This window comes from Limanda limanda, chromosome 3 (genome assembly GCF_963576545.1).
Source record: "Limanda limanda chromosome 3, fLimLim1.1, whole genome shotgun sequence".
Taxonomy (NCBI): Eukaryota; Metazoa; Chordata; class Actinopteri; order Pleuronectiformes; family Pleuronectidae; genus Limanda; species Limanda limanda.
This window is the reverse complement of record NC_083638.1, coordinates 24,852,492-24,969,619: the sequence shown is the minus strand read 5'-3', so window position 1 is coordinate 24,969,619 and position 117,128 is coordinate 24,852,492. Positions and strand designations below refer to the sequence as shown.

Here is a 117,128-nt window from a genome sequence, read left to right as displayed (position 1 = left end):
TACCTAACCCTACAGGCTCCAGTGCTGTCAGGAAGCCTCCGCTAATGGGATGGAAATGGTCACGTTTACATACAGTTGCACTCCAAATGAATATATTTATCATCAATATGCATAATATTACATTTACAGACTGCCAATTTGATATGTGTGACACCTCTATTAATCAAATATCCTTATATTTTCTATGTGCTTTAGTAATCTTGACATTAAGTTCGTCATTTTTTAGATTTCTTTATTTAGAATTTGTGCAAACCATAGCCTACAATGATGGATTGTAGTTTCTTGATATTTTTATGACTAAGCTGACGCACACTCAGGAAAATAAGTACTTTAGTGTGGATGAATGTGTGTTTGGTCTAAGAGTAGCCCTCATCCTTCCTGTATCCGTAGCCCCCTGCTTGTGCTTCCTCTTGGACGTACTCCTCCGTCTTCTCCCAGCCGGCGGCCCAGCCTCCGTTCACCTGAGTGGTCGCGCCGTACGTCTTAGCCTGACCTCCGAAAGCACCGTAGCTCTGAGTGATGTCGCCCGTTTCCTCTGCCAGCTCGTCCTCATCGATGAAGCCACACTTCTCCTCGCTGGTCAGCTCAGGGTCGGCCCACGGTTGTTTTTCTCCCGAAGCAAAGAGCCCGTAGAAGATAACGCCCCCATAATGAACCATGGAGGCGATCAGGAACACGGACTGCCATTCTTCTCGAGTCTAAAGAGGAAAGAACCACAAAACCCAAGAAAAATGACTAAAATTATAGATAAAGCTCTACTAATAATGCAGCTAAAAACAGTTCACATCTTATTCCAATTTTTTTTATTTGTTTAGTGTTCATTTGTTAGAGTGGTGCAACCTCTAAGATTGCCATCTAGTTTTCATCCCCGTCATCATTTTCATCACTAAACCTAATAAGTCTCTTTGTTGATTTGTCAGCAAGATTAAGCAGAAACTACTGAGGACATTTTCAGTTTGTTATATTTCACTTTTACCAATTATCCAGAGAATAATTCATGGATGAAAACAATCTGGCACATTAAGGGGATTCGTATCTATGAGTAGATGTAGTTCGAGTGAATGTTAGAGGACCTTGGTGACCGACTGAGCAGTTTCCATAAGGGACAATTATAACTTAAATATTATTATTATTATTAATAATAATAGTAGTAGTAGTAGTAGTAGTAGTAGTATAATAAGTAGAATCTGGTTACAGTTCCATACATTCTAGGGGCTTATAAATCCTGAATTCAATGTTTACTTTATAGTGCTAAAAAAGTCCTTAAAATAAAGTGATGGCTCTTTATTTAGATCTCCTATAAGACGAAGAGAGGATCTTTATTTTTACAGTGTTTTGTGCATCGAGCCCTTACCTTGTTCTTCGTCATAGTACCAACGATCAGTGGACACACCATCCCGGACAGGGTACCCACACCGTTAGAAATGCCCATTAGGATGCTGGCATAACGTGGAGCGATATCCAGGTGATTGACGTTAAACCCTGACGGAGTAAAAACACATTTATAATGAAAATATTGTCGATAGATTGTACCTTGGGCATGATGGAAACTCGACTAGACTTATTTTACAGTGTGACCATTTGTAGCAAGTAATGAAAGCAGCAGATTCAGGACACAGTTGTAAATAAAAGCAGCACAAACGACGACTAGGTGTAGCAGCCATAGGCGGCAGCTCGCCACACGTCCTCCTCCTCCCCCACCCTGGCTGGCTGAATGAATATGTGTCCTCGCCGAACTGCTGGCTGACTGGCAAATCCCGCGGGACAGCTAGCACTGAATTATTTAACACTCCAGGAGAAAGCTCAAGAACAACAGGGAGGAAACTGATTTGACTCTCTGTCACAGACCTCTGCATCCGCTGCATAAACACAGCAGATCGGTTGAATGAGCGGCTGAAGAAAATCGCAAGATTAATTTGGCACTGAGGTGAAAATGTTTACAAATATGTTAATATCTTCAATCTGATTGATAAAGACGTCACACTCGTTTAGATCAAGCCCAGTGCCGGTGTTATTTGAACGTTTTAAGTACGACATGCATCTATAACATCAGACGTATTTGATAAGTCATATCAAATAACTGCAAGCACACCCACTGCTTGCTCGGAGGGTTAACGAACAGTGTTAACATTTCATCTTTGTTTTATAATGCCCATATGTCCTATCGCTGCCTGTCAAAGAGTCAGACAATATTAATATTATAAAAACAGGACATTTAGGCTAAAAACCTGGTGTAAACGATGCCGTTTCGAGTCAAATTTGAATGTCGGGACTTGTGGACACTTAGCTGACACCACAGGAGCAGTATGGAGGCATGTTCTGTTGTTTTTTATGTTTGAAGAATAAAAGAGACTCCAAAAGTGTTTTGTGGACTCAAGCATTTCGCCCAACTATCAATCAGCATAGTGGTGAGTAGTTGTGAGTGGATGATTGAATATTAATTTTCGGGTTATTCTGGATGAGAAAGTGTGTTTTAATTATACTAACCTGATATAGCAAATCCACTGAATCCCACTGCAAGCACCAGGAAGGAGATGGCCACCCCTTTGCTGTGGGAATATCCCACTACTAGCAGCAATGTGGCCTCCATGCCAAATCCTAACAGAGGGAGACAGCAGGTCACACACACACAGACACACACAAAGCCCACGGGCTGTTGGTCATTGCTGTGCCAATTGAATTAACCATCATACACGGTCTGCACTCAATTACATAAGCGATAGATATAAAATCAATGCAGAGTCCCTATCAATTGTTCTACTTGTGTGCAACAACTGAACAGATAGATTTAAACAAAAAACACACAAAAATCTGGCAGCACAGAAAAAAGGCCAGTATGGATCTGACACCATGAAGATCACACCCTGTAGCAGCAGAGAGAAGGTGTTGAAAAAAACAACTCGTCCTCGGCTCAGACTTCTCACCTCCACAGTTCATGATTTTCCTGACGGTGGTGGTTGTCAGGATGTTCTTTGCACGCAGGTAGTCGGCCAGCTGGCCTCCGATGGGAACAATGATGGTCATCACCAAATGGGGAAGAGCAGACAACATGCCCACCTGCAAACACACACACAAAATCTATTTTCAGGAAGCGCACAAACTTTGTTTCAGACTACAGATGCTGCCTGTTTCATATTATTATTATCGTGATTGTTAAAGGTCGTAACAAACCCCAACCCTTTCATATCAGCTCCTTGGTCTTCAATATAGACCAATAAGCTAACCCCCTAACCCTATAATGACATCAGTGATAAAGGCTGTAGAAACCTTCCCTCATTCATCCATTAATTTATTCTGTATCGAGCAGTAAATGCTGTTTTTGTGTCATCATTGACCTCCACATGTCGTCCTTCCTGTGTGAGACTGTTGGCTGAACTAAGCGTGCATGCCTCAGTCACGTCCTTTGTTCTATTGTGAGAATATTTGAAGGCATCGTGAACAACATTAAACAGACATGTTACCGTTCGAGGTGTTTGTTCTATCGATAGCACAGAGTTCACTTGCACCTCATATTATTTTATTCACATGCTATGTCATTATTAAGGCTTATTTAAAACTCAACATTATACGTGAATACGGAATAAGGGGGCATTCATTTTGTCCATAATTCTTCTGAAATCTTACAGATTCGTAGTCTTTAATCTTTCTAGTATGTTACAGGAAACACGATCTGTTAAAAACAACCTTCCATGTCCTCGATGAACCGACTCCAATTCGTTATGTAACATATCAGCTGATGAGAAAGAACCTCAGGCCACCAGTTGCACTGACATCGATTTTGGTTAGTGTCACATGCTCGGCCCTAAAACATTACTCTATTGCTTTTGTCGGCACCATATGAATCTATGTTTAATGGATCACACAGTTTATGCTCCATGATCACGTCACTTGTCCACTGACTTGTGACACATTCTCACCTTGCTTATCTCAAAGCCAAACACTTCCTCAAAGTAGGCAGGTTGGCTGATCAGCAGCAGGTAAAAGGTCCAGCTCCTGCAGAAGTTGGCCACAATGATTGCATAGACAGGCATTGAGGTGAAGAACTTCTTCCAGGGGGTTTTGAATTTCTGGAACAAACAATCAAAGAATTTTATTCGACAAATACCTTCACAATACCTGTGTCTAAAAAAGACAGAAGGTAAATGACTGATGGGAGTGAGACTTGGTGCAGTGTTGTTGCTTCTAGTTTCCTTTACAACAGACAGGATCTGTCCAAAGTCCAGAGCTGTATCCCTATTGAGGAGTTCGGATATGTTGGGACAAGAAGGATCCCGCAGGTGGATCCTTCTTGGCCCAACCTATCCTAGGATTCATTGCGCTTTGGTGACAAACACATTTTCAAAGAGACATTGGCGGTGGCAAGCGATGCTTATACTTTTAAATGTATGAGGCTTCAACTCATCCAAGCAGCTGACAGTATAACACGTCAAAAAAAAACAAGGGGCATTAAAACTAGTCGTCTCCAACTGCAGCTCTGTTTCTAGGTAGAACAAGCTGATGCTGTGATCATGGAAATCCTCACATTTCATTTTGGCCTTCGCAGCCAATGAAAGCCGCCTCCTTCATGGGCCATATAGAACACCTCCCCCGAAGGAAGCGGCCCCTGAATTGGGATACAGCTCAGATGTGCTCTGGTGTGGAAGGTGTGCCCTCACCTCAGAAGGACCCGCGAGCCTGGCACTTTCTCCAATGCTCTCCTCAATGTAGATGCGTTCCTCATCAGTGATGGTGGGATGTTCAGCAGGGCTCTCGTAAGACACAAGGATCCAGAACATGTACCAGAAGATGCCAAAGCATCCTGCATATCACAGACAGAATACAGGTCCGAATGAAGACAATTATACAGAAGAGGTATTGCAGCTAGTTTTGACCTCATCAATAAGAACACATAGTTTGATCTTTGCAAAAGGCCTGAGAGAATAAAAGCCAGACAGGGAAGCTAAATTTCAGTCCACAGAGAAGGATTGCTGGTTATTTATTGACACACCAAAACATTGGGGGTAAGGGGGGTGTGGGGGTTGTGGGGGGCGGTAGATCAATATACAGTCTGCCTGAATAAATCCATTTGACTTTCACTGGACTCTCACTGTCAAATCAGAGCTTGAAAACGCTTTACTCAATATTCGTCGACATACATGTGGATCCAAGAGACCACTTTTGCAAAGGGGGATCACACTTTTGGACCCCACTGTCACATGCAAACCCTTATTTATTAATCTTACCATAGACATAGAAGACTGAGGACCAGCCAGAATACTGAACCAGGATCCCGGCCAGAGGCATCGCTATCACAGCTCCAGCATAAGAGCCTGAGACAGGAGAGGAGGGAATCAAACGTTTTAGCCGATGTAGTAACTTTCAAAACACCAATTCTGAAATGTAAAAATACAAATAGTAGAAACTGGGTATTTACCACAGAATGATAGGGTGGCCAGACGACTCCTCTCCAGGGGAGGAGCCCACTTACTCCAGATGCCATGACAGGCCGGGTAGGTCACTCCCTAACCACATGAACAACAGTCAAGGTCAATGCATGGTGGAGAAATACATGAAAAAGATTAGCATGAGAACACCATATCCTTTGGCCTGCTACTTTGAACACATCATAACACAAACAGTATGTTGGTTTGAGTGGATTATGCTCTGTGTTCAAATTAACCAGAGCAATGTGTTAAAAAACATTTCTAGGTTTATACAAGGAATAAACGAGGCCACATGTGTTCCCTTTGTTGATTGGATTGTCCGAGTAAATAACGGCCTCAAAATACCCGTAAGAACTAACAATATTAACATTTTCACCCCCGTGATTAACATGAACAAATTGCACGGCTCCGTGAGCAAAGACGAGCTGACGAGCTGTTCGTGGAGCCGAGCAGCTCTGCAGCCATTAAATGTTCATCAGTCACTAATTTGAACAAACGGCGCTGATTTAAAATCTGCATTGACTTTCATTAGAGAGCTCCAGTCTGTGAGAGATAACATGTTGGATTGTACCATTAGATTATTCCACACAGTATTCATCAAAAACTATAATTTATTCTTCTTTAAAATGGGTTGCAACATGTTATATTTTTATATATGTAGGTAATATGTTATATTTTTAAAGCTGTGATACAATTTGTTTAAAAATCATGGAAATAAGAAGGGATGTCCTCACTCAGACATTTTCTTGAAGACATATCCTCCAAATAATGCCCACCAACAAGCTTTATTTCTGATCTTTGTATTTCTAAATGTTGTAATATCAGTGTCGGTGCAGATTCCATCAATGTGTCAGGACTTGTTAAACAGCAGAGAGACATCTGGGTGTCGTGTTCCACTACGAAGCCAGAGGATTGATGTGCTTTAGCCCATCAGGATTTTCCTTTTCATCCATCTGAGCTCTTGGATACGCACTCGTGTGTCCAGGATACAAATTGAGACCGTAAAGAATGAGCTGGACACTCCCACAAACACATAGTGAACTGGATCAATACAGCAGCTCTCATATTTCCTCTGGCTGAACATCCTGTGTCTCGGTCTTCCCTTTGTGTTCTTGTTGAGTGAAATCTGCAGGAAGTCCCTTTCAGTGTATCTTCTCTAGCTATTCATAGCCATTTTAATAGAATCTCACATCAAAAACATGGAGCCCTTTGGTTCTGTTGATGGTTGATGGTTTTTTATAAAACAGATTCACAAATGTCTCACAAACGGTCTCTTACCTCCACCAGCCCTTGTAATATCCTGACAAAAATGACACAGCCATAGTGGCATCGTGCGGCCGAGGGAATGAACATGTTGAGGATGGAGGTCAGAACGATGGCCGCACCAAATACCCTGAAAAGGATAAGATACATTTTGAACACAGCATTTTAAATTTAGCACCTCCATTGTTTATACATTTTTAGCTCTGTCTTTTCGTTGCAAATAAAATTGCACTGTATCACATTAGATGTAACATACGCTCTTGTTTTTATAATTAAGGAAAATATTCAAAGGCTATTGGCCTTATGGTTTTTCTAATTGCACGTACACAGCTTAAATACCCATTGGGGGAAAATAACCAATTACATTTATTCAAGTACTCTATGATACTTAATTACATTTACTATACTTTACTATACTAACTATAGGTAAATAGTTTTATGCCTTCCAATCCATACCACCCAATTTATTCATGGGGAAATACTATTTTCTCCAACAATATTATTTGACAGCATTACTAGTTAAGGTTAAACAAAAAATATAAAGAAGTGATATTATAGGATGGATTATTAAAGATTAAGATCCCCAGCAGATATCATTAGCTTTTGATGCTTTAAGTAAATTTCGAAGCGTAGATATTTGTAGGGCATTTTGTACACTGTGATTTCATTGCATCTCATTTCTTCCTCCGTCACTGAAAACCTTAGTGAAGCTTATCCAGTCCCATTTTTTACATTTAGAGCCATTATAACGTGTCATCTTTGTATTTAAACTCCTTTTCGAAAATAAGGCAAATGAATCACATTTCAAACATCTCACGGAGCATTATTATAAAGTGCGCGTATTGACGCAGCTCTGCTCTGATTGGCTCTGCATCATTCACACTCTTCTGACGTTGCAAAAAGAATAAACGCTTAAGCAGAAACACCCCGACAAAGCTTATCTCATCGCCTAGCAACCGTTTTTTTTTGCTGGTTACAAATTCATAAAAAGCGTGGTGTTGAAAAGAGGTTTTCTACAGTGACTTCATTTATTTATTTTGTTAACTAAGCTAAATAAGGATCCATGGAGGTTGTTGTTAAAAATCTCACATAACGATCTCATTCTGTCGGCAGAATTGTCTTTTTATTTATTAAAGGTTGATAATAAAGTCCATTTTTTATTTTCTTATATATATAATGAGGGAGCAGCAGGGGAGGGGGGGGGGGAGGGGGGGGTGACACCAGGGGGACCAGTCACGCAGCTGCTTCTCATTTCTGTCACGTCTCTCCCGCCCCTGCACGCGGGGGGGGGGGGGGGGGGGGCGAGCCCTAATCCGGTTGAGGAGACTGTTGGGCACGAGACCAATTGATTCATTACAGCCTCATGTCAATCCGAGGCACGAGGAGCAGACCAGGACTATAATACTAATAATAACAGGTTATATAGGCCTCTATAGATGTTTCACTGTCTACTTTGGCTGCGCGTTTTAATGAATAATATGATTGGTTAATATTTTTTCGTTTTAATTTCATAAACCTTATTTTTTGTAGCGTGATTGAGATTTGGGCCTCTGTTCTTGTGATATAAGCAGAATCACATTTGCCTTTAGAGATGATTTTGTTAAGGATTAAATGAGCAATAATATTCTCTGTGTCATCATTCAATCTGTAAAGTCGAGTTAATATTATAGTTACTGTCTGTGTAATATAGGCCTAACGTAATTATAATGACTTTATGTGTTGGCAATGCTCGTGTGAATAAAAGCCTTTGGCGACAGATCAGGGTCTGGTGCTCTCCAGGCCCCGGGAGAGCGACAGATTAGGCCCGGATCCCCCCAGGGAGCTCATTAACAGGTGGCAGCAAGCCCTGACACCGAGAGCAGCAGAGCAGCCCGGCGTCTGCAGCCCGGCGTCTGCAGCCCGGCGTCTGTATCTCCCGGTGTCTGCAGCCCGGCGTCTGCAGCCCGGTGTCTGCAGCCCGGCGTCTGCATCTCCCGGTGTCTGCAGCCCGGTGTCTGCTCCCTGCAGCTCTGCATCTCCTCGGAGCAGCTGACTGCCTGGAGCCTAATGCACTACTCGTCCCATTCAGAATCCAGACAATGAATCATACCAGTTATTTTAGGTCTTGTCTTGTCTATATTTGATATTTTTGCTTCAACGAAATAATTCCCGTCCACATGTGTTCATTTTCGTTCCCTTTCTATTTTATCTACTGGAAAATAAAGAAATAGGTCGTGGTATAATGAGAGTGACGGAGGAAGGAATAAAGCCAACTCTTCAGGGATTTGGTTAAACAGGCCTAGAAACCCCAGCTCCTCCTCTGGCTGTAACCACCGGGCTGAGCGCTGTGTTTGGATCCGTGCTGACTCACCTGTTTGCCGCCAGCCTGGAGGAGATGTATCCTCCCGGGATTTGGGTCACGATGTAGCCCCAGAAAAAAGATCCGTGAATCAACCCCACGGTCTCCGGGTCCCAGTTGAACTTGGCTTTCTGGTGGATGGTATGGGAAGAAAACGCTTTACATTACACTGGCGAGGAGTGCATGTATTTATTTTTCTGTCATGTGAGAAATAAACGAAGAGAGGGATTTATCTGAGGGAAGGCCTGAGTTTAATGTTCAAGGCCTGTCACGATTTATTTCGATCAGATGTCATTGATCTGATCAGTGGGAGGATTCATGTGTTCGGATATTTCAAATATAAACCACTGAGAATCTGTGTGAGCAAGATAGGTGATCATTGTGGATTTATTCATAAAAATTAAAACATAAGCTAAATATATTCATTCATTTTACTGAAATATATGTATACACATATTTTATAATTGATTCACATATTTAGACGTTCTTTTTAAACATATGTGTATGTGTGCGCAGGTGTGTCCTCATGAAACTTCCACTAAAAAAATCTGTTTTGTAATAATGTCGCTGTTCTTTGTGTTTCTACATGATTTTGGCCACACACACGATACAATGATGCATTTGGTTTGAATAATAACACGATTCATCACTGAAATAATAAGCTGACATTATACAACAGGATCACATGGTGCATTAACCACCTGGCCGTGTTTTAAAGACGTAGAGGCCTATTTAGAGTGAAGCAACCTCACTTATATCCTCCTAAATATTATAGATCTCATAGATAGGTGTACTTTATTGATACCAGATCGGGATAATGACTGATCATTTACATCGTGATTATTGTGGGTGATTTAAAATGAAAGATACATAATTTATGGTTTAAATTGGCAGCAGGCCTTTTTTAAATCCCATTTCTTTTCCATTTCTTGTTAAATACGATTAAAATGTCTGTTTGTAGATGTGCAGTTTATTGTTTTGATGATTTCTTGTGTTTTGTGGACGTGTAGAGGTCCCTGGAGCCGGTCGCCATGCACACCTCTGTGATGATGATCTTGCCGTTCTCGTGGATGGTGCTGTTGTTGACCATGCCCACGATGGCCACGCCCAGGTTGCAGCGGATGCCGAAGGAGATGCAGAAGCCGAGGCCGCTCATGATGGCGATGATGTAGCGCTGGGGCAGACCGAAGCACTTGCAGTCGCACAGCGGGGGCTTCTTCACCGCGGCCTCCCGGGGCCGCCCGTCCTCCGTCAGCTCGATCACCTCCCCGGTCTTCTGCCTCCTCTCGATCACCCTGCGAGGACAAGACACAAGTCCACTGAGTCCCCACGTCCAGTGAGAGGGGGGTGCTCACAGAGTGATGGTATAATCTCTCCTGTAGTGGATTTATTTCTACAGAAGGAGGCCCATTTCTTTATTTCCTCAATGCATGAATATTTTATTATAGGGCTGGAGGTTAGAAGGTTTGTTGTGTGTGTTTTTTCATTCCAAGATGTTGCAGAATCACCACAATCATGCACAGCACGTGTGTGCATGTGTGTGTGTATGTGTGTATGTGTGTGTGGGTGTGTGTGTGTGTGTGAGAGGCCTTTCTTACACTGAGGAATCTCAAGATCCATCCCATCTATTATTTACAGAGACACGAGCATGATATTTCAAACCGAACGAGTCCATATCTATTGCAGTTTAATAAAACAACAGGACGAGGATCCAAACAAACAAACAAACAAACGAACACGCATCGCATGTGTTTAAAGCTGGAAACAGCCGCGTGTGTGTGTGTCTGTACCGCATTGCAGCAGCAGCTCCTCTCACTTCTCACACTGATTAGCATTCACGGGGCCGAGCCTTCAGACAGCGAGGCTGCACGACCGTGGGCATTCCTCAAAATCACCCCCCCCCCCCACACACACACACACACACGCCACAGACACACCACCACACACACACACCTGCCCACCCTCACCCCACCTCCTCCCACCACCTTCAGGAGAAAGTCACATTTAGTCTCCACGCGTCCAGATGTACAAAACGACCAGAAAAATCGAAATATTTAAATGCACATGTCTGTAACGGGATGACAATTTTTAGTTCTTCCAGTCGAGTAACACGCAGATAGATGCAGGAGCTGCTGTCAAATCAAAAGTCCCGATTTTTTTTTGTTTTTAAATATCGTTGTAGAATAACGGCAATTTACTGGAAATCTCATGCAAATGTGGCCTGATCCTCTTTCAAACCAGATGTTCTGTATTTCTAGCGCAGATGCAGGAATGTCCTCGTTCTGTCTGAACGAGGGAAGACACATCCTCATGGGACCAAGACTAAATATAGCAGGGAGAATTTGTTTTATTCATTCGGCCTCAGATGGAAAAAACTACCGAGAATCTCCAGATGAAAGAGAATCCAGATGTTGGATGTCGTGTCATTGAACGGGGGGCGGTGCGTTTACTATCAGTGTTAGTGTTGCGTCAGAGGGCTTTGGAAAATAATATGATTGTGTTATGAATTCTGAATGAAGAGAAACAATCTGCAGTATATTTATTAAATCGTGCGCGGCCTTCACGTCCCGTAACCTGTCTGTTAATGAGATTCACACGCAGGCCATCATCATCATCATCATCATCATCATCATCATCATCATCATCATCATCATCATCATCATCATCATCATCATCATCATCATCATCCGGTGGCATGTCGGTTCATCCCAACCCACAGCCATCACCACACACACGCACGCACAGGTACACACAGGTACACACGCACACGCACGCACGCCCACACACGCACACCCCTGATTACATAATTTCTCCTCTCACTTCCAGAGGCGTGACCACAGATGTGAGTTGTAGAAAGTGTGAGGCCCGCGGACCCACACCTCAGGTGCAGCTCGAATCCAAGTCATCAAATCAGGCAACTCACATGATTAATAACAGTATTAATACATAAAATGTCCGGTCCTTACTTGTACATTTGGCCCAGGGTCTTTCCCGCGAATTCCTTCACCCCCGTCACAGCTCTCATCTTCACGGACTCCATATCCAGATCACTGTGTATGTGAGGCCTGAATCTTCTCTGTGCGGATTCTACTGCTCGCTCGTCATGTTACGACTCCAGGACGCAGCGGCGACAAAACAACAGCAGGCCAAGTTGCGCTGGACGCGAGGAAGGCGACGATCCGGAGGGCGAGTTGAGTTCTCACAGAGAAAAGTGGCGAAGCGAGAGGACAAATAAAAACATGCGTGCACGCGAATCAAACGAGCCGTGCGCGTCCTCCAGCCATCAGCTCGTCCCCTGCAGCCGGGGGAGGAACAGCAGGAACAGCAGCAGCCGCGCACGGTGCCATCACCGGGAACACGCACGGGGAGTGGAGGTGGTGGGATCACGCCTTCGAAGGATGGGGAGGAAATTAAAATAAAAAGGAGGGAGAGAGAGAGGGATGGAGCAGGTGGATGGACAGATTCAAAAAGAAAGGAGAGAAGTTGAGGAGGCAGCCGCGCGTGCTGGAGGCGACTCAGGGAGGAAGTGAGGCTGGCTCGTGCGTCCCGGGGTGCGCGCGGCTCCGTCTGACGTCGCGTTCAGCACCGAGGTCAGCGGCGGAAGCTCCGCGTGCAGACACATCTGGACAGATGCTCGGCCGGTGCGAGCGGAGGCCACATGTGTGAGCCTGAAACACCCGGGCTGTAACAAGAGGAGGGTTGTTCTGAGGGAATTCATAGAAAGGGAAAGGCTGATGTGTGCATGTGTGTGTGTGTGTGTGTGTGTATGTGTTAATTCCATCCGATCATTATCGCAATGATGCAACTTCAAATAATAACACAACCCGATTTCGTTCATTTTTCATTCTGCGTATTTATGTTTAAAATGTATACAAAAATAAAATAAAACTAAGACAGTAACCTGATATATGAAAGCTGCAGCTCTCTGGAGGGCGGTGCCATGGAAACCAAATGAGCGGGAGAGGAACCCCCTCCACACCCACCCAACAGGCTCCTCTCCTCACATCCATCAATAATTTAAGCATCTCCACATACTTCCTTCCCCCTGACAACCACATCTTCTCACAGAGGCATGAATACGAAATCTGGATTCAACAAAAAAATATATACATTCTTCTAAAAGGGTTTCATTATCTGGAGGCCTCATTGTTCTCTTGCAATTTGGCCAAATAATAGAAATACAAATGCTGCCTACTGGTAATGCATGTGAAAATAGCAACAACAATAATGCTTAAAATAATAACAACAAATATTAATGTTAGTTATAAGTATAATTAAAAACTGTGACTAAGGGATTAAACAAATGACAGATAAAAGCGACCTGGGCCTTTCCCTCCATTTGTGGGTATTGCCTGCCACCTGGTGGCCATACAAGACACTATCTTACACAAATGTAAATTCAAGCCTTAAACATATATTCTTTCTTATTTATTTCTTCTTTTTTATTTGATGATTGTTGGATCTTCTGTATAAATATGTTTTCTTTATCTTCATATGCATTTTGCTGGATCTTGATCAATGCAGCTGTTATTTCTTAAAAGTTTAAAGCCCCCCTCCCCCCAAAAGTCAACTGTGTTTTGTTTGTTGATATCTTACTGTGACCTTTGACCTTCACTGTGCACCAAAGTTTTGGCAGACTTGGACTATATTTGTTTAACATTAATCTGTTGAAGCAGTGAAGTCTCTCTGTTCAGTTGAGTTTGAGATGACGAATCAGAAACGATTTTATAAGTTTTGTAACCAATCTTGGCCAGTAAAACTTATGGAACAAAAATGTTTAGAAATGTATTGATTCAGCTTCTTTTTTTTAAATCTTTTTGGGGGAAGGAGAAGAAATACATTCTTTTAAGAGTTAACAGTATTGAACTTTGTAATAACAATTAGAACAATTTGTATTTTTCTTGATCTTTCATATGCTCAACTTGTAATATTATATTTATATTATATTTATGTTGTTGTGTGGACCAGGGGTTGTGATGGGTGTGAGGCGGGTCTCCCCAGGACCGCGCCGAACTGTTTCAGGGGATGCTCAGTGAATGTAAGTGACAAAAAATATTACAAGTTGTCACATAAAGTCGCCTAAATATGTCCGACTTGGTTAAGATTACTTGGTTAGAGATACAGTAGTTTGGAGGAATCTGAGGAATCTGAGTTTTTTCAGAAACTAATAAATGTATTTTTTCTTTATTTGATTAAGTATGAAGTTATATCAAACAGCAAAATGCAGCTTTCTGGGCTCAGTCTGTGAGATCAAATAGCATAATAGTTGTTATAGGCATCCAGGAATTTAGCAAAACTAATGAAGCCAACTAAAAGAGATGAGGGAGGAGCCTTTTTCTTTTAAGTCTTGTTTGAGGGAGGTCACAGTCTCAGACTTTGAAATCCTCTGGTGTGGTCAAGTGCAGAAACCCAAAACTCACAATAATACTTTGTATGTCTTTATTTATTGTGGACATAACCACCTTTACTGCGTTTCTGTACAATAGGCTACAGTAAGGTTAGAATATAACAGACACAATATTTACAGAAATTCAAACCAGACAAAACAACTACTTTGCAAATACAAGCAGCAGCAACAAATTGCACATGGAACAGGTTTTGAAGTCAGACAGGAAACGCTGCCGTTACAAAATCATACAAAAACAAGTAAACACAGACATTTAAGGCATTTGTTTGCTGGGAAATACGGTACAGCGAGCATCTTACAGGATCATGCACCGACCTAACCCCTCGCACATGTCTGACATCTGCATATCGTGTCAAAAAGTGATGCTCGACCGACACTGGAAGAGGTTTAATCCTGAGATTATAGAGGAAATCAGATTAGAGTAAATCAGGTCAATATGTCAGATATAATTTGCTGTGAGCTGGAATCACAACTGCATCAATTACAGTGTAAATCACATATAAGTCTCGATACAAACACAGAAAGATCAAGAGCAGAAGCAGATAAAAAGCTTCACTGTGTCAGATAAATTATCTGCTGTCGAGAATTATAATCACATTTCTGAACCTGTGTTTCCCACGGGTTTTTAACTTCTCTGGTCCCTCGACAACGTTGAAATCAATAGCATAAAAATGCACTTGAGCAACTTTATGCGCTAACACTGTTTGGTGGCGACAAATTAAAAAAAAATTAAGTGTCACAAGAAGACGTATAATAAAACATCTTAAAATGAGAATGTTGAGATGGTTGTAAATAAAAAGAATTCAGGTCACAGAGCAGAACAGATCAATAAATTAATCGCTCTACAACCAATAAAAATAGATAACATATTTTTATATCCAAAGCAACACTTAATATCCAGAGAGGATGAGGTTACTAAAGGCATTAAGTTTATATTTCTTATGTGTTCCTTCTCTTGTGTGATTATCTCAGAAATCAAGGTTACAACTGTTTATGCCTCCAGACGACGAGTGAGGGCGACACACGACCGAGCTGAACCCGTCCACACACATTGATTGTATTAAAACTGAAGATCTGTCCGGAGATCTTCCAACATGTTATTTGTTTCTTTGGGTTAGGAGTCTTGTCATTGGTCCCGGAGCAGATTGGGGACACGTTTGGAAGATGAACCTGCAGCATCTGTCTCGCTGAAGTGTAAACGGAGGTACTCTGTTTTCAAATGCACAGTTTTTAAGAGCTTTCCCCTAAATATAACACACTGAAAACTAAAATCTGACAGTCTCATAGCCCAGCTACAGATAAGTGGGAGCTAATATTATGCAGCTCCCGATTCAAAAAATTATTTAAAAGGAAATTGAGTGAAACTGTCTGAGGATTAAGCACTGACTATTTAATTCTCTTATATTATAAATGTGTTTCAGATCTGATATATTGAAACCTTTTATAAGTGTTTTCTACATTCTTCATGTAATGATATGAGCTTCCAGCCACAATTACCATTCAAACTACTCCACAACTATAAACAAGTACGACCTCATCTCAGTTTTCTCAGTAGATGAACCAGATGCAAAAAAAAGAAAGGAAATTGTTAGCATATCCAGCAAATTTAAAGGGAAATTACAACTAATTTCACACGGTAAACACCACTAGCTTAAACTCTACAAGCACATACAGAGTCTCTCAGTCATGAGTTTGAATGCATCACGTGGAGAACGATACAAACTGCAGCTACACTCGTATCCGTCCCGACACCTTCCGACATTTCTTTATGGCACAGAAAAGTTTCAGTCACTCAAGAAGCTGATTTAAAGTACGAAGCACAGTGAAACATGGCACTGGATTTGTTTTTCGGATTCATCTCTACTTCCTCTCACAGGAGCATATTTGACCGGATGATAATGTACATTTAAAAGATAGCAGCGCTTTTATCCCCAAGACGAAAGCCCTTACTCATGGATCATATGGATGTTCTGATCAGCCCCGAGTCCCACACGTGTCCATTTCTTGGCTTGTTTAGTCGGAGGGGTGAAGCCGCGGCTACAGGCACTCAGACAACACCTCATGCGTGTCCGATATCAATGACGTATCTGACAGCGGTGCCGTGTTGAAACTGGCGCTCAGCTGGATTTTGAGCCTCTCCACCTCGTAGTTGTGCAGGTACTCTTGGATCAGGTAGCGCTCTCGTTTGAACCGCGCCTTCACGTCCGACGGCACGTCCGGGATCATCCACGCCACGAAGAACTTCACCACAAAGACCACATGCTGCAGAGAGAGGAAGTATTACATGATGAAGAGTTCAATCAGTTTTCTAGATGAATTCTGAGAGTAATGTAGACAGAGGGTGTGTGGTCTTACCTCCATGGTGATAATGAAGGCCATTTTGGCAGCTAGGATGTGCCAGAACTGCATGGTGTGAGTGTACTCCTTGTCGTGGCCTGGAGGGTAACGGTAATCACGGTATCTAAACAAAAACAACAAGACGACAGAGCATCAAATGAGGATTAATGTATATATTCGTATAGATAATATGTTGATAAAGTAAATCAGTAAACACTACAGTGTAGAACTTCCAAACGTATCTGCAATTGTTTGTATGTTAGTTTGCAAGATTAGACAAAAACTATTTTTAGTATCACCATCAAACTAGGTGGACAGTTGTGGTGTGGGTAAAATGAATATTGGTGTGAATCAGGATCAGGAGGCAGATCCAGTACTTGCTTTTTCACTTTCTTATCTCAGAGAATAATTAAGGGATCTTGATAAAAATAAACAAAAAAAAGCATATGCAGGGAACTGATATCTACGTGTGTGTGAAAATTGGTGGAGCTTGATTGAATCTAAGGAAACTGGGGACTGTTGGGCCTTGGCACAGGTACGTGCTCTTCTGCTATGCACACTGACCTTTTGTTCCACATTCATCATCAATGACATGTTACGTCCCATAGAAGATGATTTAATAGTTCAAGTCAAGATAAATTTCTGATCCCTGGACATTTAAAACTCTTAGAAACAAATACTTTCTCTGCATCCTATGACCATGTAAGGAAAGAAACACGTCTACAGTATCATGTGTTGTTTATCTAATGGAGAACTTTATCAAAGTTGCACATTTATTTGTCTTGAATACATGCTTAGAATGATTCATATTTAAGTGTCTCAACTGAGAATCATCTTTTTAATTACATCCGTCAAGAACTCTGATGAGATTCAATTGATAGAGAATTAACTATGAACAATTTTCAATTATCTATATAAATTCTAAATGATCTGGTTTCAGCTTTTCCGATGTGACGTTTTTCAGCTTTTCTGTTTTACATCACTGTAAAATGTCATGTTGCTCTTTCTCTGATACCTGCAGGTTGAGGTCAAGTTCTCAAACGAGTAATCCAGTTCCTCCGGCATGTTGCGGTCAGGGATTTGAGAGATGTTGTATATTGACAGGCTGTTGTTGACGTAGCCCATCATGCTTACGTTTTTACCATAGGCGTACAGATAGACCATCCGGGGGATCATGTCTGAGGTGAACGCCATGATAAACGCCTGTAATAAAACGATGCTTAGTTTCCAGCTGAATTGGACATTTTATTTAGGTTGCATTATTTAGTTAGCATTCTAGTTCGAAAGCTACACATTTATCATCCATGAGAATGTAGATATTTGTAAAAATTCCGCAAACAAAACTATATTTACTGACTCACATTGGTAACAACGGATAAAATGGCCACCGCGTTGAGGATCTCCTGCCACGCGCCGATGTTTCGAGCCTTGGACGCCACCGGCCGTCTGAACTGGGTGGTGAACTTCCAGGCGTCCACCCTGATCTCCAGGATGTTGTTGAACAGAGCCAAGAGCGGAGCCAAGGGGAAGGAGGCCACGAACAGCGTGATGAAGCCAAACTGGACGACTGGAACGACAAAGAGGGAGAACAGATAGAGTGATGAGATAGAACGTGATATGAGAGGTGTGGCTGTGATCATTACATATTATGAGTCTGTACAAATGTGACCTGTAACCCATAATTTCATAAGTAATCCAGCAGAAGTATCTCACCCATCTCCAGGTACTCGTAGAACAAGCCCAGTTGGGTGAAGTTCAGCAGGACGTGGTCTTGCTCCCAGCGGCTGTAATGGTTTTCAGGATGGTGCCGCCCCTTCCTGCCGCTCCACCAGTTACGCATCAGACTGTCGAGGAGCCCGTGAAGAAGAACTACACGTCAGTCAGGGTATGATTAAATATAATTTTTGGAATTGGCACAAACACAGAGATACATTTCCGCAGTGATGATGATGAAATGATCTGTGCAGGTTTAACATTGTATGTTCTGCACACGATAGAAACAAGTTGTTTAAAGCATGCAGCTCTTTTAATTCTCTATTGAATAGTTTCCACTGGTCACTTGCTGTCTTACAGGCATTAGGCCAAATCATCTTCCTGACTTGATGTAAGAGATTTTGACAAAAGCTCTCTAGTCTTTTAAACTCTGAAGCATTTTACTTGTTTTTTCATCTAAACCTATGAATCTTCTCAAAGAACTGAACAGATCACTGATGCAGTCGATAACCTGGTTGAAATCTGTCTACACTCTCTCTTAAATGTTAAACTGTATTTATCTGGCACTTTCCAGCTCTCATCAATCACATTCAGGCACAATGTGAGGTTCAGTATCTTGCCTAAGGACATTTTGAAATGCAGACAGGAGAAGCTGGGGATCAAACCACAGACCATATGTTACTGAACGACCCTCTGAACCTCCTGAGCCAAGACGTTTAAAATGTGTAGCTAATGTTTTTTGCTGAGGACGTTCCCAGGTGAGGTGAAACAGAAAGTTCTTGATATTTTGCAAGGTGGAAAACTATACAGTATTTATTAATGGAAAATCTATTGATGATGACTCCGTACAATTTGTAGCAGAGAATGGAATATGATAGAAATGTTGTCTTGTTGTGGCCTAATGTTACTTTCACTCTGAGTAACTGAATGAGGGGAACGATGAAGGGGGGACACACACACAGATGTGATGGACTCACGGCAGCAGAGCTTCCTGAATGTTCCCCCATAACTGTTTCCCGGCCATGACGATCACCAGCTGTGTGGTCAGCTCAATGAGGCAGCCGCCAGGGTCACACTGCAACAACAACAACAAGCGTTGTTTTTAATGCACTTTTCTCTGGAAATATTAACTTTAGGAATTACAACTCAGTTTATTTACTCAATCATGTCCTTGAAGAATGTTTTAATTTGGGTCTAACTCACCTCCTCGTTCCTCAGATTGCTCCATTTGCCAAACATGTAGGAATAGTCACCAGGATAACCCACAAATTTCCCTTTGAAGAAGGCCACATAGAAACAGGAGGAGTAGTAGTTGACGAACTGGAACATAAACATCTTCATGGTCAGCCTGTTCTCATACTCCAGGTGGGTCTTTGGGATTTCTGTGGAAAGACGAGTTTGCACCATCAACACCAGACATTCCTCTAAATCTGTTGAAATGTGTTTTCTTTAGGTCGGTGGACGTCAGACGAAACCTCCTCACCCATATCAGTGATCCAAATGGCCACCCTCTCGTAAAAGAAGTTGAGGATCATGATGATGACAAAGTTGATGCAGGAGGCGGTGACAGAAGTCGCCAGCTGCGGCGTGATGAACCTGCCCACCACCTGGATCTTCCTCATGGGGTCTTTAATGATACTGGCGAAGGCGGCGTACACGGCAAGTCTGTACGCTATCACCCCGATGATACAGGCCACTATAAGAGAGATCTGTAGAGAACACACAAACACACGCACACAAATGCAGCTGTTGGTACTAAGCGACGCCGACTTATCATGAAATTGATAATAGATATAATATAAATAGCTGTCACACGCACACACACACATATTTACCCAGAATATGACGGTGGCTGTGGAGAGGCAGAAGCGAGCACACTTGCTGGTGATGGGGAGATAAGGCTCCATTTCCTGGAAGATTAAATACCATTGTCATAATTTTATCTTTTTGAAAATACATACACTTGTTTATAGTCAGAAAGGCTCCTAAGCACCTGGGTGATCTTGTTCAGTCTCCTGTTGGTGCATCTGATCTCGAACTCTGGGCGCATTTGAAGCTGCTGCTGCTCCTCCTCAAAATCCACCAGGTCCCACTCGTACTCCAGCCGCGCCTGACGCCGCTTCCAGAACTCCAGAAACAGGGTCACTGTCAACAGTCGTAAACTCTTAGTCTGGGAGTATCTGAACAAAGACTTTGTTCTATGATGAGAAGTTAGTGTTTCTGCAAGTGTTTTTTTCGTGTCCCTGCTTTTCCTTGGACAGATTTTTAAGACTTGGCGGCCTGCTGTGCATGACGCCAGTGACTTTGCCGACACGTCGCTGGGCAAACTGCTCGTTTCATGACAACATAATTGTGCTGGAAAGTTGCTCTTGGCTGAAGCGCAACTTTGATGCTTGAAAGTATTAAAAGGTTTTAATAGTGAAAATCTGTCTTACAGGAGAAGGGGGCAGAGGGAGAACTGCACAGACGGACACTTACCCCAAATCCCCATAAATATGGCAAAGAACACCGTCCCCTCATTATCAAACAGATGGGATTGCTGAGAGAGAGAAAATAAAAAAGGTTAAGTGGAGTAATAAAGGACGTGACATGTACTCACACAGCAGGATACTATTTATGACCTTGTATTCTTTATGTATGAATAGATTGCAAGTGTAATTAACCAATATGTTTTAATCCTCATAAGAGATTCTTTAAATTCTTAGTCTAGTGTTTACACCAACATGGTATCTCAGTATGTCAGTATGTAGTATAAACACTAATATGATCCCTGGCTTCGAAATGGAGTCCAAATAAGGAAGAGAAATGTTTTTTACCCAGGATGAGAGACAAGTGGAGTTGAGCTTCCAGAAAGGACATTTTTTATCACAAAGTGGACACATCAGAATGCTGCCCCCAATACTAGCGTCACATATTTCTTTGCTGAAAAGAGAAAGAGAATAAATGAAGGTAGATTACTTTCCATTACATTTCATTTCATTTAGCTGACGCTTTTATCCAAAGCGACTTACAATAAGTGCATTCAACCATGAGGGTACGAACCAAGAATCCACATGACGCCCCTGTGCACACAGAAATACTTTGACTGGCCGTATCAAACACCAACACCCAACACCAGCTCATGACTTCACTGGTGATCTTGTGGCTGACTTGGAGATAATGTCTGCAGATTCCATAGAAAACCTTCCAATAAGATTTGTGGCTTTTATAGCAGTTCATGAATGTGTGTTGGTTTAGGAATAAAGTGGTCAACAACAACAACTTAAGTGTGATCAATGGGTGTCTACATACCTTTGGCCATAATGTTAAAGAGGCTGTTGCAGCAGCATATGCGTTCCAATGGCTTTGGAATAAAGTATTCAACAATTGTTTATGATTGTAATGTATTGGTGTCTCCATACGTTTGGTTATAATAGTAAAGAGGCTGATATATAGCAGCATATGAATGTCAATGGTTTTATTACAAAGTGGTGAACAATCACATTAAGTGTCTACATACTTTTGGCCATGGAGCTATCAGCTCCCTGATGCCCTGTGGTGGTACTAACCTTGATTGGTTGTCATCATAACTGAGCACTCCATAGGTGAAGCATATGACGCCCATGACGGCTGCGACAAACAGCATCTCTGTGTAGAAGCCCAACCAGGCAAAGTAGATCCCGATCTTTTCCCCATAGTACTTCCTGCAGCCAGAGAATCACTTTAATATCATGTTAACTTTCAGTTCTCTAAAACATAATAAGGGATGATTGTAAACGCTGAGTGCATTCGGGTCTCGTCTGTTTTACCTGATGAGGTTCAGCGGCTGCTCTTTGTAAAAACAAAGGAACCTGGCCCAGTGGCTGTACAGGTTGAAGCGCTCGCTCTCACATTTAGCGTCTCTAGCCCTTTTCCAGTATCGACACTGGAAGGAAAACAAGCAGTGGAATTACGGCTGCGGAAATGTAGTTTTAAAATGTAATCAATGTTCCTGGCAAGAAAGTGAATCAGCGTGTTTCCTAAAATGTCAAACTTTTCCACGGTTTCATCACATTTTCCGTCAAGTCAAAAGGAAAAGAAATGGAGTTATATACTATGGCTAGTTAGGAGCAAAATAAGCAGCTGATATGATGTAAACTAAGTCACTGTAGTTGTAATAGTAAAAGTAGGACTTACACTAAAATGTACTCATTCTGCAGAACTGCTGCTCTCAATGTGTTTCATCATCATGGGGTAAAATATTAACAGTATTTCAATGTCATGCGAGATGCAGGAAGCATCGTGTCAGACTATTGAATATGGAATTGGGTTACTTAAACTCATAAATGATGCATGTCCAATCTTTGTCTGTGAGGAATTACAGATAAAAAATACCTAGTCAACGTGATCCCCTCTCTGTAATGACCTACAAGTAAAAAGTCTCAGAAAATGAAGGTGGTATTTTCTGAAAGTATCTGTTACCTATATTTAATGTACTTTGATTGTTTGACCATCATATTCATGTTCTTTCTTTCGTGTGTTCTTACATCATGAAGTGGGAAGGCAGCTGTGTAGGTCCCGTTGCTGATTAATCGCTTGATTCCCGTCTTGTCTTTCTCTTTGCAACCCTCTTTAAAGTACGGACAACGAGCCAGGAGGTAGAACACCTAACAACAAGGAAGGGAATTAAAATGGGATTAAAGGATTTGGTTTCATTTAGCTAAATGCATTTTGCTTCGTTGTTGTATACGTCAGAGTGGATAGGTCTTTCCCCGGTCTGTTTGATTTCAACAAAACCCATCACCACACCCAAAGACCACATTCAATTTGAGGTTGGAACTGGACAAAGGGGGGAATATTTTACGTGGAATAAGTCCCATAATTTGCAGCTTGGAATTTGCACAACCGAGTGCTATTCCCATTACACAAGCATATTCTAACACTGTAGAGTAAAACCCTGAGTCCAGATGAACTGCAAAGAGTTACATTGTGGTAGCATTTTCATTCATAAATACTAAAACCTTAGATGAGTCAATGTAACAAGTGAATTCAGATTAAAGGGAAGAAATCACTCACAATCCTGTTTCTCGTGGACGGTGGAAAGAACGAGTCTTTGTCATTGATGAGGAAGAAGTCCGTCTTGTTCTTGTCGAAGGGATAGGTGAAGTAGTCCGGTTGTGGGTGCATTATATAGTCCGGCAGACGGAAAGGATGCGATAGCCACTCCAGTGGGACCTCCTGGGCGTGGGGGATATCACTCTCCTTGAAGGGAACTTTGACTTTTAAGACATCAGCGTAGGTGGTGAGTACTTCCCATGGAGCGTGGATCTTCAGGAAATACGTCTTCTGGTCTTTAGAGTACTGATACGAGCACAAATAGAGAGGAAGAAGAATATTGCTCACCTCACTGCAGTTATTTTCAAGACTTGAAAAAAGGCAGCTTCATGTGTCTACAACTGAGAGATCCCTTTAAGATAGTTTTCTGTAGAATGTGGTGTGCCTCGACAAACTAGCCACTAGGTGGTGCAGCTACTCTGCGGCTGATTTTCTTACTGATTTGTCCTCTGTCTCCAGCTCCAGTCCGGTTTTCTCAAGGTTGGCCTCAAACTCCCTCCTCCTTTCCTGTGGACAAGAACACAAACCACACACATGGCCTCAGCGGGTTTTCTGCTGCGTCCACTTTACACAGATGCAACAACGCTGCAGACCTTTGATTCACATTTCGAGAATCTCAAAAGGCGACTGGGGCTGAGGTCGGTGCAAGAAAACAGACGTGGCTTCTCAAAAAAACCACACTTCTCAGATTACTGTTAGTAATTACTGGGGGAGGGGGGGGGCAGTTCCTAAGTGGACAGAGTTGTAGGATTATCATTATCAGATGTAGATTTTTCATTCATAACTCTCATTTGATAACATTTGTCAAAAGAAAATATGGCAAACAAACATTAATCCTAAACAGGAAAGAAAGACAAGCAAGACGACATTCTTTTACTACTTAAAAGTGAGGTTCAAATTTGAGTTTTCTTTTTCTGTGACATGTCTTCATCATTGTGTGAGAGCGGCTGTGTGTTTGCTTTTCGGTCAGCTGGCATTAACAGAATACTAATTTGTTGCTCCGGTTGTTGTTCTCATGTCATGTTACGCCCTCAGGTCAGTAGGTGGCAGTAATTAGCTGGAGTCAGTCGCTGCAGTGTCATTCTGAATCACAAAGCAAAATACTGCTGTAAAAGAAGCAACACATTCACTCATTCACTGCCCTTAACAACATTTTACTTGGTAAGTTACAATTTAACCAAGAAAAAAACAAAGGACATTTTGAAATATAGAAATGGTTTCATGGTTACAGTTTGTCAAATGCTGTTAAAAAGGAACTCTAATGGTAAATCAGTTGTTTAATGGGGCGTCTATGTACTGGGGTTTTCCCTTTAGTGTCTAGTTAGCCAGTAGGTCACTGCTGCAAACTACTGCAAATATATGTGTATATAATTCTAATAAGATATATAATTCTTGTTTCTTTGTGAATGAAATGAGGGATTTTCTATTTAAAGTGCTTTAGTTTTAGTTTATCGTGTTCATTTAAGTGTTTTAATTGACTTATTACTTTGCTTACAAGTAATGTTTCTGGTCTGTTCATTGTGTTTAGAACATCGACTCTGCATCGACTCTGCTCATGTCTGAGTACAGAGCTGAGAGATGTTTTTAGAATGAGCTATAAGGACCAAGTGGGGGTCAATGTGTGTAAACTTGTGATGAGCAATAATCAACCGTGTACACGCAGGAGTGAACTGTTGTTTTACAAAATATTGATTATAGCCACTTTAATAGTATGAATGAAAATATGTTGACAACTGCATAACTTTTCTGGAGGGGCTGAATGTGAGAATGCAAAGGTCTGATACTGTTGCTCCACACATTTCCCTGAACTTTTCATGCCAGCCCCCTGGTAAAATATAAGGAAAATGTCATAGTGAGCACATTTGAGATTACAGCAGGAACATTCCCAGAAAATTTGCAGCGATTGAGTGGACATGTTGATGATATTTCTAACACGGGGCAGATGCAAAACAAAATATCTAAGGTGGAAAAAGAGGTGCGGTATGTGTGGAAGACGTCAACTCTGTAACTCTGTTCTTTGATTCTCACTTCCTCTCGCGGTACCGCATAACTTCCTGTTCTAGTGGTTTTGATGTCACAAAATAACAAAATGCTGAGTAGTCAGGAAACACGAATCTGTTCTGTTACACTTACCTGTTTCTTTTCTCCATCTTTGTCATCCACGTAAGACAAGACAAAGTCTATCCTTCGAAGTCCGTCCCTGAAGAAAACTGTGTCTTTGTTTGGTTGAAGCTTTTCAGTCTGAGGGACAAACAATAAACATGAAATACCACTCACAGAGCAGGAAGTGAAAGCAAACTGAAACACGCAACTTGGAAAACAGGTGCGCAGACATTAGACTTGAAGACACAAACCACAGGCTCAGACTTTGACAGTTAGGTTATTATGAACTACTGATTCCTGGGATTTTTAAATTTTTGAAGAATAGCTTAGATGGGCGCCATGACAACTATAGAAACCCTAAAATGAACTCTCGACCCTACAGTAAACCATATCCTGACATCATACAAAAATGTTTGATGGAGGGAAATCAAGTTCTGATGCTTTATATTTTAGGTAATTGTTTTTTTACATGAAAATGTTTTGATGCTATATGAGAAACCTAAAACCTTCATCTGTTCACAACATTAATCTTCTGATTCGACCAATTATCTAATATCTATTCGAAACAATTTTCTTGCTGGAAAAGATCAACCTGTGAAAATGTATTCAACATCAAATGGTCAACATGTGCGCGATTTTACTCTCATCAGCGTCTATAATTCTCTGTATGTGCCTTAATTTATTGTGCTGTCATAACATTGTGGATTAAGATGTCAACACTAGATATATCTTATCATTTTTAACCAGTCTGGAATTTTAAACACAACAGCAAACTCTCAATCTGCATTTGTCATTTCAGATTTTATAAAACCAACAGGATCTTGTTACTTTTCCACACAGTTAAATAACCTGATGTTTTAGAGGTTTACTACACTACCATTCATGCTTCACTTTAACATGACTGTTGAAAAAGGTTCACTTTCACATCACATTACATTCATAATGTCAGTGTTTCGAGGAAAAACACATAATGTCTGGTGATTTCTGAGAAGCAATATTTATCTGCCATTATATGAAGAATAACGATGACATGAAGTGTGCAGTATTTTCTTTGGCTTTCTGAACCCTGCCCCAAGTGATGCTCTTGCTCTTGCTCCCCGCTCCTCATAGTGTTATTGAATCATGTTAGGATTTTAATAGATAAGACTAGCACTGAGGAGAACAGAGACATCATTTATTCAGTGCTATGATTTCTGAAGGATAAACCATCTGCTTGATGGGCTCACTTTATCACAGACTAAAGGGCTCCTGCCTTATTCTGGTGGTCAGAGGAATGAAACAAGCTCTTTGACACACCGAGGTCTTGTGACTCAGTAATGAGGCCAGTGATTCAACAAAGGATCAGTGAATAAGTCGGCAAAAACCACACAATCATAAACACTGACAGAACACACAACAATCTTTTGGCCACAAATAAAAGCTCACAGGCTTTGGAGATATTAAATAACACTTGAACTATTTGTTTGTAATACTGTTTATTTTGGACTTTAGACCAAATCAAAAAAGGATATTACTTAATAAAGCACCATTAAAAGTTCAATTTGGGTTTTCTTATAGCCTGATACAGTGTCAAAAAAGCTGTTTTAAGTATCCATGCTAAGGCTTCATATAGATTATCTACGTTGACAAGCCAACAGATACATTCAAACTTACTTCTGTATTTCCAGGCAACGTCCGTTCAGATAATGAACTGACGCCATTTCCATTGTTTTCATCTGCAAAAGAAATAAAACAATCACATTAGAAGGTACAGTAAATATGTGCCATACAACTGAGTGTAGGGTCAATACTTTCATTACCTCCACCAAGATGGTTATATTTCTCCTGTGTTTGTTTGTTAGTTAGTTAGCAGGATTGGACAAAATCTACAAGATGGATTTACATCAAACTCCTGATATGGGTCAGGAAAGGCATCATTACGTTTTGGTGTGGATCATATCAGTGGGAAGATTTTTCTCTTTGTTAAACATTATGAGAAATTTTTTACAATTTAGATGATTTCTCAGCGAATAATTCATAGATCTTGATGAAAAAACTAATATTTAGAGGACCGTGTCAAATTTGGTGCAGATCCTACACAAATATCTAGATGAAGTGAATGTCATTGTGGTTTCATAAGGGGACTGTTGGGTCTTGGCAGAGGTACGAGCTCTACTGAGTAACATTCTAGTAAATATCTGGTTTACATTTGTTTTGTCAACCAAACAGAGTGATAATATTAATATTTAAAGAGGAGTGGTCTTGAAGTGAAATATGTATTTATAGAAGGGAAAGAGATGAGGAACACAAAAGCAATGGTGCACACACACCCACACCCACACACAAACACACTCTCTCGCTCTCACAGTCCTCTTCATCTCTAATACAATGACACACACTACATTCCAGCAGTGCTCCCTTCTCCCTGCCTGGCAAACTGTGGCTGAGGGAATGTGCTCATGTAGCACTGCTCGGCTCGCTGCCTTCTCCAACCCCCCTTCTCTTGATTAATTCCCTGAATGGTGGGAAAGCAGCACTTCCTGTAGGGGGGGGGGGGGGGGGGCTGGAACGTGCATGAGCACACCCGAGAGGGGGGAGGGACCAGGGACTGAGATGGCTGCTGTATCAGGAGTCCATCTAGCCTCCCCCTGGATGAAACACGCTCAGAAAACAAAGGAGACAAAGATCTCCAGCCTCCTTCAGCTTCAGCCCAGACGAGCACAAACGGCCACCTCTGATTAGACAGTGGTCTGACAGACAGCAGTGTGAGCCAATGAGAGAGGGGCGGTGGTGTTTCTATGCAGACTTACTTAAAAAGCTGTGTAACTAAGGCATTTCAGTGGGACCACAGGAATCTCTGAGGTACACAAAGGGCAAATGACAGTGTAATTTTTCTACTGGGCTCGTGGGAAGCATCGTTCACTCCGCAGCTGAGTATTTTCTTTCTTCTTAGCGTTTTTTTCCCCTCTTTCCTTTTTTTTATCTTTCTCTACTTGTTTGTCCTGACTCCAACTGTGCACAGGCGGCACTCAGATCCTGGTTGGAGAGCCTGAGCAAACAGAAGCAAAGGGCCAGCAGTGTGTTATATCTACTTCCACTGAGGAACAAATGAATGACAGGGGTCATACACAGAGTGTAGAACTGAGCAGCAAACAGGACAGTGAAGACAGAATGACTAAATAACTCACTTGAAACGTCCACTGTTTATTGAAACAGCAAAGTTATTCATCCAGGCTATTTACTAATTAGCTTTAAAACTCTTACTTACAGTAAGTTTATTCAAACACTTTTCACCCAAGTGACCCAATTACACATCAGCTGCTATTTACAGCAGGTGACACATTCTCATGTGATCATCCACCAGCAGAATGGCAACTTGTTAAAAAAAACTTATTCCAGCAATATGGGGGATGGGCTCAGCTTTAAAATGAAACTTTAAACCACCAACAAGATGAGAACTAAGGTCCCATTAGTCAGCTGTTGTCAAAGCCCAGACTAACATGAGTGAGATATAGTTATTTCTCCTTGCTTGTGATCTGATGTCTCACAACAGCCGTTTCCACACATGAACTCCGGAAAATGTCCGGAGTTTGTCCTTCACAAATGAGGTAGCAACAGGAGATTGTCCGGGTCAGATGCTTTCACAACAACAAGACAATGTACGTAACGTTAAGATGAGGGGGGGCCTCTTGTTAGAGCATACAGGAGGCAGGACATAAAGGTTTTTTGTTTACAACCCATTGACACCACTATCGGCCGTCATCACCCAAAGCTCACTGTTGACATCTTCATCTGCCTCTTCTGTATGGCTCCTCTTCTTCATCCTGAAATATTTGTATTGGTTCGGATACTTTTGCATCCTTCCCATGTTCCCATGTATTATTACATGGGCTCACTAAGGCATTTCCTGGACATTTTACTAGCTGGACTGGCTGTAAAAGTTACGGAAAATGTCAGGAGTAACTGATACAGTCACATTTGCATTCTCCCTCTCAGCCAGGAAAATGTCCGGACTCCAGAGCATGGTTGAAAGCAGCTTATGAGATACAGAGAGGGATTATTACACATGTCCTCCCACTTAGCCCTCAAATCCTCTCTTAAAGTAAACAACATGTTGGACCAAGTGTATTCCCATGGAAAAGAACAGGCTCATAGAGATCTGTCCGTGTTTCTAAGACAATAGGTTCAAAACTGCTGTGTCAGATCTACAGAGCCCTGCAAGCAAGCAAGGAGTGATCACAGCCCGACGATTCTCCCTCACCCTGAGTAATTTAAGATATTAGCAGGCGAACTCTACAGTAGGCCACAATCAGGCCCACAATATATGAGAATAGGGAGCCATTGACAGTTTTGTGCTGATCATGCAGTGTAAAAAAAACACAGCAGAGGCTGTTCCTTTTCTCTCCACACGAAAAAATTCCACGACTGACGAGCTGCATCAATTCAAAACCTTAATCACTGCAACCAGAAGACTTCGATATTCCCTTTAGATCCCCCTCCTCTAGCTGGCCCTCTGGATCATAGCCCCAACATGAGCTGCATATTTACTGCTCCACAGTCTCTTTTTGTATGAGTAAGGAGAGCGTCACCTCTTCACTGTATCTGAGAGTGATTCATCACAACATGTGGGAACCAGTGTTTCCAAATCTGAACTGACATCCAGTGTCTAGTGTTTGTCTGGCAAGAGGACGTGAACGAATATGTCAGCCGCCCCCACACACACCCATTAACCCACACACAAGCACACTACATAATGCATATTCTTCCATCCATTAAGGAGTCATCATAAACTTGTATTTTTGACACATGACACTTTATAAACGCACATGTTCACCAGCAGTGATGGAAAGAGATTTACTCAAGTTTTGTACTAGGTTCAGTTTGTATTTTACGTTTTTATCCTAAACGCAGAATTTGACAAAGAGTTATTAATAACTTTAAAGAAAGAAATCTGAGCAGCTTCAAAATGCTTGCTACTATTTTAAATTAAATGAAAGATCACAATACCTCTTCCACCACTGTACACCAGTTGTATGTGTCAAGGATAAAAGTCCCTATAACAGTGTCTGTAACTTTACCATCCTTCAAAATCAACTGTGTCAAATTATAACGTTGTTAAATATAAAAAATGTCATGGTTGAGTTGAGTTATATCTCTGCACAAGTTACACCAGCCCTAATTGTAACCTGACCATGTGCATGTGTCACATTAAAGTATATGAGAGCATGCATCCATGCCGATTTGACTTCCCAGCCATGAACACAGAACACAGCACACTGAGCTTCCAGCAGCCCGGCTCTGCAGCTGCAGCCAGAAGCTGAGAGATCAGATAGAGAAACAGACATCTGGGTGTGATTAACAGACAAACCGGAACACAGCAACGAAATTAAAAGCAAAAACACAACGAGAAATATAGGGCAGCTACTGAGGAGCGTTCAGCCTGAGCAAATGGATGAAAAGAGAGACGGCTGGGGATAAGGAGGATGATGATGGGGCGAGGACGGACAGACAGGCATCACATAAAGCCTCCGATCTGCCCGTACCTGAGAGCAGGTTTATCGTGAATGCAGTCAACACTGCAGGACCATCTTTAAAAAAGGACACACAGACACAGGTTAGGAAGAAGTATTAAATTGCAGGTCAGGAGAAGTAAACGTGCAGTGAGAGCCGAGAAATTCTTGATTGTAAAATGCATCAAAGAATTGTTCTCGTAAAACAGAGCCATGGGCCTGATTGGACATAAAAGTCTCATAGAAAATAAAGAACTTCAAAGCCCATAGGAAGATTTTAACGGCTGCAGGAATCAACCAGGATTTCCATCTGCAGCACAGTAACAAGCAGTGCTCGTGGTGTGCTGCAAAATGTAAATTTAACTCAGTGAAAAAAACAGCTTTAAAATGAGCCGAACCGCTCGGTACTGACTCTTGTGTAGCTCGTCCGTGAGGTTGGCACCACCCAGTTTAACAACCCTGCAATCAGCCCTGTGCAATTCGACAAACACAGACACTGCACACGACACAAACCTACACGCACACAACTGTGCAATATTTTAAAGTGTATGTAAGTTCCCTAGTATTAGATATTACATTTGTATTATGTCTTATGTAATCAATATCCTTATCTCATAATATAATATTTATATATTTTATTCTATTTCTGTAGTTGTACTTCATTGTTATTGCCTACTACCAAAAATGGCATATGGGGAATTGGTGGGTACATTAGTTTATGTACTGATCTGACAACACGTCTTCAATGTATATCAGTTTCACCCTGATAAACTTCTGATACCTTTTCTTTTCCTGGAAATCCCTTCTTCTTAACTGCTTCAAAACAGAAGGTGAACTGTATTGCCACTTGGAAATATTGCTTTTAGAGCGGCAAAGACTACGTGATTACCCGAAGTGTAGCATTAGCCACAGCTAGCTAAAATGTCAATGCAATTTTATCACTGTATCGACCTGACATGTGCTGTATTTAACACTTCAGTTTCGAGGGGTGGCACTTACGTCAGACCAATACTCGCAATATCATAAAACATTTAGATTTCAATTTAAAGGAAGTAAGTGTTCAATTTGTGTTCCTCTTCAGTTATGATTTCAGAATAATAAAATAAGTTTTATGACATTCATTCTCTGTGTGGATTTGTTTTTCAAAAGGTTTGACCTGAGGCAGGTGCATACAACAAAAAATTCACTTTTCTAAATGCACTAATATTAGATCGGTACAAAGGTATCTGAATCGGTATCAGGAAGTGAAAATTTATACCAGACCACCTCTATCACTTACTTAACTCAACACAGTTTTACTTGTATAACTGGTGTGCTACTAAAATATTTGGAATCTTACTCCTGTCAAACACATAAATCTCCTTTTATTAGATTGAAAACTCTTACAATCTGTTTTTCCTGGTAACTCCTCAAACACACATCACAGCTCGAGATTATGACGTCTCTGAAGGGAAGTGACACAGACATGTCACAGACTCTCCCTGGAGGCAGGAGTTCTATTCATGACAGATGTGTGAGAAACAGATGTGGCAGATATTAACGGAGAAAAGAGAAATAATGACAGGTCATTAACAAAACATTAAAATAATTCTTGGTTGTGTTGTAGATGGTGTTTTCATCATGCAGCTATGAAACCACAATATACTGAGCGTGGTCTTGACCTAAGTCCTCTATGACATGACATCCTCTCTATCCTATCTCCTTCAGCATGTTTCCTGTTGAGTCAGCTGACTATAAGAAGAGAAAAGTTCACAAACTGCTCCATTTAATTATGTAATATAATATATGAAATCCCCTCCTAGTGTTCCTGATGTATCGCATTCAAAAGAATGAGAGGAACCTGAGTTCAGCATGACCCTGAACTTTCAGCACCAAAATCTAAGCACTTTATTTTTTAATGTTAATGGTATTTTGGTGACCAATTTGAGGAAAATTCCCTCAATGCCTGGGATATTGAGTTGACGAGAATGAGACGGAAAACTGTACAGATGGACAAGTACTAGTATTAAAAGGATAATAGTATTTGGTCATAATTCGAGTGATAATTCTTGAAAACATGTTTTATGAGTTCACCGTGACATCAGATTTTGACCCCATATACTATTCAGTTTAACCTCTAGTCCAAGTTGACATTTGTGCAAAATGTTAAAAGATTTCCTCACGGGTGTTCATAAAAAGGGGACAAATGGACAACCCCATCCCAATCGTCCTTTTTTTTTACGAAGTCAAGCGTATGAATTAGTTTCTTATCATCAGGATGCTGCCGTCTCAAGGGCATATTTCCTGACAATCCCCGGAAGGCTTGATTAGTTTATAAATACCACAAACGCGTACACAAGAGGCTGTGTTCAGGGCCCAGAGAGCAATGTATTATCTTCCAAACACACAACACAGCGTACTAAAAATACCATGTTAAGAAATGCATGTTTTAGAAAAGAGGAGAGCGACTCTCTACAAGGAAAACTGGTCAACACAGACAGAACCCAGTGGTTTTCTGGCTTTGTTTTTCTTGGATATGATTCATGTAAGACGGCAGGTTCATAAATTCATGCTCGTTTCTGTCGCTCTATAATCAGATTAGTCAACATTTATCAAACGATACTGTACAATGATAAATATAGCTCCGTCAGGCACAGTCTCTCATTAAAGAGCTGCCACATAAAACTCAGTGTTTCCTGTACATGTGCAAAAAGGCCAATCAGGCCAAAGCAAAGAGAGGCACAGAGCATTTTACTTTAATCTAAGAAAAACAAATTCTATAAAGAAACACAATGAAATGGCACAAATAAATCGACTGTAGCTGTCCTCTAGTTCACCGAGGGGAAAACTTGGTTGCTCTCTAAGTCTGATTAAGTATCATGCCTCCATCAGAGAGGGTAATGACATCACAAGGTCTGTTTCCATAGCAACTCTTTGGCTCTGTTTCACCTCTGACTGGAAGATAAATTCACTGACCCGGGGGCAGATAGCGAAGTGAAATCTCCCTAAATGGAAGGAAATTCCTCATAATGTGAGTCATTTGTTTCAAAAAATTACCGGACCTTCTTCAGCAGATGCAGAAAAGAAAAACACTGAAAAGCTTTTAGTCCAATTTAAAACACTCACTGAATTTATATGACACCAACAAGTACCTTCTGTATTGGAGGTGTTGTGGTGTTTTAGGTTTAGACACCATCCACACTGTAAATAATGTCACAGTACATCTGGTGTTCATCCAGCTGAAGGACATCACTCACGACCTTCTATTAATCTGTGTTTGGCCACCTGCGAACAAGAGGCAACACTCCAAACACATAAAGCAATGTGAAGACAGACGCCCTCCTCTGTCACAGGAAGCTGCAGGTCTGTTCTGATAAGAGCCTGAACAAAGCTTTTGCAGTACGAGGGACAGTTCATTAACCCGCGGCTCACCCAGAAAAAGCAGGCACGTGTCTTTATTAACAAACAACTGATTAACACAACAACGTGGGGGGGAATTAGAAACTGAAAAGCTCTGAGATTTAATTATGTTCACTCGACAGAGTGGTTCAAAGTGAATGCTCGGAAACAAATCATCAGGATGTTTCATGTCCCTTTAAGGTTCAACCTATGATAATGCAGGTCTGGTCGGTCACCAGGCCAACGCCAAACCAAGAGAAATTATGTTTTGATGACGACATGAAAAATAAAGCCAAGGAAACAAAGAAAAATGCCAAATAAGCATTAATTTGCAGCACTATTGCTGTTCTCAAAAAATCTGCATAAATCAGACATCATATGAGACGACACAGATATATCTGTGATAGGGCAATATTGACCAATATAATGAATTGACCAATATACCGCCTCTAATCATAAAGGCTCCATTAAGAGCAGAGATTAAAAAACTATTTTTTACTTTTATTTTAAGACTAAGTGCAAACTTTGGTGTCTTAACTGTCTTCTGTAAAATGCAGCACTGCTCTTATCACAAGAGCAGCAGACTTTTGCAATACACTCAAGTCATCTTGTGTTTTGACAAGCAGGGCTCAAAAGATAAGGACAGTCAATACACGCCACACACTAACTGTATTTAGAGAAGGCCGACTCTTCATGTGCGCTTTACTTTTCATGTTATGGATCCCAAACTCCAGATTTCTGCTGGAAATTGCCTCCTGACCGATTTCGACACGATAACTAGACGTCTCCAGACTTCTGTGCTTTGGCTACTACAGTTTTAAAAAGAGTTTAAAGCATCAGTGAGAGGATAATACTGGTTAAAATGAGGAATTTTAATCCCTCGAGATAAGTGAGACGTGTATTATGTAAGTGGGAATACAACTGTTGGGAAATAATATCAGCAGACACTGGACACTTCAGAGTACATCAGACTAACCTGAGGGGAAAATAATTTTCTGAATTCATGCACTGTTAAGAACTTTTAGTTGAGCCTCTCGTTATGGTAGATCAGCTAATCTTTACCACAGACAGTTTCTTTTCTGTGTTTTTAAGGAAGGTTACACAAGAGCTACAGGCTGATTCCATGAAACTTAGTGGAAGGATGTGGCATGGGTCAGGGAAAACACACACACAGTTTTCTTAAATTTCTTAAACATTGCGAGGTGTTGATGTGTTTTTAAACATTTCACTGTTTTCCTATGGGGAATGATTCATGGAAAATCCAGGCTTATTTGTGCAAACTGCTCTTTCCTCAGTTTGACAGGTCCGGTATGTCATCTTCACAAACTGTTCAACCATGGGTAAGATAATTCTGGCCTTAATAGACCACAGCCCTCCACTATTGAGATGAAGTCCTCTGTGAAAGCACAAACCATTACTTTTAACTCCACTGGTGATTAGTGTGCACGACAACAACAAATAATGACAAGCCATTTCAGCTCCATCACACTAATGTCATGAGTATGAGTGAGCACGCTGTCTGAAACCACAGGCTGAGAGTGGTTTGATGTTTAGTCAGTGAAGGCCGAATATCTCAGACAACGTAATCCAATATGTACACAAATACTCACGAGCAGGAGGAGAACATGGATTTCTTTACTCGGGTGATCACTTGGGACCATTTTGCCCTTTTGCCAGTTTAACCTAATCTCCATTGAAAATAAAAAATGGAGAGGAAGATGTCTGAAAGGTACAAATCTGCCTCAGTGATCCACAGTCACAGGTTTTAAGGCACATTCCTGCCGTGCAAATCACAAGACTGTACAGTACGCACACACAAACACCTATTGTGTATGTTTGTGCTACAGGATCACTGCTATCACTCGCTTTATAACGATGCACACATAAGCCAGTTTAAATTTAAAGTGTGGGTTAATCCTGCTTGTTGACCTCTGACCTCTGACTGTGATTACCCTATATCATATCCTTCACAAACTCCACCACTTCATGCAGACACATGACGTCAACAGCTGCCAAACTACCACAAGGTTCACAACTTTTTTTTTAAAGAGTCGATCTTGTAGGCCTGTATTCAATTTCTTTGAAGCCTGATTTTTCCTCCACTAGATAAACAACAAAACATTTGATAACCCTGAGGTAGATCAATATGTGATATATTTTCACTCTAATGTATAAGCAATATGTTGCCATACATATTGGACTTCTGTTATATGGATATTGATTAAAAATGCATTGTGATAATTAGAATATTGATCTTGTTTTATTGCCCAGCCCTAATATCTTAATTATGCTGTGGAAGAAACATGCGCAAATGAAAAATAACCATGTTATATGTAAAAGAGTGACACTCAAATTTCAAATTGACATTCTGGCACTAAAATGACTTAAAAAATACATCTTAAAATAAGGACATTTTCACTGGATTGTGAGGTTACACTGTTTCTTTAAAGTTGCATGCTTTGCTATAATAGTGTTCTATAGAGGCTCCATGATGGAAACGTGTTCTTCAAAGCAGAGGCAGTAAATAACAGCACTTTTGCCGATATAAGAATAGGACACATGATGCCATAGATTCCCTTATGATCTCCTCAGACCTCGTTAAATGTTAAATGAGCGCATTGCTTTGTTTAATTACCTGTGGTCTCTAAATCCGTGGCGCTCTGCAGCTCGATCAAAGTTTCATCCTTCGCCTTCCCCGTTACTCGCCTCATAGCGGCGGACGCTGTTATTATAGAGGCCGCTTCACCTTCTCAGGAAAGTGGGGGAAGGCGGAGAAGATGCCGCCGTGATCCCGAGAGGTAGACGGATGTCTCCACCATCCACACACCAGCGGCCGATCTCACTCAATGAGTCCGATCCCTCAATCGATAGATTACAGACGGATCATATTCTTCATTATGACTGGAACTGCGCCCGGCTGGACTCCCTGGCGCTGCCCGAGGAGACCATGCAGGCACATAAAAGGGGAGTGGCAGGGGGTTTATTTTCTGTCGGCGAATTGGTGAGGAAGAGGAGGAGGGCAGAGAGAGAGAGATGTGGGAGAGAGGGTGAGAGAGGAATCGTTTCTTAACCTATGACCTGTTTTGAAATAATGTTTTTCTAAGTTATGTGATCAAAAAGCAGCACGACTCTGTTAGTCAACCTGCACGACCTTTCAAGATAAAAGTCAAACACAAACACTAAGTCTATAGTCCTCAATACGACGACGACACCGTGTGGTCATTTACAATATTGCAATATCACATGTACTCAAAGTTATAAATAAAAAACAATCTATGAACTATCAAAATATTTGCCAATATAGTTGTTATTGATCAACAAATTAAATGTAGCAGAGTCTGTCTCTCTCTCTCACTTTCTTAATTTCCTGTTCACTAAACTTAATAGTTATATATAAATACAGTCTGTTTGAATTGCAGTATCTCTACTTACTGTATATCAGCCCTTTGCAGCAGTGTACACACCTCTTGAGAGTACTTTCCTTCACCAAGGCTCAAAAGACCTTAGAACACCGAACAATAGGATGGGCCTGTCTCTTTGACAACTATGGTGCACATTAGTAGCTATAGAATGAAAATTATCTTGTTGCGCATGTATTAGTTCCTAGAGCCTTGGATAGATCATGTGGACTATAACCCTCTAGTTACTGCAGGCTTGACAGATTATTGTAAAAACTCGATTGTAAAAAGTCAATTTAATATTTATACTGTAATACCATGCAGATGACATTAGTGGTTTGTTGAAAAAAAGGAATGATTCTTTATTAATGACTTTATCAGCATGTATAACAGTGGCATTAATAGTTTAGCAGCCATGATTAATGCCACATCTGCATGACATGATTGACTATAATGATCCATCAGCAGGAAACATGGTGACTGGGTTTTTCACAACCTGGTAACCCCAAAGTCGCTCTTATTGTTGGCTTGAAACTGATCAATAAAGCCTTGGAGTCATTGATTTATTAAATATGAATGCAGCGGTTCAGGCCTGTGTAAATGGTGTTGGATGCATGGTCCTCAGAGTGTATACATGTATACTAATAAACAGAAGCCTCAGCTGTGGATCAATGAACACTATAAAGCTTCACAGGGCATGGCAAGGGCATGCTAAGATTCCACACTCACATTGTTGTCCATCTTGTTTCAATTCCATTACACTGCAACTGTTAAAATATTTATAATCCCATACCACTCTCAACACTACACAATCACCACAATCCTTGTCAGCACAGTCTCCCTCCGAGCAGCTGTGGGAATGCACAGACCAGCTCAACTACTTACAAACCACACTGCACCAATAGCAGAGGTTAATGGGGAGGCTGGCCTCTCTGGATTGAAATGCTCCACTCAGCAGATTAAACAAATACCAACGACGGCCTTAATTGGTGTAAACTGTCCCCAACCAAAAGATCACCTGCAGTTTCCAGCTGATACTGATGCTCTCTTAATGACTCTTAATGGCCCCGGCCCAAACCCCAAACTCCCTGAATAATAATCCAGTAGTGAAGATTATTTCCAAAAACATGTAAAACCACCCTATTAAATTCTAGAGTCATTGTCTGGGGTGTACTCAGATTCTTCACTTAACCAGAATTACCAGGATAACAGTACAAATCGCAACGTTTAGTCCAAGTGAAGTACAGAGGCACATGTACAAAGAATAAAATGACTTTCCACAAAGACACATCAAATGACGAATTCATTATAGTATCATGAAGCCTAAGACTTCATTATAATGTTTAACTAGGACATCAGTCTGTAAAGTGAACACAGTTAAACTATTGAATACACATTTAGGTGCTTCAGTACGCTCCCAATCAAAGTCCACTCCCAAATAAATGTCTAATTCAAATTTCTGTGAATATTTTGGGACTTATTTCATCTGCACCTATTTTTATCATCAAAGAGTTTTGGTCTCTTTTTGAATTAAAAAATATTCCCAGCAGCTTTTGTAAATAACAAAGTAAACATAATTATTTGGGGATTAGACTCCTGATCAAACAGAATATGAAATTTAAAGATTTCACGTTGGCCCTTTTGAAAATTCATCCAGAAAATAATAATCACAATGATCAATAATAAAATTAATGTGAACCTGGAGACCCAGTTGTAACTAAAGCAAGGTTTACTTTAAACACAGGAATGAAAGCAGAGTTTTTCCAAGGAAAAAAATAGTAATGGACTTAAAAGAAATGTGAAATCTTTTCTTGTGACCTCCGTTTGGTCCATAGTTGTATTCCGTTACTTTAAGGCAGAGTGAGACATCTCCCTGTTGTTTACCTGTGACAACAGTACAGACCATAGGCACAGACATGACACCTGAGAACAGCTGACGGTGACCGACTGTCCACTGACCTCTCACCGGGCAGCAGGTCAGACACGTTTATATCGCAGCACTTTGTGTGTGACGAACAGACATGAGTCACCGGCTAGTTCTCGCTAGCGCTAGCATGCTAACACGTCAGAATGCTAACAGTGTTACAATGCTAGCTGTCTTTATGCTTGTGTGAGTACTGTAAAGCTCTGGGTGCTAATATTAGAGCATTTTTACCTTACCAACAAAATGCTGTATCTATAATTAAATGCTTTACGTGTTGAACACAACTAGTTGCTATGTTAGCTAGCAGGGAGCTTTGGGTAACTTTGTATATTTTTCAGTTATGTTGTCAGGATTCGGCATCAGTGGATTGATGGGAAAGCTAATCTTTGTTAAGTTTTAAATTACTGCAGTTTAAGAAAACACACACACGTAGACAAATCTGTAGCTAATTATATAAGAACATTTTGAATTTAACAATAAACTGCAAGTACTTACTATTTAGTGGCAACCTCATCGTGACGTCATCCATTGGTTGGTGAAGTGTCATGTGAAGCCTCTACTTTAGCATTTTGGAGAGTCGCCGTATTTACGGAAGAGAATTAGGGTAACTGTGGAAAAAACAAGTGAGTTCTGAGTTCAAACTCAGAATTCTGACTTTAATATCAGAATTCTGACTTTAAACTCAGAAGTCTGACTTTAAACTCAGAAGTCTGACTTTTTTCTCAGAATTCTGACTTTAATCTCAGAATTCTGTCCATCAAATGTCACCATCAGTCAAATCTATCCCCTTAATCTGACCATGATTCACACACAACAGAACAGAACCTTGCTTCGATTCAAGTGACCTCAACTGCAGGCCTATCTCCAGGTCGCCATCTATTTTCAAGATTTTAGAAAAGGTTTTCTCCCAGGTCTCCTCCTACTTCCGACTTATTTCAACATCTTTAATAACTCCGGTGCATTTCCAGAGCTCAGAACAGTAGTGAGTCCGCTCTGTTGAAGATACACATTGACTTCTCCTTGTCAGTGAACTTTGACACAATTGACCATGACCTTTTTCTTAAATGTGTGTGGTGGAATTTTGTTTTAAAGGGTCCAGTACTCTGAGAAACAGAACCCTTCTATCAAATGTGATCTCCCTCAAGGTGCTTTATCAAGCCTACTTTTAATTTCACTTCACGTGCTCCCTCTTGGTTCAGAAGCACAATATTCTTTATCACTATTAAGCAGGTTATCCTGGTAATTTGATTTGACTGGATACTGTACAATAAGAGGTACGGTTGGTGGGGGAGCTGAAACGCCTGTTTGATCCAGTAGGGGGACCCAGAGTATAGTGTTGTAGAGCTTTGTTATAGGGGTATTTTTTATTTATCATATAACGTGTGAAATATTGCATCTCTTTGCAGATGTAAATATAAATGCTACACAGCCATATTTCAACGTTGTCCACCATCCACTTACATTGACAACAGTAGCTTTAAATTACAGCAACGTTACAATTTGTATCATGCCATGCTGCTGTTGTTGTTATTGTTATTGTCCTCAGCTGTACAGTGAATATATTTGGAGTTTTAACTGTTTGGTCACACAAATAAAATATGGAAGATGTCACCATGGACGTTTGGATACTGATGATGGTATTTTTACAGTATGTTTATAATATTTCACATAAAATAATGTGAAATCAACAAAAAAATGAGCTGACTAGATGATCATTAAATCCCTTTTCTTGACGTAGCCTGAATACAGAGCGAAAAGCATTTTATAGAGTGAAATTGTCAAATATTATTTAGAGTCCATCCACTACTACACACCACCTGATTCATGGAACCCAGGCAGGGACTGCGTTTGCTCCGCTAGGGGGCGCTCGGGTACAGCTCGACAGCGGCTCCTTTGTTGTAATTGAGTGTTAGAGGTCCTCGTTGTTTATTCATCACATCAGGTTCACTTGTGCTGAACCTTCAGCTTTAAATAAAACACATCCACCGTACACGGACCCTCAGGAAGCCAAACACGCCTGTTTATTTTTATTATTAACCTATTCATTTATTTGTGATCACACTAACACCTGTCACGTGTTGGTCTGGAGTGTTTTTTTTAGGTTTGCTGGTTTGTCGTCATTTTTTTTTTAATCACGGGCTTTATTTTGTATACACATGTGCAGCAAGTGACAGAAGGAAGATTTGTTTCACACAAGAGTTTCCCACAAATACAGAGGATATGGTTAGAATGAAGAATATCGTCGGAAACATTCTAAATTGGCTTTAGCATTAATATTACTATTGTTATTATTACATCATAGTTCTGTTATTATGGCTGACCACTGACATCACTTTTATGTATTGCTGTTATTATTATTAATATTAACCCTATAGTCTACAGTCTATAAATCTGTATGTGTTGAAGTGTTGTTGTTATTGTATTGACATGTAAAAATCCTGCAGCTCTTGCAGGTTTCTCATGCTGTTGGGAGGGAAGCAGTCAGCCGTCGGCTCTTTTGTTCCGAGAGCAGATTCTGTTTGTGTGTGTGTGTGTGTGTGTGTGTGTGTGTGTGTGTGTGTGTGTGTGTGTGTGTGTGTGTGTGTGTGTGTGTGTGTGTGTGTATGTGTGTGTGTGTGTGTGTGTGTGTGAGAGAGAGAGGGAGAGGGAGAGAGGTGGAAAGAGGGGGGTCTTTAGGATACAGCAGGGTGAGTGAGGGAGGAGGAGGAGAGGGAAAGAGAGAGGAGAGCTGGATGCTGACAGATTCCTGATAGATGGTTAAAATGGCGAGAGCTCGTTGGACCCCGGTGAGCCACCGAAGTGTCGCCCTGTAGGTCGGACCATGCAGAAGCTGGAGCTGGATACCTCTGTTGTGTGAAAACCCTCGTGTGCGTTCGCCTCACTTTGTTTCCTGGAGTGCTGGGATCTATTTTGAAGTGTTTTAAATGGCATCCACCAGGCGCCGCCGCCTGGTCCTGTGCTTTTTGGGAATACTCCTGAATTCTTTAATCGGTAAGTGGCTCTACCTTATTAGATGGTGGAGGCGGGTCCCGGTGGGAGGGTGTGATGGTTCTGTGTGTAACGGAACAGCCGCTGTCAGCCCGCGGAGGCTCCGGGAGTCCGGTGCACGCTGCATGCGGCACTGACCGGTGCCTCTGAACTCTGTTTCCTCCGGAGTGTGTTAGTATTTGTTGGTAGTAAATGACAGTGTGGTGCTGGAGCTTGGTGCACTGCGGGGTTTGTACGTGCATCTCACTGGGGAAGCTCGTTCTGAGTGTGTTTTTAAAGTTTGTTGATGCATTTCAGTGGAGCTCTGCAGCCCAGTAGCTCCACATGCACCATACCTGCACATCTAGATGGTGCTTGATGTCCAGGCAGCAGCGTGGGAATACAGCGTTGCCTCGTGCAGTCAGCAGAGGCTCTGGATGGTTTGCATTGGTATTATTGTTTTGAAAGGATCATCTATTGAAACGTGTCCCATTGATGCGCCTAACTCACATGTTTAGTGCTGCAGGAGTTAGAAGTTTCTCTCCAGCGGTGGTGTCTCTTATCAGAAGTGTTTTTCTAGCTCTCCTCATGGCTGCTTTTTTTAATCAGGTGTCCCAGCAGCAGCATGGATGCAGAACTGGAGAAACATGTCATGCATTTTTTTTCCACATGGTCTTCATGTCACCAACAAAACGGGAATTAGGTCCAATAGAGAGATTTTTATGCTCACAAAACTTTATTTAGATGCAGGTTTAAATGCTGTTGAATTCAAATCCACAGTTCATATCCAGTTGTGTGACCACAGCTCCTCGGGCCAACTCTTGAGTAGTTCCATTTCATATCAGGGGGCTTTTAAAGGTGATGGAGTTCTTGGCTGGTCAGTCCATACAGCACACCACCCTGTGGCAGGGTGAAATGACAGTGGTTATTGCTCCAAGGATAGATTGTATAGTGATTGCCTGCTGGGGAGAATATTTGTACAGATTAAATGTCAAGACTGTCCCTCTCCTTCTTTTCAAATTTCCCTTTCTACCCATTGTTCCCTATGATAGACAGTTTCTCTGTTTCTATGAGAGGCCCCTTAATTCAAAGGCAGGAGAGAGTATTGAGTATTTGCAAAGCATACCACACAGGGACCCACAAAGGCCCTTACTGGAATCATAAAGGCCAGTACACAGTGGTTCATAACATTTTCAGCCAGAGGAGCGGGAACAAAAACTTCAGAAACTCGGCTGTGATGGTTGTAACTCCAATCTACCCATGACATTAAAGAAACGAAGCTCTTTCAAGTGCGGGTCTGCCTCAGAGATTAGATTCAGTTTAGATAAAAGGGTATTTTTTGATGAGGTTTTAAGCAGAGTTTACACGAGCCACAGAAGCATTAATACAAATATCAGCATTGGAACTCCTATGGACTGAAGGGTTCAAACTCTGTTAGATGTCTCAGATCTCGTCAGAAGAAAGTCTTGGTTTATCAGAGTCTTTGCATAGAGTCACTGAGTTCACTTTTGTCTTCAAAGTTTCAGAAAAAATGACTATCAGGGTTTAATCAAAGAATGCAAGAGAAAAATGCAGAAACTTCATCATATTATGTTCCTGCGTATTATTATTTTTAATGTCAACTATCAGGATATGTTTGCTTTATCCTGAGTAGGATTAGGACGGTAACAGAAAGATTATACAGATGAATAGCAATGTACAGTATAGGCAGTGAGAAGATTCAAGGGAGGTGAACTGTGCAACAGCTGCCCTCTACATCTCCTATCATGCCAGCATGTGGACTGTTTCTCAGCATTCTTGTGGTGCATTTCACTGTTGCCTGTGTTACAGTAATTTCTGTGTAATCATTACCGAGCTGCTGCCATTACAACAGGTGATTAGCAGAGTGCTCGGAACTACATGCCCATGAGTATCAAAGGTAACTAGAAGAAGAAGAAGAAGAGGTATTGATTATAAAGCAGGATCCAATATAGGAGGAAATACAAGTATCAATGCTGCATGCATCCCCCCTGGAAGTGTAATGAGTGTGTCCTTTAGCCACAAGGCTTTACAGGAAAGAAATTGAGCTGTTCTCTGGACTTTTAAAAAGGGCATTTATATACCGAAGCAGTTTCAATCATCACTTTATATCAATATAAGTATATAACCAAGCTATACATGCTGAAAAAACACCTTTAAGTCTATACAATGTGGAACACAGGTTGCGAGCACTTACTTTTTCAGAGTGGAATTGCCGCTTCAGCTTTCTCTCTGCAGCTCAGTGCAGTTAACAGGATCAATCCGAAATCCTTGTCCGGCACACAAAACATTATTCTACATTTCAAACACGGCTAACTTGATGCTGCAGCAGCCTGTCAGGGCAGATTTAGTTGGTACATTTACAATATGTTGCATTGATTGTTATGGTGAGCAAGAATGTAGAGTATGGCCACAGAGCTGCAACAGTATACTTAGAGAGTGAAAGAGAGAAAGTAATTTAGTTCTACTCTTATTTCATCACTCTTTACTGCTCCTTTAACTATGTTACATGATACTTTATGTAGTATTTAATAGACAATACCAAAGCTGCAGTTGAGTGAATGATTATTTAAGTATTTTTCAAGCAAAAGCACCAAACATCTGAATTAGCTGTTTTCCTTGGTTTTATTCACAGCTGATTGTAGAACATGTTATACTGTATTTTCAGAATTGTCAATGAAAACAGGACATTGATGATTGCAGCTTGTTCTCTAGTATACTGTGATTCACTGCTTTTAGTGTTTCACAAACTAAACAATTATATGACATTCTACAGAGCAAGTACATCTGCCAAAGCCCAACAGTTCCCTTTAATTAAATCAAGCCAAATGTACACACTCACAGATGTCCGTCCCCTGAATATGCCTGATTGTTTTCATCAAACCCATGAATTATTCAACGGGAAATCAGTGAAAATGTGTGAAAAGTGCCCTATCTCGCAACGGAAAAATATCCCTGGATCAGCTTTATGCGGATCCACACCAAAATTGGATGGGTTCTTCCATGACCCATACCCTCATTCCACCAAGTTTTGTGGATATCCATAGATTTTTTTTTGTATGTAATTGTGCTCACAAACAAACAAACAAACTTAAAAATCAATCAACCAACTGAAGGACTGGGGTCAAAACAATTTACTTGGCAAATCGTTAATGAAAAATAGTTTCCTGCAGCCCTGGGCTTTACCAAATCTAAACGATAACACAGCAGTGTTATCAATGGATTACCATAGATATGATGCGCAATAGTTAAATCACTAACCTATTTTATCGCCACACTTCTTCCTGTTTGAAACCTGCGCTGTGTCCTGAGCTCACTCCTCTTGTGTCTGCTTACTATATCAGTCTGTCAGAAGCTGGTGTGTGATCCTCTCGTTACTGTTGCAGCAGTAAACCTTTGTGCCAGCCAACCACACTTATCTGTCAATAGTAAGCCGGGGCATGAGCCACACTTAGCCAACACTTGTCTCTGGTCTCACACGGTAATCCCACATGCTGGTGTTTCTTTCCTCTGCGTGGAAAGAGCATTAGGATGTATGTCTCCTTATCTACCCATGAAATCCACGCCCGTATAGATTCATGGCTGCGCACACGTGTTTTTGTGGATTGGCCACCGTTTTTTTTTTTTTTTTTACAGCTGTGCACATCGTCCTCTCCCTCTTCACACCCTCTGGATGCTCAGTATTCACAGATGACCTTAACCCAAACCACATAAAGCGCAAAATCCGGTGATCGACCCCTCTGTGTCTGTTGTCCCCTTATCTCCTTTGTCTCACTGGATTTCTTATGATTCACTGTTGTGCTCAAAATAATTTCCCCTGACCTTTCTTGTTTTTAACCTTCTCTGCTCTCCCAGAGCTGAGAATTGAATTACCCAGTCACTCCGGCAACGTGCTTTATTCCTGATAGGAACGCTGCAGCCCAAGAACTTTCACATTGTCTCTGCTAATGGAAGGAACTGAAATCACAATGAGCCATATACAGCATCAATCAACTCCAAATTAATGACATTGAGCACTGAGGTGACATTCTGCTGTTTGCAGCGAGGCTTGATAACACGGACAAATTTGATTAGATAGCTGAAAAATAAAAAGCCTCTGAGATATTCTGCACAAAGAAAGGTTGAATGTATAATCAATTGGATGTGCCTTACGTTGTCACATTTGTCCAGAAGCACTTGTAGTAGTTACTTCACCGTGTGTTGATGAAATCATGAAGGCCGTGAGCTCTTTGTATGCCATGCTTTTTTCTCCACTGGCCGCTTCCTGTGTGAAAACGTGATCTCTCTTGGACCAAAGGAAATGCAGCTCTGTGGCCAGCATCAGTTTGGACAGCAGCAGCCAGCCCAGGCGGCGGGTGGGATCACTCCCTGCCAGCTAAGGGTTAAATATTTCTCCACCGCCACCCCCTTGTTTTTCACAAGTGGTAGCACTGATGTCTCTTTGGTCCCATGGCCATTTTACTTACCGTGCTTGTTGAGTGAAAAAAAGGGAGGGAGGGAGGGTGGGGGGCACATAAAAAAGGATACAGAGCAAGAAGAGGAGAGAGAGAGAGAGAGGAAATGTTTCTTTGCATTATACTCAATATGTGATCTTCATGAGGGAGGGTGTCAGTAAATTCCTTGTCTGCACCTAAGGGGCGGCACTTCTTTCGGGTTGGAATTTGAGGGACATAGCCAAAGGTTCTCCGTTTTGACCCCTGTGCTTTGCCCCCCTCACTGCCCGCCCCGCTAGCCCCCCTCCCCCCAGATTCCAGGGCCCCGGGCAGAGACTGGTAGTGCTTAGTCCATCAGCGGCTGAAACATGATATCAAGAGAGCCCGCTAAGCTCCTCTTTTATAGTACCAAGTCAGGTCAGGCTGTTTACATCCTTTATTTATTGTTCTGCCACTTCCCCCTCTTTACCCTCGGAAACCACAAATACAGCAAATCAGATCTCTCTTCCCCCATTATCAAGTGAAAAGCATCACTACAATAATAAAAGTATAACCGATGGAGCTTTGAGTCAGTGTCGTTGCTTTGTGTTGGCGGGTGAAACGGGAAAGGCGAGTACAGTGATTACAGTGACAAAGTTGCTGCCACTGGTTCAAAGGTAGAGCATATACAAGGCCGTGTGTATGTGTGTGTGTGGATGTGTGTGTGTGTGTTTATAGTACAAGCTAACACATACTCTGGATACATTCAATCTATAGGGTCCATTGAAGCCTAGCCTAGAGGGAGCTCAGTCAAGGGTGTTTGATTCATGAGCTGTGAGGCCTGGTGAGCTGCTTTCAGTGACGTGACATTCGGAACAGTCATTTCTGTTTGTTTAGGTATCAGGGTTCATATGAAAAGTATTACCTGTCACATTCCCTTTTGACCCTGGATAGTAATAAAAACTAGTAGAAAAGGAATGAGCCTCAGTATCGAATACCAGTATATCTGAATTGAACAAAATGTTTTTGATGTGATAGATCACATATAAGTCATTTTCTCCTATTTGCATTGAATTTAGAATTGAGTTGGTTTTGGCGCTGTATTTGCAAACTCTTATACCTTCACTCAGCCATCTACATGTAGATAAAAGTGCAGGTGGATTTAGTAAACTGTCTTATAGTGAATATAACAGTGACACAATCATAGTTAATGTAAATGGACATGTTTGAATGGACAGGGCTCAGGGTTGCCGCTCTGGTTTTAGTCAGAGTGTGATATAGCCACAGTTTGCATGAACTTGTTTAGTGAAGAATGAGCCTAGTTTTGTTTTCTTAGCATAGCTGGGTTATTGCAATGTGACGGTCAAGAGAGATGACATAAAATGAGGGAGAGATAGAGAGAGGGTCAACAGAGGTTTGAATCCATGTTACAGTTCAACACCTTACTCACCAAGCCACATGTTACCTCTTTATACAGCTGCTTTATTTCAGGAAGAAGTCAACTTCACTGGATTAGTTTTTTCTGGAGTTTTATAGTTTGGCCACATAAACTTAATAAATCCCATCTGCTGAGAAAGGGAGATGAAAAAGCTAGGAAGCCGACAGTGAGTTCGTTTTTTATTAACAAGCAGTGGCCCACTGGTGTGTCAGAGCTTACATATTAATGCTGTTGATGCCCACAAGATAAAGATCCAAAAAGTGTGTGGATTCCTGATAGAGAAAGTTGGTCAAGTGAAGAATATGAATCAGTTATGGGAGGATAAAAAGATGATGCTCTGTAAAGGCTTGTGTTTGAGTATTTCTGTCAGTGTTGTCCTTATTTACAGCGATTTGATTAAAAGGTGGAACAAACTCATACTTCAGACATGGGAATGTAAATATTTCAACATTCTTAAAGCTACTTAAGGGGAAATACAAGGGGAAAATGTATGTTGAAGGTTTTGTTTGATCCAGATTGAACATCCGTGCTCAACTGTGTGTGTGTGTGTGTGTCCTCAGGTGTGATGTGCGAAGCGGAGCTCTCCTTCAAGCTGGAGCCCAGTGACATCATCGCGGTACAGGAGCAGCCCCTCATGCTCCACTGCCAGGTGGACGGCATCCCCCCAATTACGACACAGTGGAGGCACAACGGCCTTCTTCTAACTCAGGACAAGCATCACAGTACCTTCATCAACGGCTCGCTCCTGATCGGCCACTTCCAGAAGACCAAGTCTGACGGCTCATCTGACGAGGGCGACTACGAGTGCATGGCCCAGAATTCATTTGGGCTGGTGGTGAGCCGCAAGGCCCGGATTCAGGCAGCCAGTAAGTCTCTTCTTTGGTCTTTGTTTTTTTGTTTTCTTTTCTGGGAAGGTTTCTGTTCACATGTCCGCACTGTAAACCTAATTGGGTTCATATAGGTACATTATTTTCAAGTCACCCTATACTGTATTCCAACTAACATGGCTGCCATGGTTATGATTTTTAATTTTTGCTGTTATTAGAGGTTATCTTTCGATTTTGACTTTTTCACCCTGAATGACCTTATTTTGAAATAACAACACATTCATTTGTCTGGGCCAGATTGTGTGTTTTCCCTATGCTAAGACATCATGACACACACAATAAATTCATTTTTTTGATTAATCTTTATCCGTCACAAAGGTGAACACTGTAATTGAAAAATCGCCTTAAGTAATCTCATTCCAGTCAAGTCTCAGTCATCGGGGTATCGCTGTGCATGTAAATGTGCTTAATATCCCTGTCTTTGGAGTCATTTGAATATTTTAATATCTTTCTTTGAGTTTAATGAACTTTCTGATGCTCATCTACAATCCTGCTTAGAAGTTCTAGCCTTTGAGTTTAGCATTAACAAGCGCTCATGCTGGGAGTCTCCATGCTGCCTTGTGTGTTAGTGTAATAAGCTTGAAGCAACCCAGCAGCCCGCTCCGTGTTCAAGGCATCAAGATCAATTTTCTCTGGCTTGAGCACCCAATCTCTCATTTGCAGTCAGATCAGCAGTTCTAAAGTTCCCATCATTTTTGCTGTGGTTTATTTACAACAGTTTTCTCATATCGTAGTGAGACTTTTCCTCCCGTCTCATCTCTCTCACAACTTAAAGTGCATGTCTCAACTTACTTTCCATCCAAGGTATCCAGGCGGTGCACGTTGCACATTCCTCAGTGGACACGCTGAGGTGATGCAACAGGGACTTCGGTGATACTGTACCGTTCCACACTGTGCTGAGTTGTGACTTTTTAAAGCCTCTGTTATGTATATACTTTAACACAGAGATGGACAAAGGCTCACGGAAGCCTGTTGATTCCTGGGCCATGTGTAGACAGCACACTGCTGTGCTGTTGTGACCAATACAGCTTTTCCCCTCAGTTGGATAGGGGGGGTTAGCACAGTCGTCTCACTGGCTGAAGGCACAAGTCACTTCGTCTCAGTGCCCAGCGCTGTCAAACACATGCAACCTTTTAAGGCCTCGACATAGAGTTATTCTTTTCAAAGGTCACTTTGGAGCTGCAATTTTGACCGCTTCTTTTTCTATTCTGAAATGTCAGCAACATGGCCGCCAAGTTTTTTTTTATATTTCTCACAATCATTTTGATAAAGTCGTAAAAGAGCACGAGGAAAATGAAAATCCATAGATTAATGAAAACAAGGTTTATCATAAATCCCCAAACAGGATGCACGGAGAAAGCAATAGAATGAACCAGATGATATTTACTGCAGCATTGTATGGGTATTAGTTATTTAAAGCTTTCATATGTGGTGGCATTTACATGTTATTCACTTTGTCATCTGGCATTGTGAATTCTGTAATCAAAAATTCGGAATCAGAATGATAATCAGTTTGATTACAAGACAGTTGTTGAAATTTGTTTAAATGGTTGTAAATAAATGATCACATATAATTTCAATGTATTACAGTGTAATGTCAAATTATAAAATATGTATAATATTCAGCATTTTATAAATTCAAGAGTTGAATACCATATGAGAATTAAAGAATTATGCAAGTGCAGAGCAATCGTCCATCTGTCTAAGAGAAATTGAATAAGGATTTTAATGAATGAACCTGACTTTGACCACAAGCAAAGTGCAATTATTCTGTTCGGGGCTTTGCTCTCCTGCAGACCTTCACAGCTTTTCCTTTTGACTTGTATTGATTAGTAGGGGGGCTGAAGGATTACAGAAAGTCCCATTCTGACCCCTGACATCTGACCTTCTGGGGTCTGTTAAACAGTCTTTTGGCAAGGCGCTGCATGAGTAATGGCTCTCAACTCCTTAATGGAGTGTAGTTTTATCAAGGCAGCAAGAAGCAAGAAACCATCACTGTGGGAAAAATCCTCCAGAGACTTGAAAGGTCCAAAGAGACTCGAAAGATAAAAACCTCTCCCTGTATATTGGCCCCGTCTTACCCATCTTTGCCAATTACCATCAGAGCACCTCTAGTGTTGACCTGTTGTTAAAGCTTCAATTGATCAGACTCTTACATAATCAATATCTTAAGGTGTATATGTAACATCTTTACATTACAGTGTGTAAAAGCAACTAGAGCTATGATTTTGATTAAGGTAGGTAGTCTGTTCCATATGGTCTCTTCTCAATGGCATCATATCCCCTTTGTGTATGTGGCACTGCTCGAACTTGTCTTTTATTGAGTTTAAAAGAAACATACTTGGTCATTTTAACCATAAATTTCAACCACATGAACTAGTCATTGAACCTGGATCATTAGAAAGATATGCAGAGAAAACTTAAGTGGTCGCTTGGCTTTATACCAGATGTCCTGTGCTCACTGAACAGCTTCGGAAAAAACTGGGAATCTGTTTTATTCAGTGTTATATACCAGATTTAATCAAAGGCTTTATGTGTTTTGAAAAGGAGCTGATCTCTGTGAATAATTTGGCTCCTGAACAATTAACACTGATGTAATTAACCAGGGAAAGCTGCCTGCAGTGGTGGTGAAATCTGATGCATGTCAATGTTTTGATGGAGAGACCCCTAGTGGCAGAAAACCGTACTTTGTCCCTTTACTATAAGGTCTCTAGCTTAATACTTCAGGGGATCTATATTTTAGAAGGCTTTGGACAATCCCTTGTCAATTTCTTCTTCTCCTGGCCCATAAGGGTTCTGCATTGTGCTATTAAGGACTAAGTGTTTTCTTTTAGTTTTTGAAGAGAAATGGCTCAAAACAAGTGAAATGCTCTCCTTACAAAGCTCAGTGACTAGTGTTTGTTTCTTTTTCTGTCCCATGTGTTTGTCGAGGTCGATGCTCTCTTTGTGTTTTTGAGGTAATTTGCTGTGTTATAGTCCCTCTTACAACAGAGCTCTGACTTGTACCACTGAGATGCAATGGGTGGTGTGATTACTGAAGCCTCTTTATAGCCCTCCCAGTGGATAAAGCCGCCACCGAACCCTCCTCACTAGCTCCCTCCATAAATTTCACTTTTTATTTGCTTGACAACCATTTGTGTGAGCTCACTGTCGGGGGCTAGTGTAGGACGGACTCCCCATCGCCCCTCTAAATCGGCAGTTGGTCCAGGAAACACTTTTTTCTCCAAAATGTTATCTCTTTGATGGTCGGTTTTCTCTCTCTCTGTCTCTCTCCCTCTTTCCTCACTTTCTCTAGGACCTCCTCATTAGCTTAGGTTCAGGAAGCTTTTCATCATGTGGCTGAATGACAAGCCCGATACAGTGGACCCAGCTAGTGTTCCTGCCCCTCCCCCACAGCACACCCGTGTCACCAGGCAACACACCACAAAAGGCCCCCGTTACAAAATAGCTGTTAGGATCAATTGAAATGACTTGCTTTTGTCTGTTTGTCTGGAATTAATTGGAAAGAGTTGAAGCTTATTTAGGAAATAATTTATTTTTTTCCCCAGGCCCATTCATTTGGGGAGATTGTAATTGACCTCAGGGACTATCCGAAAAGATTTGCCAACACAATATGAAGTGAGCAGAGAAAAGGCAAACTGTGCAGTGCAAACACGAGGAGGAGGAAAACACAAATAGCACAAAATGCAGTAAATGAACATATAATAGCTGCATTATTACAGGTATGTGCACTTAATTGTATTGGTTGCCTCACTGTTGATATAGAGCCCTGTCATTTTGAAATTGTCCTGTTAAATTGCACTGTTGTTATAAAGTTAGGCTTCTGAATGAGACTTAAATGAAAAAGAAGAACCAAGGGGGCCATAAAGGATGAAATAGGAGGAGACATAGTATGCCTGTAAAAGTGTCTCAGTTTATACCCATACCTCTCATTTGTGTGAGTTTAACTCCTCCCAGGGGTGTGAATGTAAAGACGTGTGATGTCAACCAGGCAGAGTCAGATGTGCAGCCGGGGCAAAAGATGCAAAGTTGCAACCTGCAACTTTTTAAAAGCTGCGTGGATGCTTTGCCACTAGCAGCTCAGCCTGAGACAGCGCTTAGTGAGAGTGATTTATGGGTAGCTGTTAGTTTACCTGAGAGTGTTTGTATGCGTGCGTGTGCGTGCGCTGGGAGGGTCGACGGTAGCTCTCCATCACCCTCAGTCCTTCCTGTCCCCACCCCTTTCGTGGCCCCCCCCGCCCGAGTAAATGCTGAAGCTCCATCCCTGCATCTCCTTGTAGCTTCCTTTGTCTGCGGACCAACCCCGCCCTCGGTCCATCCCCCTCCCACCCTTGTCCTTCCCTGCTCACTCGCCACGAAGCAAGTCATCTCCCTGTCATAAAGATCAGCCAACTAAATGCCATGTTCGAGCTTCTTCTGACATTGGAACATGACGCCTCTTACTGTTTTCTTTCAATCCTTGCAAAATCAAAATTAGCTCATGCAGAAACCACGTGTTTGACTCTTTGACGTTATTGTTTTGCTGTACTCCTCTTGTGATATCAGTTCTCTCATTGATATTCTTTCCCATAAAATATCACATTGTCGTAGCATGGGTGGACATGGCCTTAAGTCTGCTGTTTACCTTTCTTTGGGCAGGCATTTGGGCTGATGTTAAACCCCAGTGTCCCCCCTTGCTGTGTGGTCATTGCCCCTACATCTGTCAGAAGGATCTTGGAAGAAAAGCTTTTTTTTCCTCCTCTCTTTTTCTGTAGCAACGAGGTGGGCTGGAGGGATGAGAGCGCTGACCTCCGCTTTGTAATTACACTGGAAACTGGTTTATTACAGTACACCTTCAGAATGAATGCTCAGATCTCATGGGCTGATTATACTCACTCCATTTTAGCTGATATAGCATTGTGAAGAGATTGTATTCCTTGTTTGCAAAATGATCTGCTTTTTGGGATTGGTTCAAAGTACTGTAGATCCTCTCTAATAGCATTAATGGTTACATACAAGCAAAGGCAAGGGTACAAAATCCAATCGTGTGGTCGTCCTCCAATAAAATGACATCCCCCCGACTCACTCCCCGTCTTGTCTATCAAGATGATGTTTGTCCTCTGTGGCTTGTTTTTTTCATTTTTCAGGACGCTGAATAAACAGCAATACAAAATGCCCCTAATGGTAGATCTGGATATTTGCATGCAAACGTTTGTCCCTCTCCCCACGGAAAAATAAAGGAGGCGGAATCTCAATTTTTTCTGAAGATGACATGTCATTGACCTTGAAGGTGTAAAAAAATCACCAGTGGATCCCGTACCGCCCATAGTTTACCATATTGTCTTAGATTACTGTTTGTCCAGATTTCCAAACCAATTTAGAAAGGTTAAACCGCGACGGTTAAAAACAAATCAATTACATTTCACATTCATTACTATTCTTATTTCATACAGTATTGACAATGCTGCAAGGTTGGAAATAAAAAAAATCTTTTTTTGCAGAATGATCAGTTGCACTCCCTTGTATGTCAAGAATCAGTGGCAAATCAACAACACAATGGTCACAAATGTGCTTAGGGGATTTCAGCCATGCACAGAGCACAGTCAGGAAGGCTATAACAATCCTCTATGAGAGGGGAGCTGCTTCATTATATGAGGGATGAGCTACGTGTGGAGCAGAATGTCTGCTCTAAAAATACCTGCCTGGGTAAACATCACTTAGGAAATCAAGCCTTTAAACAGGGTAGTGATACTGAAGAATGGTCACACAGTATTGAACCTATCGCTCCATGTGCATGTCTCCATGATTGAAATGTTTTTTGTCCAATTTATTAATTTTCTTACAGTGATATGATAACAAATGACAAGAAAACCTAGGCACGTGATACCCATAGGTCCATTAAACTCTATGTGCCAATTTCCTATACACAGAAAACACATTAGAGCAAATAAGTTAATTTGATGGGCCAAGTTTAGGTTTTAACCAAGGACAAATTTATGTTGAATATTAAACCCACAGAAGCATAAAGGGAAAAAAAAGAGTTTAGAACATAACAAACAACAGAATGAATCACAGCTGGATTTAGTTGGAGAATAAAATATATGAAATATATGAGTAATATTTCTAAAGTTAAAAGTATAAGGGACCCAGAATTGAACCATGAGGAGCACCAAATGGAATGGTGGCTGTTATTGGCCTTAGATTCATTTAAATTAGAGTTAAATCGATGAATTAAAACTTGATTATCACATCTCAGAACACTTCTCAGAACTGCTTAAATAATGTTTTGAAATAATGGACAAAGTTATTATAGTTTGCTTTTCAGTTTATACCATTTCCTTCTTTAAGAGTGCAGTACACAAGAAGTTATACTCATACTTGTTTATTTCCTTTTTAATTATTATATAAATTACTTTAAAATGTGCAGGTCGAAAACAAGGTATTAACACATCTGGTGCAGCTGTAAACAGACACATCCCACACACTCAACAGGTCAAAAAACGGAAGTGTGCCTTTTGGATTGATGAAAAGTTGGGAAAGTTAAAAAAGGACCAAAATAAATGATGGTACAAAGTGACCGATGATCTTTTAAACATCAACCTTCTGGCTTGTTGTCTTTTTTTAATGGTTTAATTAATTCAAACATCTTATTCTTCATTTTAATGGCGCTCCTCGTGTATTTAACAGACCTATTAAGCTCTTACCCAGAACAACTTAAAATGCAAGAGCAAACTTTGACCTTGTCATTGGGACGCTGCCTGCTCACACTGTGCCAGCTGTTCTCATCAGCTCTGTGCACTGATCACCCAGATAATGCCCATTCAGATAAAATCATACAATGCCGCGTGAAGTTAGGGAAACAATATACTTGGATAATGTGGATTGGAATCATATTTAAGTTTGAGTGACTAGTTTTAAGAAATACCATGTTGACGCTGCTGTGTGCGATTGTGCACGTGCAACTGACTGCGCCCGTGCTTATGTGTGGGACTCTGTTAAAGAAATCCATGTTGGTCTCCGGATCTCTCTGGGCAACCCTCCCTATTCTTCAACAAACAAATGAAAAGGGGGCCTAAAATTCCTCCTGGCTGCTTTTAAGGCCCACAGGAGGAATTCCTAAGTAATAGAGGTGAAAGGTGAAAGGAGAGAGAGCAGACGCAGAGTCAAAGGTTGGACCAGGCAGACCAGTCCCAAAGTGCTGCTTTGTGATACATAAACACAGCAATCCTGCATTCTTTTCCCCATCTGAACTTCACCTTGACCTTTGGAAGAGTTTTTCAATTTTACTCCTCCAGAGCGAGGTGGTATTTTGGTTGGTCCACTCATCTTACTTTACCCATTATCATCATCAGCAAGAGAACGAGGTGTAGCTGAAGGTTAGGCAACCGAGATGTATTAATTCAGTAGAGGGTTCTCCTAAGGATAGAGGCAGGACAATATGTGGGTTTGTGCTGAGCGTGTACGTTGGTGTTCCTGTGATCCCCGGCTTCACTAGAGGCTCGGTTAGCTCTCACTGCTGCCCCGTCACCGCGCTTCACTACACTTAACAGAGCCTTTATGGGCAGATTGTGCAGTTAAACGCCTTTACAAGGTCTGCACCATCCACTAATAAAGAAACACAAAAACTCCCTCTTCCTGTCTTCTACCTTGGCAGACATTTTGGTTTCGGTAATCGTGTGGATGACAGACAGGAGCTGAAGCCAGTTGTGGATATAAGTAGTTACGACATAAAGGACATGATATTGCATTCTACGAACGATATCGCCCTCTTTGTTGTCCACACACACAAGGCCCCTCAGTCCAGTTTTCACTTTTCTCAAGCAGAGATCAGGAAATCTTTCTGTGGTGGCCAATAAAGAGTTGGAGACAAAGAGCGGTCGGTGATGGGCAGGCAGCAGCTCTCCTCTGGGCCTCTGCCACCTCTCCCCTCTTTAGCCTGTGTGAGTGTGTGTGTTTGCATGTGTGGGGGTACCTCTCTGAGCAGGGCAGCACCTATTGTCAGTTGTGAAATACAGGGCAGTGGAGTGGCTGGGAACAGGCAGAGACTGTGGAGATGTGCAGCCTCTGGTGGCTCCGCTTTGTGCCGGTGGCCTGAGTGTTTGTTCTCCTGACCAACTCGACTAGCTGTGGCTGGGTCCCCCCCTTTTGTCGCCGCTGACTCTGGGTGGGTGTGTTTCCCCTTGAAACCCACCCTCCCCCCTCTGCTCTCTCTGTTTCAGCATTGACTTAGAAATGGAGGGGTCGGAGGTCATGAGGGGCTGGACGAGGGAGAGGGGGGTTTATCTGGGAAAATGTGACCTTTTTGTGTGCACTAGGGCAGAATACCCCTCCCCTTCTTTTTTTATTCTCCTCCCATTACGTTTCCCCTCCTCCAACGCTCAACCTCCAGCTCAATCCCCAGTGGGAACCCATCCCCCTGTCGGATGGCCGTGGGGCAGTGGCATTGACCTTGGCTTTGGCAGTGAAATAAGGTGTCCCGAACCTGTCACTGCATCGCGCCTCTAACCTTGCCCTTTCTCCAAACAAGCAACGCAGCAGCCTGGATAGAACAAGAGCCGAATAAGCGTATTCTCACTCACTCAGAAAGGACATTATTTGTCTCTGGCATTTGTTTTCTGCTTTCCCACAAAGGCTAAACAATAAGTCTCTGAGAACAAAAGTCAGTTTTACATAAAATTAGACTTGTTCACTTCTGATGCAGCCGTTATGTCCAGATGGGTTTCAAGACAGAACTTGATCGATTTTGGAGTTGGTGAAAGGAAGAAACATTTCACTTGCTTCACAGAGGTATAATGATAAGGCTCTGCATTAAAGCTATTTATTCATTTTTGTGGCTGCACACAGCAAGTGGAGTTTCCAGCTTGAGACTTATTTTTCAATTTTGAAAGAGGCTAACTGGTATTTGTGTGAATAATGAGGGAGGGCGAGTGTGAGACGATGAAAGCTTGTGGGATGAAATGATTGAAAAGGTTTAGTCCCCCTCTCTCCCTCTCCCTCTCTTTCTCTCTCCCTATCTCTCTCTCTATTTCTCTGCATTGCAGTTGTCTTTTCTATCACATCCTGAAATAAGGGGTTTACTTTGAAAACATGAACTCTTTGGGATCAGCACTGAAAATAATAATACAACCTTTTTACCCTCCTCTCTCCATAGCGTGGCACAGGGGCAGAGCTCCAGAAGTGTTTGGGGTTAGAATACTGTCCCACACTCCACTGGGTGTGTGTGTGTGTGTCTGTGTGTGGAGTCAGTCACCAGGAATAAAATGAATTCCACAGGAACAAATTAGAAGTGTTGTTGCTGGCAGAGGATGAAAGACATCGGGGCTGACCAGGTTTAGTTAGCATGTATCACCTTTGGGAATCTGTAAAATGTACAGTTCATGGGGCGGACATGACCACTCATTATTACAAATTATGAAATTCAGTGTTAGAAATTTACAGTGTGGGAATTAAGGAAGAAAATGTTAATTTCTGTGACTTGGAAAGACTTTATCAACAGACAAAAAGCCAGGTTTTTACAATATTCTCTGTTAGGATTCTTAAGTTTTTGGTCCTATGCCTTGGTAATCTGTTCATCTCCAGGCTCGGGCTGTTGGTTGGACAAAATAACACTTTTGAAGACATCAATTTGGGCTTCAGTAGATTGTGATGAGTATTTTCTCTGACATTTATAAAGCAAACTTGGGATTGATTTACCAACAAAATCATCTCTACATCCACCAATGATAAAGGCAGTAGAGCGCATACCTCAGCCAAGGCCCAACAGTCCCCTCTAGATCTGGATTTTTATTTGAATCTGTACCAAATTCCATGAACAATTATTCGAGAAATCGATCAAATAAAAAAATAAAAAGTCCTTTCATGCAATGTTAAAGAAAGTGAAATCCACAACAAACTTTAATGAGGTCTATCTTGGGTGATGCCCCACCCTCCACAACATGTCATGGAAATCATTGCTGTAGTTTTTGTGTTGTCCTGCAAAGTAACAAACAAATGCAGAAGAAAACCACTATTATGTGATACTACAATTTATGACATATAATAATAATCACTTTATTTACATATCGCAAAAGTTTTCTTTGACGACAGTGTCCATTTTACCTCGATCTAGAAGTGTAGGTGACTAAGCAGCATTCATTTGACTTATCTGAGTGGCAGAGAAAGTAGGCCACAGCAAAAACAAGGTTCTGAAGGAGGCAGGGGGAGATGAAAGTGGAGATGTAGGGAGTAAAATAGATGGAGCATGTGTCGGTGGTCTCAAATGATCTCTGGGCCCCTCTGGCTCTGGAGGCTGGACCTTGTACCAGGAAGGAACATTCCATTCCGATGCTGTGCCGTGACCTCCTGACCCCAGCAGCTTTGTTTCAAGGGCAGCCTTTAGATAGGCAGCAGGATGCAAAGCAACAGCGGCAAACTTAGCTTGAAGAAGCACGCCTCTGCCGTTAGAACATGCTGGAAAACTGCTCCCCTGACCCCAGACTCGTAAATCATCACTGTAACGTGCACATTACCTACACTTAACATCAAATAAATGCACTGACATGGACATGTGCACACTCTGGCTCAGGCTCACGGTCAGTGACTGTACATACCTGGACCTGCTCCTTGTAAAAAAACAGCAGCTAATACACCCTGTGCTTTCCTGCAACACAAGATATGTTACCGAGGCCTGAAAGTACAACTGAAACATTTAATTTATTTCCCACCTTAAGTGATATGTTAGCAAGTGGAAGGTGCATTATAGTAGATGTATCAAATGGCTTTTCAGCGGACGAGGTGTGTTTGTTTTATAATCATATAAAGAATGTGTACCATCCACTCATCTGGAGTCTTCAATCACGTTTATAGACGTTCCTCTGCTTTTTTTTTCTCTTTAAAGAAGTGGTTTCATGTCATGTGTTAGTGAGTCGTAAGGCAGATCAATTCATTGCCCCAGCGTGAAGAGATGAAACATGATGCTAGTAGCCCTCTCCATTTGCCAGCATAGGCATTATTTCTGAGTGGGAAGACAGTTTTAGAGGGTTAGCTGGCTGATGGCAGGCTGGAAGAGCCTGTGATATGTGCTTATGTCTGACAGCTTATGGTGGTGCTCCTCCCATCCACTGCAGGGAAAGAGGGGAACGTGTCAGTCAAGGGAGAGAGGCAGCTCTACAGGCTGCTTGTCTGCTCTTTGTCAACCTCTCTGCTTTGAGGACATTGTTATGACAAGTGATTGGACACTTTTCAAGCAAAAAATGTCAAATATGTTTTGGCTCCAACGTTAGGAGTTGCTACTTTTCTTTGCTGTACAAAGGAAACTGAAAATCTTTGATGAACATTAGCTTTTCTGATATTTTTAAGGCAAGGCAATTAACTGAGAAAATAGATAATGAAAATAATGGTCAGCTACAGCCTTCGCAAATACATGTGGAAGAAAAGGAAATGACGACAAATTAATATGTTGAGCTGATTGAAAACCACAGCTTAATAGCCAATTAATTGGTAATCCGGAATAATTGACATTCATTTGATTTACAGTAAAGAACCACTATAAAGGGAAATCCTACATTTTTATCAGAGTGTTCATAAACCCTCGCCTTCGGATAGAAAAAAAAAATGTTTCTCTCAATTTATGTAAATCCAAAGCTGTTGTTTGTTTACTCAAATCCTGTAAATGGTATTTCATTATCTGATTGTACAGATACACGGTCGTAACAAACACAGTATCTGCAGTCTTTGTTTGCACATGCACTGTAGGTAGAGGCAGAGAGAGACAAAGGGCTTTCATTCCTCACCCGCTGTCTTGTAACACTAAGTGGTTATGACAGGGCCTGCACTTGCCTCTCTTCATATCCTCCTCCTCTCTCTCCCTCTCGCTCTGCTCCTCTTCCTCTTTGGTTATTTTTCCTGGCGAATTGGTGTGAGCTAGACGGTAGGCGTGGCGGGGGAGTATAGCACATGTGTGTACAAAAGGAGCTGGGGGGGGGGTTACTGACTGCATATTAGCATGAATTTGTCAGGATTGGCCGGTGGGTACGGGGATGAACGAGGGGGGCGGGAGGGGTCCTTGGATCAGCAAGGGGCAGTAATATCCCTGGTGACCGCAGTCAGCTGGCAGCCTGAAAGCAGGGAGATAAATAAGAAAAGAAAAGAAAAGAATGGGCAGTCTGACTTTGAGTTTCCCGCTGTCTCAACAGAAGGATGCTGTGGTGACAATGTCCTGACGTCACCAAACGAGGCAACAGCTATTTTTTCCCACACATTAACGGCTGCTGCCCTCTTTGTCACCGTCTGAAAAGCCCCAGGCTCTTCAACAGCTTCCTCACCAGTCCTCAGCACGTCTGTTTAAATCTACACAAATGTGTGTCTGTGGCGCTGCAACAAAGTTTGTGAATCCGTGCGGCGGTTGAGCAAAGTATCTCCCGCAGCATCTTGGCTCCCAGTAACTGATCTCGTGTTTACAGTATGAGCATCTTGAGGTTCGCCTCTTCCTGTCTGGCCCAGACTTTCCCATCAAATAAGAAGGAGATGATTTACCAAATGAAAGGTTTTGTTTACGAAGCATTGTTCGATATTTATGGTCTTCCTCATTCCCATTCCTTGTGTCTTCCACATAATCGCTGTAGATCATCCTCTGCTACGTTGCAGACCCATTGCCCCCCACTTGCACATCTCTCTCTCTCTCTTTGCCACACACGTGATGGCACTGTGTTTCCCGGGATTGTGATTAATGGCCACAATTCAGCCTGAAAAATTCCCTTGAGTGAGTGCCAGTTGGCTTACACAGAGAAGAAACTCATTACTGCTGTCAGTTGAGCTGACAGAGCATGGGAGGGTGTGGGCGATCGTGCGTGTGTGTGTGTGTGTGTGTGTGTGTGTGTGTGTGTGTGTGTCTGTGTGTGTGTGTGTGTGTGTGTGTGTGTGTGTGTGGGTAGGTGTGTGTGTGTGTGTGCTTGCATGTATGCAAGATTGGGGGAGCAGCTCGTTTTTGTGCATGTCAGTGAGTGCAGGCATGTCTGTCCACCTTTGCCGTAGAGAAGCCATCATGCGTGAATAAGTCTGTCCACATGTTTCAAGCTGAGTGTAAAAGTGACAGTGTCCCAGGGCTCGTATCCTAGTAACATGGATAATTTCTCAGAAATGAACGAGTCTGATTCCATCAACACCCTGCCCACACAAACAGTCCAACTTAAGCTTTTAATGGGTGACCTGTGTGCTCCACGGCGCTTTATGACCACACTCATTCTCCTCTACTGCATCTTACAAATGTTTGGGACATATGGCTTCTTGTTTGTTTATAACTATGCATTCTTGTTCTACATTCAAAGATAAACTCTTATCTGTTGTGAAGCAAATATGGCAGCTAGTGGGGATATTACTCTGCTTAATAGTCCTGGGTTACAGCCAATTCTTGTTAAATTAATGTAAAACACAGTAATTACCTGTCCGGTCTTATTAAACGTCATGTGGCAGTGAGAATATAAAGCAAGGAGGAGGGAAAAAAACGAAAGAGAAAAGGCAGAAAAGAAAATGAAAGTAGGCCTGCATAATGTGGATAAGCAGAGAAGTGTGTCATCCACTGAGAGATTGGTATCTACATTCACTGACACCACAGATGCTGCCCAAATGAAGATTTGAGGACATGCACGTATACGATGTATATGGAAATTAGCTCCATTTGTGGTGCCGCCGTTTGCTTTGCTGCTTAGATTGAAGAGGCTAGGACCGGGAGAGAAATCTAATTATTTTTGGTCAACACAGAATCGCTTTTGAAATGTCTGTAATATTTGAATTGCAGATGTGCGATTTACATGACTACATATAATATGCATGTGCCCAGTGTGTTCAGGTACTTCAGATCACTATTGTGAGGCGTGCAGGAGTTGGGTTGCCTCCAGCAGACACCACAAAGATGAAAGTTTTGCAAATAATGATGACAGCTATAGAACGAGTGCAATTATTTTATTGTTCCTTGTAAAACTGTTATCGCAAATGCAGTATGTAAAACATTTGAAAGGACCTTCAAGGACTCAGAAAGACTTCATTACTAATGCAGAGCTCTTATTGTAGAACCACCTTACCTGCCAGTTTGTCCTCATTTGAGACAGATAAAAGTCTTTGTAATATTTGGCACAGTTGGGTAGTTATAGTACATGTGTGTGATATTATTGCATTCACATGCGGGTTACATGTTGGGTGGAAAGACATTTGTGGGTCAGATCTTAATACAGAATATACAAAAATGGCAAAGCCCAACAGCCCCATAAATTCAAGCTGCACAAAATGTCACACTGATAAACGAGTTCCCTAAATGTACCTGATTTTTTTAAATCAAGATCTATAAATTATTCAGAGGAAATATAAAATTTAAAACATTTATTTTTATTATATAATAAAATATACTGATTTGGTAGAAATTATTTGGATCTGCATCTAAATGTGATGGGTTCTTCCCTAACCCGTACCACATCCTTCCACCAAGTTTCATGGAAATCCATGCTAATGTTGCTTAAAAACAAACAAACGGACAGGGTGGGGAAACATAACTTCTTTTACTGAAACAACATAAAGGGAACAATGAGAATAGTCGAGGACGACTAATGATTTCTGGCGTTGCACTCTGTCCTTCCATATACTTCTAAAACCGAAAGGAAATCAGTTAAATTACATCTAGCATAGATGATATCAAAATAAGAATGGCCCATGAGAGAGTTTTATTAAATAGACAGCTTGCAGTTGTCACTTCGGTTTTGATGGATTTGTTTCTGTGAATTTTTGACAGTACTGTATTTTTGGATGCTGTGATGTGAGGATTTGGAAATCAGCAGGGACGCTAAGACACAGATGAATGCCCAATGGGAACCACGCAGCTGAGGCACAGTGGGCCTCCCTCTTACAACTACCAGGGGCTTCTCTTGTGTGTGACTGTGTGCATGTGGGTGTGTGCGTCTGTGCGTGTGTCTGGGGGGGGGGGGAGATGAGTGACGAAGGGCTGAGATTTACACAGCCGCTCCAGCCATTTGGGGTAGCCCTGTTTTCAGGGTGCTGTGAGATGCAGTGGAGCGCATGGGCTGGTCCCGCCCTGCGCCTTTCAGATGTCCCGTGGGAGTGCCAGATGTGGGGTCATCCATCTACCCCTGGTTCAGACAAGTCCCTCTCAAAGTCACTGTCAGTTGCATACTTAACACTGCAAGCTAGACTCTGAGAAAAGGAACACACACACACAAACATATCTCAACAGTTGTTCTCTAATGAGGGGGAAGTAACGAGCGTTAGACTGAGGAGAATTGTGTAGCCAAATGTCCGTCCAGGTTGTTATTCAGAGCCACTGCTGTCTGCAGCCCTCGCTTATTTCTGCCTTCACAAAACAAGAGGCGGAGACGAGCCAAAGAGGAATTTAATGGCATTACCATTTGAATACAAAGGCTATTTTAACCCAGATGTCTCTAAACGTTTTGAAATATTTCACTCTCTCCAACACCAAGGAACAACCAGACAAGACTGGGAAGAAGCAGGTGTGGATTTGAGCTGTTTTTGTGCAGTGTACAGTGAAGGAGCCGAGTGAGAAGCAGTAATAATTCAAACGGACATGACCTCGTATATGCTGCTGGGATGATGAGAGGGGCATCTCATTTTAATTCTAAAGCAGGCGGATGCATGCTGAGGTATTGGTGATATTAATTAGATATGTGGCCTCTGGGCAAGCAGAGAATGGCATTGTGAAGGCAGGGCCTCTCCCCATCAGCAATCAAGTGTGAAAAAGAAGTGATAAATCATATTTTCATCATCACTGCAATATGGATATGTGCAATAAACACTACACAATTGCAAAACACTGGCAGAAATGCGATGGAACAGAATATTTCATTTATATGTGTCATGCATTCAAACATGATGAGAGTAAGGCACAGCGCCCGAGCCAACGGAGCTAGAAGAAACTGAGGTAAGTTCTTTATCATGTTTTGGCATCGAGCTGCAGCTTCTTCCTGTGAAAGTTGTTTGCTGGACTACAACAACTATGCTCTTACCACTGTAAGTGTAATCAAAACATTTGCCAAACGCCAGTAAGAGTCTTTTTTCACTCCACATGTTCAATCTTTAAACATGTAGAGAAGTGATATTGCCAAGTGCTCTCATCCGACACAGTATTTTTTACACATCCACAGCAGGCATGTTTAAATAATAAAGAATTGTTGCGACCAAGATAAAAGGAAAGTTATCTATCTTCAAATTTAAGTGATAACTACAGCCTGAGAACGCAGCTGTGTTTTAATATCAGGAATATTATTAAGATTATTGACATTTTACATTTACTTCCAGAGAGATGGGATAGTTTGTGACTCTGCTGCTGTAAACGTTAGAAACTAAATTATTTAGAAGAGAATTAGATACTGTATTGATAAAATAAGTTGAATATAATGTTATATGATTGCACCCTGCTCATTGCAACCTCAACACAAGCCCTGTATTCCCAAACTTCTCAGATGGAGCACAGGATGCAGGAAAGCAGGGGTCATGCTATCGCACCATTAGGCTAATCATAAGAAGCCCCACCTGGCTGTCGGCTCCCATCATATTGATCGGTGTCAATTTGATGGTGACTTTGAGCTTACCTCACTGAGGAAGACACAGGAACTCAATCTAGTCTGAACCAAAATAACAAGTGTGAAAGGTGCCTCGGACTACGGTCCAAAACAATGGAGAGAAATGTATCCTGACTAAAAGCTGTGGTCTCGGTCTGGATTTGGGCTTTTCAGACCTATTGCAGGAAGTTGAGACAGCATGATGAACGTATGTCATATAAAGTCTTTCTTGAGAAACGCGAAACCAAAACTAACCTTATCAAAAGTGAGCAATGAAACAAAGTCTGGACTTTCAGTTCTCAAAATGACATCAGAATATGTACAATACTCAACTCTCAGTATTCACCTTTATAGCCAGAAATCCTCTGGAAAATTTGTTTGGGGGCAGAGGCCAAAGGATAAGTGGCTAGCTCAACATGGGCATCTCTCTGGGGCCTTCCCACATGCAGTGTGCCCAAATAGGTGGTAATTTGGCAGAGGGACAAACAAGTTAGAAGGATATCGAATTCTTTCGAGTGGAGGATTCCGGGCTCCAGTTATAGGAGAGTACCTCTTTGTGTCTTAGTTTTTCTTGTCTTGTTTTTTTTTTTTTTTAAACCAGACCTAAGCAGAGTTGCATCCCCAGTGTACAACCAGGGAACAGAAATAGAAAAGTGTAGGCTGAATATTGATTTAGGGGAGTTGTATTACTTTCTTAAACCTATAAGTTGTATTCGATAGCTCGACAGAATAGCAAGTGTAAAATAAGTAAATAGATAACCATGTCTGCTGAAAGTCTGCGTCTTTCACCAGACATGTGATCACATCTCGCTCTTGCATTAAACTTTCAGGTGATGAGGATGGAAAAGATCACGAAACATATGTGTGGCTCTGTATGTTTGTGAGTTTAGCGATGTGTGGGTGTACTGTATGTCTGAGAGGATGCACAGTACACACAGGATGACACCCCCATGAGATGCCAGACTGGACGTCTGAGCATAAAAAAAAGCGTGGGCCCTTCTGCATGTTGAAGAGAAAGGCATCTGTATTGCAGAGAGAACGAGACAGCTTGATGGGCAGCGTGAAGTAAACACTATCAGAGTCGGTCTCTGTGAGGTTTTTGAACACATTTGAGACGTCTCTCTGATTATCATGAGAGATCGTTTGAAGTTGTTTAATGAGTATGCAGTTTCACGCCCAGTTAGTCCTCAAATGCAACAAACCTCTTTTCGTTCCCACACATCAAATCCATTCTTTGTTGCTTGTGAGTCTCTGCCTGAACAAACACTTTTTCTTTATTCGATAAAATGGAAACAATATCAAGAAGTTGGACACACTAGCAGCTATTTTCAAATCCGTGGCACTGGTTATTTTAACCTTGCCTTCTCTGTTGTCCTCCCCCAGCCTCTTACTCTCTCTTTTGTCTGTCGCTTGTCTTTAATCTTACCCACGCCATGACTGGGAATCATTTAAATAATCCCTTAATTTGAGCATCTGTTGTGCTGTAATGGGTCTCTCTTTAATTAGGTTCTGCATGTTGAAGTGAGGGTAGAAGGCTTAGTACAAAGATTGGGGGGTACCGGGGAAGGCCAGAAGCACAGGGACGCTGGGGGGTGTCGGGGTGGGAGGAGCGGAAGCCGGATGATTGGGGTGAGTTGGTGGGAGGGGCCGTAGGTGGCGCAGTAGTTAGGGGTGTAACGAAGGTGCGGGCACAGAGCAGGGCACCACGGGAGGCCAAGGCTTTGTCCCTGGAGTGTAGAGGTTAGAAGGGGGGGGAGCAACTAGTCAGCAAGCAATGTGCCTTTCCCATCAAACTGTCTTTGTGCAATAAAAAGCTTCAATCTTATATCAATTACTGATGATGCAGAGCAAGTAACCAATTTTCTATTCCAGTATGAGGTTCCTTATTATGTGATGAAACAAGAAATAAAAAACAAAGTGGCTTCATCATATTGGCTGTTTGGAGGAGCAAATATTAAAAAATCCTTCTAACACTGCACAGTTCATAATAGTAATGAGAGTCTTCATTTACATAATCACTTAAGCTGTGCATTAATTTGGAAACTGAATAAAAGGAATATCCCAAAGACCAGGTTGAAATAATCAAATCTCTTCCGAGTCCCAACCGAGTGTTTAAAACCTGAAGAGATTTAGTTTAATGTCATACAGGACAAAGAAAATCCAACATTTTGAATCTGGAACATGTTAATTTTTGTCCTTTTTGTTTAAAATTAAGTAATTATAATTTAAAATTAAGTGATTATTGGATTATCAAAGGAATTCCTCATTAATGTCACATCAATGGATTTGTTGATTTTAATAAACAACCTGCCTCCCTGAAAGTAAACACAAGCTTTAGATGTTTTGGCAAAACTACAGTTGAAACGCCACTTACCTGCTTCTTTCATCAGCTGATTTGTTATAAGCCTTGTCAAGGAACTGTTGATGTTCAAGCTGTCAGGAGTTTGAGCACCTCTCCATGTTATCTATACGAAGGTTGTGCTCATTACAGAACCAAGAGACAGATTGCATTACAATGTACAAGGGGTTCCTATTTTTCTGGTCACCCAGCATGTCTCCTCCTAATTTCCTCGGTGAAGCATAGAAGAAATGTTAGGCATATTTGTGAGTGATAACTGTTGTTGCATTGCAGCTCCCTCCACCTCCTACAGGGAACCTTAATAGCAGCCATCAATCTTACTATATTTAACTTAGTGCACACAAGCTCCACAGTATTGATCAACACAACAGGCTAAGGACAAACCCACGGCTGGGAAGTCTAATGCCAACAAGCCTGCAGCACAAGCAGAAAAGGCAATTAAATTCCAGTCAAAACTGTTTTGTCATGTGAGATTGAAAGTAAGAAAATCTGTCGGGTTGCGGTGTGAATATAGGAAATCAAACTGGGGAGAATCAGAGAAGACAAGTGAAGGAAAGCCAGTATAACCATGAAAAGAAAAACGACGTCGGTAATCGAAGTGGACAGAATGTTTTTCTCCTTGTGTTGACATGAAGCTGATCCACATTTCCTCTGAAATATGGTGGACCTCAACTGTCAAGGAAATGGTAATAAATAGTTGTATTAAATATGTAATTGTACGATACAAATTGGCATTAACGAAACACATTTATTCACTAATCAATGAAAAAATATGTCAAACTGCAAAGTGATTTATTATGTGACATTTTTTAAATCTTCTTTAAATTTTCTTTTTCTTGTTAATATCCTATTTGCTATTCTATTTGCTGTCACTTAGCTCCTCTCTTAGCTTCACTATTTAGGGTTAAAAGTTTGGGCCTAGCATTGATAAAAGGAGATAAAACAATGTAAATCAGCCATTGGAAGTAACAATCTCTCTGATTGGTGATAGAACCCCAACCACATCATAACTATCAGACTACCTGATTCAACTCTATGATATTGATTCTGTTTGTGATGCCAGCTATTTCTGTATTAAATGCGATTTCAAATAAATTTTAAATTCCATTATTTTGGAATTAAGTGCTTTACTTTTATTTGAAATGAATGACACTTGTGGTCTTTCATAATGATTTGCCATTTATTGCAACCAAAATGAAAACAATCTCTTTAGGGTGTGATTGTGTTGACAGACTGTGACTCATGCTATTCCCTACGAGTCTTCTCAAATCCCCTCTCTATACTTTAAGCGCTACACAATATTGTACTCAATATTTAGTCAGCTGTGCTAGCAGCCTGGCTTTAGAAGTGTCTGTGTGGTTTAGTGGGTTTGTTCGTCCATATTGAAGTATCTCAACAACTAAATGAAACTTTGCACAGACGTCCATGCTTTTTCAAAGGATGATTGTAATGGTCCACTGATATTATCTCTGGCATCATCATGAGGTTATCTGTGTGTCTGTTTTCAGTGAATTTATCTCAACAGCTACTGGTTGGGTCACCGCGTAATTTGGAACACACGTCCATGTCCCCACAGGATGTTGTAATAAATGTGATTATTGCTTGACATTTTATCTAGCACAATCATTTGATTAAATTCGCATCAGCCTCAGGTGACTTGGCTGAAGACTCTTTGCTCTTCTATTATGTCCTCATTGTTTTTTTTAACATACATTTTTATGGAATTGTAAAGGTAAAGTTTTCCCTGGAATGGATCACCTTGTTGGTAAAGAAGAAATGTTGATCATATGCCAGATGATACGAAAATAGGTGCAAGATGTGACAGGACATAACTGATATGTAACAAGACAACATGCTTCTGAGGGCCGCCTGTTCAAATCATATTACAGGTTGGAGAGCCTTTTAATACAAATAATCAATAGTCCTGTGGTTCCTGAGGCCCTCTGTCCACATGTACAGTACATCTGCCACCTGGGACCAGGCGGTAGAAGGTGCAGGTCAGCTGATGCTTTTGCTCATGCAGGTACTGACAGAGGAAGGTGTTGATGTGTAAACGCATTAAAGGGAGATAATGAATGTGTGTCAGAGGAAGACAGAGTGTGAGTTACGTACGTGCAGCCCTTCCTTTCATAGGTGATAAGCATCACGCACCACAAACCAACAGATTGATCACAGGAGTGCCCACGCTTTGGCGCAGGGTGGTGGAGGAGGAAGGTGGGGAGGGGGGGGGGGGCTTGTGGGGCAGAGAGCCAATAAAATATCACATCTGCATTAAAATGCCATCTCTGGGGTCTCAGCGCTGGGCTTGCTATTTCAAGGATGCCTATTTAAAGGCTGTTGAAGTGTGCGCTCTCCACGCTGGAATAGCACTGTACACCGTCTCCATTATTTATGTGCCTCATCTCTATTTTACTGGTTTACCACCGTGGGGGTGGAGTGGGTATGGCAGTCATCACCCTTGGTTGAACAATGAACATGTGCCTAATGATGTCATAGGCTTGAGAGGCCTGCTGGGGGTGGGGCGAGGGGTGCGATGAAGAGCTGGGGGGAACCGTTGAAGAGTACTTGGGGCGGTGGCGTTGGGACGGGAGGTACGGGCAGGTGTGAGTGAGGGTGATGACATTACATCACGAGGGTTCACTCAAGCTTTGCGCCATAGCTGCAGGTTTGGATGGACGCTGTGGGATGTGTGTCCCTCTGCTGGCATCATTACCTCTCTCATATCGATGAATCATCCCCTGCACAGGAAAACAATATGACCACGAGTCTGTATCAAAAACATGGAAATGTCTTGAGCAGATATGGTCACTGCAGTATAGTTGTGACACAACAGATGGTTGGACTTTTAATCACCTCGTTATTTATTCACAGTTGCGCTTGTATGTTTGTCGGATTGATCTTTACTTTGGGACCATTTGAAAACTATTATTTCAGCAAGGGCAGAAAGATGATATCCATTTATTTTCTATTTCTCTCTGCCAAGGAGGTTATGTTCACATCAGCGTTTGTTTGTTTTGGTATTAAGCAGCATCGTACAAAAACTATACCAGACTGATTACCGTGAAACTTAGATGGATGTGCTATGTGTCAGGGGAAAATCCATTTTACTTTGGTGCAGATCTGTATCAGGGGGCGGACCCAGGAATTCTAATTCCCTTTCTGTTAAAATGCGAGATAGGATGTTGCAACATTTCCATCGATTTTTGGAAAATTATGTCTTTTTCTAATTCTTGTTTTTGAGCTATTTTTTTTTTGTTTGCAATATTGAGTAAAGAAACACATAACATTCTAGTTTTACATCTGAGGTTCTCACATGAAAAAAGGTTGAAAATTCACTGGCAATAATTTTCATCGTACATGAACAGAGGCTTTGGACTTGAAGGATGAGACAATTCATCAATATTGACTGCCCTTTGAGCTAGTTATTGGCTTCAAACCCAATAATCGGTATAAATATATCTGCACTTGCATTCATATTTCATCCTCTGTGTAACCATGTGTGCAAACCCAGGAAGAAAAAGGTTCATGTGACACTTCAAAACCTATTTTCATGATAATTTCTACCTGGTTGGAACACGTTTTGGAAATATTTGGTTGTATATTGTGAAGCGCACAGCAGGGAACTTGTTGGCTATTGTCAGATGACCAGAGTTTTGACATGACCGGATTTACTGGTGAGCTACCTATCTAAATCACCACGCTTCACATTTCCTGTCTCTGACCTTCATTCGTATCACTCACTCACTCATTCTTCTTTTGTGCTTGTCATGAGGGGCCGTCAAACATATGTCCAATGAGCAATCTCCTCCCATTGCACTTGTGGATGGATTTCTTTTTAGAATAAACCCCCCGTCCATTCTCTCCCTCGTTACTGTAATTAGACCTGCTCCATTTAAGCCAGCAGCGACATGCTGGTAGTGGACAGTGTTTAATCATGTGAGTGTCTGTCAACACTTCGAAAAGGAAGAATGAGTAACAGGTCCAATGCTGCTGCTGCTGCTGCTGCTGCTGCTGCTGCTGCTGGAGATGAGTGAGAGCGCCTCAGTGCCTTGAATGTGTGTGTCTGTCTTTTCCTACAGTGACGCCGATCAATATTGTGTGTTTCTGTCGAAGCAGCTCTTTGCATGTGTTTATATTTAAATGCTTTAGCTGAGCTGCATCACTTTAGATTGACTCTGGAACCTCTCCAACAATAACTTCCGACAATAATAGATTACGAATGGCTGTTTTCCTTTATATGTGACAGGAATGGTTAGCAAGTTTGTCTTGCCTCCATCTGCGTTTATATGTTGATGTAAACTTATTGTGATTTTTTCCAATTGTGTCTGATCCTGCTAGTGTGTTGATGGTCACAGGGCTGTGGGCCTCTCAGAGAATTCATGTTTTATGCATGAGGGCCAAGGGTGGGGCCCGTCAGGGGGGCTGTGTCGGCGGACACACTCCAGCAGCCGGATCAGTGGACACCATGACTACTTGGCAAAGATGCACAAGAAAGATCCAATAGGCACTGGTCCTCTTTTGTTCGTCAGAACAGCACAGACAGCTATGTGAACGCATGCCTGTATCTTCATTTGAGACTTTTTTCCAAGACCGTGAGCTTTCCTGACCGTCAGCCCTTGTTTTCTGTGTGCTGTGGTCTGAAGGACGTCTAGCTGTTCTTACCATATCCAACCTCCCTGTATCAGCAGCGTCAGTGGCTTCAGGGCTTTCACTCTGTGCTGCACCCATGCCAGCCTCTGCCCGAGCGCCGCATTACAGTTTGCCAAGACGGACAGTATTGCTGATTGCCTTTGTCAACACTCTGTCTAGGAAAGGGAGTGAGAAGCTATAAAAGTGTTCTTATGGGCCAATATTCTGTCACTGGATATATACAATAATTTGATACTTCTGACAAGTTTGCAATGACTTCCAGTGTTTTACAACTTTACTAAACTGAAATGAAAGAGAAGAATGTTTAAGGGCTTGCAGTTCACTGTGCTTAAGAGGAAACCGTTTTCTAAAGAGCATGTAAAGAGCTGTATCTGAACTATAACAGGGGGTTTGGTGTGAAAATACTACTGATGTTCTCTGTGGCATCCAGGCCATCTATGCTTTACAGTGAAGTTGGCCTAAAACGTTTTATGGCCAGGAGGTTGTGTGTCCCAGGTGGAAAAATTGCAGTTGGGCCCTTGAGGTAAGCACTTAGGCTGAATTACACCAGTGAGAGGGACAGCTGTTTAAGTGTTGCCTTGTAGTATAGAGGCAAATAAAAAAAATTGAAATCTGTCGGGATGAGTAACAGTCAGGTTTTTGCTGTGTTTTTATAGTCCTGAAAAAAAAACCTGGAGGTTTCATAGAGAACCCATTATCTTACAGGGAGATTGAAGTCGCTACTGGAAGAATACTAAATTAGCATGTTTAATTTTTCATCAGAGCTCCATACATCCATTCAGAGATCTAAGGTCAAGTCGTGTTAGAGAATGCCACACTTCTCATTAAGCTGTGAAATGGAATAATCACAGCGTTGGACCACTTATGTAGCCACATAATGCCCCTCAGATGAAGTCTCTCTCGCAATTTCCTGTCCACTATAAAACTGTTAGTGTCTTATTTATATTTTAATACAGATGCAGTTTATTAAGCTGCTTTTTAAGAATGCGTATCTCCCCCCCCCCATATGAAACTACTACAAAATCTAGATCCAGATTTGTATTTGCATCTGTACCAAATTGCACATACTCGTAAATATCAGTTCCCTAAACATCAAAATGTAATACATCTGTAAAGATTCCAAGTCATCCAGTTCATGGTATCTTCCGAACCACTGAAGATACGCAAATTCAATGGTCTCTTTCCTACCACCAAGTTGGCTTGGAGATGAAAACATAACCTCCTTGGTGGAGGAAATAAACATGAATGACACGTCGGTGTGGACAACTCAAAGCAATAATTGTAGAATTATTCAAATATATTCACAGTGTAAATGCAGTACAGCCAGCTTTTTGCTTCGGAATCAATCCCACTCACTAAACATGGAGGGAAGTAAGAAGGCATTAGTGGAAACACAAACAGACAATAGGCTGCCATGTTCCAGGCATAAAGCCTCCTTGGCATAGTGCTGCTTACCACTCACTCATCCCGTAAGTAAGGAATTAATGCAGGCTACAGGATGGGAAGAGCAGGAGGTTATGAAATAATAAGAGGTCCATCCCTCTTGTTATGCTAACAGTGTTCAGATAAGTCCCCCTCTCGTCTAAGTTAATTATGGTTGACATTTAAATGAGTACACTTGTGTTGAAGAAGGTGGGAGAACTGCGAAAGCAGAGGGCCTCTCTCTAATTGAGTTTGTCGCTGGCTCCACCTTCGATGACGCCTTTGTTCTGCAGGGAGTAGATATGTGAGGTGCAGCTGAATGAGGCTCTCTGTTGGACTATTGATACTGGCTTTGCTATATGGTGCGTGTGTGTGTGTGTGTGTCCGTTTCCCTGCGTGTGTGTGTGTGTGTACGTGTTGCCTTTGTCGTTGTTAGCATGAATTTTAAAAAATGTGCCTGACCTACATACTAAATGTTAACATATGGCAGGAAATCCATACGTAGGCCCAGTGTATGTAACGATCACCTTCAGCACCTGATGACTGGAGCTCATGTACAACTACTGTACATGTGTTGAATGCAGCCATTGACCTGTGGTGCAACAGCAGTAGCAGCAATGTTCTGCAGTGACATTTTTAGAGCTGGCCCAGGCCCAGCAGTCCCCTTAAATTCAATCAAGCTGCATCTAATTTCATGCATAGACAGATCTCTGAATGTGCGTGATTATTTGAATATTCCCTGGGAAAACTGTAAAAATGTTGCAAAATGCCCAATCAATGCTAAAGAAAATGGAAAAAAGATCTGTAACTGTCCTATTAATAAAGGCTCAATGACAAAAAAGTTCCTCTAAAAAAAATACAAAGTTTCCCTGCCTCATTTTGGTGCCTCAGCTGAAAAACTGAAATAATTCTAGTCTACCGGTAGTTAACATTGCAATTAACACTGTCTAACACTGTCTTCATTGCTCTGGCTGCACATAACCTTTTTATCATCGAACCAAATTTGTGCTTTTTCTTGTCTTTATTCATCATCGATATCAGAAAAGAAAATATATATAACTCCCAGTTTCCCTCTGTGACCAAGAAACCAAAGTCTTAACTGTTGTGACCTCTATTATAGGATGTACAGTGTGATATTTAAGGACGTTCTGTAGAAGATATACTGAAATTGAGCAAGTTCGTTTACCTACAGCCACGGGAAATAATTTAAGAAATATTTTATCCAGCAAAGTTTTCCTTTAAAACAGTAACTTTACAGCTGGCAGCATTATTCTCTCTGTGTGAACTCAGTGCCGTGGTGAGTAACGAGTTTCCGCTTTCTGTTGAGCGCTGCTAAAAATCCCTGCTTGTGTGTCCCTGAGTACAAAAGTCCTACATTGTGCTCAGTCTTTTTCTTCACACTCTGGAGATCGTCATCCCTTCTCTTCAGTTTTTTTTTTTCTATACTACGTGTTAATTAACATATGTAAATGACATTAGCACCTCACACAGTGTTACTGTTGAGATGAGATGTTATATCACAGAACATAAACCCAGGGGAATGGTACATACTTTGCTCGGTATATAAATATAATCATATATATGTATGCATAATTTACTACATATTTAAATCTTGATCATGTTCACTGTATATCGGTACAGAAATACTTATCTCCTGGACGCAGGCAGGATTGTTGCTCTGTAGTTGCCTTGCTGTATTTTGATGTTAAAGCCTTACATCCTCTCTCTCTCTCTCTCTCTCTCTCTCTTTCCCTCTACAGCCATGGCAGACTTCCACGTCCAGCCAGAGTCGGTTCATGCTGAGGACTCTGGCGTGGCTCGATTCCAGTGTCAGATCCATGGTCTGCCGGAGCCCGTCATCAGCTGGGAAAAAGACAGCCGCCCGGTGGACACCAAGGACGAAAGGTTGGACCGAACCAGAGCTCAACCTCATACTTATTAGAAATGTACCAGGTCTCATGGGGTTTATCTTTTTCTTCTGTCTCGTAGATACACTCTGCTGCCGACAGGTGTTCTGCAGATCACCGGGGTGACAGAGGAGGAGAGTGGGAGATTCTGCTGTGTGGCCCACAACAGTGCCGGAGTCAAACACAGCACTGAGGCAATCCTCACAGTTTCAGGTTGTTATATTTATTGAATTTCACAACTACCTCCCATGTGCAGACCGCTTTTTGTGTCATGGAAGCAAGCATACACACCCTTGCTGTAGATTAACTTTTAAATCTGTGTTGTGTGCCGCTCTTTGTTCTCCCCATCACTGCTTGAAAACAAACCATTGCATTCTCAGCTGTTTATCTATCCAGCATATTTCTAAACCCATTGTTCCTCTGCCTGATCCAAGAGATACAGCATATCGAGCTAATGCACTCCAGAGAAATCCAATTAAAGGATGCCATCCATCATGCTCATTCCCATCTTCTGCTTCCCTCTCCTCTCTTTTTCTTCCAGGCTCCCAGTCATCTGTCTACAAAGAGCCCATGATCCTGGTTGGCCCAGAAAACCTCACCCTCACTGTTCACCAAACCGCCATCTTGGAGTGCATTGCAACAGGATACCCTCGGCCCATCGTGTCTTGGAGCCGACTAGGTGAGAAACATTTCCTGATCAGTTCAAAGACGAGGCCCCTGGAGGGTGCATGTATGTAGTTTAGATTCTATGGTATGTGTGTGCATTTGTGCATGTGTGTGTGTGTGTGCATGCATACATACATACTCAGGGTTTTGTGTGAGCCCTATGTGCTTTGTGTTTTCATGTGCTTGTATGTTTTCTACAACACAGCTTTGATCCTTTCTGTATTGTTTAATGTATATGTGCGCCCAGAATACATTTGATACAGCAGGGTATTGTGTATACGCGAGGCAATGGGATTCAACATCAGGCCTCAGGGCTAAACATTACCTTCGACTCTGTGTTGATAAATGCACACTTCATTTCCTCATGAAGTTGAACCTGCTGCACTGGAGAGCCTCTGATTAATTGCTATGAGGTGCTGAGACAGATACGATTAGTTTCCCCCTTCCGTCACGTGCATTTTTTCTCGACTATCAGTCAAAGTCTGTTGTGTCCAATTCTTCAATCTGGTATCTGTTTTCTTTACCTATTATCCAATCTGATTTGCCGTTTCGAATGTAAATTGCCGCCCCTCCCAAGCAGTCGGGCATAATCAGATTTAGGGTATTGCCTTACACAATATCGCTAGAATGAAATGCTAACACGATGGGATTTGTATGTATTAGATTACAGCAGGGAGGCTGGGATAAGACGCATAATGAATCTGATAGTTTCACATCAGTCACTCCTTAATGCCAGAGTTTGTTTGCTGCTATTCATTGCGCAGCTCCACAGCTTGCTGGCTTGTTGTCTTTCTTCTCTGACTAACTTAATTAGTGCCTGACGGAGAGAAACTGATGGAGGGGGCAAGCGAGAGGGAGAAAGAAATATAGTTGAAAAAGGCTAAAAAAAAAGAGAACAAGTCGGTCTTTGTTGAGACAAAAGCTCTCTGGACTGTTACTTCTCAGTCCAGTGAGTCTGTTAGTGGTAATGGGAAAAATGCCGAAAGAGCAATAAAACATCATAATGACGGATTCTGACAAAAACCCAGTTGGTGAGCAATTTGGAGTGATTTATCTGATCTCCATTATTTGTCGTGATTAAGTACGAATAATGTCTTCTCCAACAATTGCATCTTGTCTAAATAGAGCGTGTACAATGTGCCAGAGTTTTTAAATGATCCTTCTGATTACACAGTGTAAATCAAACATTGAATTATATTTAAATCCAAGATGCACCCAAAGAGATCCCCACCTAAAAATACACTGTTGAGTAGCGACCATATGGTTTGTATTTCTGGCTGCAGCTCATGCCTCTGCATATGTCCAGCATGGACGGACCCATCTCCCTGTCTCCCTGCCTGGCCTTTTAACTCATCAAGCCTGGACCATACCGCAGATGGAAGTAATAGATGGGAGTTAAATGCCCCTGTGGCCCCATAGCTAATATCAGACACAGGCTGAAGTCAGTGCTGGAGTTGAAACTGCAGATAGGGAGCACAGGAAAGTGTGAGTTTATCATGTAAGTACAGCTAGAGCAGAGAGGAGGCAGCTATGGATTGTGTAAGTAGATAGGAGATTAGAAGTCGCAGTTAGAGTTTCTTGTCCCCTGTGGCGGCAGGAACATCTCCTGTGTAACCGTCTATCAGTGAATGTGCTGCAGTACAAGGCTTTGTCAGACAAAAGGCACACAACTTAGATTGACTGACCCTCCATTAGAGAATGAGAACATTTAATAAATACTTTTAATCACTGTAAAACCTTGGAAAACGTAATGTTTTTTCTAAACTCTCTTAACAATATCACTTTTACAACCATCACAAGCTCCAGATAAAGACGACAAAACCCGTTGACCTCTACCTCTGTGTCTGTTCTGGCAGCTTCATCACAAGAAAATACAATTCCGTGAATTGAACACTTTACTGTGAAAGCTGCATCCTTGACCTCTTGGAGGTCCAGAAATAGCTCTACCTCAAGGAGCTTTTGACTGTAAATGTGCAATATATTTAGTCAGTCTCTCTTGATGGCAATTTCCAGCCCACTCAGATCTCCCCCCACCTAACAGGTATTGTACACTGGCACAGCGAGGCCTTTCCTTGTTGTCTTGTATAAATTCTTTTTCTCTCTCTTTTCCCTGACCAGACGGCCGTCCCATCGGCGTGGAGGGGATCCAGGTGCTCGGCACAGGGAATCTGATGATCTCAGACGTCGGCGTGCAGCACTCGGGGGTTTATGTGTGTGCCGCTAACAAACCAGGGACTCGTGTTCGGAGGACTGCTCAGGGACGTCTGGTGGTCCAAGGTGAGTTCTGGATGAAAGTAATGTGCCATTTTCAGAAGATAAGAGAGGGATTGTGGAGGGACTAAAAGCCCATGAATGCAGCTGTGGTGCAAGTGATAAGGTGAAGCTTGTCAGTTCTGTGGGTGGACTTCTGCAGGCAACACAAATACGAACCCAGTCCATACCTCCCCTGGGACCCAAGCAAAGGAATGCTAAGGGTCCCTCAACCTACTGTTCATCAACCTGTGAGCCATGTGAACTATTTTCACTTATAAAATAGTATTTATACTGTGGCTTTGCCCAGTGCTTTCATGGTTTGGCAGTATACAATATAACAGTATATACATAATATATAAATATAATAAATGCATTAAATGGTTTTTCCAGCACCGCTGTCTGTGTGTTTAAAGATGCTGTGAAACGAATTACATAACTTTCTGGTAAATAATTTAGTTAACGTAAATCGCCTGTCACAAAGACTAAAGACCTAGAGGTGATCGTTAATTCACATGACTTGACAGCTTCACATGTTACCAGTGACAGCCAGGTAGCGGTGAAAATACAAACCATCAAATGGATTCATTAACACCATCCATCTAGCTTTTACTATCAGCAAAATCACAGCATGAAAAACAAAACTAAATGTACAGTGTCACATGAAGAGGCAGCAAAGTCTGTAAACTCAGCTATTGTGATCATTAAAATGCTGTTTAAGAGATTCTCTTCAGATCTGTGGACCTTGTTAGAAGACATAAAAATAAGATAACTTTTTCTAGACTGTAATTTATTATTTGTATGTGCCCACTGCAAAGCAAATTTTTAAATTTTTAAATTATACCGTATTTATATTGACTTTTTGCTGTAGTAGTTATGAGTCTTTTGAATTCTGATGACACAATAATAATACAGAAGAAAACTGCTCACTGCCATGACAATTAGCAGCAAATTGCAGCTTTTGATCTTCACAACATGTTTGAGTTCAGTCTCACAGACCAAAAATACACACATATCTCGAAAAGACCTTTCAGTTCCTCTTTATCTTTATTTATTTATTTTTCAAAGCCAAATCGCCGAGAAACCAAAGAAACTCAATCAAAGATGTTGATGATTTTCTGGCAGCGGTTAAAAGAAAATGGCCTCAATCATATCGTATCCCTGCCATGACGATACATTTATGATTTGTTAATGTTTAGACATGTCAAAGCAACTCGGAAACGCATTATCACTTCAATACTGCCCAGTGGGTTTTTAATGTAATAGTGTATGATATTCTTATGCGTTTAGGAAAAAGAGAAATGCAATTAATATCTGCTGCTATGTTCAATACTTATATAAACAATATACATTTAAAGTTAATGAGCTGTAAAGTCCACAACTGGTGTCGTCTTTCTAGGTTAGAGAGATGGATGGTTTTGACCAATGGGATGATGTCAGGTGTGGGTGGTCCCTGCGCATTAATTGTCACCAAGCAGGAAACATCCAGGATCGGCCTCACTCACATATTGATCAGATGGACCACACTTTGCTTCAGCTCATAGCAGCATTGATCTAGATCAATATTTCACGTTATCTGCCTGTCAACTCTGAGACAAGCCCGCTACCCAAACAAGGAACAAAGAAGATAAGCCATGAATGCTCATTATATGTTTTGGGTCGTTAATCGATTTTTGGAAACAAAGATTTACAGTTTCAAATATATGTAAATTTGTCCGACTTCATTATTAAAGAAAAACTGTGTATTTTGTTGCATGTGCTTAAAGAATTGGTCTACTAGTGTGGTGTAAATAAGCCAGCTGACACCTCTGTGAATATGAGAGGGTGTCAAAGCAGACATGAGCTCCATTTTACTGCTTATGAAACCATCAGATATGTCACAAAGGCACTGATACAGTTAATCAATTAGAGTCATTTTGGCTCCTTTGGGGTACAAACGTAGAGACACAAGAAACAAAGATGGAAGGAGGAGAGTCAAAGTGTGTGTGTGAGCCAAATGGGGAAAAAACAAGAGCAAGAAGGATGGATGGTGCTGATGGTGTGACCCACACCCTTACAGGTACGAATCAATACCTTCCCGAGCTCCCTCTGACCTTCACCTTTGAGACGGCATTCAAAGAGGGAATAGAGCTGGGAGAGAGGGAGAGATAAATGAAAGGACAATCACAAGCTGTCAGCTGCCTCCTTTCAAACGCCATAAGGGTGCCTCATCTTTTCAAATGAGAGAATGGAAATGCTTTCATTGAACAAGCGGTATTATCTGTGTAGCTTAATATACACACACATACGCACAGAGATAATTTATTCCTCTGTGCCATAGAGCTTCATTGTTGTCCGGCATTATTTGTTAATGCCATGCTTCATCATTACGATGAATATGGAGACTGCATTTTATTTTGAGTCAATCTCACTTACATATACATATTAATCTACAGCTGATAAAAGTCCCTCAGCAAGACCAAGCCAAGGCCAGCCCCGTTAAATTATATCAAGCTGGACCAACTTTCACACACTCATAGATTTCTTATCATCAAGATGATCCATACATTTTTCCGGGAAAAAATATCATCTGAAATGAATTAATCACAGCGTTAAACCACTAATGTAGCCACAGATGGCAAAAATTAAATCTCTGTGTATCTCTGTCGCGTCTCATTGTCCAGTTAATAGACTGTTTGTGTCTTAGTGATATTTAAGTCCCTAAAAATAGAATTTCCTCTCCTAAGGCTCAACAGGTCCCTTATGGAACCACTCATAAAATATCCTAAATATGATTTTTTTGTTCACATTAGTCTCTGATATCTGCCTGGTTTTCTTCATCAAGATTTTTGAATAATTCTTCACAAAAACGATTCTAAACTCCGGTGGCAAGACAGCGAACAAAAAGTCCTTGCTCTTCCCTGACCCATACCACAAACCTCCACCAAGTTTCGTGAAAATCTGTTTAGTTATTTTTGAGAACTCTTACTCACAAACACGCAAGGTGAAAACATAACCTCCCTGGCGGATATACCATGTGGGAAATCTGTTAAAGTTGCTATGTTAAGTATTTGCTCTTGGTTCATAGCCAGCTCCCATGCATTCAATTCGGTTATTAAGAACATGAGTCACTGATCCTGTTTTTTTTTAAATTTCTACTCAACTTGAGATTTTGTTTCCAAACAGCATCACTGAAAACCTGTAATTTTACAATTTGATTCCTGTTGCTCTGTCCCACCAGGTAATGATGAGTAAAATGATTGGGACGGCAGGAGAGTAGAGCTATCTTCTCTTTTACAACAAGCAATATGATATGCCCTGTTCTCCAGCTCACTATCCTCCAGTGACGACTCTGAGATATTCTAATAACCATAACATTTTTTTTATTGAGTTAATATGGTCATAAATACCTTTGGTTATCAAATCACTGAAAGCCGCCTGGACAATAATGAGTGCAGTGGAGATGGCGACGCCTGCCAGCTCGAATAAAAGCATGAACCCAGGAATCAAACTCCAGGGGATGTAACTATAATTACTCTGCAAGAACCATTTCAAATGAATAGGTTATTACCACTGATTGACCATGGATTGAAACCAGAGGAAGCTTAAGGATACGATGAACCTGCGAACTGCAGCATTTTGTGTTCATGTGGATGTGTTGTTGTCAAGTGCTGCTGCTGCTGTAGTTATTGTTATTCCTCCACATTTCTAGTCTTCTCTATCTCTTTTTATTTTCCCAGAATCTTTATTGACCTGGTGTCTTTAACATTCCTGCTAAATGACCCTGAATTATATATAGGCAACAGAGTTTATATACATCCATTATTGTACTATTTCTGTACCATGAATAACCTTGATACCTGATAGGCTCTCATAGTTTTCTTTGAAAATGTTCTTTTTATCAACATCACTTTGTCCTTGAATAAAGACATGGTTAAATTGTCCTTCTGTCACTGATTTCTCTGTCACTCTCTTGTATCTGGGAAACATCTTGTCTGAACCTCAGTTTTCTTGGTCTTTCAGCTCCAGCTGAGTTTGTTCAACTTCCTCAGTCCATTGCTCGTCCTGTCGGCACCACCGCCATCTTCACCTGCCAGGCGCAGGGCGAGCCTGAGCCCAAGCTCACCTGGCTGAAGAACGGGCAGATCCTGGAACCCGGGGCACACGTCAGACTCAGGAACAATAACAGGTAAGAAAAAAAAAAAACTTTGTTTGTATGAGGAAATATATTCATATATATAGAAGAATACCATCAAATCCATGGGTTGAACCTGTTGTTACTGTCAGAGAGGTCTGCCTGTCACCACGGCTTCTCTTTACTGAGGATTTTCTTTGGCATCATGTTGTGTGCACTGTTTACATTTGCATCAATTGATTGTTCATGTATATATACAGCCTGTACATAGGCTGGAGTCTCCTTACTGAGAGTGATTTATGGTACCACTTTAATACCACAGAAAAGTTTTTAAAGTACTAATTAATATCTTAATTAATGATTTAGAAACCATTTACTAATACTTCAAACATCATTTACAGAGAATCTGGATTGAATTACATTTCTTAGAAATGTATTCAATGTAACTAATCACTTGATGGTTTACTAGAATGTGTGAAAACATAAATATTTACATTATTTACCAAATAATAAGGATAAACACAACTTTGTGATACCCCAGTATTTCTGATTCAGGGTTCACAAAGCCTTATTAAATAATTGAATGAGGTCATTAATTAAAACCATTAATAAAGGGCAACTTATCAGAAAGTGGTATGATAAATGTATTACTTTATTTTGAATCTGAAAATATTAAATAAGATTTATGTATGTGATCACATAATTCAAACTAACACAACCCAACTCTCATGTCCGTCACTGTATCTTCCTAAGGTTGGACCAAGCTCTCTGAAGTCGTATAGATGTCACTTTCAATCACTGCTCCCTTGATCTGATCATTTGCATCATCAAATGTTCTGTTTCCCTGCGTTTTCTTCTGCTTCTGACGCTGCAGCTGCTGGAATCTGTGCCTGACAAGACATGAGCCTCAGTCTATTTGTACGTTTGTGTGTGAGCAGTGTATTGACTCGATGTTGGTTTCTTTCCCCGGGCAGTCCCTCGGAATGCCACGAGCAAAATGACCGAGCACCCAGCTCAGTCAGTTACCATTCTCAGTACCGCGCACTATGAATGCTGCGTGTTGCATGAAATGTTTGATTGTACATCCTGTCTCACCCTGTATATGGCGCTGCAGAAACATCTTAGCGATGATACAGTGTAGCGTATTACATGTTAGACCTGCTTTTCCTCTCAAGGGTCCGGCTGATCCTGGCAGCTAACCAGCCGTGTATGTTGTTATTACTCATAAAATAGAGTATTAGGTGCATATTTTAAATATGTACCAAAGGATCAATACTTGCACTCTGCCGCAGTGAGTGAAGGGAGCAGACACCTCCATCGCTCACATACACCGCTCCGTTCACACTTCGCCTATACCAGTCTATATTAGTCAGAGAGATGGAGCGAGGGACTATCAACCGAGGAAGGAAGAGAGGGAGGAAACAAATGAGAGGCCAGACTTCAATGTAGGAAAAAAAGGGCCGCATGGTCAAAGAGAAATGATGAGTTTTTGCAATAAGAACAAATGAGGAGAGAGAGAGAGAGATAAAGTAGAGCGGGTAGTCGGGGCATCACAGTGTTTCCATTTGCCACCATTAGCGTATGACCTGCTATAATATGGATCTCATGCATCACAAACTCTGCGCTATGATTGGTTAAGGAGGCGGGCCTCAGCTTGAGATCTACCATTAGCTAATGAGCTCATAAAGTCAGCTAGTTGACCAGAAAATGCAGAGAACAGGGCAGCTTGATGTCCATCTTAAGAATTTGAAATGTGGAGCTAAACTGTGTGATTTGTACATCGAGGACGGTGTGATTAATTATCACAGTCTATATAATATTACAAATTAGTTATTATGAAAATCCAGTGTTAATGCATGTCTGCTGTAAAATATGTTTGTTTAATCTTACTTACTTTGACAGATATCTTTCAGAGGTCATTGCAGCATTCATTTCATTCGTTCTAGAGAAACTAGAGATGGAAATAACTATTTTGTTTTCATCATTGATTAATACACCAATATTTTCTGGTTAATCTATTTTTTTAAAAGGGCTTAAAATTCACAAAACAATTCCCCCGAAACTTGAGACAAAGGTTTTTGTTGTTAAAGCACAGTAAAATCAGAAATCAGGATTTGGTGAAGATATGAATATTAAAAAATATCGTTTATATAACCTCAGTAGTTTAATTATGTGTCAAGACCAATGACATAACAGCTCCCTAAACGTGAAGCCAAAGCATACAGGTCATAAACCTGCCTCCTCCATGTTAGCAGATGGGACCAGGGCAAAACTAAAGTAATACAAAATAAATAATAATAATAAATAAGAGTAATTAAAAAGTTAAATACATTTAAGATTGCTCTTATCTTGTCATTCTTTCGGATAACTTTGGTTATTCTCGCGAGTGAGTAGGTAGTAAGTAAGTAAATTCGGATTTTCCTAAAGCCTGTTAAGCCAAATGTGTTGTTGTGGTAAAAGTAGTGAATGGAAATAAAATTATATGCTATGAACCCAATTTACCTCCTGAACTGATCCAAACCAGAAGTAATGGTATGCAAATGATATTCAACTCTAGGCAACACAATGACTTTGTTCTAATATGCAGTTGTACACATAATCACACACACACACATACACACACTATCTGATACGGAAGCTTGGATATACTGCACAGTGAGTGTAATATCCCCAACAGGGAGATTGTCATTTGTGTGTGTGTGTGCGTGTTTGTGAATGTGTGAATGTGTGAGTGTGTGAGTGTGAGTGCAAGTGCGAGTGCGTGAGTGTAAGCAGAGGTTGTTCCTCTCAGCTCGGCCCTTATGACCCTGACCTTCAAGAGCAAATCAGACAAGGGGAGAAAAGGGAATCGATTGTACATTTCATTCACACACACGCATGCACACACATTAATCAAAAGCCAAGTGAGCCCATATGGGCGCAAATAGCCCAGTGGTGCATGCCATCATTCATTTTGTGGACACGCATAATCAAACATGAAAATTCACAGATAGTGTTGTTGTATCTCCTCATCCGCACACACACACAAAACACAAAGGGAGAAGACAAAGCTGCGTGAAATATAATGTAAGATGACGAAGCTACTTCTGTAAACAGATGTTGCTGCTCAGGGTGAAGTTGTGTGTTTCACAGATCTTGATACACACATCTGCACACACACGCTCAGGCACAAACACACACACACACACACACACACTTCAAGCATGATTGTAATCCCATTTATTATCGGCCTCTGCTGACCAGGCTGCTGTGAAACAGGCTATCATGGCTATTTGAAGCCTCTTTAAGGGCTGTTGCTAATTATGTATAAGGACTCGCCTCACTCTTACGTCTTTAAAGCTTCGACGCGTAATCATCCAAGACATGGGAGCTGTGATCGCACATCACACGGTGTTATAAGCACGAGGTTGAAGGTCAGCCTGTTTTAAAAGCGATATAGACGATGCTAAAGAAAATTGAATTCTTACTTGTGGTAAATGAAAGTTTGAGAAAGGTTCAGTCTCTTTCTCTGTAAGGAAGTAAGAAAACTCAGGACAGGTTTAAATTTGTGCGTAAAGAGTTAAATTTACAGGGCATAGAAAAGAATGTGTTTCGAGTGTGTGTGAGCGCTGTGGTGTGTTTTATAATTAATGGCCGACATCTGAAGGAACAGGCTACCACATAAACCTGGACATTTCGTTGTAGAATTCTTTTCAAAGGCTCCTTTTCTTTTCTTCTTTTTTCTTCTTTTTTTCGGCGCTGTCTTTCACCAAGACCTGGCTTTCTTGTTTGCAGCCCCTCTCTGTGCCCCACATCCCTCTTCCTGCCCCCATTACAGAGAGCTGGGGCCTGGGCATTGGCCTTGAACTCTGACCCTGCCTGTAATCAGTCATATCCCTGGGCCCTTCCCTCCTCTCAGGCCGCAGACAGCTCGTTGCTCCTCCCCCATCCCCCTTCCCCACCTCTTCCTCCTTTTCTCTCTTTGTCCCCGTATTTTTTCTTCTCCCCCTTTTCCCCTCTCGCTGGATACAGAGCGGCCGCATGGCTTTTGATGGGGTGCTGCTCGGAGACAACAGAGAGTAAACACGGCCTCAGCAGCAGAACAACAGGCCCAAGGCCCCACTGTCAGCCATTCCCCTGGCCCATGGCCTTATCCATCAATCTGTGAAATGACCTTGAACTGATGAGTAAATGATGGTGTCAACCTGTCAGCACAGGACAGCTTGGCTTTGGAGCTCATGTGAGACGAGCAAACTTGGGCCATAGTCCTCCCAAAACACTCATTCAAACTTTCTGACCTTTTTTTCTCTCTTCACTCACTTCATGGATCTCTGGTGGCCCAGCGCTGCTGTTGCATATTAATGTACGGCATCAACCTATTTTAAAGCTCTACACCAAGATTGAACAACTTGAGTAAAAATATGCACATAATCTTTGATCTCCCTAGAAATAAGATGGTTGTCCAGACAAATTGCCTGATTTAAATAAAACTGGATAACGATATTCTTTCTCCTCGATCACAGTCTTCCCCATCTGAATGCTACAGTATCCTTGGGCAAAATACTGAACCCCAAATTGCCTCATAGAAAAAAGTGCTGCCCTTAAGATGAACTGTATGAATGGGTGTGTGAATGGGTGAATGTCAACAAAAAGCTGTACTGTAAAGGCCTTTAAGTGATCACCAAGGCTAAAAAACTGGTATATATAAATACAGTCCATTAAACCATCTTCTACACATAATATCTCTCTTACAGTGAGGAAGGATGTTTCCATTTAAAACTGAAAAACAGACACTTTCCTCTTCAGTTACCAAATTATTACCTCAGCCAAGGAGGTTCAGCCCTTGGCCGAGGTTGAAGGATGCAGCATATGCCAGCTTTAAGGTCTCTTATTGTCTATCAGTTGTTATCTCTTTGGATAAATTGAGTAAATGAGTAAACGCCAGATAAAGGCTGCAGTCATTAATAATCAGTGATCGTTTGCTAAAAGATACAAAGCAAATATTCATGAATATGTAAACAAGCACTTTTAGCACATTAAGCACACTTGTACCAAAAATGCTGAAACCACCGAAGCTTTCATCCTGGAAGTTGAAAAGGGTTTTTGACAGCAGGTGTGGAATTTCATAAGCTCAACGTCAGCAGGATCGGTCTGTGTGTATGTGGCGAGGAATGTCGTGCACGTGAATGTGCCAACATGCGGGCGGATGCTGCAGTTCCCTCTGAAACGAGCAGCGTCTTGTGAAATTTCCCTCAAGGCTCATCCAGGGTCCCGGTGGCATTGAGCAGTGCTTCCCCAGGGGCCTCTTTGCTGAGTCCGTGGCGTCCGGTCAGGCCGCCCGTCTGCAAACACTCCGACTATCGCTGATATGAAAGGCTGTCAGAAATGTGATGGTTGAGTAGCGAGCTGAGGGCTGGCGACTGCTGCCACCTCAGGGGTCAGAGGTGAGATTGACTTAGAGAGGGTGAAATACAGCGGGGCCTCTTTGACCTGATAATTATCCAGATTGAATCCACCAGGTATAGCGGACAGGAATAATAACTCTTCCAGCTCACAGCCTTTTCTGACCCAGTTTAGAGACGTACAGTAATTTTGTCCCACCACATCAATTTTGAAAAGGAAATGGAATGATTCACTCCTCCATCCTGCCTGCTGACCCAGAAGAGCACTCTGCTGTCCCTACAAATCCATCCTCACAAACCTTGCTGAGTGTGGTCTGAGGTCAGCGAGTCTGTCGAGAGCTGAAATGCCACTTTCCTCATGTCTCATTCTGTGGGTCCACAAGGTGTCCGGTGACAAACCACATACACCGCACGGGGCTCACATGTTGTTCTTTCAATAAATTGCATGGTTTTCCTCACAGGATTGTCCTGACACTTCTTAATAAATTCTGATTTATACTCTGAGGATTCCACCTGTCTGTCAAAAGAAAGATGACAATCTGCCTTGACAGGTCCTTACAAACTGCAAATGACAGATTAGCTGCAAGCTGCAGGATATACATTGAACTCCTGTGGATCTCAATTCCACTGTTTCAACTTAAAGCGCAGCATAAAAACCAGAAGCCAGAAGGTTTTCTTAGCGCTTCTAATCTCCTAAAATGCCATGACGGAGGTCTGCGCCGCCGGTGGCAAACCTGTGGCTCTCAAGCTGCTCTTTGCCTGCTCTGGAGCCATATCTGTGAGTTTGAATATATTTTTGATCAATGAAAATGTGAAATATTTGTACAATACTGCCAATAAATTTGCCCAATATTTTCAAAATACAAAAAGGTAATCATTGTGGGATTGATCCAAATGTCCTCATGAGAGATAACATGCAGATCCAGAAGTTTGTTTGCCAGAACTGAGAATATCAGATTTGAAGTAAATTGAAATCTGTAGTTATATATGGATCTTAAGAAATGCTGCTAGTTCAGAAATGCATTAGCTACAGACTACACAGTTAAAGCTTAGTAGTTCTACTTTTAAACAGACCCCCCCCTTCCTAAACACTATGTTTTATGTGTAAACACGGATAAACAGAAACTGTATTTTTTTTTTTTTAAACATTTGGAGTGTTTTGTAAAAATGAATGTGGACGAGTGGCCGAGTTTTTTTCAAACTATCCGTATTAGCCAGACCTTTTCCAAGATTATGTGCCTCATGTTCCACAGTCAGAACATAGTGACAATTTTAGTAAACATGTTTTTATTTTCTAAATGTTCCCTCCTGCAGCTTTAAGGAAGAGCTGCTTTCACTGCTGCATTTGACAGTTTTTGAAAGCCTCTTCCGAGGCAGATGAAGTCGTGACCCAGTTGTGGATGATTTAAGATTCTGAGGTTGACAGTCTGACATCTGTTTTAAGAGAAGGAACCACAGAGTTCTGGTAAAGGGGCTCCCAAAGAAAGATTAACATTGAACTGTTTTTAAAGACCCTTTATATATAAAGCGACAATAACTGTGAACCATACAGACCTGAAGATGTCCAAATGAGAAAAAAGAATAGACCTATGAAAACATAAGGGTATATATTATGTCATAAGTCACTGCAGTTGTAGTGTTTGGGCATCCCCGGGTTGTGTGGCTCTTATAGCTCTGTATACTGGGTCGGCCACCTGGGGCTACAGTGTGTCAACGCAGACAAAATGGACGAAGCTACAACTCGTGCCCTCCCATATTCCCAGGGTACTCATTGTTTGCAAGTTCTCAGTTTTCCCCAGCACACATTACACCTTAAATACTGCACAAATGGCCTTGGCATGAAATGGGATGAAGACATGCTTTGCGCCAGCGGGCCTCATTTCCATACTATGTTAAATGTTTTATTTTTCCTTTTGCCTCAGGATAAGTGCAGCGAGCGGAGTGGATTATGTGTTTTCTCCTAATAACACCTACTCAGCATGCACAAACTAACTCACACAGGGCGCAGACACACACACCCACACACACAAAGCCTCCCTTATAGGTCTTCTATACGTGACGACAGGTTAGGTGGGAGAGGAGAAGGAGGAGCAGAGATAGAAAGATGGGGACAAAGAGCACAGTGGTGGAGGTACGATAATGTGGAGCCATGGCAGGAACAAAGAGAATATAGTGAATGCTCTGAGGAAAATGATTTACTGTCTGTGGGAGGTTGTGTGTGTGCATAGGTATGTGAGTACATATGTGTGCATGGACAGATGAAAGGTTTTACCGATGTAGGCAAATTCAATTTTTTGAAACAGTGAAATAGATTTATCTGCTCCAATGGGAGCTCCAGTAGAAGAAGGTTCAGTTTGATACTATGTGCTTTGCATGAGTGAAGAACTTCTATACATGCTGCCCCCGTCTGTAGAATGTGGAGTTCTTCCATCAGTCACTCAGACACACACTCCGCTGCGCACACTAGCTTGTGATACCGATGCACTGTCACATTCTTCTTCTTTGTATGCAGTCCCATATGTGGGGTATGAGGCAGCTGAAATACCTGAGTGCATTTATTCAAGTAGAGGTACATAGCTTCTGGGAGACTTCATACTTTTAGTAAAAAGGGACATTGTTCCTTTTCCTTCACACAAAATAATAAAATTTTCCACAGGAAGTGAATGAAATTGTTACATCCTTCAAAGAAGAAATGTTGTCAAAGAAGCTAAACTTCCATATTTCCTTTTTTTTCTTTCTCAATTTCCTTTCTTCCTTCCTGTTCCGCCTCTTTCCTCTTCCTGCCTTCGCAGCACGCTGACAGTCTACGGCATTAGTCAGGATGACGAAGCTATCTACCAGTGCATCGCTGAGAACAGCGCCGGCTCCACGCAGGCCAGCGCCCGCCTCACGGTGCTGTGGGCTGACGGACTGCCCGGTGTGCCCAGCCATGTGCAGGCCGAGGCCCTCTCACCCACCACCATCCAGGTGTCCTGGAAGGAGCCCGAGCAGAACACTCAGGACATCATCGGATATGTGCTCCACATCCGCAGGACCTCAGGTGAGCCGGCAGTTACATGCAGTGGATAATATAGAAATAACTCAGGATGATAAAGTTCTCCAATAGATAATAAGTAAAGCATGAACCACATAAAATGAATGTCAAAGGCCATTGTTGGTGATTCTGAAGCTTGGACATTCACATGAAATTGTCTGGAGGGGCTGTAAGTGAGAACACGGATGTCAGAGTCAGCCTTTTCCAGAACTTTATTTGCCCAATTTATCTGGAAAATGTCTGTTTGAGCCATGTGAGAATACAGCTGTAAGAGTGGTTCACAAAGATATGAATTCATAATGCGAGTCACAGTGAATTTTCATAAGTAGGTGAAACCGACTCCGATAGAACCTTATCTACAACCTCAGGTGCAGAAAACCGTGATAAACAGTGTTAACTCTCTCTGTTACACGATATTTGTGGAGAACATTTGTTTAAACTATTTTTAGTTTGTGCGTTAAAACTTGTTGATGTCAACAAAAATAGGAACTGTATCCAGGTGCAACACCCCACACTATGAACAAAACGATTTATAAATAATATATGAATATAAATATAAATCAGATTTCTTGTTTTGGGATCCATATGTTTGAATTTCTAACTTGACACTCCCTGTGTGTTTTCATATATGAACCTATGCTGATTTACATAGATGCAGTGTGTAGGCTATACGGGTTTGTGTGTCCTGTTTGTATCTGTTTTTCTGTGTAGTGAGAGTCTCATAGTGCCAGCTGCTGTTTTTCTCAGTAGTTCTATTGGATGGATAATTAAGGGCTCCAGGGGCCGACCAATAAGATCTGCTGTAATTACCCTTCCTTCCACGGCCCAGTTGGTGGAGGGCTGGAGGTAGATAGTGGTTATGGTTGGATGTTTCTAGATTAGGAGCAATAAAATGGTTTAACAGATCCTCTGAAACTCCCACATTTACCCCTTCTGTCTCCTCCACCCCGGCAATTCACCCGACCATCATTATTCAGGCTCCCAGGGCCAAACTAGATAAGCTGTTTTACAGAGCTGCTCTGATAACACAAGTGAAATGGGCAATAACCATAAAACGATGACACTAACAGATTGTATTTATCGTTCCCTCTCTCTGTCTTTTGATACCTGCTCCTCCTCCATCCCTGTTTCTTTTTGCCGTATACATTTTCCTCTTTCTACCTCCCACTCTTTTCAAACATCACCTCCTCTTTCTGTTGCTCCATCTCTTCTTCTTCTTCTTCCTCCTCCTCCATTATCCTGCCTTAGACCCAGTGGAAATGGAGTATGAGGAGGCCGTCAGTAAAGTGACGCTGCAGCAGATCATCAGGGAGCTGGAGCCCTCCACCAGTTACACCTTCTTCGTCAAGGCTTACACATCCCACGGGGCCAGCAAGGCGTCGGACAGCGTCACCCAGGTCACGCACGGGGAGGGTGAGCTGGAGGCATAACACTCATCCATGTATCCATATATTTTAATAAACATTCATGGAGATTACATTTTTCTACTGCATATATTTAGTGTTTGCTCAGAGTTAAAATCATGCAAGATTTTCAAACCAATCCATAAAAGGTGAAGGACCTAAGATCAGCTAAACTTTCTTTCTGGCTTCAATCAAACTGTTATACATAAGATATAAATAGATTCACTTAAATCTGCTTTTGCTCACACACTCTTTTTTTATTGTTTTATTCATAAATTGCTATGAAGCTGATGACAAACATTTTAAAATTAATTAAATAGATTTTCAAAATACATTTATTAAGTTATCCTATTTAAATAATGTTTACTCCTGACAGTCCTGATCAAAATCTAAATAACAGGAAATCGTCATTATTCCTACTCCAGCGATACAGAATAAAAGTGTTCCTGTTAACTGTTGGGTGCTGCTTCTTTCATGTTGTTGTACCACTCGACAGCCTGTATCGCCCCGGCTGACAGTCTGTGTTGTGTTGCAGTGCCAGCGCCTCCCTCCCTCTACACCAAGGTGGTGAACAGCAGCTTTCTTCAGGTGACGTGGGAGCCGTCCTCCAAGATGGGTCAACATCAAGGCTTCAGGCTGTTTTACAGAAGAGCCCACACGCCGCAGTTCACCGGTCCCATCAGCTTCCCTCGCAACATCACCCAGTACAACATCACTCAACTGGGTGAGACATTGTTATAAGAGGATATCTACACACTTATTAGTCATATCACAAAATGTAATATTTGATTGCGGGATCCCAACCCATAAACAAGCATCTCAGAATCGGTCTTTGGAAATGTGCTTAATATTAGTCAAGAATTAAACAGACCTACCTCAGTTTATAAAAGAAAATCATGACTTTCCAACAGTGAATATTGATGTGTTTTTCCTGAGGCTGAACAAAGGAGCACATATGACTCACTCAGATAAACTTGGTCCCGTCAGGATCGATACAACCTCTGTGGTGTTTGATAGATTCTGGGGGAAGTTTTTCTGCCTTGTTCATAATCTGAAAATCTCTCTCTGTTTCTTTCTTTTGTCCAGATCCCTCACTGGTCTACGAGATTAAACTGCTTGTGTACAACCAACACGGAGACGGCAACGCCACTGTGCGATTTGTCTCACTTCGGGAGGCGTTGGAGAAATCTGGTGATTTGAGCTGACACGAGCAAACACACCCACACATCAGCTACTCAATGTGCATCAAGGTTTAACATGTCTCCAGAGTCACACGTGTCATCTTTTATTTTGGCAAAGTGATGTTGATTTCCTCAGACGAACAATCCACTACACACACAAACGTGCACACATCATGACATATCCTGGTTTATACAAACTCTGGCAGTGGTTTGACTGAGGTGTGCGTCCTGTCTCCTCAGTATTGGACGCCCCGTGTGACTGTGTCAAAGACGAACAGAGCAAAACATCCACTACAGGCATCATAATCGGGATTCACATCGGAGTCACCTGCATCATCTTCTGCGTGCTCTTCCTCGTCCTCAGCTACCGTGGCAGGTCAGTACCAACCTGCCGTGTAAATCACTATCGACACCAAGTGGAACCAATGGAAATAACTGTTGGCGAGGGGTCAATGTCCGTTTATCGTGTGTATGCAGTTGACAAGTGTTTTATGTGTGTGTCTGTCGGTGTAATCTCCAGGTTAATGATGTGTAAGACAGTTCAGGCAACCCCCCAGGCGGGGCACAGCGCGGTGCTGGAGTCCTCGTCCTCTTCCCAGGGGGCCGCTGGGCTGAACAGGGCTGCCAGGAGAGAGATGGAGGTCAACGGCAGCGCAACTGGAAAGAAGGTGGTGGACAGCAACGAGCTCGAGAGACTTTTCACTCAACCCCACACACAAGACTCCTGCATGGTGAGTCCCAGTAGAAAGAACACCATGTCGGGATGAAGACTTTTTAACTCAGTCTCTTTTAAAGTTACACGTTGTGACTGAGGATGTAAAGGAAAATATAGTTTATAACAACTTAAGTTGGGTTTTCATCATTAATTTTGACGGTGACGGGAAGATAACAACAAAAGAAACAAACATATGATCATGTTGTCACTTATGTTTCTTGCCCTGTTGGACTGAGAGAACAAATACCTGGAGCTGTGGAAATTAAGCTGTATTCATTTTAGTGGTCTAGTTTTACCTTTAAATATGTTTTAAATAACACATGTTGCCTGTCTCTCTCCTATATGTTAGAACAGGTTCAAATGTCCAGCGCATTAATGAATTATAAAACTGTCTTAAACACTCATTTGCTTGTGTTTTCAGTCCGATGCCTACGCACTGAACGAAACCCAGCTGTCTACGATACCGCTGGACGAGTTTGTGATGGAGCGGGACTCGGAGACGCAGTTCCAGGAGCCTCCCGCAGCAGGAGCGGCTCAGCAGGACCAAGGCTAATCATGTATGAAGGCCGATTCACACGACTCTGTCCACAGTGTAGACTTAGACTCTTCACTCACTCAGGTTGAAAAGTGTTTCCTTTCAAAGTAGTTTTTACTTTTTGTGCAAAGATTTTTTATTGGTAAGTTAAGGAGGATCTAGGACTGTATGCCAGAGGATGTTTTTCTTTGGCCTGGTTCTGAGAGCTCTCTTCTGATGGAGGGCTGTTTCATGCTAGGCAGACCAGTTAAATGTTTGTTTTTAATTTTTACAACTGTTTATTGCAGGGCTGTCACTTCTTTTCCAGTCAAGTTTGAACAAATATTTAAAAAACAGTTTTGTTCCATATACTTTAACTTTTCTCGTTGCCACACCGGCTTTGTCTTTGTTGTTGACTTTGCCACCAACGAAAAAGTGTAAATGAAAACAAAAGTGTAAATCCCCAAAATACTTCCATATTATGCTTATCAGACACTTCGGTGTCACTGTCTTCTATTTTAGTTTTATGCAGCTTAGTTCATGGTGGACACCACAGTCCTGGTGATAGAGATTTGGATTTTGAGCAGTTCATTACAGTCCAAATGTTATTTTTGTGTTTTTTAAACAAATGTTCTTATTTGGGAGAAAAAGTGACCGTCCTACTCCTTATCTCATTTTCTGGTATCGGGCAGCACAGAATAGAGGGCCCAGAATGTCCTTGTTACACATAATGATTTTATTTTTAAGTTCATAGATATATACAGTAAATATATATAAATGCATATATATCTTTATCATCTATATGTCAAAAGTGGTTATAAGTTATTGGTCTTATTTCTACCTTTCTGTGGATGTCAAAGACTCCTGCTGCCTGCTCTTACACCAACCAATGATTCCACTCTGCGCTCTCAGAAGACCTCAGCCTTCTTCCAGGGATTTGATATATTCTGTCTCAGGACTTTGTTTCAGTGATATCAACGTTTTTTTATGAGTTCTCGGCCTCCATACAGGAACTAGACTTGGCTGCGTGAACCTTGCGACTCAACAAAAACCTACCTCAGCCGGAATGAATGTGTTGCGGGAAGCTTTTAGGGACTTTACCTTCCCCGGTCCTCACAATTACTTTACATGCGGAGGAACTGATTGGTTTGAAAAGTACGAGATCAGGTGCCGCACTACCTCAGATGTCAAGAATCTTCTCTCCTCTCCTGCTTGTCGAAAGCAAAACAAAAAGAAAAAACAAGAATCCAACATAAAGCACTTCCAAATGCTGAAAGTTAATGTTCTACCTCAAGATAACAATGTTAATGTTGTCGCTGTTGTTGTTGTTTGTTTGTCTGTTTATTGCATAATGAAAAAAACCTCTTTTCCTCACTCTGTGAAATCCTGGCCTCCATCTGTTGATGAATACAGTTTGGTGTGTGTGGATACAATGTCAGTACCTCATGCAAGTTGACAGACTGATAACACTGTTGTATGGAGTATGTCAGGAATGTGTATGAATTATGCTGTTCCATCGTGAGCTTTGTTTTTCCTTCTTTTTTTGTTGATTTTATTTCATTTGAAAGATCGGAATGTTATTTTTTTTCTATAAACGTAGTTGCTTCAGTTGAATGAAAAGACCATTAGAGATACACTGCATTGCTCATGATATTTTCAGGCAGATTTACTGCTGAATGAGATGTGACGCGATAATGTTCAATTGGACATGAGACAAAATTTTACAGTATACAGAAATCATTGTGTATATGGGTTTGAAATGAGCTGTGAGCGTGTGTAATTGTGTGTCTGTTAATGTGGAGATATTTTAATGACTGAATGAATGTTTTCATGTATATAATGAGGAGTAGAAGACAAAAATTAAGCACAAATTTTACCAAAATGTCCCCAAACATGACTCTGATATTGTAGTAATCTACTGTTGTAGTTGGGCATATCGTGGAGTAAGCTTATTGGCTTTCTTTTGGTAGTTCGATGATACAACTCTGGACTCTTGACTGGGAGTGTTGACTCAAAACTACTTTGTTCAACAAACATGACTTTATAAAGCTGAATAGCATATTTCCTGATATGCTCAACTACTTCCCAAAACAACACAGAAATTACGGTGATATTGATCTCCCCAAAATAACGAAAAAGAAGCTATTCCCCAAAACATTGAACTGTTTCTTTAAATTCAATTGACAGCAGTGTATCTCTAAGCTTTTTCAGAATATTTGTTGCTTCAGTGCTCTTAGTGATTTTGTTTAGCTGTCACATTATCTGCCTCCTTCTGAAACAGAATACGTAGCCTTTTACACTGCTGGTGCCCAGGACGCGTGACAGTTGCTGATCATCCGTGTCTATCTTTAACTCGCTTCCCAAAACCGCTGCTCAGCTTTCTCCCTCCTGTCAACACTGACTAGTCAAAGCACTTCAGGAAGACTTTTACGATAACGCTGGATGACGACAACCACAGAGAGAGAGAGAGAGAGAGAGCATGGTCACCGGGTGGCTAAACCACCACAGGGTCTCTCTCCCGGGCAATCTGCTGGGCGTCGTCACAAACTGTACAGGGCTTGCTCTGATGCTTACAGGGATTAAAGTTCTCAGTCACTACGCTGGATTTCCATCAATTGGATCCCAGAGAGGCCATATATGAGACCATTGTAGCTCTGAGGGGGGGAAGCAAGGGGACGGTTGGGCGACACAGTAAGCAAGCTCAGTGGCTGTATGAAACCATGACAAGCAGACACACTGTTCACTTCCTCTTCAGCTGCTTCCGTCTTTTTTACATTGTAACAAATCGCCCTGTTTCAACCCCAGGGCAAAGTTACTACGCATTAAATTTAAAGGACACGGGCGGAGCCGACCCACTGTGTTTGTTGCACGCTGCCTGAACAAGTTAACATAAACGAAAAATCCCTAATTGGACCGATAACCTAGTTATCGGTCTTACCCAAAATTAACTAAATATATATATAAACGGAAAACACTCAAACAGGTTGCTCATTATATACTGTATTTACACAAAACACCAATAACCCCCCCTCGCTCATGCCCGCAAACATTGGCGGACCCGTGAACATAAACAAGCTATTTACACACACTCAAACAACAATATTTTCCCACCCCAGGTCCAAACATAATCCCCAACCAAACGTCCAAAACAAAAATGTCTGCAGGTGTGGCGAGGTGAGTGCCGCAAACAAATCAAAGTCCACGCTTTCTCACCCCCTTCCAGTGCCCAGAAAATGTTCAGTCCACGATATAAGCCATTACAAAAATCTCCCAGGTAATAATCCCGTTCCAGAGAAAAAATCCTCGGTTGTAAATTATATATCCAGTTCCTCGAACCACTGGCCGCACCGCCCGCCCGCAGCTCCAAAAAAAACACACACCTCCCGGCGGGACGTCACTTCCCCATATTTAACACATTTCCTTTACAAAAACCCCATATTTACATAATCACACAAATAATAAACAATCACACAAATAATAAACAAATACATACATAGATCCACTTCCTCATTCCTATAGTTTTAAGGTGTCTGACCAATGACATATGTAGCTTTTTTTTTGATCCATAAAGTGCACTGCGGTGACCTTTACATCCCCCCCCCCCCAGCCAGCGGCTTATCGGGACCATAGTAGGGTTTCAGGTCGACCACATTTATATTGTCCACCTTCATTTTGTCAGACACCCAACGAACTCGGTAATTAATAGGACCTAACCTTTTCTCTACCCTTACAGGCCCTGACCATCTGGGTGCAAATTTGGCAGAGAATTTAGCTGAGGCTTTAGACAAAGGATGTGCCCTAACCCAGACCAGATCCCCAACAGCAAAGTGTACATCTTTGCGTCGTGCATTATAATATCTGGCTTGTCTAGCTTTGGCCACCCCAACATGCCTTTCAACCTCCTCCAGCAATTGTGTGTGTGAGTGTAGGATGTGATATGCTGATGAGCTAGGTGCAGGGGACTGGTGTATGAGACGCTCCAGTGGGCCTTTGAGGGTGCGACCAAGAGCTAACATTGCAGGGGTCACCCCAGTGGTCTCGTGCACTGCAGTGTTGATCGCGAACCTAAATTCTGGCAGCCACCGGTCCCAATCATAATGGTAATTCCCCACAAAAGAGGCGATCATGGTCTTCAAGGTCCTGTTGACCCTCTCTGTCAGATTGGTCTGTGGGTGGTAGGCCGTAGTGAGCTTATGGGTTACGCCCCACGACTGACAAAGGCTAGCCATCAGCTGGCTTGTGAATTGGGGGCCTCGGTCTGACACCAAGTACTTGGGAACCCCCCAGCGAGTGAAAATGTCATTTTTCAGGACCTGACAGACTTTTGGCGTCTTAGAATCCTTCAGGGCGAAAAGCTCCACCCATTTGGTGTAGTAATCCACGACTACCATCAGCACTGAATTCCGGCCTTTGCTTAGTGGTAGGGGTCCCATGAAGTCTACTCCAATCATTTCTCCTGGAACCTTGACCTCTGTGGATTGGAGTTGCCCAGCTGGTTTCTCGTTGGATGGCTTATATTGCTGGCACACAGAACAGGCTCGGACATGGCTCCACACATCTTTTCGGACCGTTGGCCACCACGCCACCTCCAATATTTTCAGGAGGGTTTTCATCCTCCCTAGATGTCCTCCAAAAGGGCTGTTGTGAAAATAAACCAGAAACTCTGGCACCAATACATCTGGGGTAACCATCTGGTAATTAAATCCCCCGTACTTTGAAGGCACACCCCGGTACAACACTCCTTGTTGGTATTCATAGTGAATGCGACCAGGTGTGGGCTGCTCGATGGAAAGGCCAAGCTCTTTACAAAGTGTGTCAGACTGCTGGGCACTTTCAATATCTTGAAGGGAGCTGGGTAAGGCAGACCAGTTTGATTTTGGAACCGCAACACAAACGTTCCCTTCTGATAATGGCGGTGCCCGGGATAGTGCATCAGGGACAATATTACAGCAGCCCTTCTTATAGTTGACTCTGAAGGAGTAAGGCTGGAGCCGCAGAGTCCATCTGGTCAGGCGAGACGACGTTTTAGGGCAGTTAAAGGCCCAGGTTAGAGCACTGTGGTCCGTGAATACTTGGAACATCTCCCCCTCTAGGTAGTGTCGCCACTTCTCCACTGCCCAGACGACAGCTAGGCACTCCTTCTCCGAGGTGGAGTATCTCAGTTCTGCACCCTGCAGTGTTCTTGAGGCAAAGGCTATGGCCTTCTCCTCCCCGTCAATAGTCTGCATCAGGACGGCCCCTAGTCCCACGTCGCTGGCATCACAGTGCACCTGGAAGCCAAGGAGCGGCTGCGGCTGAGCCAACACTGGTGGTGACTGCAACATCATCTTGAGATGTTCGAAGGCGTCTTGACATTGCTCAGTCCACTCCCACAATACCCCTTTCCTCTTGAGGTTATTCAGTGGAGCCACAATGTCCGCTAGTCTAGGTAGAAACTTGTGGTACCAGCCCACTAATCCAAGGAATCTTTGGAGACTCTTCAAGTCTGTTGGTGCTGGATAGGCTGATATGGCCACAATCTTTGCTGGGTCCACGGCTACACCCTCCCCTGATACTATATGCCCCAAAAATGTTAACTGAGTCTGAAGAAGATGGCATTTCTTCACATTGAGGGTTAGGCTGGCCTCATGCAGCTTTTGGAAGACAGCATCCAGATCTTGTAAATGCTGCTCCTGAGTCTTGGAAAAAATGATGATGTCATCTATATACACGAAACAGATTTTCCCCTTTAACTCCCCAAGGACAGATTCCATCAACCGCTGAAAAGTGGCACCTGCGTTCCGCAGTCCAAATGGCATAACTCTAAACTGGAAGAGGCCTAGATGGGTGGTCACGGCGGTCTTCCTTTTGCTTTCTTCGTCCATGGCCACCTGCCAGTAACCACTCTGGAGATCCAGTGAGCTAAAATATCGGGCCCCCTGCATGGACTCCAGAATTTCATGCACCAACGGCATTGGATATGCATCGTGATGCGTTTTGGCGTTGAGGCCTCTATAGTCCACACAGAAACGGGGTGTCCCATCCTTCCTTGGGACTAAGACCACTGGGGAGGCCCAGGCCGACGAGGAAGGCTCTATCACACCATCACTGAGCATCTTCTTAATCTGCTCCTCGATGACTGCTTGCTTATGTACCGATGCTCTATAGGCTCTCTTTCGCACTGGCAGCTCATCCGTGGTCATGATTTTGTGCCTTACGATTTCAGTTGCACCTGTGGACTCTGTCCAAACTGTAGGCCATTTCTGCAGCAGTGGCCTAACCACCACCGGTTGAGCCTCTACTAGAGGCAGGCTTGGCTGCTTGATGCTAGCCTCTTCAAATACTGCTACGTAAAAATTGATTATTGAGCCTTGAAACCCCCACTGCAATGCATCCCGGGTTTTCGTTAAAAACTTGTGCTCTGTCCCCCCTGGCATGACATACTTCCTAAGGTGGGGCATTAAGACTATCTGGCTTGCACACATAAAGTCTAACCCGAGTAGTAGAGGCATATACAGCTGATCATCACTCAATATATGAACGCTGATGGAGACATGAGTGTCATTGAGGGTGAGGAGCAGGTTAGTTTTCCCTAGAGCCTTACTCTCATGTCCATTGGCCATAACGAACCTTGGGACTTCACTCACGTTCAGAGTCTCTCCAGCCCACCTTAGGTTGTTCCATAAGGTTCTGTTCATCAATGTGTATGTGCAGCCTGAGTCAAGGACGGCATCTCCGTGTGATCCTCTGATCCTTACTGGTACGACCAGGAGGGTTGGACTGCCCAGAACCGATGCCACATCCGCACCATGTCCACGGCCCTGACAATGTTCAGGTTTCCTGCTGGATTTTTTGCTAGTACGGTCTGAAGAGTGGGACTGCTGAACGCGGTTCCAATAGTCTTTGGAGTTGCTCCAGTCTTTCTCGATCAAAGACCCCACCTTAACCAGCTGGTCGACTGTGGACACAATGCCACGTAGGCCACTGGCCAGCCGTGGATTACACGATCTGAGGATTCGCCGCACCACCTCTTCCTCTGCCATATCGGAACTCCACTTCAGGCAGAGTGCCCGGTGATCATAGGCAAAGTCCCTCAGGCACTGATCGGGTGATTGCACACTAGAACGAAGCTGCTCCTCAATCTCCGACTGGTAATCAGTGGGCAAGAAAGCTTCCAGGAATGCATTTTTGAACATCTCCCAATTAGCTATTTTGCTGCGAGCGGCTAACCACCAGCTCCGTGCTGGTCCTTTTAGAACGGCGTTAAGGGTGCCCAGGAACTCAAAGTCACTCAGTGGTCTTAAAGAAAGAAAGTTCTCACACTGTTCGATGAAATCAGTGACATCAGCTGAACTCCTCGAGTCACCAAACTGGGGAAACTCCATTCTAATAGGTGGTTTAGCTGAAGCTGCGGCCGCGGCCGGGAGTGAACCATCTCTCACAGATGTTTGGCGGCCGGCAGACAAGACCACAGCCGGAGTGGAGAAACTAACAGGCTTCCATGAAGACCGGCTTTTGTTGATGGTCTTCTTAAGTTCTTCATCCCACCGTTTATCCCTCCGCTGCAGGCAGGATACCAGAGCTTGATCAAATCTCTGCAGCCTTGTGTCAATATACTCCTTCGCCTCCTTAGCCATTGCATCAATTGCTGCTCGGAGCCCCTCCTCCCGATTGAGCGTACTATCGGCTGCTTCCTTAAACCGGTTCTCCAAAGACTCAATTTTTAACTGTAAGTCCTGCAGATGTTCCTCCACTCCAATGGCTCCATTATCATCACTGTCCTCTGACTGATGTTGATCCTCATCCTGGGGGTCAAGATACATCGATTCCAGCATGCTGGTTACCTCACTGAGGCCACTGCGGTTGTGTCTACAGGTAACATGCCGATAATTGTCATCTTCAGGAGGAGAAGGGATATTTCGAGCCAAATCGATGAGGGGCAGTGAGCTCTCTTCAGGTGCATCATCACACCTGGGTGACCCCTGCTGCCTTGAAGCCGCCATTTTACTGACAAGTGAAGCTAAGCCCTCAGGGAAATGTGTGCGTAATGTTGCAGTATTCGTTAATAAAAGGATGTATTCACTGTACTGTAGTTGCAATATACATGTATGTATAGAGATATATATATATATATATATATATATAGGTAGGCCCGGTTTGCACAGCTACCCTGCTCTGATCCTAATCTTCACAAATCAATTAAACTTAACTGTCCCTGAATATCTAATACAGTTATTGGAAAAAACAACACAGTTATGCCACAAATCAATTAATTAAACTTAACAGTCACTGAATATCTAATACAGTTATTGGAAAAAACAACACAGTTATGCAACTTAATTCTTAATGAAATATAGATAACACGTAAAGTGCCGTGATACTGAAGAATTCGCTGTATCAAACACAATTTTCGGCCCGTGTTATTTTAACTTGAAACAAACAAAAGCCCGACGGGAGAAAAAAACTCCTCGGGACAAACGCACATGCTCCGTCACAGCGATATCGATTTTAATTTTATCATCCACTGGTCCCCATACTGGCCACCACTCTGTAACAAATCGCCCTGTTTCAACCCCAGGGCAAAGTTACTACGCATTAAATTTAAAGGACACGGGCGGAGCCGACCCACTGTGTTTGTTGCACGCTGCCTGAACAAGTTAACATAAACGAAAAATCCCTAATTGGACCGATAACCTAGTTATCGGTCTTACCCAAAATTAACTAAATATATATATAAACGGAAAACACTCAAACAGGTTGCTCATTATATACTGTATTTACACAAAACACCAATAACCCCCCCTCGCTCATGCCCGCAAACATTGGCGGACCCGTGAACATAAACAAGCTATTTACACACACTCAAACAACAATATTTTCCCACCCCAGGTCCAAACATAATCCCCAACCAAACGTCCAAAACAAAAATGTCTGCAGGTGTGGCGAGGTGAGTGCCGCAAACAAATCAAAGTCCACGCTTTCTCACCCCCTTCCAGTGCCCAGAAAATGTTCAGTCCACGATATAAGCCATTACAAAAATCTCCCAGGTAATAATCCCGTTCCAGAGAAAAAATCCTCGGTTGTAAATTATATATCCAGTTCCTCGAACCACTGGCCGCACCGCCCGCCCGCAGCTCCAAAAAAAACACACACCTCCCGGCGGGACGTCACTTCCCCATATTTAACACATTTCCTTTACAAAAACCCCATATTTACATAATCACACAAATAATAAACAATCACACAAATAATAAACAAATACATACATAGATCCACTTCCTCATTCCTATAGTTTTAAGGTGTCTGACCAATGACATATGTAGCTTTTTTTTTGATCCATAAAGTGCACTGCGGTGACCTTTACAACATAACGATGAAAAGTGACTGCAGAGAGTTTTCCATTCACTCTGGCTGCAGGCCAAACAACCGAATACTCACTCAAGTCCAGTCCCATTCTTAATTATGATTCTAATAAATTAGTTTTTAACAACAAGTTGTGTTTCACTATGCGTGCACATTTTACAACCACTAGCCTCTGCTTCAGAACTAGGTAACAGGCCAATGACTGTAGTCACACAGTGTCATTTTACAGTGTAAAAAACTTTTTTTTCAGCATTTATTTGTTTTGCCACTGACCAATTATACAAACTAATGTCTGGTACCACAAATCAGGTTTCGTAATTAAGATAATTTGGGCTAGTAATATGCACTAGAGGGGAACTCAGAGAACACTTACCTCCACCCATGGCTACTGCTTTGCTTCATGGGCAACACACCCCACCCCAAATTTCATGAAGGTCAGTTCAGTATTTATAAGTCATCTTTCTAACTAACAAACAAATGCCAATGAAAACATCAGACAAATATTGTGTGTATATGCAGTGGGGAACTGGACATCGGACTACTGGGACAAATGCTACTGGGCCGTACCAGTGGTGAACTGATGCAGCGTAAAAATATCAATAAATGTTTTTACGAGCTCTTAGTGGCCACTGATAGTAAAAGCACGTTAACATTCTAGACAAATGCAAAAAACTGCAGAGTAATGAAAACATAATCAACCCACCGACCCGGAGCACACCCCCCTCTCCGTCAGTCAGAAGTTTTTCTTTCGCTTTAATCCCTGTAATTAACCTACCTCAACCCCGTTTCTGGACTTTCTCTCAGGTCTTAACAAAGGAAACTTACAGAGTACGAACAATGGAGTAGAGAAACACACACTTTTACTGCATATCATTGTATATTTATACACATAGCAAGTATCAAAACATGCTGGACAGGAGGAAAAAAAGTAGATGGAAAGGGACACAAGGAGGGAGACATTTTAGGACCTTTATCACATGCACTAACTATTAAAACGGTTCATCTTCATACTTTGTTTCTAGTGTGTGTGGGGGGGTTATCTTGATTTCTTATGCTTGTTTTTATTTTTCATATCAGAAGCTTTTTAACTTCTTACTGGTGTTTTACTTTATATCCTCTGTGGAAACTCTGTCTGTGAACAGAGAGAAATGAGAAAAGTGACGTGGGTGGCACCTACAACTAGAATACAGTTCCACATGATTGGTTTATTGATTTGATGAAGTCATCGTCTTAATTATGCTGCATTCATGTGATCCCGATGAGATTGAGTTTATGAGGAGGGGGATGGGAAAACCGGGGCTCCTACCAGGATTTCTGACAGCTACAATATCTTCCACTTAACGTTTCTGTTATTTTTTCAAAAATCAAACAGAAAACAAATTTGATCTTGTATGTACTTAGTTGGAAACAAAGCAGAGTTAGTCATCCCACTGCTGTCTTTCTAAATTGACAAGCTGAGGTAAGACAGCTGCATTTTACAACACCTTGTAACTTCATCAGATTTTTAAATCTATTGTGTTGAATAATTTAAGCCACTCAGCACCATAGCTAGTTTTCAGCATGCCTCCAAAAGCAAAAACATCACTGTCTAGTTAACTGATCCAAACAAATATATGTTCCTATTTTCTCACAAGAGAACGTGTTCATTGGAGCTGTTGAATAATGTGATTATAAGAGTTAGCGATTACAGAAGTTGAAACAACGGGTATGTATTCTATTTCTCCTGTTCTGCTTACATTGCCTGAATGCAGCATAAGTGTCACTATGTACAGGGAATTGGAAACGTGTTTCCTAAAGGCATATTTCATTAACTCCGCATCATATGTTCTGATCATTCCACATGTTGTACGTGTCCCCACTACAGAGAATCGACTGCCATTTTATTGTGTTATGCAAACCAACATTATACACAGTTTTCATGTTAGTGATCATCGTAGGTACCTTGATATTATGTTTTTTAAAGTTATTGGTTTATGCATATTTGTCTGCGAAGTTTCTCCTTGCATCAATTTCCTGTATTTAATTGTACATGTTGGTGTTGATATCATGTTACAAGTGTTGGAAAAACAATAATGGTACATGTCAAAATAGCAGAACAAATGCCCGACCTATAATGTCTCCTGCTTGTATATTAATTAACTACCAGTGTGGTATTTTCTCTTCAGGCTTAATCAGTGTTTTTACTTCTGTTACGAGTAATTTCACTGGGGAAACACGTGGTGTGCTTTTCTTCTTTCCTTCCTTCCTTCCTTCCTCTTTTCCCTCGGTGTAATTTAGGGTTAATCTCCTGCAGGAAATTGCCCACGTCTCAGCAGTGGACGTGACAGGTTTTCAGTGGCGTACTGTTGAACCTGCTTCACTGGGAATGTGGCGCTATGGCGATTATGTTTACGTGATTAGACGTTGATAGGTCAGGGTTTCGAATTGCTGTGTAATATAGAACTTTGTGTGATTTCATGGAGCCCTGAAAGCTGTTCTCACTGTGGCTCCATCAGCGGAGGGGCTTTGCAGATCCCTTCGCTGACACAGTGAGAAAAAAAAGGGCCTTTGTCATGATGTATTTTGCAGCCTTTGGAAGTGCTACATCACCAAACTCTGTTCCTGTCAGTAGGACAACCTCCCCCCCCTCTCCGTCTTGAAGCCTGACCTTTGGACAGGGAGAGTGTGTGCTCAGGGACTCTCGGATTCTCATGTTGTTTGTATATTAACAGGTTGCACTTGACCTTCTGGACTTTACATGATATTCACTCAAAAAATCCACTAGTTGCCCAGTTCAGACAGATCTGCCGTGAGGGACGCCCTGTTGGCTGGTCCCAAACCCGTTTGCAGGATATTGAGTATTTAGCTTTGTCTCTTGTTCGGGCCGCTGTGCTAAAAGAAACACATGGAACATTTCTCTGAGAATAGATCAACGTCAGCTTTAGTTTCCACCTGCGTGATGCAGAGAACACTGCAGGGATTACAGATTAACACCAGGTCACAATTTCGGTTGAAAACTAACACGAGGCCCATCATTCATTAACAAGTTTCCCCAAGATACTGTAGAAGGGACCAACTCGTGCTTCTCACCATTGAATTATGAAAACTACAAATCTTTCAAACCAGTAACACTATTCCAAAATTAAAATTATATATTTATCTGAGATAAAACAGAAAAATTAATTTGAAATAATTCTTAAGTTATGATAAAATCAAGCTTCTGCATTGTGAGACGTTGCTGTTTCTCTCACGTCACACGAGGTAACGCTGAGTTATCGTTTCACCATTGGCAAATGTGTTATGGGCCAAACAGTTCATTGATTAGCTGGTAGAATAATCATTAGTTGCAGTTGTATCTCATTGGTGTTTCTTCCAGTCCCCTGAGGTTCTCACAGAGAGGCCTTGTGGACCGGACACCTGCAGGGTTACATGCGATACGGCTTTTACTGTTGAAACTGCATATCTGTCGGTGTGGTCCTCTCTCTTTAATATGCATCAACTGAACACAGGTAACCAGATCAGTATAAGCTAAGTCTGACTCGATTGATATTGACTCATTGCATCATGTGTGTTCTGGATACAAGAACCGTGCTGTAACCATGGTTTGGACATTTCAGGAGATCTGAACTCTTCCGACTCTGGTTTTCTTTAAAAGTCCAAACACTGATGACACTACAGCGTCTTCTTGAATTATCCTTCACATCATGTTGTATCGACCATTGTGGCACAAAACGACCGTCTGATACGATTGCAAATTGATTCCATTTCCCGTGCATTTATCTCTATGGTGTTCTGCTCTGAGACCCTGACGACTGTACATGTCAAATAATACTGAGTTTAAAGATTTAGTTTAAAGTAATTTATACTCTTGTCAAATGGTGATTTAATGTAATTGTAATTTAATGTTTGAGATCAGTATTCTATTTTATATACCTCTGTCAAGGCAGAAGATTGAACCCGAGGTAGTAGGCAGAGAAGATCCTACAGTAGATCTGCATGAGCGACGAAAAGCTAACGTGTTATTTTAGCTGAAATGAGAAGTGTTAGTTAATCATTATTGGACTTGTGATGGTAACACTGTGATATTTAGCCGAATGCTGGCAAATTGTTGTGATCTCAAGATGGTGCTATTGATGGTCCTGTCTTACATTGTCGGTCAATGTTTGATGGTGTGTATTGATGAAAATAGGTTGAGTGACCTTTTTCCCGTTCGACCAACTCAAATCTCTGCTGCCCTCGTTGATGCCTGATGATCACCTCATCCTCATCCTGTTCCCCCCGTCACGCTGACGCCAGTGGCTCGGGTTGAGGTCCTGTCACTCCTATTTCCTTTTCAAGTGACAAGTCGGCTTCATTTTCCCCTCACAAACCATCTTCGCTTGAGGAGAATGTCTGTTCTGTATTGATGTTGTCGACGCCATCTGAAGCCGTTCACTCATCCTCTATTTGGCCACTGAAATAAGAAAAGAGCTCCAGCGTCGGATCCGCTCCGCAGGTGCGATCGACCCCCGTCCGGTGAAGGAAGCATTACACATGAAAGTCAGTGTCAGTGTAAACACGTCAGTTGAAGCCTGCTCACTGAGACATAAAATCTTTACGTGTAGAGCAACACGCAGCAGATCTGCTGAGCGATAATGTTTGTGATTCACAGTGTAGGCTTGATGCTGTTGCCTCATCAGACCATGTGGGAACCTTTCACCTGCTCTTGCCCAGTGTTCACAATAGGAATTTTACTCATAGGTTTTATGGAGGAGAGAGATTAGTTTGTTTTATTGGCCAATGATGTATTTCCTACACTTCGTCACCATCCCCAGTTTGGAAATGTTTGCTTTGTGATTTTTTAATCTGCAACAGCAAAAATGTAACCCACAGATGAAGTTAAGTCTCCATCACTGGGTTTAAAGATTCTGAAACCTTATTTTCAAGTTGGCTGTGAAGCTTCTCTCTGTCCCATTAAATATTTAGAATTGAATAAGAAAGACTCGAAATCAAAGTTCAGGAACAAACTTGATTGTAAGCTTGTAAATAATTAATATTTAAAAAGTGATAGTGGCTTTATCTGGACAAATTTCAACGACTCAACAACCACCATCATATTTTGATGCACCAACACACGTGATATCACCTTTTACAGCGGAGCCACGCCCTCTTTAAACCAATGAGGAGAACGAAAAACAAACACAGACGCAGAAATAGAAATAGAAATCTCTCGTGATTAATCCCCAAAAACTCTTATAACTAAGAAGTTCAACTGAGAAAATAAGATACAAATACAAACATGCATCACCATCAATGTGTTGGCTTTGAATTTAAGAGACTTCACTTGTCAACAAAGACTCTACCAAGAAAAATCTGGTTTACCTTCCTTACAGATCAATATGATAACTCAGTATTATTTATTAATTAGACAGAAACTAGCTGTAAATTCCTGATGAAGCTGATAATATGAGCAGTGCAGTCGTCCTGCGACACACACAGGAAAAACCTCAGGCACAACAGTGAGAGTCCTGATGTTTAAATAAAAACTTCTCTTTTATCTACTCAGTATTTGTTATTAGCTTAGGATTTTAGTTTTTGTGTCGCTGAAGGGCAAGAGAAGGGAACAGGTCATAACCTTATATACAGTCTATGGTCATAACCCACTTTATCGTCACTGCACTGTCTGTGAAATTGCTTTTTTCACCGCCACAGTTCAATAACACAGAGTAACACTTTCTTCTATTTAATCTATGCAGTTTTATTTTTTATTATTATTCTTAGGTCGCTGCAGGGTTCAAATGTTTTGTCAACCTTAAACCAAAAAACATTTTCATCTCTCGCTGTGTAAACTCAGCCTCGTAGTGTTTCCCTGAATCTGGTTAACTGACGGGTCGTTTAGAAGGAATGAAGGGAGCACAAATCAGTGAAGTCAACCCATGATCACACATCTGTCTGTCGGTCTGTCGGTCTGTCTGTGTGTGTGTGTGTGTGTGTGTTTTCCTGCCTGTCCTGCTGATGTCACTGCCCCCCTCTCTCTCTCTCTCTCTTTCTCCTTCTCTCTCTCTCCGCTCTTCCTGTCTCTCCCACAGTTAAATTCAGGTCAATATGAGATGATTTAAATTCTATAAACGTTCTCAGAGCATTTTCAGGGATCACTGCTGTATATGTTTACACAACGTTATGTTTCTACGCTCTCTGAAAGACCAAGGTGTTGCAATTATTAATCTGTATACATATCCACATATACTGTATGTACTGTATGTGTGTATGTATATGTGTAAAAAGGCAAAATAGACCATTTCTAGTGGTTTGTGTTGTTTTGGGGTTCATTGTGCAACATTGATTGAAGAAAAGACAATAACAGTGATAATAAACTAGCGCTAGTAATAATGACTCCAGTCTTTATTCCGGTATTCTGTCTGTGTGTGTGCGTGTGTGTGTGTGTGTGTGTGTGTGTGTGGTAGAGCAGCATAATTTACAGCCCAGATGTTTGTTTGCTTGCTTCCTGTGGTCCTCTGAGATGCAGCAGATCAATCCGATGCAGCCTCTCGTCTCCCTCCCCACTTTGCCGTCCGTTTCCACTGTTCAGCACATTAACTCGTGGGCTGCTGGCCAGACAAAGAGTATCGAGCGCAAACCCCAGAGCTCCTGGTCGATGGAGGTTGGTGCAGGACTTCTAATCATTGTGAAGCCCAATGCATGATTGAACTTCAAGACAAAGGGTCCAATATGGATCAGCCTCCTCTTCCTCCTTCTCTCTGTCTGGATTTCTCTCCCTGTCTCTTTTGGGGAAGGCATCAGACTGCTGCTCTCACTGCTTCAACCGATTTCAACCATTCAAACTTCAAAACGCTCAGGACATTTCTGCTCACACCCAACTTTTTTCTCCCCAGGATATTTCTACTTCTAACTTTTTCAGTATATTTTCTTAACTCTTCCAAAACCTTCCTTTCTTTAAATCTTCTCCTTCATCTGTTTTGGCTACAACCGAAAAGAAAAGATTAAATTAACTGAATAAAAGACGTTAGAATTATAATTTTTCCGAGCAGTGAAGAATGTCTTGTGTTAGTTTGAAAATTGACACCCTGATCATGACACCATGAGTACATGTGTAATCACTGATTATCTGCCATCCATAACCAATGATTTCTGAGCTCAGCTTTACCAATTGACTTCTGCAGTTTGCAGTTTGCAGCATTTCACCTCCTCCTGCATGATCAGGTTTATAACTTGAGTTGTTTTGGGGGTTTCCTGAGGACTAAATTTGGCTGCTTTTATAAATCTGGCTCCATCCCCGATGCCTACTGTCCACACTTGAGCTTTAAATGTGCACGATGACAGAGAAACATGTTGTCCATCTTTATTTACTGGGGTCAATATGTGTGCAGGACTTTGTTCTAGTTTAAATGTTGTTAGTTGCTAAAAATAATGTTATTTTTTCAAGCTTTTTAGACACCAGTTATTCTTTGTCTCTGTTTGTGTTCAGTGTTCTTGTGTTTGTGTGAGGATGAAAAAAAAAAGAATTCCTCTGGGAGGTTTTTGAGATTTATTTTTTGTTTTGTGCCTGAGTTTATTCCCAAAAGATTTTAGGTTGAGTTTTTCCTTTCCTCACGGCCACTGAAGCAGTAGACCACGTGTGTGTGTGTGTGTGTGTGTGTGTGTGTGTGTGTGTGTGTGTGTGTGTGTGTGTGTTTTTGTTTGTGTGTGTGCCTGTGTGTGCGAAAACAGTTTGATGTGTAAATTTGTGTATTTGTATGGAATGAGAGGTGTGTGTTGTGTGGAAGATTATTATAGTGGCGGAGGGAGGGTGTTTGTGATTAGAACACCGAGTGTCTCCCTTATTTTTGTTTCTAAAAGAGATATAACAGTAATTTTTTACAAGCAGCTCCCTCACACACACACACACACACACACAGACACACACACACAAACACACACACACACACACACACACACACACACAGCAGTCCAGACTGTGGAAAGCAGTGAAACTCTACCCCCGGCAGGACCACCTCAACTGGGCCCCGGGTCCTCCTGACCCCGCAGCATTTAAACTGAACGGAGAAAAGGGACCTCAGTTTCCCAGAGAGAGCCCAGAGGAGGAGAAGGGGGGGTGCAGCTGTCTGCTGGCTTCTCACACCGCATGCCGTTTAGTGGCTCAAAGGGAGCAGCCCAGAGAGAGGGAGGCCAGAGGTCACACCAGCCGACTCTCATACCCGCCTTCCTCTGATGTTCCCCGTGTGTGTTTCTCCCTGTTTTTCTCTCTCTTCTTTTTTAATGTTTCCAGATTTCCAGCCGTAACACACTTCACAGGTGATGTCCCTCTTTTACACGCTGCAAATAATCTAAACCGCCCTGTCACCTTCTGTCTCTTTCTTTAACGCCTGCTGTGTGTGTGTTCGTGTGTGTGTGTCCGTGTGTATCCGTGTGAATTCAAAGGATTCTTCGTTTCTTAGTTATGTTTAAAACTCCCATAGGAGTTATAGTTTTTTTCAAATTTCAAGATATAATATGTATTAATTCTTCATTCAAATGTCTATAAACGACTCAATCTATGTTGTATATCTTATTGACTTGTTTATTTACGCAATCCAAAATGTTTCCAACAATGTTCAAACCAACACAAACAACTTTAGCCAGTTTTTCTAGTGTAGGATCATGGGAGTTGTTGTCTTCACCACCATTGCTGATGGAAATCTAGCTAACACGACTCAGGTGCAAATTATTAACCACGGATGATGGCATGTGTTAAAGTTGAATTCAGGTTAGGCAGCAAACGGAAATGAATAATCATGATCCATTACGAGTGACCGATAAACCCAGAAGTTACAGCAGAGACGTGCAAAGCCAGCGGTAAATTTAAAAGGCAACAGAATGAAACGTCACGTTACCTTGAATAAAATTATGGATTTCTTTGGGTTTGAACATTTGGATAATGTAAGTACACAAGTCAACTAAGTATATAACAAAGGTCAAGTTTTTTTGGGACATTTTAACGAAAAATTGCGAACATGCAAAATCTTTTACGCTTGTGTCTTTGAGCAAAAAACTCATTCTCATGATTAGAAATCCGACTTTCTATAAAGATATAAGACATGACCACTCTCCAAAAGTGAAGCCAAAAGTGTCTTGATCCCCCCTGGTGGCTGACTGCAATAAATGTCATAAATCCCCCCATCTCTATGTAAGTGGAGGGGCCAAACTGAAAAGTCAAAGTACATGTCAAATTAATTATTCTCAAAGATGATTTTTGTCATTTTAGGCAGATCTTATTGCACTGATGTTTAAGTGTTCAAGTTTGGTTTTAATTTGTTATTTGATGCTATAAAAACAGGGTGAAAGTCACGATTGACGGCTGAGACTGACCTGGGATTGGTTGAGCGAAGATATCGTAGATCTACGAACATGCCACCGCGGATCCATATCCTGAACCACTGTGCAGACTCTGGTTCCAAATGCACAGGATAGCGGCGCTGGTATCCAGGATATTGTGGATTCATTTGTGGATAATGGGAGGAGGTAGAGACACATTGTTCATTCTACAGATTACACCAGCACCTTGGATTGAAGCTATACAACACCAGTGAATGAGAAGCAAGATGTCAGATAAAAGCATTAAACTAATGAAGTCACTATTTTACAAGACGTTTTAAAATCCTCAGATAACTTGTAACCGGGCTAAACGCCTGAATGTCAAATGGTGTGGGTGTGCGACCATGAGTGTGTGTGTTGGCGCGACAACCACTGCAGGTGAAAAAAGACAATATGATTTCTGCCACTTCTCATCCCCCGTGCCGCTGCCTGTGGCTCCAGTTTAAAATGGAGTGTCATGTGGTGGAGGGTGACTGATGGAGAATGCGAGCATTAACATGCCGAGGCCACAGGAGACGTGGCACTGAAAGCATTAATGGAGTGACTGTTTCTGAGAAAAAGAGGGCTGATGTGATTGCAATGTGTGCCGGGGGAATCGTTCTGCAGGAGCCGAGCGAGCAGGCTGCAGGTGTCGCTGCCCTTATAACACATTCAGGTGTATCTGAGAGATAAATCGTGTGGCCTTTTCAGTGGCAGCGGGTTTCGGGCTCACATGCAGAAATGTGCAGTCATCAACCATGATACCACCCCCCCAACCCCACCCCTGTCCCCGACCCCTTCCCTCAAGTTTCTCTTCATTTATCAATCAAAGCGCACGTGCACGCTCACTCTGGATGTTTTGAGCGACTACTCACCGGTTAACACGTGCAAAGCACCCGAGCGCCCTCAAGGAAGAGAGCGGGTAGATGCGTGGGGGGAGGGTGCAGTGGCAGAGAGATCCCCAGTGCACACGGCGGCGCGGTGGTGTGTGGAGCAGGACAAAGAAAGGAGGGAGGGTTGGACAAAGGGAGTGAGGGATGAAGATGTGGGGTGGCTCCGAGGAAGCAGAGGAAAATCAAAGGATGCCCGAGGTGTGAGGCCACATGGCAGCAAAGGTGCAAAGATGTAAAATCAAAAAAGGGAGGGAAAGGTGTCATCTGGTGCTTTGAAGTCGAAATTACAAAAATGAATTTTCTCAGGTCTTATCAGAGACAGTGGCTCAGCCTGCACGGTTTGGCCATATTAAGGACAAATGTAATATGTAGATCAAACACATTGGCTGGATTTTCCCCGTCATCATTGTTTAACATTAAAGCAAACCAGGATGAAGGGATATTCCCTCTGGAGACGCTGATAAATTGCAGAGTTAAGGGATGTTTGCGAAAGTGGCTGAAAAAAGGCCACAGGAGAGCCATCGAGCCTTCACAGTGATTTCACAGTGGGACACTCAGCAGTTTCTGTAAAGGCTTTAACGGCTATTTATTTGAAGAAAGTAGTTCGTGTTAAAACTGGTCACACTGAGATCTGTGGTTTATCTATAGACTGTGAAGAAAGATTGACGACATGTCTCCACATCCTCCCAGTATCCAGAAATGAAGCCAAACCATCACAGATTCGAGATCACGCATCTTATGCAGCAGAGTCTGTGTAGGTGTGTTCAGGGGATTGATCTGTGGAGGTGTGTTCTCGGGCTTTAACAATCATGAGTCAGTCTCAGCTGACAATCGTGACATTTTGCCCCATAGCATCAAATAAAAAACAAACTAATCTGAAACTGTTGGACAAACACATGGGTGAGAAGTACAACCTAATAAGAAAACATCTTTGGGAAAAAATTATTTGACGTGTTTTGGACCTTTTAGTTTGTCCCATCCACAGACGTGGAGGAGGTAGGTTTTACCTTTATTGCATTCAGCCACCAGGGGGCATTCAAGGCGATTTGGCTTCACTTCTGGGGAGTTGGCATCTCCTCAATCTCTTTATGCGGTCCGTGCTACAATTACAATTTTTAGATAATTACTCAATATAATATAATTAAATCTGTACTTGGGATATTTCCCTGTTGGTATTTTTCATTCTGTGCCTTCATTCCTACTTATATAAATATAATTTACACTAAAAACACTAAACTGACTTTTGTTGAACTGTTTATTGAGTAAATTACAGTAAAGTTGAATCCAATGGAAATAAAATAGAGGAAGGAAAGCTTTCTATTTCTGGTCAACACACATTTCCTATTTGTTTCTCTTCTCTTCTTCTCCTGGCCTGCCTGTTGCCCTGGGCCTGTCCCTCTCCATTACCCCCAGCACTCACCTATCTCTAATCCATACTCAGTGAGGAAACCTCTCGGGGCTTGTGGTCTGCAAACAGGGCTTTGTTCCAACCAGAGGATCGAGGCTTTGTTCCAACACTGTCTCTGGCCTTGAGGAAGCATTGTTTCATACCGAATTACATGGAGAGAAAAAAAACGATAGTATTCGTTGTCTCTTTGATTGACTCAAACATTTCACATATTGATTTCTCTGGGTCTAATCACGCTGCTTTGTGCCAAGTTCAGACTCAAGTTCATTGTCCTGAACACAGCTGAGCGAAACAGCAAATACAGCAACGTTTTCTGATTCATCAATGGAGGAAATATGGAGTGAACGCCCCCCCCTGTGCCCCCACCCCATCCTGTCCCGTGTCTCTCTCTCTCTTTATCTCTATGTGTTTAATCACACTGAGCCATATGGATGCACGGTGTGTTGTATTAATTAGACCCCAGGGCGTGGCCAC

General features: G+C 41.9%; 3 protein-coding genes across 3 annotated transcripts; 1 reads left to right on the top strand and 2 right to left on the bottom strand.

The window, feature by feature from the left end:
* Nucleotides 1-356: 356 nt before the first annotated feature.
* On the bottom strand, nt 357-12,064 carry slc17a6b (solute carrier family 17 member 6b). The gene is made up of 12 exons (XM_061067720.1): nt 11,991-12,064; nt 10,064-10,319; nt 9,037-9,155; nt 6,702-6,816; nt 5,414-5,501; nt 5,223-5,309; nt 4,656-4,798; nt 3,918-4,067; nt 2,925-3,057; nt 2,488-2,598; nt 1,355-1,482; nt 357-698 (listed from the first exon to the last, which is right to left on the bottom strand). The coding sequence occupies exons 1-12, from the start codon at nt 12,062-12,064 to the stop codon at nt 357-359; spliced, it is 1,746 nt and encodes a 581-aa protein (XP_060923703.1).
* A 2,385-nt stretch (nt 12,065-14,449) lies between these two features.
* ano5b (anoctamin 5b) lies at nt 14,450-37,361 on the bottom strand. The gene is made up of 20 exons (XM_061067719.1): nt 37,160-37,361; nt 27,311-27,372; nt 25,688-25,795; nt 23,993-24,061; nt 23,516-23,800; nt 22,987-23,106; nt 22,270-22,385; nt 22,030-22,164; nt 21,298-21,403; nt 20,960-21,020; nt 20,475-20,626; nt 20,317-20,391; nt 19,965-20,190; nt 19,685-19,863; nt 19,459-19,556; nt 18,482-18,612; nt 18,130-18,335; nt 17,784-17,971; nt 16,787-16,892; nt 14,450-16,693 (listed from the first exon to the last, which is right to left on the bottom strand). The coding sequence occupies exons 1-20, from the start codon at nt 37,233-37,235 to the stop codon at nt 16,469-16,471; spliced, it is 2,724 nt and encodes a 907-aa protein (XP_060923702.1). The 5' UTR covers nt 37,236-37,361; the 3' UTR covers nt 14,450-16,468.
* Nucleotides 37,362-42,770: 5,409 nt separating this feature from the next.
* Nucleotides 42,771-95,741, top strand: igdcc3 (immunoglobulin superfamily, DCC subclass, member 3). The gene is made up of 14 exons (XM_061068808.1): nt 42,771-42,837; nt 49,242-49,547; nt 76,298-76,442; nt 76,527-76,657; nt 76,986-77,123; nt 79,229-79,387; nt 83,363-83,528; nt 91,648-91,895; nt 93,138-93,302; nt 93,828-94,016; nt 94,379-94,483; nt 94,714-94,849; nt 94,994-95,204; nt 95,610-95,741. The coding sequence occupies exons 1-14, from the start codon at nt 42,771-42,773 to the stop codon at nt 95,739-95,741; spliced, it is 2,298 nt and encodes a 765-aa protein (XP_060924791.1).
* The last annotated feature ends 21,387 nt before the right edge of the window (nt 95,742-117,128 follow it).

Excerpts from the sequence above, each read along its gene's own strand:
- ano5b (XM_061067719.1), bottom strand. The coding sequence starts at position 37,235 with ATGAGGCGAGTAACGGGGAAGGCGAAGGATGAAACTTTGATCGAGCTG. Across the intron at positions 25,796-27,310 it reads CGTTGCCTGGAAATACAGAA|ACTGAAAAGCTTCAACCAAA; the intron begins GTAAGTTTGAAT and ends TTTGTCCCTCAG. Across the intron at positions 23,801-23,992 it reads TGGAGACAGAGGACAAATCA|TACTCTAAAGACCAGAAGAC; the intron begins GTAAGAAAATCA and ends TGCTCGTATCAG.
- slc17a6b (XM_061067720.1), bottom strand. The coding sequence starts at position 12,064 with ATGGAGTCCGTGAAGATGAGAGCTGTGACGGGGGTGAAGGAATTCGCG. Across the intron at positions 6,817-9,036 it reads TCCAGGCTGGCGGCAAACAG|GGTATTTGGTGCGGCCATCG; the intron begins GTGAGTCAGCAC and ends TATCCTTTTCAG. Across the intron at positions 4,799-5,222 it reads CTCAGTCTTCTATGTCTATG|GATGCTTTGGCATCTTCTGG; the intron begins GTAAGATTAATA and ends TGTGATATGCAG.
- igdcc3 (XM_061068808.1), top strand. The coding sequence starts at position 42,771 with ATGGCATCCACCAGGCGCCGCCGCCTGGTCCTGTGCTTTTTGGGAATA. Across the intron at positions 83,529-91,647 it reads AGACTCAGGAACAATAACAG|CACGCTGACAGTCTACGGCA; the intron begins GTAAGAAAAAAA and ends CTGCCTTCGCAG. Across the intron at positions 95,205-95,609 it reads ACACACAAGACTCCTGCATG|TCCGATGCCTACGCACTGAA; the intron begins GTGAGTCCCAGT and ends TTGTGTTTTCAG.